The 144,179-nt window shown below is 43.3% G+C and overlaps 2 protein-coding genes across 2 annotated transcripts in view; one reads left to right on the plus strand and one right to left on the minus strand.

The window, feature by feature from the left end:
* The window catches only part of LOC140737366 (cytochrome P450 2C38-like), a 163,390-nt gene extending 153,350 nt beyond the window's left edge, over positions 1–10,040 (minus strand). The window contains exon 1 of the mRNA XM_073063827.1: positions 9,885–10,040. The gene's annotated coding sequence lies outside the window, so the exon portion shown is untranslated. The remainder of the gene's footprint in view (positions 1–9,884) is intronic.
* A 12,660-nt stretch (positions 10,041–22,700) lies between these two features.
* On the plus strand, positions 22,701–85,514 carry LOC140737354 (cytochrome P450 2C19-like). The gene is made up of 9 exons (XM_073063805.1): positions 22,701–23,037; positions 35,790–35,952; positions 49,104–49,253; positions 50,095–50,255; positions 66,215–66,391; positions 67,908–68,049; positions 70,877–71,064; positions 73,241–73,382; positions 83,031–85,514. The coding sequence occupies exons 1-9, from the start codon at positions 22,855–22,857 to the stop codon at positions 83,210–83,212; spliced, it is 1,488 nt and encodes a 495-aa protein (XP_072919906.1). The 5' UTR covers positions 22,701–22,854; the 3' UTR covers positions 83,213–85,514.
* Positions 85,515–144,179: the final 58,665 nt, after the last annotated feature.

Genomic DNA, 144,179 nt, shown 5'->3' on the forward strand with positions numbered 1-144,179 from the left:
CCACAAACTCTGTCAATTAAACCTTGTTCTGGCACCATCATCCAACAGCTTCAAGGAAGAGAGAGAGCATTCAAATGCAGGGATCTTCCCTTGGGAGCTGCAAGTTAAGGGTAAGAGAGTAAGACCATCACATGCAGATACCTTTCTCTGGCAGCATCGACTGAGAGGCTGGTAGACAGCGCTGAACACTTGTTTGCCTTCCATACCCACCTCCATGATCTCAATCTTCCTTGGCGCTCAGTTGGTGAGATTGGAGAGAAATGGAATCAATCGTTAGCCCGCGTCCTGTCTCCGCTTTCTGGCCTCCATGTCGTCCACTTTGCTTGCAACCTCGTGGAATCTCTCAGAGACAGCAAAGCACCAGATTGTTTGATCGGCCTGAAAACACACCATCAGTTTGTAGATCACAGGCTCCAACAGCAGCAGGACTACATTTGAAATAAATGGAAGATGTAGAAGTGAAAGGTGTTGATTTGTAAACTGTCTGGAGGATGTTGTCTTTGGTAGCATTGTTGACTGCTGCCACCCTCACACATGTTGCATGGAATGGAGAACTTCATAACTGAGGTGAGTCTTGGGCACATATATAGAGCTAGGGTGCCTAATACCTTTGCACAGTGTTGTAGGAGCAGAATAGGGCCATTCAGCCCATCAAGTCTGCTCCATCATTCCATTATGGCTGATTTATTATGCCTCTCAACCCCATTCTCCAACCTTTTCTCCGTAACCTTTGATGAACTTACTAATCAAGAACCCAACAGCCCCCAATTTAAATATACCCAATAACAGACTCCACAGTCGTCTGTGGCAATGAATTCTGCAGATTCACCATCCTCTGATTTAAGAAGTTCCTTCTCACCTCTGTTCTAAATGGATGTTGCTCTATTCTGAGGCTGTGCCCTCTGGTCCTGGCCAACCTCATGACAGGAAACATCCTCTCCACATCCAAAGTTCAAAGTTGAAAGTACATTTTATTATCAAAGTAGGTATACATTAAACAACCTTGAGATTCGTCTCCTAACAGGCAGCCACAAAACCAAGAAACTCCAAAACAAACCCCATATATGTGAGAAAGTTGTCTAACACCCAATTTGCAGAGAATAAAAAAAAACACATCTTGTCCAAAAGAAGATAAAAGAGTAAAATAATCCACGAAAAGGATCGTCGAACACCCAATGTGCATTGTATAAAAAGCAGGTAAACCGAAACCGCGAACAAATAGCGTTTCTGAACTGATGTCCGCAAGAGAGTCCCACAGTTCAGCACAGAGCCGAGTAAACGTTGTGGAGCAGCAATCTTAATCTGCATCCACCTCATCTCGGGTCCCTTCATCCTGACCTTTTCAATCTGGTCTGGCACTTAATTCTCCATCCAAACAACAGGTTCTACCACCTGGATATGCCGGACTTCGCCACTTCAATTTGGCCTGTAAGTCTCTGTCCACACACTGTGCTCAGTTCTGTCTGGCGCCTGAACCCCGTGACTTTGATTCCATCTGTGCCCGAACTTTTATGCTCGGCTCACCGCCTCACCTTGCCTCGATTTTACCACATTGAATTGCCTCCAAGTCCAAAGGGAAGTTACAGACTATTGCTTGCATGATTGTTTGCCAGAAAATTTGTGATTAACAAAGCATTTTCCTTGTTTCGTTAGCTACAAGCCGTAAGTTGCTGAGGTTCACCAGCACTGTCTTAAACTGGAAGCTGTAGCTAGGCACAGGTTAAGAATAACTCAGCGGGTAAGCACATCCTTGATGGCCTTCTGTTGTCAATCACAGCCTCAGCCTGGATCACCAGCGGGCTTGCTCACCACGTTGTCTGACTGGGAACTAAAAACTGGAATTGGGAAGCAATTAAAGTTCCCTGTCTTCATCGCATTATAATCCCTGAGGCCCAACCTCAAAGCAGGTGGTCATGGTAGAACTGACAGTTCCTTGGGAAGACCGTATTGCAGAGACATTTGAGCACAAGAAAGCCAAATTCCAGGAGCTGGTAGAGCAGTGCCAAAGACAGGGGTGAAGGGCATGGTATGAGCCTATAGAAATGGGGTGTAGAGGTTTTTGCTGGCTGCTCATTGTTCAGAACCTACTCTCTCCTTGGCATTAATGGGACTCCAAAGAAAGTCCAAGGACCATCACAGAGGCTGTTGAACAAGCCTCTGGGTAGCGACAGATCAACAGGTTGGACCTGTGGACCATTGCTGCTGGGACATCAGCAAGGGCCTGATCAACCCTGGACAGGTTGCCTGGGCAAGAGTGTCTGATGTTGAAAGACCCGAAACACTTGATGATCCTGGGTTGCACCATGTGTCCCAGCGCATCCCAGGATGTACTGTATCTCAGCATCACAGGCTTTCCAAACACACTGCTACAAACCAGCCTTTGTTTTATTCTCATCTAAAGAGAACACTTCTCAGTTTTTATTCTTTTCTGATATTTGCAATATTCTGTAGAACCAACCAGGGTAGGTTTTACACAGTGAATGTTAAGCCACTGAGGAGTGTGGTAGATCAAAGTGATCAGGGAATACAGGTCCATAATTCATTGAAATGGCGGCACAGTTTGGTGGGGTTGTAAAGAAATCTTTTGCGCATTAGTCTTCAGAAATCAAAGTATTGAGTACAGGAGATGGGATGTTATGTTGAAGAAGTATAAGGCATTGGAGAGGCTTAATTTGGAGTATTGTGTCTAGTTTTGATCACCTTACCTACAGGAAAGAAGTAAATAATGTTGAAACAGTATACGGGCAGTCCCCGGGTTACAAACGAGTTCCATTCCTGAGTCCGTCTTTAAGTCGGATTTGTACATAAATTGGAACAAGTACATCCGGCATTATTTATGTGGATTTTCTAGTGTAGTCTGTTTTGTCATATGCTTTTGTGATATCATTCTGGAGGAACGTTGTCTCATTTTTTAACTGCATTGCATTTGTGGTTTTGTGGTGAACTACATATACCTGTCTGGACTGCTCCTGTGGCTCCTCCCACAGACCCCTGTATAAAGGCGACTGAGGCCTGTTGCCCAGCCTCATTCCCCAGGATGTAGTGTTGTTCATTCTTCCAGTCAATAAAAGCCGATACCTCGCTTCTTATGTCTCACAGTGAGTTATTGATGGTGCATCAGGTTTCTAAATGACAATAAACTGAATCTGAATCTGAATCTGATTTAGCGTCAGTTAGTCAAACGTTTGTCTTAGTATATAGTATACATTTTACCTTTCTATGCATATAAAACACTTAAGAAACTTATGTATTCCAATAATTAAACCACTGCGTTGCTTAGTAATAATTGTAGCTTTCATCGGGGCAGGGCCTTTCACATGCTCCATTATTCTCACTTTATTCTTTATCCTTCAAAATTGTTCTGATCGTTGACCGACTGTAGCCTAACACTTCTCCAATGACCGATGGCGTTTCACCTCTTTCCAAACGCTTTATTATTTCCACTTTATTTTCAATCCCAATCGCTTCCCATCAATGGAACAGAAACACCGCGGGCGGTGGGTCCCGACCTGTGCCGGCTGCCAAGGTCCACTGGGTCTTAAAGGTTAAATGGGACAAGTGGGGGCTGTGCTGGGTTTGGGTATTCGATCCTCCGCAATATTCCGCATGGGAATTTAAACTGGAGGTAGCAGTGGGTTTTTTTTACGAGGTCGAGTTGTGAGCTCGATGTCAACCCAGCACGGATGGTACAGGAGTCACCAGATCGACATCAACCCCGCACGGGAGTGATCTGTCACTGAATTGAACTTGGGAACCTCCGTTCTCCAGCCCGGCGCTGATCTCACTGCACCACCAGCCAACCGGAACGGGGTGGGGGGGGGGGCGCGGGTGGCGGGGTCAGGGTGAATCTTGCTAAGAAAAATTTAAGCCAAATACAAAGTTACTCATTCAACACAGTGTCAATGGCAACGACTTAAAATGGCGGACGGTGTTCTCCTTCCTTGGTTCATACAGTACAAGTTGTCCGTGAGTCGGTCGTTCGTAACTCGGGGACTACCTGTGGAGAAAATTGACAAGGATTGTGCCAGGATGCTGAGCAGAGAAAGGAATAAACGTTCACAGGAGTGCAAGCGAAATCAACCCGACCTTCAGGCTTCCAGTCTGGGCCAATGTTTAAATTGTTCAAGCACCAAGTAGTGCTCCCGAATCCCAGTGCCCCGATACACTTGGGCCACTCAGCCTGAAGACGTTCTCGATCTCAACAAATTGGCTTGGCACTTGGAGCGATCCATCCTTGCATCCAGGTTATACGGACAGGCTTTGAAGCTCTTCTGCACTGACTCCTCTCCAAATCACTCACTCCATCTCCAGCAGCAATACGAACTCCATCTCCATCTGTGGCTCAAACACATTGTGCCTCACAGTTCCCCAGCACGGCTCATCCCTTGAACCAGCCTCGCCTCTGCCTACCTCCTCACAGTCTGTGGTGATAGTTCATCACAATTTGCATCAGAAGAGATGTTTGAAGTAATGTTTTAGTCAAATCTCTTGCTTTATAATTTACCAGTAAGTTGGTACACATCTTTTTGCACAATTGTTAAAACTCTTATATGATTCTTATTGTAACTAAGCAATTTTTTTTGCATATTGCTCTATACTGCAGCCGCAAAACAACAATTTCATGACAAATGTCAGTGATAATAGACTGATTCGGATTATAGGTCCATGTTAACAGTGTTCTAATTGCATAAGAGCAGGACTCTGTCCAAGCCATCTTCTGGTGGCCTTGGACCACCAAGACAATACAAATACATGTTAGGCTGCTTAGTATATTGAGTACAGCCTAGCATCTAACACAATCATTCCTACAGTTCTGAGCAAAAAGATCCAAACACTGGGTCTCTGTAGCTCCCTCTGCAACTGGATCCTTAACTTGATCACCAGATTGGAAATGCCATCTCTGCCTCAATGACAATCAACACTGGCATACTTCAAGGATGTGTGATTGGCCGACTACTCCACTCTGTCCTGACCCATCTATAAATTTGCTGACAACGCAACAATTGTTAACAGAATTTACAGATGCGTACAGGGGTGAGATAATTCAGCTTATTGAGTGGTATTGTAGCAGCAACTTTGCCCTCAACATCAGTAGGAACAAAGAACTGATTTTGGATTTCAGAAAGGGTAAAACAAGGGAACACACACCAGTCCTCGTAGAAGGATCAGTGGAAATAGTGATCAATTTCCAGTTCCTGGGTGTTAATATCACTGAGCATCTATCCAGGGCCCAACATATCGATGGAGTTATACAGTAGGCACAACAGCCACTATATTCCATTAGGAGTTTGAGGAGATTTGCTATGTTACTAAAGACACTCACTAATTTCTACAAGTGTACCCTGGAGAACATTCTAATGGCTGCATCGCTGTTTGCTATGGTCGGGCACTGCACAGGATCGAGATAAGCTGCAGGGAGTTGTTAACTCAAAGAGCTTCATCATGGGCACTAGCCTCCATAGTATCCAGGACGCCTTCAAGCAGCGATGCCTCAAAAAGGCTGCATCCTTCACTAAGGAGCCCCATCACACAGGACATGCTCTATACTCATAGTTAGCATCAGGGAGTAAGTACAGGAGCCTGAAGGCACACACTCAATGATTCAGGAACAGCTTCTTCCCCTCTGCCATCAGATTTCTGAATGAACATTGAACTTGTGAACACTGAACTTGTGAACACCACCTCACTACTTTATATTTCTATTTTTGCACTAATTTAACTTTTTAAATATATATGCATATACTTCTTACAGTATTGTACAGTTTTTAATTATGTATTGCAATGTACTGCTGCCACATAACAACAAATTTCACAACATATGCCGGTGATGTTAAACCTGATTCTGATTATGTTTGCTTTATTGAATAGATGCCAGTTTGATAAGAATGTTTAATCTGTGTTCTGCGTAATAGGAGAAAATGCCAGGAGCGTATTCAAAGCCAGTTTAATAATTGTCCGCACTGTGAATCCTGCTCTGTACTGCTGCCACAAAACATCAAATTTCACAATGTACGTCTGTGACATTAAATCCGATTCTGATTCTGTTAGAATCATTAATGGGAATGGAGATTGTATCAAGGGTTTAGTGTGGTGACAGTTTTGTTTTGTAAAGTGATCCAACTCCACTGAATGAATTGAAGCTGATTTCCCTCATTCTACAGTCTGGGATTATTGGATTAGCCAATCTGGAATTATACAGATTGGAAACCCAAATGTTCGTCCTGACTCAGCAAGTTGCCTACCCAAGGAATTGGGAATGGAAGGGTTAACGCATGAGGGGTGTTTGATGGCTCTGGGCCAGTACTCACGAGAGTTTAGAAGAATGAGGGAGCATCTAATTGAGACCTATTGAATATCGAAAGGCCCAGATAGAGAGGACTTGAAGAGGATGTTACCTATGCCTCCCTTGGAAGTTTTCGTGGTTTACTGTTTTACAACATTGAATCATAGTGGACTTAATCTGGCCTTTTTTCACACTGATCAACAGAAAAAGCCTTCCGTGTCAAAGTGAAAACAAATCTCTACAAAGTGATCTAAATGAATTACAAATATAAAACACAAAATAATTGATTGCATAAGTATTCACCCCCTTTATTGTGACACACCAAATCATCACTGGTGCAGCCAACTGGTTTTAGAAATCGCATAATTGGTTAAATTAAGGTGCAGTCAAGATATTCCAATTGATTGCAGTAAAAATACACCTGTATCTATAAGGTTGAACTGGTGGTGAGTCCTGGCAAAAACTACATCATGAAGACAAAAGAACACTCCAAACAACTCTGTGAAAATGTTATTGAGGAGTACAAGTCAGGAGATTGTTACAAAAAAAATTTCCATCACTGATAAATCAATAATCAAGAAATTTGTGGTTGTACAGAAAAATCAATAATCAAGAAATGGAAAGTATATGGCACAGCTGTAAATCTGCCTAAAGCAGGCCTTCCTCAAAAACTGAGTGACTGTGCAAGAAGGGGACTAGTGAGGGTGGCCACCAAGAGATCTATGGCAATGCTGGAGGAGTTACAAGCTTCAGTGGCTGAGATGGGAGAGACTGCACACACAACTGTTGCCTGGGTGCTTCACCAGTTGTAGCTTTATGGAAGAGTGGCAAAGAGAAAAACACTGTTGAAAAAAAACTTACATGGAATCTCAGCTAGAGTTTGCCAGAGGCATGTGGGAGACTGAAGTCAGCTGGAAGAAGGGTCTATGGTCTGATGAAACCAAAATTGAGCTTTTTGGCCATCAGACTAAATGCTATGTTGTAAGCTAAGTGCCACACATCATCAAAAACACACCAGCCCTACCATGAAGCATGGCGGTGGTTGCATCTTGCTGTGGGGATGCTTCACTGCAGTGGGTCCTGGAAGGCTTGTGAAGGTAGGGAGTAAAATGAATGCAGCAAAATACAGGGAAAATTAGAAGAAAACCCAATGTAGTCTGCAAGAGAATTGCAACTTGGGAGAAGACTAGTTTTCCAGCAAGACAATGACCCCAAAGCCAAAGCTACACAGGAATAGCTTAAAAACACCAAAATTAATGTCCTGGAGGGGCCATGTCAGAGTCCAGACCTCAATCTAATTCAGAATTTGTGGTTGGACTTGAAAAGAGCTGTTCACTCACAAACCCCATGCAATCTGACAGAGCTTGAGCAATTTTCTAAAGAAAAATGGGGAAAAATTGTAGAGTCCAAATGTGCAAAGCTGTTAGAGACCTATCCACACAGGCTCAAGGCTGTAATTGCTGCCAAATATGCATCTACTAAACACTGATACTCACTGAGGGGTTGATACTTAAGCAACCAATTATTTAGTATTTTATATTTGTATTTAATTTAGATCTCTTTTTAAAGATATGTGTCCATTTTGACACGAAAGAGTCTTTTTCTGTTGATCAGGGTCAAAAAAGCCTCATTAAATCCGCTGTGATTCAATGTTGTAAACAAATAAAATGTGAAAACTTCCAAAGGATGGGGAAGAATACTTTTTATTCGAACTGTATAGTTTAGGACCAAAGAGCACAGAATACAAGTATCTCCCTCTAGAACAGAGATGAGGAGGAATTTGTTTAGCCTGAGGGTGGTGAATCTGTGGAATTTGCTGCCACAGTCAGCTGTGGACGCCAAGTCACTGGGTATATTTAATACAGAGGTTGATCGTTTCTTGATTAGTAAGGGTGTCAAAGGTTATGGCAAGAAGGCAAGAGAATGGAATTGAGAGAATTCTCAATTCCATGATGGAATGACAGAGCAGACTCGATGGCTGAACGACCTGATTCTGTTCCTATCTCTTATGATCTCATTGAAAGGCCTAGATAGAGTGGACATGGAGAAGATATTACCCATATCTTGGGAGAGTTTCTAATTTGATAATGTTGCCTTATCAAGGCAATTTGATAGAATGTTTAATCTGTCTTCTGGGTAATTGGAGGAAATATTATCAACATATTCAAGGTCAGTTTAATAATTGTCCACACTTTGACTCCTGCCCTGTACTGCTGTCATGAATCAACAAATTTCACAGTGTTTGTCAGTGACATTAAACCTGATTCTGATCCTGTTAGAATTGTTGATGGGAATGGAGATTGTATCAAGGGTTTAGTGCAGTGACAGTTTTGTTTGTAAGATGATCCAACTCCACTGATGAAATTGCAGCTGATTTCCTCATCCTAGATACTGGGACTATTGTATTATCCATAGCAGCCTAGAATTACACAGATTGGAAACTCAAGTTGTGCATTCTGACTCAGCAAGTTGCCTACCCAAGGAACTGGAAATGAAAGGGTTAATGTATGGGGAGTGTTTGATGGCTGTGGGTCTGAACTTACTGTAACCTAGAAGAACGGGGTAGGGGGGAATCTCATTGAAACCTCCCCAACATTGAAGACATCTTAAATAGGTGATGCCTCAAGAAGGTGGCATCATTCAATAAGTAATCTCACCATCCAAGATTTGCTTTCTTCTCATTACTACCATCAGGGAGGAAGTACAGGACCCTGAAGACACTCACTGACTGCTTTAGGAACAGTTTCTTCCCTCTGCCATCAGATCTCTGAACAGACAATGACCCCATAAACAATACTTTTTTTTTGCTTTCTTTTTGGACTACTGGTCTTGGATACCTCCTCCATAGGAAACATCTTCTCCACATCCACTCTGTTTGACTCCTTTTGACATTCTGTCAACCAGAGGTTGCAGCCTCAGAATCAAAGGACATCCATTTAGAACAGAGATGAGAAAGAATTTCTTTAGTCAGAGGGTGGTGAATCTGTGGCATTCATTGCCACAGATGGCTGTGGAGGCCAAATCATTGGGTATATTTATAGTGGCATCAAAGGTTACAGGGTGAAGGTAAGAGAATAGGGTTGCAAGGAGAAAATCAATCAGCTATGATGGAATGGCAGAGCAGATGGGCTGAATGGTCTAATTCTACAGTATGCTTTATGGTGTTACGGTCTAACTCTGGGTGTTTTCCCATACACCAGGATAGTAAGCAAGATGACAGTGGTCACCTCAGAGCTTAGCTGCACACATAAAATAGTGGAGGAACTCAGCAGGTCTGCCAGCATCTCTGGAAATGAGTAAAGAATCAATGTTTTCGGCCAAGGCCCTTCATCAGGATGGAGTGGAAGGGCAGAAGTCAGAAATAGAAGGTGGATGTCAGGGGAGGAAGAAGTACAAGGAGGCAGGTGATAGGTGAAACCGGGGGAGGAGGAATGGGTGAAGTAAAGAGAGGGGGAGTTGATGATGGTTGCTACTTTCCTACAACTGTGTTTCATGTAGATGTACTTAATAGTTGGGGGGGGGGGCTTTACCTGTGATGGACTGGGCCGAATCCACTACCTTTTGCATGACTTTTCCGTTCAAAGGGATTGGTGTCTCTTACCAGGATATGAGGCATGTTTTGCACGTTCACCAGCAGCAGCAGTGGAGAGGCAGGCTTCTCCTGGGTTCCTCCACCCTCTGATTGCTGTCAAGATTGTTTAATGTCATTTCCAGAACATGTGTAAAGGCAAACGAAATAATTGTTACTCCAGCTCTGATGCACTGCAACAAAAACCACAATAAGATAAAGAACACAGCCCGGTCCATCACAGGTAAAGCCCTCCCCACCATTGAACACATCTACATGAAACATTGCCGCAGGCAAGCAGCATCCATCATCAGGGACAACACCACCCTCCCCAGGACATGCTCTCTTCTCGCTGCTGCCATCAGGAAGAAGGTACTGGAGCCTCGGGACACACACCATCAGATTCAGGAACAGTTACTACCCCTCACCCAGCAGGTTCTTGAAACAAAGGAGATAACTTCACTCAAAGCAACCCACACAAAATGCTGGAGGAACTCAGCCGGCCAGGCAGCATGAATTTATAAACAATTGACATTTTGGGCCAAGACCCTTCATCTGGAAAGAAAGATGAGAAATCAGAGTAAGGAGGTGGGGGGGGGGGGGGAACAAGAAGTACGAGGTGGCAGATGACAGGTGAAACTGGGAGAGGGGGATGGGTGAAGAGCTGAGAAGCTGATTGGTGAAAGAGATAAATGGCTGGAGAAGGGGGAATCTGATAGGAGAGGACAGAAGACCATGGAAGAAAGGGAGAGGAGCACGATAGGGTGGTGATGGGCAAGTAAGGAGATAAGGTGAGAGAGGGAAATGGGATTGGGGAATGGTGAATGGAGGGGTGGGGGGGGGGGGGTGGCCATTACCGGAAGTTTGAGAAATTGACGTTCATGCCATCAGGTTGGAAGCTATCCAGACGGAATATAAGGTGCTGCTCCTCCACCCTGGGTGTGTCCTCATCCTGGCAACAGAGGAGGTGATGTACCGTCACGTCGGAATGAGAATGAGAAGTAGAATTGAAATGAATGGCCGCCAGGAGATCTCGCTTTTTCTGGCAGACGGTGCAAAGGTTCTTTGTGGAGTGGTCTCCCAATCTATGTTGGGTCTCACCGATATCTGAGAGATCATCTTATTTCCATTGGGAACACCATTGTAATCTTACTATTTTATTTCAGTTTTATAATGGATACAGTGGCACGATGAATCAATTACTGGAGAAAGAACTGGACACATGAGCCCAATATGGATCAGTATTTCTGTTTAAAGAAGATGGCACGAGTGAACAACACAACCAAAGGCAACGGCCTTCAAACAGTTCATGTTCTATCACTACTTTTACATCTTTTTCTTTCAAATACAATTCATCCACTATTGGAGCCTGTGATTTGCATTTCGATGGTGTGTTTCTTGGCAGATGCAGCGATCTGGTGCTTTGCTGCCTCCGAGGGAGTTTGGTGAGGTTTTGAATGGATTGTGTGGCCTGGAAGTAAAGAAACCTGGAGATGGGGCTTGAGCAAGTCCATGATTGACTCCATTTCTTGCCAATTAAAGCATCGAACAAGATTGGTTAATGAGCATGAGAGCGAAAGGCGAGCAGGTGTTAAATGCCATCTGCCTGTGTTTGACAGGGTTCTTTCTTGCTGCTGTCGGAGGAAGGTAGCTGGTCTCTCTCTTGCCCTCACTCGATGCTGCTGGAGGACGCTCATGGAATTTTGGGTCTTGGGCAAGGTTTGGTCGATGCAGTTTGTGGACTGGACTCTGTCGTTCATGTTGTGATGAGTTCCTGGTGTCTGGTTATTCCTTTTCCTATTGCTATTTTGTACAATTTTGATCGGGGTGGATGGGTTCTGCGGTCTGCAGTCTGCAGTCAATGAACAACACAGCAGTAGGTTAAGCAGAACTGAACATTCCTGGACTTTCTGTTTTGATGCTTTATATTCTGCATTTTTTCTATCGGTTTTAGCTATTTGCATGACTTGTTCTTTTTTTTGCGTATTGGGGGTTCGATGTTTTTCTTTGAACAGGATCCATGGTGTTTCTTTTTTTTGTGGCTTTCTGTGAGAAGACAAATCTCAGGGTTGTGTACCACAGACATACTTTCATAATAAATGTCCTTTGAATCTTTGAATCAGTATTGATAGCAGTAAGATATTTACGATGTAAGTGCCTTTTAAATAATTCAATGCATTTTCTTACCAATCCCCCAGAGAAGATTCACCATGTGGTTGATGAGGTAGTAGAAGCATTTCTGAAGCCCGCTATTCAAGGTTGAGCTGGAATGCCATTCACAGATGATCATCCATGAGATTCAGCGGATTATTAAACTCATTCCCATGGCTCTCCCACATATGGCAACAGACAACATTGATTTTGGGAGATAGCTGATTCCCATGGTCAGCAGAAAGTATGAATTGGATGACCCCTTCTAGATTAAACCATCTGAAATAAATTGACCCTGAAATTGAGTGATGATTTTACTGAGATCTTACCAGAATCTATTCTGTGTCAACAATACTTCATAACCCCCTGTTATTGTTTATTTCAGGAAGAAAGGGAACAACAAGCACAAAATGCTGGTGGAACTCAGCAGGTCAGGCAGTATCTATGGAGGGGAATGAATGTATCAGCCCAATACCCTTCATCAGGACTGAAAAGGTAGGAGCAGAAGGCAGAATAAGACGGTGAAGGGAAGGGCAGAAGTACAAGCCAGCAGGTGATAGATGAGACCAGATGAGATGGAAGGTGGGGTGAGGGGGCATCAAGTGAGGGTGTTTCAAGAAAAGTGTGCTTCCTCGAGGCCAAAAAGCCTGGAGACAGAGTGCGAGCCCATGATCGACTCCATCTCTTGCCAATCTGATTGACTAAAGCACAGAGGAAGATTGACATCACTGAGGCGAGTGCGAAAGGCAAGCGAGTGTTCACTCACTGCTCCCAAAGGAAGGTGTCTACATGTAACAGTCTCTCTCTCCCTCTCTTCCTCTCACTCACTGCTCCCAAAGGAAGGTCCCTGCATTTGAATGATTTCTCTTTCCATCAATGTTGTTGGAGATGTGGTGTATGTTCCCTCGTCTTACTCTTTCTGAAGTCCACAACCTGTTCTTTGGTTTTACTGACATTGAGTACAATGCAAATATAAATGATAGCAATAAATGACAAGAACATGAAACAATGAAATAAAGAACCCTTAAGTGAGATCATTGGTTGTGGGACCATCTCAATGAGGGGGAAAGTGAGTGTAGTTATCCCATTTTGTTCAATTACCTGATGGTTGAAACATCAAATGGGGAAGAAGTATGATCTAAGTGACTTTGACCAAGGAATGATTGTTGGTACCAGACATGTGATTTGAGTATCGAATTGAATTGACCTTATTACTTACATCCTTCACATACATGAGGAGTAAAAATCTTTATGTTATGTCTCTGTCTAAATGTGCAATGTGCAATTTATAGTAATTTGTAATAAATGTACAAGAGGACAGTCAATATAGCAAAGAAATACAATTGTAACAGCGTGAATTAATCAGTCTGATGGCCTGTCCCGGAGCCTGTTGGCCCTGGCTTTTATGCTGCAGTACCATTTCCCAGATGGTAGCAGCTGGAACAGTTTGTAGTTGGGGTGACTCGGGTCCCCAATGATCCTTTGGGCCCTTTTTACGCACTTGGCTCTGTAAATGTCCTGAATAGTGGGAAGATCACATCTAGAGAAGTGCTAGACTATCCACATCACTCTCTGCAGAGTCCTATGATTGAGGGAAGTACAGTTCTCATACCAGGCAGTGATGCTCACAATTGTGCCCTTGTAGAAAGAAGACTTTTCACCAACCAGCTGGTATATACAAAAAAGACCACATGAGATCCTCAATGATGTGTATGCCAGGAACTTAAGGCTGTTCACCCTCTCAACCCCAGACCTATTGATGTTGATAGGGGTTAGCCTGTCTCCATTCCTCCTGTAGTCCACAACCAGCTTTGTTTTTGCGATATTGAGGGAGAGGTTGTTTTCTTGATACCAATGTGTCAGGGTGATTTCTTCTCTGTAGACTGCCTTGTTATTATTTGAGATAAGGCCAATCAGTGTAGTATCATCAGCAAATTTAATTGGCAGATTGATGCTGTAGGTGGCTGCACAGTCATGGGTATACAGAGAGTAAAGGAGGGGGCTTAAGATACAGCTCTGAGGAGCATTTGTGTTGAGGGGCAGAGGGGCAGAGGTGAGGGAGCCCTGTCTTAGCACCTACTGGCGACCTGACAGGAAGCCCAGGAACCAACTGCACAAGGCAGGATGAAGGCCAATGTCTCTGAGCTTCTTGTCAAGCCTGGAGGGAATTGTGGTGTTCAATGCTAAACTGTAATCCAAGAACAGCATTCTCACATAAGCATCCTGCTTCTCCAGATGTGTAAGGACAGTGTGTAGAGCTGTGGCTATTGTGTCATCTGTCGATTGGTTGTGTCGGTAGGCGAATTGTAGGGAGGTCCAGTGTGCATGGTAGCATGCTGCAGATATAGTCCTTGATCAGTCTCTCAAAGCATTTGCTTATTGAGGTGAGTGCGTCAGGATGCCAGTTGTTCAGATATGTTACCGTGATCTTTTTAGGTACAGGGACAACCGTGGATATTTTGAAGCAAGAGGGCACTCTACACTGGGAGAAAGAGAGATTAAGAATGTCTGCAAACACACCTACCAGTTGTGCCATGCACATCCTGAGTACCTGCCCTGGGATGCCTTCTGGTCCCGCAGCCTTGCGACTGTCCACTCGTTGGAAACACCTGCGTATTTCAGCCTCAGAGATGACCAAGGTGCAGGTCGCTTTGGCAGCTCTCCTCAGGGGCTCAGTGTTGGCGACATCGAACCGAGCGTTAAAAGGAATTACCTCATCCAGGAGAGAAGCAGTGATGTTGATGGCACTACTGCGCTTAGCTTTGAAGTCTGCGATGGTGTGCCATAAGCTGCACGTGTTGTTGGTAGAAAGATGTGTCTGGATCTTGTCCCTGTATTGTTGTTTTGCTGCCTTGATCTCTAAAACTGCTGATATTCTGGGATTTTCACACACAGGCCAGAGCAGGGGTTCGATGGGGTCCACTGCCCCTTGCTTAATGATATTGCTTTAAAGTTTGAAGAGAATGGTGTGAAGAACAAAAAAACATCCAGTGAGTGACAATTCTGTGGGCAAAATTGCCTTGTTAATGAGAGAGGTCAGAGGAGAATGGAGAGACTGGTTCAAGTTGACAGGAAGGCGACAGTAATTCACACTACTACAGTGGTTTGCAGAAGATCATCTCTGAATACAGAACTCATCCAACATTGAAATGGAAGGGCTACGGAGGCAGAAGACCACAAACATCAAACTCAGTGGCCACTTTATTTATTGAGATACAGCGCGGAACAGGCCCTTCTGGCCTTTTGAGACACGCTAACCAGTAATCCCCCGATTTAATCCTAGCCTAATCACGGGTCAATTTACAATGACCAATTAATCTACCAGCCAGTAAGTCTCTGGACTGTGGGGTGGAAAACGAAACACCCGGAGGGAACCCCCACATTCACGGGGAGAACTTACAAACTCCTTACAGGCAGCGACAGGAACTGAACCCGAGTCGCTGTACTGTAAAGCATTATGCTAATCACTACACTACCGTGCCTCCCTGAGATACCTAATAAAGTGGCCACTGAGTGTATTCTTTTTAGCCTCTTACCTTTGAAGAATAAGTTCCTGTCCAGTACAGTTGGGTTACTTGGATTTTATGTTCCTGAAACTTCTTGCTACAGGGCATTAAATATATGAAGATAAAGATTAGATATTTGAATTAGTGAGTCGGTGTACAGGTAAAGTAGCCACTGGGTGTACATTAAAGACACCAAAATCTACATAGGGATTTCAAGTTCATGGTTCAGTAACCAGATGGGGAGTGGGTAGAGGGAGTGAGGGGAGGGGGGGGAGAGCCTGGCTGAGATACTGAAGTGTGGGTTTGTGAACTGTAGTTTGATGGATCAATGGACTCTTTGCTACTCGCATTGTGTGGGGGGGGGGGGGTGGCCGATGCTTCTGGTGGTGTGAGTTGAGGGGAGGAAGAGGGTCGACGCTTTTGCAAAAGGAGTTTGCGGGGTTTGAGGACTTCGATGTTTTTATCATTCTATGTGGTTTCCTTGTTTGGTGGATGTCTGTGAAGAGTAAAAGTTTCACGTTGTATACCGTATACATTTTCCGATATTAAATGAACCTTTGAACAGTTCAGATGGTGGACCATATTTGATAACTTGTCTATGATGTCTAAGCCCATCATTAAAATGACAAAATCCATGTATGCCAGCACAAGTGGTGCATGTGACCTCAATTTCAACATTTAAGAGAAGTTTGGGTAGGTACATGGATAGCAGGGGTACGGAGGTCTATAGGCCTGGTGCAGATTGACGGCAGTACACAGTTTAAATGGTTTGGCATGGACTAGGTGGACCGAAGGGCCTGTTTTTATGTTGTACTTTTCTATGACTCTAAGAAGAAAACACAGCATCTGAGAATATCATTTATAAGTTGTCTATTAATAAATAAATTATAATTTCCATCTGCAGGACTGGGTTGATTATTATTTCATCAGATTTCCCAATTTTCTGGGGGTTTTTTACATACTTTCCTCCCATACCAGGGCGTCACAATAGTGTAGCAGTTACAGCGATGCTTTTACAGCTCAAGGTAATGGTGTTCAGAGGTAAATCCTCTGTAAGGAGTTTGAGAATCCTCCCTATGGAATGTGTGGTTTTCATCTGGGTGTTCATGTTTTAAAAATTATTTATTGAGATAAAGCATGGAATATGCCCTTCTGACCCTTCGAACCATGCTGCAGAGCAATCCCCAGATTTTATCCCAGCCGAATCATTGGACAATTTACAATGACCAATTAACCTATCAAATTGAATAAACAGTCGGCATTTCTGGCCGAGACCCTTCATCATGACTGGAAAAGAAGGGGGAAGATGCCAGAATAAGAAGGTGACAAAAGGTTATTCCCCACTCTGGCCTCCTTGTGTGTGTTGCACTGCATTTCTAGGATCTGGAGAATCTCTTGAGTTTAATGTCCAAAATACATTTAGGACTGCCCCAAAATTTCATTTTAACATCCTATGATTTTCTAAATGGCCTCTTTAATTGGACCAGGTGAACCTTTCAACCCAAACTTTCTCCTGCGATGTGCAACGTCAAACATCATCTGTTCCATCACCTTTGGAAAACGATTTGATTACGAAGATAAACAATTTCTCTGTCTGACGGATACAGCCCTTGGATACAGGTATGTCTCTTTACAGTGGATTGTAAGAGTTACTGAAGTTAAGAGCGAACATATTTTCATCTGAGACTCAGGTGGTCAATGTGTCAGTGAAACTGAGAGATTCAGGATCAACATTAATTATTTATCAGCATGATGGTTAGAGTACATTTAATATTAACAAATGTAAATTTAAACAACATACATAAAATGCTGGAGGAACTCAGTAGATCGGACAGCATCTATGGAATTGAATAAAGAGTTGATGCTTTGGGCCAAGACCCTTCTTCGGGGCTGGAAAGGAAGGGGAACGCCGCCTGAATGAGAAGGTGGGGAGAAGGGAAGGAGGATAGCTGGAAGGTAATGGATGAAGCCCAATTAACCTACCAAATGCTACATCTTTGGACTGGAGTACCTGGAGAAAACCCACGCGGTCACAGGGAGAAAGTACAAACTCCTTACAGGCAATGGTGGGAATTGAACCTGGGTAACCTCTACTGTAAAGTGTCGTGCTAACCACTACGCTACCGCACCACCCAGTTTCTTCCCACCGTTCAAAGACATACCATTTAGTAGGTTAATTGGTCATTGTAAATTGTTCCATGATTAGGCGGGGGTTAACATAGAAACATAGAAAACCTACAGCACAATACAGGTCCTTTGGCCCGCAAAGCTGTGCTGAACATGTCCTTACCTTAGAAATTACCTAGGTTTACCCATAGTCCTCTATTTTTCTAAGCTCCATGTACCTATCCAGGAGTCTCTTAAAAGATCCTATCATATGTGCCTCAACCACCATCGTCAGCAGCCTATTCCACGCACTCATCACTCTCTGCCTAAAAAAACTTATCCTTGACATCACCTCTGCACCTACGTCCAGGCACCTTAAAACTGTGCCCTCTCATGCCTGCCATTTTAGCCCTGGGAAAAAGCCTCTGACTATCCACATGATCAATGCCTTTCATCACCTTATACACCTCTATCAGGTCACCACTCATCCTCCATCGGTCCAGGGAAAAAAGGCCAGTTCACTCAACCTTTTCTCATAAGGCATGCTCCCCAATCCAGGCAACATCCTTGTAAATCTCCTCTGCACCCTTTCTATAGTTTCTACATCCTTCCTGTAGTGAGGCGACCAGAAATGAGCACAGTACTCCAAGTGGGGTCTGACCAGGGTTCTATATAGTCGGAACATTACCTCTCGGCTCCTAAACTCAACCCCATGATTGATGAAGGACAATGCACTGTATGCCAGAGCATCAACCTGCACATTAGCTTTGAGTGTCCTATGGACTCAGACCCCAAGATCCCTCTGATCCTCCACACTGCCAAGAGTTTTGCCATTAATGCTATATTCTGCCATCATATTTGACCTATAAAAATGAGCCACCTCACACACATCTGGGTTGAACTCCATATGCCATTTCTCAGCCTAGTTTTGCTTCTTATCAATGTCCCGCAGTAACCTCTGACAGCCCTCCACACTATCCAGAACACCTCCAACCTTTGTGTCATCAGCAAATTTACTAACCCATTCCTCCACTTCCTCAACCAGGTCACTTATAAAAACCGTGAAGAGTAAGGGTCCCAGAGACACACCACTGGTGACCGACCTCCATTCAGAACATGACCTGTCTAAAACCACTCCTTGCCTTCTGTGGGCAAGCCAGTTCTGGATCCACAAAGCAATGTCCCCTTGGATCCCATGCCTCCTTACTTTCTCAATAAGCCTTGAATGGGGTACCTTGTCAAATGCCTTGCTGAAATCCAAATACACTACATCTACTGCTCTACCTTCATCAATGTGATTAGTCACATCCTCAAAAAATTCAATCAAGCTTGTAAGGCATGATCTGCCTTTCACAAAGCCATGCTGACTATTCCTAATCATATTATGCCTCTCCAAATGTTCATAAATTCTGCCTCTCAGGATCTTCTCCATCAACTTACCAACTACTGAAGTAAGACTCACTGGTCTATAATTTCCTGGACTATCTCTACTCCCTTTCTTGAATAAAGGAACAACATCCGCAACCCTCCAATCCTCCGGAACCTCTCCTGTCCACATTGATGATGCAAAGATCATTGCCAGAAGCTCAGCAATCTCCTCCCTCGACTCCCACAGTAGTCTGGAGTACATCTCGTCCGATCCCGGTGACTTATCCAACTTGATGCTTTCCAAATGATCCAACACATCCTCTCTTAATATCTACATGCTCAAGCCTTTCAGTCTGCTGTAAGTCACCCCTACAATTGCCAAGATCCTTTTCCGTAGTGAATATTGAAGCAAAATACTCATTAAGTACCTCTGCTATCTCCTCCGGTTCCATACACACTTTTCCACTGTCACACTTGATTGGTCCTATTCTCTCACGTCTTATCCTCTTGCTCTTCACATACTTGTAGAATGCCTCAGGGTTTTCCTTAATCCTGTCTGCTGAGGCCTTCTCATGGCCCCTTCTGACTCTCTTAATTTCTTTCTTAAGCTTGTTTCTGCTCGCCTTATAATTTTCTAGATCTCTATCATTACCTGGTTTTTTGAACCTTTTGTAAGCTCTTTTTTTCTTCTTGACTAGATTTACAACAGACTTTGTACACCATGGTTCCTGTACCCTACCATACTTTCTCTGTCTCATTGGAATGTACTTATGCAGAACTCCACGCAAATATCGCCTAAACATTTGCCACATTTCTTCCATACATTACCCTGAGAACGTCTGTTCCTAATTTATGCTTCCAACTTTTTGCCTGATAGCCTCATATTTCCCCTTACTTCAATTAAACGCCTTCCTAACTTGTCTGTTCCTATCCCTCTCCAATGCTATGGTAAAGGAGATAGAATTATGATCACTATCTCCAAAATGCTCTCCCACTGAAAGATCTAACACCTGACCAGATTCATTTCCCAATACCAAATCAAGTACAGTCTCTCCTCTTGTAGGCTTATCTACATATTGTGTCAAGAAACCTTCTTGAACACATCTAACAAACTCCACCCCATCTAAACCCCTTGCTCTAGGGAGATGCCAATTGATATTTGGGAAATTTAAATCTCCCATCACAACAACCCTGTTATTATTACACCTTTCCAGAATCTGTCTCCCTATCTGCTCCTCGATGTCCCTGTTACTATTGGGTGGTCTATAAAAAACACCCAGAAGAGTTATTGACCCCTTCCTGTTCCTAACTTCCACCCACAGAGACTCTGTAGACAATCCCTCCAAATCTTCCTCCTTTTCTGTAGCTGTGACACTATCTCTGATCAACAATGCCACGCCCCCACCTCTTTTGCCTCCCTCCCTGTCCTTTCTGAAACAGCTAAGCCTGGCACTTGAAGTAACCATTCCTGCCCCTGAGCCATCCAAGTCTCTGTAATGGCCACAACATCATAGTTAAGTTGGACATTGCCGGGCTCTGCAGCTCAAAGGGCTAGAAGGGCCTATTCCACACTGCATTTCAAGAAGTAAGGTGCATCATAACGGCAGGGCCCAGGTCTGAGAGTGACGAACGGCCTGAGGTTTGGATGATATAGGTACTGGGCCAGGTTGAAAAGGTCAGGGTGTTGGGGCCGGAGATTGAAAAGGTCAGGGTGTTGGAGCTGGAAGTGAGGGTCAGGCTGGATCAGCTCACTGTTCCACGAGGTTTACCCATCTCTGTGCTGAATTGAGGCTGAAGTGGGCTCCTGTATTGGCTGCTGTGATGACTGGCTTTGTGGCTGTGGACTCACTTTCACAAACTTCAATTCTGAATTTTACTTGCTTCCTTTTATTGTTTGCACCATTTGTTTTTTTCTGCACGTTGGGTGTTTGACAGCCTTTTTTGAAATGGGTTCCTTCAGGTTTAGTTGTTCTGTGGCTGCCTGTAAGGAGACGAATCTCAAGGTTGTATATAGTAGACATACTTTGATAATAAATGTACTTTGAACTTTAGCATAACAAATATCCGGAACTCCACCAGCTTTCTCACACTCATATTTTGAGGCTACTCCTCATTAGTATATACAGTCTTCCCACAGTATGTCATCATACACAACCCTGAGATTCATTTTCTTGTGGGCATGCTCAATAAATCCATAATAGAATAATAATAACCATAACTGAATCACATCAAATTGGGCATTCAACCAGAGTACAGAAGACAACAAACTGTTCAAATACAAACAGAAAGAAATAATAATAATAATGATAAATAAACAATAAGTATTGAGAACATGAGATGGAGAGTCCTTGAAAATGAGTCCATAGGTCATGGGTACATTTCAATGATGGGGCAAGTTGACTGGCCCACAGCCACGTGTTCTTCTTGGGACCTATCACCTCCCTCTTCTTCACTTCCCTTTCTTCCATGGTCTTCTATCAGATTCCCCCTTCTCCAGCCCTTTATCCCCTTCACCAATCTACTTCCCAGCTCTTTACTTCACCCTCCCCCCACCTCCTCACTCTGATTTCTCATCTTTCTTTCCAGTCCTGATGAAGGGTCTTGGCCCAAAATGTCAACTATTTATACATATGTGCAGCCTGGCCTGCTGAGTTCCTCCATCATTTTGTGTGTGTTGCTTTGAGTGAAGTTACCTCCTTTGTTTCAAGAGCTTGATGCTTTACGGGCAGTAACTGTTCCTGAATCTGATGGTGTGTGTCCTGAGGCTCCAGTACCTTCAACGTGACGGCAGCAGCGAGAAGAGAGCATGTCCTGGGGAGGGTGGTGTTGTCCCTGATGATGGATGCTGCTTGCCTGTGGTAATGTTTAATGTAGGTGTCTTCAATGCTGGAGAGGGCTTTACCTGTGATGGACTGGGCTGTGTTCTTTATCTTTATCTGTGGTTTTTGTTGCAGTACATCAGAGCCGGGGTAACAATTATTAACCCAACTATTGAGTACATCTACATGAAATGCTGTTGTAGGAAAGCAGCATCCATCATCAGAGATCCCCACCACCCAGGACATGATCTCTTCTCACTGCTGCCATCAAGTAGAAGGTACAAGAGCCTCAGGACTTGCACCACCAGGTTCAAGAACAGTTACTGCCACTCAATCATCAGGTTCTTGAATAAAAAGGGATAACTACACTCATTTGCCCCATCATCGGGATGTTCTCACAATCAACAATCTCACATTAAGGACTCTTTATCTCATAATCCCATTTTCTCATTAATTATTGCTTTTTATTTATATTTGCATTTGCACAGTTTGTTTTCTTCTGCACTCTGGTTGATCTTTCATTGATCCCGTTATAGTTACTATCCTGTAGATTTACTGACTATCCCCACAGGAAAACGAGTCTTAGGTTGTATATGGTGACATATATGAGCTTTGATAATAAATTTTACTTAGAACTGTCAACTGTAAAAAGGAGCTTAAATCAGACGAATTGCACAGAATCAATATATTCTACTGATGGCCGGAGGAATTCTCAGCAGCTTGGGTCTGGTTTACCAAACTTTTACCTTACAAAGCAGGTGATTCGAAACTCTAATCCTTTTGAAGGTCATTTCAATTCTGGATAGTTTTATTTGTTGAGTACATAACTCACGCCCACTGACATAAAGCCGGGTAAGAACTCCAAAGGGCGGTCCGTAATGAGACTGACCCAAATGTATAAAAGTCGTCAGCGAGTGTGAACTTCAATCGGTACTTTAATTGCCCTTAATTTAAGGGTAGTTTACTGTTTCAACCTGGTGGAAGTGGTACAACTGTGAATTTTGAGATACAGCCTCTCTTGCTTCTTTTCCAGAATCTGCGTACTCTGTCACCATGAGTTTTGGGGAACCGCTGACAACTTTGTTGGTTGTTTTATTGAGCGTCCTGCTTCTGGTGAGATTCTTTCGGAACAACCAGCGGCAGAAAGGCAGGCTTCCTCCGGGTCCTCCTGCCCTCCCGATCATCGGCAACCTGTTCCAACTGGATTTCAAAGCACCCCACAAATCCCTCATCAAGGTAGGAACTACGTCTGTATTATTTAAATTAGACACAGAGATAAATTTGTAAAAAAAACTTCCCCCACTTGAGGCAACTTGCTTTGACGAAATCGCCGAAGCAGCCATGCTAAAGTTGCGTAAGGGCTGATTTTTTTTCTGTAAATCACGGTATCAAATTACTAGAACCTCGCTATTATCCCTCTTTTGCAACCATTTATTAATATTTTGTAAGAGTAATTTTGCACTGCACTGCTTCCGCAAACCAACAAATTTCGTGGCATTATGTCCACGATGATACACCTGATCCTGATTCTGACATCGCAACGTTCAAAACTGCTGGGGACAGTTTACAGGCGGGATTCCTGTTCTCTTCTCATTACTGACATTAGGTCCGAAAAGACAGCCGGAATGTATTAGGAAGTTTCTTCCCCCTCCGCCATCAGATTTCCGAACGGTTCCTCACTATCAGCTGTCTTTCTGCACTATTGATTTATTTATTTAGATATTTTAGTGTAATATCGCGGCGAGCATTCGTTCCATGACAGACGAGAAAAGCTCCTTTAACTCAACAGCCGTTTCTATTGCGACAAGCAGAGAAAAAAACACCGAGTGGGCGCTATGACCCGGGCAGAAAACCTCCTCAGTCATATACAAACGGGGGAGGTAATTATTACACACCCCGGTTACAGTCAACTCAGCAGGTCGGGCAGCATCCGTGGAAACGAGCAGTCAACGTTTCCAGCCTAGACTCTTCATCAGGGCTGAAGAGGGAGGGGGCAGGGGTCCTATAAAGAGGGTGGGAAGGAGAAGGCTGGTAGGTGCCAGGTGAAAAACCAATCAGAGGAAAGATCAAGGGGTGGGAGAGGGGATAGGCAGGAAAGGTGAAGAAGGAATGTAACATCAGTCCCTGCATGATGTGCAGAGATGGGAGAAGTGCCTCTACATTTAAGACGAGTTAAGTTTGGCCTGCAGTATTGGGCTTCAATCACAGCTGTCCATCAAAATGTCTTTTACAGGAGATGTCGGAGTGCCAAAGTAAAATTAAAAGATATCCATTTTTAGATTTGGTTAATATCTGGGCTGTGAAATTGAAACTGATTGAGGAAGATATAGCTGACCAAATTTGCTTGCCACCCTGATGCACCATCAATAACTCACTCTGAGATGTAAGAAATGAGATATCGGCTTTTATTGACTGGAAGAATGAACAACACTACATCCTGGAGAATGAGCCCGGGCTCAGGCCTCAATCGCCTTTATACAGGGGTCTGTGGGAGGAGCCACAGGAGCAGTCCAGACAGGTATATGTAGTTCACCACACACCTGTTCCTTTTTGGCTTTTGCCAGAACCAGAAGTAGACCTATTCCTCCTTTTTCAGCTTCAAGGAAGCAGAGCAATTTCAACAGCGATCGAAAATGAATATTTAAATAATAACTGGGGATCTTACCTGAAGATTTTTACAGATGACTCTGTGGACCCAGGGAGCAGTAAGGCAGGATTTGGGATGTACGTGTCTCAACTTGGAGTTGAGATTGGTGACCGGGTTTCAGATGGTGTTTCTGTCTTTGCAACAGAATTATTAGCAATCCTCTGGGCCTTATGGTGGATAGAAGACTCTCGACCATGCAGGGTCATCATCTGTTCAGATTCTGCTGCTGCCTTAGAGGCTACAAAAGGGAATAAATCAAAAGCTCGCCCTGACATAATTATTGAGATTCTCTCAGATTTGTTTAGAGCAGGGAAGATGGGTTGTGAAGTCAGATTTACATGGATACCTGGGCATGCTGAGATGGAGGGAAATGAAATTGTGGATGGCATTGCAAAGTCTTCCTTACAGAGTGGGCAAGTAGGGATTAGAATACCCTTAGGAAGAGCAGAATTGAGAAGTAAGATTAAAAAAAAGTATAGAAAAGCAATGGGAGGAGGATTGTAAAAATGAATTAAAGGGAAGTCATTTCTTTTCTAGTCACCCACTAGTTAAAAAGGTCTCAGACTGGTACTCTTTAAATCGTAAAGATATTGTGAAATTAACAAGACTTGGGTTGGGGCATTGTGGGCTAAACTATTACTTAAAGATAATAGGAAGACATCCTACTGGATTATGTGACTGTGGTAGTCCAGAGACAGTTCAGCATGTTTTGCTGAGTTGTAATTGATGCACCATCAATAACTCACTCTGAGACGTAAAGACGAGGTATCGGCTTTTATTGACTGGAAGAAGGAACAAGCAGTGAGTGACCACCATACTACATCCTGGAGACAGAGAGGCCGGGCTCAGACCTCCATCACCTTTATACAGGGGTCTGTGGGAGGAGCCACAGGAGCAGTCAGCAGGGGGCGTGTCCAGACAGGTATATGTAGTTCACCACATTCACCCCCCCCCCTTTGTTTTAAAAAGAGTCCCCATGTGGCGAAGTTTCTTACAAGTATATTTACAGGTTAAGTCTATCAGGTGGTCGAATCTGTAGCTGCGATCTATGTAGCACCAGCTGTGATTGCACAGGTGCCGGTGGTGGTGATTACACAGGTGCCGGTGGTGGTGATTACACAGGTGCCGGTGGTGGTGATTGCACAGGTGCCGGAGGTGGTGATTGCACAGGTGCCAGAGGTGGTGATCGCACAGGTGCCGGTGGTGATTGCACAGGTGCCGGAGGTGGTGATTGCACAGGTGCCGGTGGTGGTGATTGCACAGGTGCCGGAGGTGGTGATTGCACAGGTGCCGGTGGTGGTGATTGCACAGGTGCCGGAGGTGGTGATTGCACAGGTGCCGGTGGTGGTGATTGCACAGGTGCCGGTGGTGGTGATTGCACAGGTGCCGGAGGTGGTGATTGCACAGGTGCCGGTGGTGGTGATTGCACAGGTGCCGGTGGTGGTGATTGCACAGGTGCCGGTGGTGATTGCACAGGTGCCGGTGGTGGTGATCGCACAGGTGCCGGAGGTGGTGATCGCACAGGTGCCGGTGGTGGTGATCGCACAGGTGCCGGAGGTGGTGATCGCACAGGTGCCGGTGGTGGTGATCGCACAGGTGCCGGAGGTGATGATCGCACAGGTGCCGGTGGTGGTGATCGCACAGGTGCCGGTGGTGGTGATCGCACAGGTGCCGGTGGTGGTGATCGCACAGATGCCGGTGGTGGTGATCGCACAGGTGCCGGTGGTGGTGATCGCACAGGTGCCGGTGGTGGTGATTGCACAGATGCCGGTGGTGGTGATTGCACAGGTGCCGGTGGTGATTGTACAGGTGCCGGTGGTGCTTACACCGGAGATGGAGGTTGTGCTGGTTCCGGCCTAACTGGAGGTGTCAGCCCACTAGGTGTTAGTGATCCCTCACACATGTGCGAGGCGCCTGGTATATACGTGTACGAGACGCCTGGTATATGAGTGTCGTGAGGAGTCTGTGTAGGGCTTGGTGTGCGCGGTGTCACCTCGGGTACAGGGTTCATAGTTACCGTGAAGTGTTCAGGGTAGTGGTCTGCTGCTCCTGCGGGCGCCAGGTCGCGGACGGAGACCGTGTCCTCTCGCCCATCAGGTAAGACCACGTAGGCATACTGGGGGTTCGCATGTAGAAGGTGAACCCTCTCGACCAGTGGGGAGTATTTATTACTCCTCACATGTTTCCGGAGCAGCACTGGCCCTGGGGACATCAGCCAAACTGGTAGGGTGGTCCCAGTGACAGACTTCCTGGGAAAAGAGAATAGGCGCTCATGAGGGGTGGCATTGGTGGACGTACATAACAGGGAGCGGATAGAGTGGAGTGTCTCAGGGAGGACCTCCTGCCATCGAGAGACCGGCAACCCTTTTGACTTAAGGGCTAAAAGTGTGGCCTTCCACACTGTGGCATTCTCCCTCTCCACCTGTCCATTTCCCCGGGGATTATAACTCGTGGTTCGACTAGTAGCAATGCCCCTAGCTAGCAGGTACCGGCGCAGCTCGTCACTCATAAAGGAGGACCCTCTATCACTGTGGATATAGCAGGGATATCCGAACAGAGTGAAGAGCTGGCGCAGGGCTTTTATGACGGACGTGGTAGTGGTGTCGGGGCAGGGAATGGCAAAGGGGAACCGCGAGTACTCGTCGATAATATTGAGAAAATAGACATTGCGATCAGTGGAGGGAAGGGGGCCCTTAAAGTCAACACTCAGTCGCTCAAAAGGGCGGGTGGCCTTGACAAGTTGCGCCGTTTCAGGACGGTAGAAGTGTGGTTTGCACTCAGCGCAGATTTGGCAGTCCCTTGTCATCGTCCTGATGTCCTCCAGGGAGTACGGCAGGTTCCAGGCTTTCACAACATGGTAAAATCAGGTGACCCCCGGATGGCAAAGATGTGCATGAAGGGCGAATAGCTGGTCGAGCTGTGTGCTAGCACACGTTCCCCGGGATAGGGCATCAGGGGGCTCATTGAATCTGCTAGGCCGGTACAGGATATCATAGTTGTAGGTGGAGAATTCTATTCTCCACTGCAAAATTTTATCATTTCTGATTTTGCCCTGCTGTTGGTTGCTGAACACGAACGCAACCGAGCGCTGGTCGGTCAGCAAGGTGAACCTTTTGCCGGTGAGATAGTGCCTCCAATGCCTAATAGCTTCCACTATGGCCTGGGCTTCTTTCTCCACCGCTGAGTGCCGAATTTCAGAGCCTTGAAGGGTACGAGAAAAGAATGCTACTGATCTGCCTGCCTGATTGAGGGTAGCAGCCAGCGCGAAATCGGAGGCATCACTCTCTACTTGGAAGGGAATGGTCTTGTCCACCGCATGCATCGTTGCTTTGACAATGTCCCCTTTAATGCAACTGAAGGCCGCGCGGGCCTCAGCAGAGAGGGGAAAGGTGGTAGACTTGACCAGGGGGCGGGCCTTGTCTGCGTAATGGGGGACCCATTGGGCGTAATAGGAAAAGAAGCCCAGGCACCGTCTGAGGGCTTTGAGAGTGGTGGGAAGAGGGAGTTCTAACAGGGGACACATACGGTCGGGATCAGGGCCAATGACCCTGTTTTCCACGACATACCCAAGGATAGCGAGTCAGGTGGTTCCGAACACATGCTTGTCCCTATTATAAGTAAGGTTCATGGCTTCAGCCACTTGGAAAAATCGTTGGAGGTTGGCGTTGTGATCCGGCCAGTCGCGACCACAGATGGTGATGTTATCCAGATAGGGAAATGTGGCCTTCAGTTGGCACTGGTCCACCATCCTGTCCATTTCCCTCTGGAAGACCGAGACACCATTTGTAACACCAAATGGGACGCGCAGGAAGTGATAGAGCCTGCCGCCCGCCTCGAAGGCAGTGTAGGGGCGGTCCTCTGGGTGGATGGGGAGCTGATGGTAAGCGGATTTCAGATCTATTGTTGAGTACACCTTGTACTGAGCTATCTGGTTGACCATATCCACGATGCGGGGTAGGGGGTATGCGTCAAGCTGTGTGAACCTATTGATTGTTTGACTATAGTCCATGACCATCCTATTTTTCTGCCCAGTCCGAACAACAACCACCTGGGACCTCCAAGGGCTTGTGCTTGGGTCAATGATCCCCTCCCCGAGCAGCCGCTGCACCTCTGACTGAATGAAGGCCCTGTCCCCCGCACTGTACCTCCTCCTTTTAGTTGCCACAGGTTTACAGTCGGGGGTCAGGTTGGCGAACAGCGGTGGGGGAGGGATCTTGAGGGTGGAGAGGCTGCAAGTGGTGTCAGTAGCGCAGCTGTCGGCATGGTGCAGGGTGGGATGTGTGGGTCGGTGTGTGTGTGTGGTCAGTAGTGGGGTATATGACGAAGTCCCACCAAACTGAGGATTCCTGACAGTGAATGGTGGAAGGGGCCCGTCATATGCCATAGTCACACTTTCAAGATGGCTCTGGAAGTCCAGCCCCAATAGCACAGGTGCGCACAGCCGAGGCATGACCAGTAGCGCAAAGTTCCAATATTCTGTGCCCTGCACCACCAATGTCGCTACACAACCCACCTGGATGTCTGTGGAATGCGACCCAGAAGCCATGGTGACCCTCTGACTTACCGGCCGTGTCACGAGTCCACAGCGTTGCACTGTGTCCGGGTCAATAAAACTCCCAGTGCTGCCTGTGTCAAACAAGCAGCTAGTCCTGTGCCCCTCCACCAGGATGTCCATCATTGACCTTGCAAGTTGGTATGGGGCGCTTTGGTCGAGGGTTACGGTGGCCAGAGTTGAGCCGTCTTGGTGCCCGGTAAACACCGGTGGGTCGGGGGCGGGGCATGCTGACGCCAACAAAGATGGCCGCCCACATCCAGGCATGCAAGATGGCGGCCCCCATGTCTCACACGGGTTGGGGGCGGGGCATGCTGACGCCAACAAAGATGGCCACCCACATCCGGGCATGCAAGATGGCGGCCCCCATGTCTCACACGCAGCGCTACCCGACCCCGCTTGTAGTTTAGACTTACAGACCTTGGCGAAATGGCCCTTCTTCCCGCAGCTGGAGCAGGTCGCTTCTCGGGCCGGGCAGTGTTTTTGGGGGTTTTCGAGTCCGCAGAAGTAACTCAGCTCAGGCTTTTGCCTGGCCGCAGCCGTGGTCGGGTTTGGGAAGTTCGTGGAATCGCGACTGGCAGCGGCGTTGGCGAATTCGCTCGCGGGAACTGGCAGCGGCGGGGTCTGAGGTGTCCACGGAACCGGCGGGGGATCGCGCGACTGGACAGCATCAGTGTTGTGCAGAGCAACCTCCAGCGTGTCGGCCATCTCAATCGCCGAGCGTAAGGTAAGATCGCCATTTTCCAGCAGCTGCTGGCGCACGTATACTGACCTCATTCCTGTAACAAAGGCGTCTCGTACTAGCAGCTCCGCATGCTGTTCCGCCGTGAGTGTTTTGCAGTCACAAGTTCGGACGAGTGTCTGTAGGGCTCGGAGAAATTGGGCACTCGATTCTCCAGGCTGCTGTCATCGGGTAGCTAAGCGATGTCTTGCGTAGACGGTGTTCACCGGCCACAGGTACTGTCTTTTGAGGGCGTCCAGTGCCCCTTCATAGGTCGACAGGTCCCTGATAAGTGAATAAACTTTTGGGGTGACCCTCGAGAGGAGAATTCGATGCATAACTGCGGGGTCAGTTGCACGAACCTCCTCCAAGTATGAGTGGAAGCATGCAAGCCAGAGTTCAAAGGCAAGAGCTGCTTCAGGGTCTTGGGGGTCCAAATCCAATCTTTCCGGACATAAAACGGTTTCCATGTTTTAAAACTTCCAGTCAGTAAAATTGATGCACCATCAATAACTCACTCTGAGACGTAAAGACGAGGTATCGGCTTTTATTGACTGGAAGAAGGAACAAGCAGTGATTGACCATCATACTACATCCTGGAGACAGAGAGGCCGGGCTCAGACCTCCATCACTTTTATACAGGGGTCTGTGGGAGGAGCCACAGGAACAGTCAGCAGGGGGTGTGTCCAGACAGGTATATGTAGTTCACCGTAGTAATCGATATAAAATTGAGAGAAGCATATTGTTCAAGAGGCTGTCTGACTTAAATTCAGATTCAATTTATTGTCATTTAAAAACCACAAATGCAATGCAGTTTAAAAAAAAGAGACAACGTTCCCCCAGAATGATATCAACAAAGTACATGACAAAATAGACTACACCAGAAAATCCACATAACGTTTGGCAATCCCCAATCCAGAGGCCGGAGAGGCTGCTGCGTATTAATATTGCGCTACCATCTTAGCGCATTCCCCAGAAAGGAGCTCCAAACCCAACAGACAAACAAGACCAAAAACTAAAGCTACAAGACCTGCACAAAACCACATAGTTACAACAGTGTAAACAATACCATTATTTGATTTAAAAAAAACAGACCATGCGCACAGTAAAAATAGTCCAAAGATGTTAAAAGACTAAGTTCGAAAGAAACCACCACACAATATCCACAAGTCCTCAGGGTCCCGATAGACTCAATGTATTTTGTTTTTCTGTTAAATCTTTGGCCACCAAGAAAACCACCATCTGCTTGAAAAGTTTATTATTCTGTTTCTACGTGCGACTAGTGTATACTCAAGAATTTGAGTTTCTTGAAACCCTGTAACTAATTAGACATCCTGCGGAGGGCAGTAATACATCTAGATGTGTCAAAACTGCCAGAAATAGAAGAAGAAGAAGAAGAAGAAGAAGGAATGTAAGGGGAAAGCGCTATGGGTAGTAGAAGAAGGCAGAGTCATGAGAGAGGTGATAGGCAGCTGGAGGAGGCGGCTGAGTGAAACTGGGATGGGGGAAGGGAGAGGGACGGAATTACCGGAAGTTGGAGAATTCGATGTTCATACCAAGGGGCTGGAGACTACCCAGACTGTATATGAGGTGCTGATCCTCCAACCTGAGTTTGGCCTCATCATGGCAGTAGAGGAGGCCATGTATGGACATATCCGAATGGGAACGTGAAGCAGAGTTGAAGTGGGTGGCAACCAGGAGATCCTGTCTGTTGTGGCAGGCGGAGTGGAGGTGCTCGATGAAGCGGTCCCCCAATCTGCGTTGGGTCTCGCCGATGTAGAGGAGGCTGCACCGGGAGCACCAGATGCAATAGGTGACCCCAACAGACTCACAAGGGAAGTGTTGCCTCACCTGGAAGGACTGTTCTGGGTCCTGAATGAGAGGAGGTGTAGGGACAGGTGTAGCAATTACACTTGTAGAGATAAGTACCTGGTGGGAGATCTGTGGGGAGGGACGTGTGGACCAGGCAGTCGCGGAGGGAACGGTCCCTGCGAAAAGCGGAGAGGAGTAGAGAGGGAAAGATGTGCTTAGTGGTGGGGTCCTGTTGAAGGTGGCGGAAGTTGCGGAGGATAATATGCTGGATCCGAAGGCTGGTGAGGTGGTAGGTGAGGACAAGGGGAACCCTGTTGTGGTGACGGGAGGATGGGGTGAGGGCTGAAGTGCAGGAAATGGAGGAGATGTGGGTGAGGGCATCATTGATGACGGCAGAAGACTGCTCGTTTCCACGGATGTTGTCAGACCTGTTGAGTTCCTCCAGCGTGTTGTATGTGTTGCTTTGACCACAGCATCTACAGTGTACTTTGTGTTAACAATAAATGGTGCTGGCCACTAGGAAAGTCTGGGCAGGCTATCGACCAAGTCCGCCCACCCCACCCTACCATCTGTATATGATATATATCTAATATATGTTATTTATTGATTGATATAAATGAAGTGTGGAATAGGCCTCTATGGCCCTTTGAGCCATGCTGTCCAGCAATCCCCCAACTTAACGCTAGCCTAATCATGGGATAATTAACCCACCAACTGGTATGTCTTTGGACAGTGGGAGGAAACTGGAGCACCCGGAGAAAACTGACATGGTCACAGGGAGAACGCACAAACTCCTTACAGGCAGTAGCAGCAGGAATTGAACACAGATCACCTGTACTGTAGATCATTGCTCTAACCACTCTGCTACCCTATAGATTCAACATTACATATAATATTTATATATAATCTATATTATAATAATATATTTATGTCTTTCTGTAACTTACAGTAATTTTAAAGTACTAGGCTACAGTCGTCAAACAACAAATTTCATGACATGTCAGTGATAATAAACTTGTTTTTGAGGTGCAGAAGACTTCAAAGTTCAAAGTCCGGGCTTCATGTCCATGGACTCGCTTTTGTTCTGAGTGCTGTTTGCTTGCTTTTGTTGGTTGCACAATTTGATTTTCTTTTCCCTCTCTGCATGTGTTTGTTGGATTTTTGAAAGTGAGTTCTTTTTGGGGTTCTTTCTTTGTGGCTGCCTGTATAATGTCTACATACTCTGATAAAAGTACTTCGAACTTTGGAAACCCCAATGAATTTCTAGCCCATTGCTTTAACCACTTGAATGAAGGAGCAAAGTTTTCACACAGAGGGTGGTGAGTGAAGGGAACAATCTGCCAGAGGAAGTGGTTGAAACAGGTACAATTTGAGAAGCATTTGGATAGATACATGGAGGGGTGGAGCTTGTGTCAAATGCAGGAAATTGAGACCATCAGGGTGGGCACCATGGATGGATGCCCACAAAATGGGCTGAAAGGCCTCTGTCTGCACTATATTGCTCTATGATTTTTATACTTATTGTTAGCCTAGCTTGTGTTTCCCCCAGATATTGCAGCTACAACAATCCGGCCAGACATAGTCCTGTGGTCAACAACAAGCAAGCTGGCATATGTTGTGGAATTGACAGTACCATGGGAAGATGGCGTTGAAGAAGTTTATGAGAGGAAAAAGACCAAGTACTCTGAACTGGCAACTGAAGTTGCTCAGAATGGCTGGAAAACCAAAATTTTCCCTGTAGAAGTGGGATGCAGGGGATTCGTTGCTACATTTATGACCAGTCTATTGAAGAAGGTGGGGGTGAGGGGTGTCTCCCTCCAACAAGCAATCAAGTCCTTGTCAAATGCAGCAGAAGAAAGCAGCAATTGGATTTGGATTAAAAGGAAAGACAACAACTGGGCTGCAAGATGAAGACAGGACAGTACGGAACTGAGGGGGGTGTATCTGGGATGCCAGTTAGCACCGTTGAGCCTTCTGGAGACGTTGTGGGCTTATCAACGAAACGTCAAAGAAGGAGGGTGCCCACCTGATGACCCCGATGATGTAGCTACCCTCCTCATCACCACTCCAAGTCTACTGCCAACATCAAGAGTGCCGACTTTATCATTGGGATTGAAACATCAAGTCCTAGTAGCTCTAGTAATCTACTGTGCCCATCAGGAAGTAATCAAGACTTGTGTTCAGATGTTCAGGTTATAAACTCTGGAACTGCCCATCAATACCAGGTTTTATTATTACTGATGTACACTGTGAAATTTGTTGTGGCATCAGTACAGTGCAAGGAATAAAAATTGCTCACTCGTTTGTTATGTGCCATGTCGTAGGACATGGACGAACATGGTCTTCTCCATGACCGTGATTGTTGTTGGCAGATTTTTCTACAGAAGTTGTTTGCCATTGCCTTCTTCGGTGCAGTTTCTTTACAAGACTGTGATTCCACCGCCCCCCCACCCCCCAAGCCATTATCAATACTCTTCAGAGATTGTCTGCCTGGTGTCACATAACCAGGGCTTGTGATGTGCACCAGCAGCTCATATGACCACCACTTGCTCACATGGCTTCATTTGACCCTGATCCAGGGGTGGGGGGGGGGGGGGGGTCTGGCAGCCAAGCAGGAGCTACAACTTGCCCAAGGGTGACCTGCAGGCTAGTGGAAGGAAGGAGAGCCTTACACCTCCTTTGGTAGAGACGTATCTGCACACCACCACCCAAAAAGTACTATAGGTTACAAAAAAAAATAGTGGCAAGGAGGAGGAGTGGGATGGTGTTCTTGGACAGTACAGAAATCTGATGGATTCCTGAATCACTGAGTGTGGAACTTCATGCTCTTGTACCTCATCCCTGATGGTAGTAATGAGAAAGGGGCATATCCCAGATGGGGAGAGTCCTTAATGATAGACACCATTTTCTTGAGGTATTAACTTTGTCCTCCAAGGTGGGAAGGCTGGTGCCCATGATGATAGTTATGAGAAGAGGGTATGTCCAGTATTGTGAGGGTCCTTAATGATGGATGCTGCCTTCCTGAGATATCAATTTTTGAGGACGTTAATGTCTCCTCTGAGAAAGGCAGAACTTTGGTCATCAGTTCTAATAGTTCCAGTAGTCCAGTGGGTAGCTCTGCATCACTTTGAGATACAAGAGCTTGCAGATGCTTGTATCTAGAGGATCTCAGTGGGTCACAGAGTGTCTGCAGAGGGAACCGGACAGTGAACGTTTCAAATCGAGAGCCTTCATGTGGACTGTCCATTTCCTTCACAGATACTATCTGACCTATTGATTTCCTCCAGCCATTTGTTCATTCTGTCCAAGAATGTGTGAGTTTCCTCAGGGTGCTCCATTTCCCTCCCACACACATTCCAAAGGCGTACGGGTTAGTAAGTTGTGGACATGCTATGTTGGTGCCAGAAGCATGGTAACAGTTGTGATTTGCCCCCAGCACATCCTTGTACTGCGCTGGTCAGATTTCATATGAATTTATTCAACGCATGTACATCAAAACATTAAGTGAAATGCATCATTTACATTAACAATCATCACAATCTATGGATTTGTTGGAGACATCCCATGAGTGTCACCACACATTCACACACCAATTAGGGTTGGACGTTGTCACAAGCAACACATTTTGCTGTTTTGATGTTTCAATGTACAATACGGTGCAAAAACTTTAGACACATACTGTACGTATGGCTAGGGTCCCTAAGACTTCTGCACAGTACTGTAGTGATTTTATGTATTGCACTGCAGCCGCAAAAAGAGAAGAAATTTCATGACATAGGTGTGTGATGGTAACCTGGTTCTGTTATGGGTCTCAATTCTGGACTGAGAGTGGGAAAGGGGGCAGGGAGAGGGGAGTCACGGTTGGGAAAAGGGGAAGGAAGAGGGGATGGTGTGGGAAGCACCAGAGGAACATTCTATAATGATCAATAAACCAATTGTTTGGAATCAGATTACCTTGCCCGGGGTCTCAAGGCTGGATGCATCTGTACCCATGCCACCCTTCACCCCTGGCACTCCTTCTCAGCCACCCGTCGCAGGGCACTCCACCCTCGCCATTATCAACATCATTTACTCCTGCCAGATTTACAAACTCTCTCTCCACTCCACGTTGACAAATACAGTATTGTGCCTAGGCAGCTTGTTCCCCTAAAGAAATATAGTATGGGTCTTATCTCCCCTCCAGCTAAATTCATTGACAAACATCGTATGGAGTATAAAATATTTAAAAAACAATATACATTCCTGTATCCCCACAGCTGAGTGAGCAGTATGGCCCCGTGTTCACCTTCTGGTTCAGCAGCTGCCCTGCAGTGGTGGTGTGTGGTACCGAAGCGATGAGAGAGGCCCTGATTGGCCACGGGTATGACTTCAGCGGCCGATATCTCATACCCATCATCAAAAAAATCTCAGACGGCTATGGTAAGAGAATTTTTAATTTAACTCGAGTTATTTTGTTGCTGCTTCCGCTCTCTTGAAATCTGAATATTTTTGTTATTTATGCATTTGGGGCTGTTAATGCTGCTGAAAGAGATGGCATGTGTTGGTCGTTCTTAGTCATAATTTTATTTAAAAATAACAGTGTGGAACAGGGACTTCAGGCTCAAGGAGCTGCACCGCCCAGATACTGGGCTAATCACAGGATAATTGACAATAACCAAATAATAGTCTTAGAAATGTACAGCGCAACACAGGCCCTTTGGCCCATCTCATCTATACTGACACATTTAAACTGCCTATTCCCATGGATTTGCACCCGGACCATAGCCCTCAGTAACCTTACCACACGTGTACCTGTCCAAAGTTTTCTTAAATGTTGAAATTGAGTTCACACGCACCACTTGCGCTGGCAGCTCATTCCACGCTCTTCTGACTCTCTGAATAAAGAAGTTTCCTCTCGTGTTCCCTTTAAACTTTTCACCTTTCGCTCTTAACCAATGACATGTAATTGTAGTCCCACCCAATCTCAGGGGAAAAGCCCACTTGCATTTTTCTTCTATCTATATCCCTCATAATTCTATATATCTCTATTAAATCTCCTCTCAATCTTCTACATTTCAAAAAATAATTCCTAACCTATTGAATCTTTCCATATAACTCAGGTCCTTCAGTTCTGGCAACAAGCTTGTAAATTTTCTCTATACTTGTTCAATCATAATTATATCTTTACTGTAGGTAGGTAACCAGAACTGTACACAGTACTCCATGTTAGGCCTCACTAACATCTTATTCAACTTGAACATAACATCCCATTTCCTGTACTCAATACTTTGATTTATGGAAGGTCAATGTGCCAAAAGCTTATTTCACAACCCTCTTGATACTTGCCACCATTTCAGATGAATTCTCAGCTCCCTCTGTTTTACTAACCTGCTATCCCATATGTCTTCGGACTGTGGGAGAAAACCAGAGCACCCGGTGGAAACCCAAGCCATTGAGAAGATAGCGCTGAGAATCCTGTACACTGATGTTACTTCTATGATGCTGCCTGAGAAGAGTGTTCCAGGATTTAGAACATGACAATGAACGTGGGTATCGCGGTTGAGATACCTCTCTACCAAAGGAGGTGTAAGGGATGGGAGCCATGGGAACAGGTGGTGGATGGTCATATGAGTAGCTAGTGTAGATTATAAGTCCTGGTTATGCAACCACTGACACCAGACAGACAATCTCTGAAAAATATTGATCATGGCTGGGTTCACCAATCTTGTAAAGACACTGTCCAGAAGAAGGCAGTGACAATAGTTCTGCAGAAAAATCTGCCAAGAACAATTATGGTGAAGGGACCATGATTGCTTACATCATATAACATGTCACATAATGAAGATGTTGATGAAAGAATACTGATATACTGTATATCCAAGCACCTGTGCAATGAATGGAAGGACACTAGGGAGTGTGGTGGAACAGAAGGACCTCAGATTCAGATTCATCGCGTGAACATTGAAACATACCGTGAAATGCGTAATTGGTGCTAACAGCCAATACACCCAAGGATGAGCAGGGGACAGCCTGCAACGATTTCTGACACTACTATAACATGCCCACAGTGTTCCGCAGAACAACAAAACTAGACACCAGCAAAATGTGTCCTAGGAGTACAGTGTCCGGATGAAGGGTTTCAGCCCAAAATGTCCACTGTTTATTCCTTTCCTTAGATACAGCCTGACCTGCTGAGTTCCCTCGGCATTGTGTGTGTGTGTCTCTCTCCCTCTCTCTCCCTCTCTCTCCCTCTCTCTCCCTCTCTCTCCCTCTCTCTCCCTCTCTCTCCCTCTCTCTCCCTCTCTCTCCCTCTCTCTCCCTCTCTCTCCCTCTCTCTCCCTCTCTCTCCCCCTCTCTCCCCCTCTCTCCCCCTCTCTCCCCCCCTCTCCCCCCCCTCTCCCCCTTCTCCCCCCCTCTCCCTCTCTCTCCCCCTCCCGCGTCTAGGAATACAAGTGCATATTTCGTTGAAAGCTGCATTACAGATGGACAAGGTAGTCAAAAAAGTTCAAAGTTAAATCGATTCTGGAGAAGATGATGCCAACCCACAGTGACTGAGGTCTGTAAGTGAGGAAATCGAGGATCCTCTTGGTGGAGGTTCTTCTCAACATCTGACGGTATTTGTAATAGTTGAGTATCTATATGAAGTGCTGCCCCAAAGACAAAGATCAAAGTAAATTTATTATCAAAGTACATACATGTCACCATATACAACCTTCAAATTCATTTTCTTGTTGGCATGCTCAATAAAAAATCTATAGAATAATAACCATAACAGAACCAGCGAAAGACTGCACCAACTTGGGTGATCAACCAGAGTACAGAAGACAGCAATCTGTGCCAATTCAGAAATAAAGAAATTATATAACAAATAAATAATAAATAAATATTGTGAGCATGAAATGAAGAGTGCTTGATAGTGAGTCCATTGGTTGTAGAAACATTTTAGTGATAGGGCAAGTGAAGTTGAGTAAAGTTGTTCCCCTTGGTACCAGAGCCTGATGGTTGAGGGATCATAACTATTCCTGAACCTGGTGGTGTGAGTCCTGAGGCTCTCACACTGGCCTTCATCAGTCAGGTCAATGAGTATAGGAGTTGGGATATTGTAATGGGCTGGGTTGATCAGACCCATAAGACCCAAACAATTTGAATGTCCAGGAAATGGGGTAATAAGCACTCAAGCACAATGAAGTAACGTAAACCTTATATATTATCATAAAATAGAAAGCACAAATAAACTAGAGTTTATATTAAGTAATAAGTCACAAAGATTCCATGAAGATTTCAGGGCTCACAATTCTTTGTCACCACTTATTGTTGCTGTTGTTGGGGGGAATCCAAATTGCAACTTGTGAAACCACCCTGGGTCCTCAGCACCAATTGCAACTTCCTTGCTCAAACTGAAGTCCCACAAACTGAGGGTAAGGTAAGGTCTCCCAATAAATTGAGGTTCCAGTAGGGTAGAGAGAGACACATAGAGATAGACAAACTCTTCAATTGTTTATTCTCATGCCACTAAATCAGCATGGCTTTGAAAGGAGTTTCACAAGCTTTGACACACACAGAGACAGATGAACTCTTTGGTCTTTTGTTCCCGTGTGCTGGTGCCTGAGGCCAGGAAAGAATCCAGCCACTATCAGCAAACATTTGACAGTAACAATCCTACAGTGTTTAACTTGTACAGACACTTTACATGCTGTGAGCTCACAAAGAGTTAAAGAGTCACTTGGAACTGTCAGATTTTCATCCAGTATTTTACAAAATTTGAAACAACACAGATATTATATCACAGGTGCATAAGTTGTTAGTGTGGCCAGTCTTGGAGGACAGTTTACAGTTTTGGTCACCTTGTTATAGGAAAGACATGTTTCAACTGGAAAGAGAGTAGAGAATCATTATGGCATATGGCCAGGACTAGAGGGCTTTAGCTGGTTGAAGCTGTGACAATGTTAAATCTTAAGCTACTGTCCATTTTAAATGTATTGTTTATAACTGCAAGATCCTGCTAGATTTTAAGAACTTAAAGTGGTGCAGGTCTGCCCCATCAGTGAGTTGCTGGTTGGTGGAAAAACTGAAGGAGCTGGACTTGCTGCAGATTGTGATACTGCTTGCATCAGAGAGGCTTTGGAGGAGTTGGTGAGTGAAGGAGGTGTGCAGTGATCGCAAGGCCCTTTCGGACATTGTTAATGTGAAATGCTGCAAGTCCGATTCACTGATTTACTGGGAGACAGCAGGGGCAGACGGCAGAACAGCTGCACGGCCTCGGTCATAGTGAGGACTAGGCCTCAAGCCGCAGTGTCACCTGCTTTACAGCTGCTCGCAGAGAGGCGTTGAGCTGGTGGGGGAGAAGGGGGCAGTTTGGAGCGGTTACCAGGCTGGGTTGGTGCTGCACCCCTCCCCCCCCCCCCCCCCCCCCCCCAGTGTTCAATTCCTGTTTTTGTATTCATTTATTGAGATTACAGTGTGGAATGGGCCCTTCCAGACTTTGAGCTGAGCCACCAGCAATCCCTGAGTTAATCACGGGACAATTTACACTGACCAATTTACCTATCTACAGGTACGTCTTTGGACTGAAGAAGGAAACCGGAGGACCCAGAGGAAACCCACACAGTCACAGAGAGGATGTACAAACAGGCAGTGGCAGGAATTCAATCCTGGTTGCCTCTATTGTAAATCGTCGTGTTAACCATTATGCTACTGTGCTGTCCCATAATTAGACCATGAGGCATGGGAGCAGAATTGGGCCATTTGGCTCAACAAGTCTGTTCCACCATTCCATCATGGCTGATTTATTATCCCTCTCAACTACATTCTCCTGCCTTCTCTCCATGGCCTTTGACTAATCGGCCACCACTTTAAATATACCCAAGAACCTGGCATCCTCAGCCACCAGTGACAACAAATTCCACAGATTCACCACCCTCTGACTAAAGAAAATCCTCCTCATTTGAGTTCCAAATGGATGTCCCTCTATTCTGAGGCTTCATCTCTGGTCCTAGACTCTCCATCCATAGGAAACATCCTCTCCACATCCACACTGACTTGGCCTTTCAATATTCGACAGGTTTCAATGAGATTCCCCCTTCATTCTTCTAGGCAACTTGCTGAGTCAGCATGGATAAGATGGGCTTCCAATCTGTATAACCCTAGGATAATCCCAGGATTTAGAATGAGGAAATCAGCTCCAATTCATTCAGTGGAGTTGGATCACTTTACAATACAAAACTATCACTGTATTAAAGCCTTGATACAATCTCCATTCCCATTAACGATTCTAACAGGATCAGGATCAGGTTTAATCTCGCTGATGTACACTGTGAAATTTGTTGTTTTGTGACAGCAGGAGTCACAGTGCGGGCAATTATGAAACTGGCCTTAAGCTTACTCATGACATTTCCTCCAGTGACCCAGTTATACATTCTACCAAACTGGAGTCTATTTGATGAGGCAACTGTATCATATCTGAAACTCTCCCAGTATAGGTAACATCCTCTTCATGACAACACTGTCTAGGCCTTTCAATATTCGGTAGGTTTCAATGAGACTATAAGACATAGGAGCAGAATCAGGCTGTTCAGCCCATCGAGTCTGCTCTGTCATTCCGTCATGACGGATTTATTATCCCTCTGAACCCTATTCTCCTGCCTTCTCACCATAACCTTTGGTGCCCTGACTAATCAAGAACCTATTAACCTCTGCTTTACAACATAAGAATGTTTTTGACAAAAACAGGCCATTTGGCCCAACAAAGCTTGCCAAATTCCTATTCACATAGTGTGCTGAAATAACTATCAAGTTTAGATTTGGAAGTTTCTAAGGTACGACTCTCAACTACTACTAGGTAGTTTGTTCCATGTGCCCACAACTCGCTGTGTAAGTAAGTGCTTCATGATGTTCGTCTGAAATCTTCCTTTAACCAGTCTCCACCTATTACCCTGTGTCCTCATTGATGGATTCATTCTGAAGTGGCAGCTGGATTGCCGTCCACCTTACTTAGAGCCTGAAAGATAATGAACTTTCTGTCATGTCTCCTCTCATTCTATGTCTACTAAGACGAAAAAGATTTAATTCTTTCAATCTTTCTGAATAGTTCATACCCTGCAGATCTGGAATGAGTCTCGTCACCCTTCTCTGAACTATCTCCAGTGACTTTACGTCCCTGACAAAATACGGAGACCAAAACTGTATACAGCACTCAAGGTGCGGCCTCTCAAACGCATTATACAACTTAAGGAGAACATCTCTAGATGCAAGCTCCACTGAGCGCATTTTATCGCCCAACAATCTATTAGCCTTCCTAATCGCTCCTGTGCATTGTCCAGATGTTGATCATGATGGGTCTACCAGGATGTCTAAAACCTCATACAATGCAGTTTTTAACTCAGGAACTGTCATTGTACATTTATATCTAGTATTTTTACTTCCTATATGTAATATTTTACATTTAGTTACATTAAACTTCATCTGCTATTTATCTGCCCAGATCTGTTTAGATCTAACTGTATCGATTCTGCTGCCTGATTGTTATCAGTCCATCTCCCTCATTTTATATCATTTGCAAACATTATTAATTTATTTGTTGTGTTTATCCAAATCATTAATGCAAATTAAATCAGCAGCAGCCCCCAAAACTGCACCCTGCTGACCCCTACTTTTAACATCTTCTAGATGTGAAAATGATCCTCTCACCTTAACTCATTGTTTTCTGTTTTACAGCCAATACTGTGCCCGTTCACACACCTTACCCTGAATCCCTACTTCTTGTAATTTGATTATTAACCTCTCGTGGGATACCTTGTCAAAAGCTTTCTAAAAGTCCAAATAAATTATATCAACCACTCTATTGTTATCAAAATTTTTAATTGTTTCCTCATAGAACTTCAGCATATTAGTAAAACATGATTTCACCTTTCTCAACCCATGCTGGTTGTCTTCTATCATGCCTGTTCTTATCAGCTACTTTTCCACCTCATTCTTTACTAATGTTTCCATGATCTTACCTATGATGCACAGTAAGTTTACTGGGGTCTATAGATTTATAGTTACTAGGGTCAGTATACTCACCCTTCTTGTATACTGTTCAGCGTTAAACCATTTCCAGTCCTTAGGGATTTCATCAGTCTTCACCGACTTTTGAAAAATAAATGTTAGGGATTTGTATATAAAATCACAGACCTCTTTAAGTTCCATGGGATATATGTTGGCTGGCCCTGGAGAATTATTAACTTTCATCATTTTCATCTGAAGCAAGGCCTCACTTTCTAAAATCTCTAAGTCACTTAAAACAACCTTATTTTTCTGTACACTTACTGGCATGTTGCTGACATCTTTGTGGGTGAGTACTTTAGCAAATCATGTGTAAAGAGTATCCACTATGTCTTTCTCTGCATAATTTATCACCCTATTCGTATTCTTAATACACTTCACTTCCTCCTTGACTTTTCTTTTACTATTAAAGTATTGAAAAAATCTCTTGGGGTCAATTGTAGCATTACCAGCAATATCCTTCTCAACCTGCCTTTTGGCAATCTGAATTGCCCTCTTGACCATAGCTTTCATATTTTCAAATCCCCTTTGGTTAACTTCATTACTATTTTTTCTGTATTCTTTATATAGCTCTCTTTTCAATAATTTTATGTATATCTTTAATTATCCATGTAGTTGATCTATTGTTTTTATTGCTTCTCCCGGCCTTGGGTAGGAACATTTCCTTCACTGTGTGTATTACCTTTTTAAATCAACCCCATTGTTTCTCAACTGACTCAATGTCAAGCTGTTCCTTCCAGTTTACTTTCTGAAGTCTTTGCCACATCTGCACAAACTTTGTCTTTGTGAAATTCATTTTAATAGTTTTGGTTTTTACTGATATACTTTTACACAAAGCTTCAACACTAATAATATTATGATTGCTTGTTCCTAAAAGCTCAACGACTTCCGTGTCCAAAATTCTATCATGATTGTTGCAGAATATCAAGTCTAGACAGGCCTTCCTCCTTGTTAGTGCAGTTACACATTGGGTCAAAAACAATCATTATAACTCAATGAATTCACATTCCTCTAATTCTTGAGTCACTGGGTTCTCCCACTCAATACTTGGGAAATTAAAGTCACCCATAACTATAATATCACCCTGAGAAATTGCTTTTCCAATATTCTGATAGTTGTTTATTAAAATCACTATCAGCACGAGAGGGTCTATAAAATACAGTCAATGTTATTCCCTTATCCTTATAGCTTTTAATTCTCACCCAGATTGCTTCACTAAGTCTTGATTCATCTCCTATCACAAGGAGCCTCCTGTTTAAATTCTCCCTATGTATGTGTCTACTCCACCACCTTTACCATCTTGCGTATCTTTACTAAACAAAGTCTATTCTTTAATACTATATTCATCACCATTCTTTGAGGTCAGCCAGGTTCCATTATTGCTGTTGTATCATATTTATACACACTAGCATATAATTCCAGCTCATTTATTCGTCATACATCTTGCATTTATACAGGCCATCCCCAGTCTATTACTGGTTTTTCATCCTATTTTGACCCACTTTTATATTTTTGAAGCCTATAATTGCTTTATGTCCTAATATGTTATTCTCCACGATGATGTTTAAACAGCTGAGCCCAGCCTCTTCCTAGTACCCTGCTCCTCATTCCCTAGTTTAAACAGATCTCAGCTAACTGAAGCACACACCTGCCCAGTACATTAGTGCCCCTCCAGTTCAAATCCAACCTGTCCCAGTGTTACTGGTTCCATCAGCCCCAAAAGGCACCCAAATGTCCCATAAACCTATGCCCCTCTAACCTACACCATGATTTGAGCCACACATTAAATCTTATCTGCTCCATTTTACCTGGACTGGTGCCTTTAAATATATAATTGTCTGTGGCAACAAATTCCACAGATTCACCTCTATCTGGCTAAAGAAATTGCTCATCATATCTGTTCTAAGGAACGTCCTTCTATTCTGACGCTATGACCTCTGATTCTAGACTTCCCCAATACAGGCAACATCATTACCATGGGCGGCATGGTAGTGTAGTTGTTAGCACAATGCTTCACAGCACCAGTGATCCGGCTTCAATTCACGTCACTAACAGTAAGGAGTTTGTACGTTCTCCCCATGACTGCATAGGTTTTCTCCTGGTGCTCCTGTTTCCTCACACAGTCCAAAGATGGTGTTGAGTTGGTAGGTTAATTGGTCATTGTAAATTGCCCTGTGATTAGGCAAAGGTTAAATCGGGAGATTGCTGGGTGATGTGATCGAAGAGCTGGAAGGGCCTATTCTGCACAGTATTTCAATAAATCACCATTTATTGAACAGGGAGATGGGGATCTCAACGTATGGCTGAGGAGCTGGTGCGGGATGCAGGGTTTTAGATTGTTAGACCACTGGGATCTGCTTTGGGGTAAGGATGAATTGTACAAAAGGGACGGGTTGCACCTTAACAGGCGGGGGACCAGCATTCTGGCAGGCAGGTTTGCCACTGCTACATGGGTGTGTTTAAACTAAGTTGTGTGGGGGGGGGGGGTGAGGAGACAGACTGGAAATAGAAGGATGGAGTTAAAGGGAAAGAGAGAATATTAAAAGTTAAGAAAGACAACAGAATTAACGGGGTAGAAAGCTCAGGAAGGGATTGGAGAGTATGGCCAAGTGCAATAGGAATTGTTGAGAGGTGAGTGGAGTAATGGATTAAAAGTATTATATATGAATGCATGAAGTATAAAAAATAAAGTGGACAAGCTTGAGACTCAGTTGGAAATTGGCAAGTATGATGTTGTAGGAATAACAGAGACATGGTTGCAAGAGGACCAGGGCTGGGAAATGAATATTCAAGGGTATACGTCCTATTGAAAGGACAGACAGGTGGGCAGAGGGGGTGGGGTGGCACTGTTGGTGAGGAATGAAATTCAGTCCCTTGTGAGGGGTGACATAGAGTCAGGAGATGTAGAGTCTGTATGGATAGAACTGAGAAATTGTAAGGGCAAAAAAGACCCTAATGGGAGTTATGCACAGGCCCCCAAATAGTAGCCTGGATATAGGGTGCAAGTTGAATCAAGAGTTAAAATTGGCATGTCGCAAAAGTAATGCTACGATTGTTATGGGGGATTTCAACATACAGGTAGACTGGGAAAATCAGGTTGGTACTGGACCCCAAGAAAGGGAGTCTGTGGATTCTTAGAGCAGCTTGTACTGGAGCCTACCGGAGAGAAGGCAATTCTGGATTTAGTGTTGTGTAATGAACCAGATTTGATAAGGGAACTCAAGGTAAAGGAGGTAGTGACCATAATATGATAAGCTTTAATCTACAATTTGAGAGGGAGAAGTGTCACTATTACAATTGGAAAAGGGGACTATGGAGCCATGAGGGAGGAGCTGGCCAAAGTTGACTGGAAGGATACTCTCGCAGGGATGACAGTGGAACAACAATGGCAGGTATTTCTGGGAATATTACAAAAGGTATAGGATCAGTTCATTCCAAAGCGGAAGAAAGATTCAAAGGGGAGTAGGGGGCGACTGTGGCTGACAAGGGAAGTCAAGGACAGTATAAAAATAAAAGAGAAGAAGTATAACATAGAAAAGATGAGTGGGAAGCCAGAGGATTGGGAAACTTTTAAAGAGCAATGGAAGATAACTAAAAAGGCAATACGGGGAGAAAAGATGAGGTACGAAGGTAAGCTAGCCAAGAATATAAATGAAAAGCTTCTTTAGGTATGTGAACAGGAAAAAATTAGTTAAGACCAAAGTTGGGCCCTTGAAGACAGAAACGGGTGAATTTATTATGGGGAACAAGGAAATGGCAGACGAGTTGAACAGGTACTTCGGATCTGTCTTCACTAGGGAAAACACAAACAACCTCCCAGATGTGATAGTGGCCAGAGGACCTAGAGTAACAGAAGAACTGAAGGAAATTCACATTAGGGGGAAAATGGTGTTGGGTAGACTGATGGGACTGAAGGCTGATAAATCCCCGGGGCCTGATGGTCTGCATCCCAGGGTATTTAAGGAGGTGGCTCTGGAAATCGCAGATGCGTTGGTAATCATTTTCCAATGTTCTATAGACTCAGGATCAGTTCCTGTGGATTGGAGCGTAGGGAATGTTATCCCACTTTTTAAGAAAGGACGAAGAGAGAAAAGAGGGAATTATAGACCAGTTAGCCTGACATCAGTGGTGGGGAAGATGCTGGAGTCAATTATAAAAGATGAAATAGCTGCACATCGGATAGCAGTAACAGGATAGGTCCGAAGGGGAAATCATGCTTGACTAATCTTCTGGAATTTTTTGAGGATGTAACTATGGAAATGGACAAGGGAGAGCCAGTGGATATAGTGTATCTGGACTTCCAGAAAGCCTTTGATAAGGTCCCACATAGGAGATTAGTGGGCAAAATTAGAGCATGTGGTATTGGGGATAGAGTACTGACATGGATAGAAAATTGGTTAGCAGACAGGAAACAAAGATTAGGAATTAACAGGTCCCTTTCAGAATGGCAGCCAGTGACTAGTGGGGTTCCGCAAGGCTCGGTACTGGGACGGCAGCTATTTACAATATACATTAATGATTTAGATGAAGGGATTAAAAGTAACATCAGCAAATTTGCATATGATACAAAGCTGGGTGGCAGTGTGAAATGTGAGGAGGATGTTATGAGAATGCAGGGTGACTTGGACAGGTTGGGTGAGTGGGCAGGTGCATGGCAAATGCAGTTTAATGTGGATAAATGTGAGGTTATCCACTTTGGTGGCAAGAACAGGAAGGCAGATTACTATCTGAATGGTGTCAAGTTAGGAAAAGGGGAAGTACAATGAGATCTAGAGTGTCCTTGTTCATCAGTCACTGAAAGTAAGCATGCAGGTACAGCAGGCAGAGAAGAAAGCTAATGGCATGTTGGCTTTCATAACAAGGGGAGTTAAGTATAGGAGCAAAGAGGTCCTTCTGCAGTTGTACAGGGCCCTGGTGAGACCACACCTAGAGTATTGTGTGCAGTTTTGGTCTCCAAATTTAAGGAAGGACATTCTTGCTATTGAGGGAGTACAGCGTAGGTTCATGAGGTTAATTCCCGGGATGGTGGGACTATAATATGTTGAAAGATTGGAGCAACTGGTCTTGTATACACTGGAATTTAGAAGGATGAGAGGGGATCTGTTTGAAACATGTAAGATTATTAAGGGATTGAACACGCTAGAGGGAGGAAACATGTTCCCGATTTTGGGGGGAGTCCAGAACCAGACGCCACAGTTTAAGAATAAGGGGTAGGCCATTTAGAATGGAGCTGAGGAAAAAATTTTTCACCCAGAGAGTTGTGGATCTGTGGAATGCTCTGTCTCAGAAGGCAGTAGAGGCCAATTCTCTGGATGCTTTCAAGAAAGAGTTAGATAGAGCTGTTAAAGATAGCGGAGTCAAGGGATATGGGGAGAAGGCAGGAATGGGGTACTAATTGTGGATGATCAGCCATGATCACAGTGAATGGCGGTGCTGACTCAAAGGGCCAAATGGCCTACTCCTACACCTATTGTCTGTTATCTATAAATAGATAACTTTTCTCCACGTCCCTTCTAGGCCTTTTGATATTTGATAGGTTTCAATAAGAACCCCCCCCCCATTCTTCTAAACTCCAACAAGTAAAGACCCAGAGTTATCAAATGCACCTCAAACATTAACCCTAAAATTCCTGAGATCATCCACCAAGTACAGTGCTAGAGTTATCAAATACTCCTCGTCCATTAACCCTCTCATTTCTGAGATAATTCTTATGAACCTCTCCCATTCTTTTATGGTTCCTTTTTGTTCGTCTTGTGACATCTAATCAGGGAAACCTTGGACTGTGTTTGGTGACCAGGAACAGCAGCTGATTTAACTGTGGAATTCTATAGTAGCAATTCCTACCTAGAAGAATGAGCTCTGGGATGAGGAGTTTATGCCGGGTTCTCAGATTATTAACTGTAATGTTAACTGTATATATAAAATGGCTTCTCTGTAGCATTATAAGGAAATGCCTTCTTTGTAGGTAACTGATGAGGTAATGCTCTGTTTAGTTGAGATGTTTGGGTTATAATTATTGATAACAGAGGAACTAACCAGTGGAAGCAATGTTATTCTATCTGTATGTGTGGGAACCTGGAGTCAGTGGCGGGCTTTTCGGGAGGAAAACTGAAGAGGAAGGACGGATCGAATGGTAGACAGAAGGCTTCAATAATTGAGCTGCAACGATTGTGCACAAACTGATTGAACTCTGTTAAGTTTTGGCACCATTTTCTTTCTTTTTATATTGTATTGCTAATAATTACCTAGTTCCAGTAAGATTTATAAAGTGTAATCTGTAAAACATACATTGTGTGCTGTCCGATATTGTATGTGCGAGTTTGTACCAGTGTGCATTACACAGCACCTATGCAAACGGAAGACACAGTTTGGTGGGTGGACAGATTTCCCCCTAGACAAACACAAGTCCATAGTCCTAACTGCCTTAGATATCTCGGCAGTTGTAAAGAAGGGTAAAGAATAAATTGGGAAACTGGTTAAGTATGTTTGGCCCTCAGACAATAGACAACCCCTTCCAAAGGGACATTAACCTGAGGTCTCTCTTGCAGGAGTTGCTTTTAGCAGTGGCGAGAGATGGAAGCAGCTTCGGAGATTCACTCTCAGCACCTTGAGGAATTTTGGAATGGGGAAAAAGAGCGTTGAGGAGAGGATTCAGGAGGAAGCCCAGTTCCTGGTAACAAGCTTCAGGGATAAGAAAGGTTTGTCGCTACTGCATTCGTGGATCTGCTTTCTCCCCATGTCCTTTCATGCCCTGACTAATCATGAATCTATCCACATTTGCCTTAAATATACCCAATTGCCTGGCCTCTAGAGCTGCCTGTGGTAATAAATTCCACAGACTCACCATTCTCTGGCTAAAGAAATTCCTCCTCATCTCTGTTCTAAAAGGACATCCCACTATTCTGAGGTTGTGCCCTCTGGTCCCAGTTTCCCCCACCATAGGAAACATCCTCTTCACATCCACTCTATCGAGAATTTTCAACATTCGATTGGTTTCAATGAGGTCACCCCTCATTCTTCTGAATTCTAGTGAATACAGTCCCAGAGGCAGCAAATGTTCCTCATATGACAAGCCTTTCAATCATTTTCGTGAACTTCCTCTGGACCCCCTCCAATGTCAGCATATGCTTCCTTAGATAAGAGGCCCAAAACTGCTCACAATACACCAAGTGAAGCCTCACTGGTTCTGTATCAAGTAACTAACTGATACCTTTTGAATAGAGATGTATTTAATATCTACAACCCCACACACAAAATGCTGGAGGACCTCAGCAGGTGAGGCAACATGTACAGACAGGAATAAACAGATGGCTTTTCTGGCCGAGACCCTTCATCGTGATTGGAACAGAAGGGGGAAGATGCCAGAATAATAAGGTGACAGAAGGTTATTCCCCACTCTGGCCTCCTTGTGTGTGTTGCACTGCATTTCCAGGATCTGGAGAATCTCTTGAGTTTAATGTCCAAAATACATTTAGGACTGCCCCAACATTTCATTTTAACGTCCTATGATTTTCTAAATAGCTTCTTTAATTGGACCAGGTGAACCTTTCAACCCAAACTTTCTCCTGCGATGCGCAACGTCAAACATCATCTGTTCCATCACCTTTGGAAAACGATTTGATTACGAAGATAAACAATTTCTCTGGCTGACGGAGCTGGTTGCAGAAAATGCCCGCAGTTTGACTAGCCCTTGGATACAGGTATGTCCCTTTACAGTGGATTGTGAGAGTTACTGAAGTTAAGAGCGAACATATTTTCATCTGAGACTCAGGTGGTCAATGTGTCAGTGAAACTGAGAGATTCAGGATCAACATTAATTATTTATCAGCATGATAGTTAGAGTACATTTAATATTAACAAATGTAAATTTAAACAACATACATAAAATGCTGGAGGAACTCAGTAGGTTCGACAGCATCTATGGAAATGAATAAAGAGTTGATACTTTGGGCCAAGACCCTTCTTCGGGGCTGGAAAGGAAGGGGAACGCCGCCTGAATGAGAAGGTGGGGAGAAGGGAAGGAGGATAGCTGGAAGGTAATGGATGAAGCCCAGTGGGTGGGAAAGACAAGGGGCTGGAGAGGAAAGTGAACCATAGGAGAAGGGGAAGAGAGAGGGGAACCAGGGGGGTGATGGGCAGGTGAGGAGAAGTAAGAGGCCAGGGTGGAGAATAGAAGAGGGGATGGGGCAATGGAGAGTAAAAACTTCTTAGCGGAATGAGAAATTGATATTCATGCCATCAGTTTGGAGGCTACCCAGACAGAACATCAGGTGTTGCTCCTCCGCCTTGAGATGGCCTCTTCTTGGCCCAAGATGTTGCCATGAACCAATGTGTCAGAATGAACAGGAATTTCAATATTTGGCCATCAGGAAGTTTCACTTTTGGCAGATGGAGCGGAGGTGCTCAGCAAAGCAGTCCCCCAATTTACAATGGGTCTCACCAATGTAATATTTTTGCATATACTTTGTAATGTAATGCAATATTTTTGCAGTTTTGACTTCAGATCTAATTTTGTATGGCTATTTCCATATTGTTGCTCCCAGACTATTTTAATACTTGTAACAATGCACAAGTCTACCCGTCTCTCAGTCTGCTGACTGTGAAAATGCTCATCGAAGATTCAGATTCATTTGTTTATCACCTGTACACTGAAACATTCAGTGCAATGCATCATTTGTGTTAAAAACTACACAACATAAGGATGTGCTGGGAAAAGCCTGCAGGTTTCACCAACTCTCCGGTCCCAGCATATCATGCCCGCAGTCTTCAGCAGAACAGCACAACATGCCAGTCGCTTTTCCACCCTCCCACCCACTCTCACAAACAGGTCTCCAACCTCAGGTCGGCCACCGACCAGCAGTCCTTGGCCCCGGACTCTCGGACTTGCAGATATTAGGCCTCCACAACCTCTAGTCCCTTGTGTGGACTCGCTGATGTCAGACTTCTGACTACCAGACATACTGACCCAGGAACTGATAGCTGGATTTGACCTCCAACTTTGACCTCTGGGTATTGACCCCAGGACTTCTCATTTTCAGGACTTTGTCCTCTAGGCCTCAAACTCTGAACTTGCACAGACCTTCAACCTCCCAGGACATGCCGAACTGGTTGGTAACCGACCCTCGTCCTCGGTATTGTCAATCTCAGTCATTCATTGTGGAGATCGCTAGTCTTCACCCTTAGTGCCTGCAGAAAGACTTGTCCCAGAGTGAATCACTGGGCAGTGTGGTCGAGGCCCGAAGCATTCGCTACAGCAGGGCTCAGGTCCTAATGCAAGGTACAACCTGCTGTTTGGACAAATTAAACACAGGCTCAGATAAACTGGAAAGGAAATGTGTCAGGACCAGAGGTGAGAGCTGGACCGATTTTGCTCACTCTCCCGCGATGTTCACTCCTCTCTCTGCAATCCTGAAGCTGTGAAACTGCTCCAGCTGTCATGCTTGGTGTCTGCGAGCTTCACAGCAATTTGCCCCACTAATACGATGAACTGAGACCGAGGCTTCGGCCTACCACAGGGTACTCTGGGGATTCTGATCTGAGGACTCGGTTTGATTCAAAATGTCGTTGCTTGCTTCTATTGTTTGGGTGATTTGCATTTTTTTCTCTTTTTCTGCACATTGGGTGTTGGTCTTCCTTGCTTTGTGGCTGCCTGTAAGCAAATAAATCTCAAGGTTGTACAATTTTGACATTTTTTGTTGATAATGTACTTTGAATTTTTGAATCCCTGTCCCTCCCTTTATTATACCTGAACTTGAACATTCCAACACATTCCTGGTCAGCCTTCTACTTTCCAATGTCCACTAACCCAGGGTCATCCATAACCCTGGTGACTGTGTCCTACCTCACAAAATTCTGAAATTAGAATACTACTTGGACCACTGAATCAACATTTCAAACCAAATTTCATCCAATCATGTCTGTTGGCTGATGGTTTAAAATAACCTTAAAATTCAACATATATGTCACCATGTACAACCCTGAGATCCATTTTCTTGTGGGCATACTTAACAAATCTATACAGTAATAGCTATCGTAGAATCTGAATCAGAATCAGATTTACTATCACCTGCATATGTTGTGAAATCTGTTAACTTTACATTGTAATACATGATAAATCTAGAGGAAAAACTGAGTTACATTAAATATGTATGTGTGTGTTTGTATAAAATAGTTAAGTTAAAATTAGTGCAAAATAACAAAAATAAAAACAGATCTGAGGTAGTGTTCATGGGTCCAATGACCATTCAGAAATCTGATGGCAGAGAGGAAGAAGCTGTTCCTGAATCGCTGAGTGTGTGCCTTCAGGCTTCTGTACCTCCTTCCTGATGGTAACAGTGAGAAAAGTGCATGTCCTGGATGGAGAGGGATCCTTAATGATGAACAGTGTCTTCCTATGGCACCACTCCTTGAAGATGTCTTGGATACTGCGGAGGCTGTTGCTCATGATGGAGCTGACTAACTCTACTAGTTTCTGCAACTTATTTTGATCTTGTGCAGTAGCAATACCGCCACTCCCCACCCCAATACCAGATGGTGATACAGCCTTCTGAATGCTCTTCATGGTACACTTTAGAAGTTTTCAAGTGTTTTAGTTAACAAACCAAATCTCCTCAAAATCCAAATGAAATATAGCCACTGTCCTGCCTTCTTTATAGCTACATCAATATGATGTTGTGTCCAAGTTCGGTCCTCAGAGATATTGACACCCAGGAATGTGAAATTGCTCACTCTTTCCACTTCTAATCCCTCTATGAGGATTCATTGTGTTCCCTTGTCATCCATGGCTTCTGGTTTGGGAATGTACAGCAAGTTTTCATAGGCTCATCTACACAGGTTTTAATGAAGTTGGTGACAACTGTGGCACACTCACTCAGGTTCGAAGGTGACTGCCAGAACACAGTGCAGTCCACTGATTCAAAGCAGTCCTGTAAGCACTCCTGTGCCCCCCTGGTCCATACCTTCTTGGTTGTCCCTACTGGTGCTGCAGTCTTCAGTCTTTGCCTATACTCAGAGAGTAGAAGTACAGCCAGGTGATCAGGCTTCCCGAAGTGTAGTCCCAGAATCAATGAAAGACCACGGTGTTTAACCAGAGTGCAGAAGACAACAGACAGTGGAAATACAAAAATAGAAACAATAATAATAAAGAAAGAAGCAATAATTAACGAAACATGAGATGAAGAGTCCTTGGAAGGGAATTCTTAGATTGTGGGAACAGTTCAATGATGGGACAAGTGAAGTTGAATGAAGTTATCCCCTTTGGTTCAAGAGCCTGATGTTGAGGGGCAATACTTATTCTTGAATCTGGTGATGTGAGTCCTTAGGCTCTTGTACCTTTTTCCTGATGGCAGCAGTGAGGAAAGGGCATGTCCTAAACCTTAATCATTAACCTCAATAACAACTCACATCAGGCCTAGACCTCAAGCTGTGTTGCTGCCTGTCAACAGTCCCCATGAGAGAGGCGTCGGAGTTGGTGAGCTCCATTGGAGGTGGTGTGGCACGGTGTCCAAGCTGGCATTGCTGAACCCCAGTGTTTGCTTGGCAGAAGACAAGCTGGTATCGTGTTTAACTGCAGACTGCTGCAACGTTCATGGACTCAGGGACTGTGGTGAACTACATATACCTGTCTGGACACGCCCCCCCCCCCTGCTGACTGCTCCTGTGGCTCCTCCCACAGACCCCGGTATAAAGGCGATTGGGGCCTGAGCCCTGCCTCTCAGTCTCCAGGATGTAGCATGGTGGTCAATTGCTGCTTGTTCTTTCTTCCAGTCAATAAAAGCCAATATCTCGCCTCATGTCTCAGAGAGTTATTGATGGTGCATCAGGGACCTGGACCATATTTTTTTGTGTGACTGTATTTTACTGTGTTGGCGCGTGGCCAAGTGGTTAAGGCGTTGGTCTAGTGATCTGAAGGTCACTAGTTTGAGCCTCAGCTAAGGCAACGTGTTGCGTCCTTGAGCAAGGCACTTAGCCACACATTGCTCTGCGATGACACCGGTGAAAAGCTGTATCAGCCTTTGTCCTTCCCTTGGACAACATCGGTGGCGTGGAGAGGGGAAATTTGCAGTATGGGCAACTGCCAGTCTCCCACACAACCCTGCCCAGGCCTGCGCCCTGGAAACCTTCCAAGGTGCAAATCCATGGTCTCTTGAGACTAACAGATGCCTATATTTTACTGATATCTTATGTGCTTGCTGTCATACATGTGCTTACACCCTATCGTCATTATATGCGTCTTCAGACAATGTGGATTCACAGTTATGTGAGGAACCTATTTCTACCAAATTCTCCTTATATGCATCCAAAATTCACAGTTATGTGAGGAGCGCTGCTTTCCCGCCAATGCAAGTCATGTGCGCACGCCTCACAGTCTCACTCTCGCATTGGTTTTGGCAACGTGTGGATGTGCGATCTTGCGCTCTTAAACTTTTGTTGTTTTTACCTATGATGCAATGATTTTGTGCTTGAAATATTTAACTATGCCTCCTAAGCGTCTGATGTCAAGTCCTGGGCCATTAGCCAAGCAGCAGAGAACCGCTTTAACACTTGAAAAAAAGTTGTAAATTATAAACAGGGCGGCATCAGGTGAAGGTAACAGCTCTGGGATGTTACTTCAGCCTGGATGAGTCCACGATCAGAAACATAAAGAAAAATGCTGAGAAAATAAGAAGTGCAGAGATTGATTCATCACAAGTGTCTTCAAAGATTGTTACCAAAGTGCGTAGCCCAAGTACGACAAAAATGGAGAAAATGTTGAACTTGTACATTGAGGATGAAACAAAGAGAAAAGCAACACTCAGTTCCGATCATCTTCATGCAAAAGCTTTGGAAATTTATAGTCGCCTTTGTTCAGAGGCTAGTGAGGAAGTGTCAAGTGATATTGTGGGCTTTAATGCAGTAGGGGATGGTTTTCTAAGTTTGTTAATCGTCACAGGCTTCACAACTTAGCTGTGTGTGGTGTGCAGGCTGGTGCTGACCACGAAGCTGCTGAACGCTACCCTGTGCAGTTGTGGGCTATGATAGCTGAGTTAGGCATCACAACAAAGCTGGTGTTTAATGCAGACAAGACGCATTTTTGGAAGCGTATGCCGAAATGCACTTACATAAGTAAGGATGATAAAACTGCATCAGGTTTCAAGGTAGCAAAGGATAGATTGACTTTGCTTATGTGTTCCAATGCCGAAGGAGACTGCAAGATGAAGCCTCTCTTAGTTTACCGCTCACTAAACCCCCGTGCTCTTAAGGGTTTGAGTAAGAATATGCTTCCTGTCCACCGGGCAGCTAACAAGAAAGCATTGAAGATTGGTTTGCTAATCATTTTGCTGTTGAGGCTGAACACTACTGCCGGGAACAGAATCTTGCCTTTAAAGTTCTTCTGTTGCTTGACAATGTGCCACCCCATCCTAAACATTTGGACAGCATTCATCCTAACGTAACTGTGCGTTTCCTGCCGCCTAACACAATGTCGCTGATTCAGCCACTTGACCAAGGTGTGATATCCACATTCAAGGCATATTTTTACGATGAACTATCTCTCAGATGCTGCAAGCAGCAGATGATTTTGAAAATCCCAGGAGTTTACCAATGGTGAGGGAATGGTGGAAGTCCTTCAACATCAGACATGCCATCAACAACATTGATGAATCCTGGAAAGAGGTCAGATATTCCACTCTCAATGGAGCGTTGAAATCAATTTGGGTGAGTGTGTGCACACCCTCAAGGGGTTTCCTGCCTTCACTGCAGCTGTCCAGGATTGTGTGGCCCTGGGCCTTAAAATTGGTGGGGAAGGATTCTCAGATCTTGAGACTGCTGACGTGGCAGAACTCCTGGATTCTCATCATGAAGAATTAAGTGTGGGTGACCTTCTGTGTTTAACTCAGACCGAAGGTGATAACGATGAAGAGGAAAGTGTCGAGTTGCAGGTGAAGGATTTTACGGTGAAGCAACTGGCAGAATTTTTAAGGCTGTGGAACACTTGGCACAAATGATGATGGACATGGACCCAAGTTTAGAATGGAGTCAGCATTTCAATTATTCCCTGTAGTCAATCCTTCTTCAGCAAATTTATGCTGAAAAACAAACAACCCTCACCACTTTCTTCAAACCAGTGTCATCTCCTGCTGCCGGCAGTACTGAGAGTTCTGTGAGTCTTCCTTCACCCCTTGCTGTCCTTGATGATCCTGATGACCCACAACCATCCACCTCATCCATGTAAAGCTGCCCGACACCACAACAACCACTCATCTCCCGGCGCGAACACACCTGCCACTGTTGGTGAGTACTGTACACCCTGGCATGTTAACTTTCTATGATTTATTATGTTGAATATTACCTTAAATTGATGAAATATAATACAAATGTTGCCTTGTGGTACTGCTTTTGTGTCGTATTGGTATGAAAATGTGAATAAATTACAGATAAAACTTATTTAGGAAGCCCTCCAGAATGCATCCCTATTTTTTCCATTTAAATAATTATTCATATTATGTGTTTTCACATTATGTGTCAACTACGAGAAACGTATCGCCTGCATGTAACGAGGATAGGGTGTATGTGGCTTGTGCTGTGTGTGACTGTAGGTACTGTGTTTTGAACCTTGGCCCCAGAGTATTGCTGTTTAATTTGGCTGTATTCATGTATGGTTGAATGACAATTAAACTTGAAATTGAAAAAATAGTACCAGCACCAGGTGTTTAATAATAACACCACCATAATTACACCAACTCTGCCTTGGATGATCCCAAGCCTGCTGCAATAGGATGAGTGTTGGGCTTGGCACTAGTAACTCCATCCCATAAAAATCACAGAGCTACAGAAACACCAGCAGGAACTCCAAAGACCTCATCCCTGGGAGAGGAAGAAGATGGGCTATACCTGGGGACGACTTGAAAGACTGTTCCAGGACAGAGAACTTGATGAGATGTTGTCAGGGACCTCTGCTCCGATAGGAATGACAGGCTCAAGATGAAGATAATAATGCCATGATACCTTTCGATGTATAATAGACAAAGCTAATTTCTTATCTCTAACCTGATGCTTTTACCTCTTCTTTTTCTTCCAAATGTGGTTCTTCTACTGTTGGAGCCTGTGATCTACATTATGGTGGTGTGTTTTTGGGCCAATTGAGTAATCTGGCGCTTCGCTGTCTAAGGATGTCCAGTGAGGTTTCGAGAGAAGCTTGTGACCTCAAGGTCAAGAAGCCTGGAGATAGGATGCGAGTCCATATTTGACTCCATTTCTCACTGATCTCGCCATTTCTGGAGTCATGGAAGATTGAAATCATCAAGGTGAGAGTGGAACATAAGCAGATGTTCAGTGCCATCTGTCAGTCTCTCACTCACTGCACCAGAGGAAGATGTCTGAGTATGATGATTTCTCTCTCCACCTCCACCTCTACCTCTCCCCCTCTCTCTCTCTACCTCTTGCTTGCTGCTTCCAAAGGAATGTCCCTTTTTTCAAATGGTCTTTCTCTCTCCTTCTTGCTCGATGCAGCTGGAGGATTATAGTGTAGTCCTGGGCTTTGGGCAAGGTTTAATCAATGCAATTTGTGGATTAAACTCTGTATTTCACCTAATGATGTGTTTCTGGTCAATTCTTGATTTTTGTTGCTATTTTGTGTGCCTTTGATCAGGGCGGCCTGCAGATAACGAACGACACAGCGCTAGATTGAACTACATTGAACTAAAAATACCTGAACTCTGTAGATTTTGTGTTTTATGGATTCTCCACTAGGCGCTCATGGAGTGAGGTTTGGTTCGGCTTCTCTCCATTACCGTTATTTTTTTTAACCCATGATCACCCTTATTTAATCTATTTTTATCAACACTAGAGGACTTTTTGAAGTTTGTTCGAGCTTTGATCGTGAATTTTTGAAGAAACGAGCACAGAAATGAGTATAATGAGTACAAGATCTAAAGGGCCAGATTCAAAAAACGGGAAAGGTGCCGATGGTAACGGTAAGAAGAAAAGAGGTGAACCTAAGCAAACTGAATTAACTTACGAGACAATGTTGGAACTTTTTTTTATATATTAGTTTTTCAAAACATTTTACAAATTAAAAACCCCAAATCCCAATGAGGAACATTAATACAGTGCAAAATTAAGCATACAATGACAATATGCTACAAAGGAAGAGAATTTAACAAAAAAGCACCTAAATTAAAGACAAGTAAGCTTAGTATCCTCCCCAAGACCCACAACACAAGAAAAAAAACCCTAGTTAACAACCTGGAGTTAACAACTCCAGACCAACCACAACACAATATAGAGAGTATAAATCAGGACAGCCAAACTCCCAGACTGTGAATACACTTAGCAACAGAGGATAATAATGCCTACTACCAGAAAAAAAAGGGAGCTGAAAGCAAGGGACCGAAAAGAAAAAAAAAACCCTAGTCAAGAGGAAGGTTATGAAAGTACTCGATAAAAGGTCTCCAGACCTTATGGAACTTTAGATCCGAATTAAGAACTGAATAATGAATTTTTTCGAGGTCCAAGCAGGCCATAATGCCATTAAGCCATTGTGCATGAGTGGGAGGGGCAACATCTCTCCATCTAAGGAGGATCAGGCATCTAGCCAGGAGAGAGGCAAAGGATAATATTCGGCATTTGGTCGGACCCAGACATAAATCTGTCTCGCCCCAAAAACCGAACAGAGCAATTAAGGGGTTTGATTCTAGGTGCTGATTCAGAATACACGATAACGTAGTGAAGACATCTTTCCAGAATTTCTCCAAGCTAGGACAGAACAAGTACTTATGGATGAGAGAGGCTTGTATTTATCACAGAGCGGACTAATGCTAGGGTAGAATCGAGATAGTTTAGATTTAGACATATGAGCTCTATGAACAATCTTAAACTGTAAAAGGCAATGGCGAGCATAAAGTGAGGTTGAGTTAACCGATTTGAGAACTGAGTCCCAACTCTCATCGGATAAGGAGATATTTAAATCCTGCTCCCAGGCCATTTTAATTTTATCCACAGGGGCCCGTCGTAAGGCTGCTAGTTTATCTCGGATAATTGATATTAAACCTTTACCTAGTGGATTAATGGAAAGAAATAGGTCCATAGCATTTTTCGCAGGCATTTCAGGAAAGTTAGGAATTAAAGGAGCAATAAAGTGTCTGATTTGGAGATATCTGAAAAAATGAGCGTTGGGCAGATTGAACTTAACAGAGAGCTGCTGAAAAGAAGCGAAGCGATTATCAATGAAAAGATCTTCAAAATGTCTAATGCCCTTCCTATACCAAACATGGAATGCTGAATCGTACGTAGTAGGTAAAAAAAGGTGATTATGTGCGAAAGGGCTGGAAACGGAAAACCCCTGGAAACCATAGCATTTCCTGAACTGAGCCCATATACGCAAAGTGTCTCTAACAAGAGGATTAGCTATTGATCTGGGCAGACTACTAGGGAGTGCAGAGCCAAGAAGTGCAGATATAGATAATTCTTTAGTGGAGCTCAACTCCATGGCCACCCAATTAGGGCACTTGGGTTGGCCGTGGAAGAAAGACCAAAAGGTAGCACAGTGTATATTAGCTGCCCAATAATATAAACAAAAGTTAGGTAAAGCCATGCCACCCTCTTTTTTAGATTTTTGGAGATGGATTTTATTAATTCTAGAGCGCTTATTCTTCCAATGTTGGAACATTTAAATGCACAATCTATTGAACTACGCCAAAATATTAAAGAAGATTTTAAGGCACTTCAGGACTCTTTGGATGCGCTCGGTCACAAAGTGAAACAACAACAATCCAAAATCACAGAACTACAGGATAAAGCTCGGAAGAGAGATCAGAAAATTGATCGCTTGGAACAAACTCTGTCTTCAGCAGTTAAACAGTTGGAGAGTTGCAAATCCAAGATCATCGATCTTGAAGATCGATCCAGAAGACAGAATCTACGTATAATCAGTCTCCCCAAAGATATCGAGAAAGGGGACCCTTTAAAATTCTTTTCTCAGCTTTTAAAGGATGTGTTTACCTCTGAATTTCCACACAAACCCCCATTACTGGACCGTGCCCATTGCTCTTTTCCTTGACACCTGATCCCTAGGTCCAGACCTTGAGCAGTGATTGTCCGGTTTCATTATGTGCAAGTTAAAGAACATCTTATCCACATCGCTCGTCAGCAAAGTATGATTAAATTTCAAAATTATCAATTCCATCTCGTGGAGGATTATAGCCCAGAAGTGATGAAGGTGTGGTTGGCTCTTAAACCTTTGATGTCAGAATGTTATGGAAAGGGTCTCAAACCAGCGTTACTCTACCCTGCGCGCCTCAGAATTTCTACTTCGGAAGAACAACGCCATATCTTCCTCTCTACAAGTGCAGCTCGAAGTTTTTTGAATGAACATTATCCATCTGCTTTGGACACTCATCTTTAATTAATCTATGGTTTTGTAGTCCTGACTCTGTACTTATGCGTCTTTTTTTTAAAGCCTACAATTTTCCTATGAAGTTCGATCTTTATAAGTTTAAGATTTTTGTTTTTGGTTACTAGTGTAGTGATACTTTACACTTTAACTATAGTTTTAAGTTGATGTACTCATCTTTTTTTCTCCTATTAATTTTGCAAATCTTTTTCTTAACTATTTGATTTTTGACATTTTTTATTAATGATTTGACGGGGATTTTAATTTTTTTGGAGGAATATCTCCGTTCTCTTTTTGTTTTGTATAATCAAGATGGCGGTTTGTTTTTCTTATCTCATATTTTATCTTGTTCTTTTACTTCACCATTTCTTTGTCTTTTTGCGTTCTTCTTCCCATAATGCCTTTTTGTTTTTTGAAGTGTTATTTTTAATTGTTTATGTTTTTTCTCCGATTTATAATACGCTGACGTTTACTTTTTTTCCTGTTTTCAGAAACCACTTTATGAAGATTGTTATAGTGCAATCCTTAATTTTTTTTCTGGATATTGGGTGGTCTTTTTTAACATATATTTTTGGAGTTGCCTTCTGGAGAAATGGGAATAGATTTAGTGTTATTTTTCTTTCTGGCCTTCTTTAGGCTTAGTCTTGGGTCTTTGCAGGTGGAGGGTGGGGTGTTTTTCCATATTTTTAGTTTTCTTATTTGGCTGACTTAGAGCTACATAGATGTCTGCAGTGTCATCACCTCCGGTTCCTCCCTGAGCTTTTGTTCCTCTTCTGGGTTCATAAATTCACATTATGGTTAACTCTTTACATACCAAATGGTTGATTCTATGAAATTATGGCTCAGATTATTAATTTTGTCTCTTGGAATACAAATGGCTTAAACCATCCAATTAAACAGAAGAGGACTTTTAAAGTACTCCAAAGACTGAATGCTCATATTATTTTGTACAAGACACTCATGTGAGGAAAGAGGATAATCAGCTTTTTTTCAGGTTTTGGAAGGGTCAACAGTTTCACTCAAATTTGCATGCTAAAGTGAGAGGAGTTTCAATTTTTATTGATTCCTCAATTACATTTGTTCATTATGATACTGTTTCCGATCCGAATGGCAGATTTTTGTTTATTACTGGGTTACTTTGTAATAAATAAGTGATTATGACTAATGTTTATGCTCCAAATGTGGATTATCCCAAATTTTTTAAGAACTTATTTACTGCTTTACCTGATCTAAATGAATATATGCTGATAATGGGTGGTGATTTTAATTCTTGTTTGAATCCCTTGATGGATAGATCCATATCTATTCAAGCCTTACCAAACAAGTTGGCTACTCTTATCAACTTTTTCATGAATGATTCTGGAATTTTGGACATTTGGAGATTTCTACACCCCAAGGATAAAGTGTTTTCATTTTTTTCACATGTTTATCATTTTTATTCTAGAATTGATTACTTTTTTATTGACTCTTGTCTCATCCCATCTGTGATTGACTGTAACTATGACATTATTGCCATTTCCGATCATGCTCCAATGAACCTTTCTATCAAATTAATAGATACAGCTCCTAGTATTAGACAATGGCAATTTAATTCCAATCTGCTTCAAGACTCAGATTTTGTTAAGTTTATGAAGGAATAGATTGATTTCTTCTTTTCAACTAATTTTACAGAAGAAATCTCCAACGGAGCACTTCGGGACACTTTTAAGGCATATATCCATGGTCAGATTATTTCCTATACTGTTGGTATGAGGAAATGTATTAAGAATGAAACATTATTATTGGTTGATAAGATTAAAGAAATTGATAAGATATATTCCATTGCTCCTAGCAAGGAGCTTTATAAACAGAGTCAAGCTTCAAATGGAACATAATTTATTGAAAATCATAAACATAATTTATTGAAAATTCTCAATTGAAAATCAATTAATGAAAACCAGAAGTGAGTTTTACATACATAGTGTTACATCGGGCAAGTTATTAGCTAATCAATTGAAAACTGCCTCGGTTAAATGCCAAATCATTAAGATTCATAAACAGGATGATAATTTGACAGTTAATCATGATGAAATAAACAAATCTTTTCAAGAGTTTTATACCTCTTTATATAACTCTGATTTTCCCAATGATCCTAATCCCATGTATGACTTTCTAAGGAAATTGAATTTTCCCAAACTATCACCCTAAGAACGTTTAATATTAGAAGCTCTCAGTACAGATGAAAAAATAAAAAGTGTTATTTTTTTCAATGAATTCTGGTAAAGCACCAGGTCCAGACGATTATACAGTAGAATTCTTTAAGTGTTTTTCTTCCGTTCTCTCTCCTTGGCTAGGTAGAGCTTTTAAAGAAGCAATTAGATTAGGTAAATTACCACATTCATTTTATAGGGCTTCTATTTCCTTAATTTTAAGAAAGAATAAAGATCCTACTGATTGTGCATCATATCGACCGATATCTTTGTTGAATGTAGATTCTAAGATTTTTTCTAAGGTATCGGCGACTAGGTTGGAGAAGGTGTTACCTCGAATTATATCTGTGGACCAAACTGGATTTATTAAAAACCGTTACTCTTCTTTTAACATTAGAAGATTAATGAATATTATTTACACTCCTTCACGTAGTACTCCAGAATGTGTCATTTCATTAAATGCTGAGAAAGCATTTGACAGAGTTGAATGGCCATATTTATTTACTGTACTTGAGAAATTTAATTTTAGTTTGACATTTATGTCTTGGATTAAGTTGATATATCATACCGCAGTAGCTTCGGTTATTACTAATAATCAAAGATCTCCCTTTTTTTCACTTATTTTGGGGCACCAGGCAAGGTTGTCCTCTTAGTCCATTACTATTTGATATTGCTCTGGAACCTTTAGCAATTGCCATTCAAGAATCGCCTTAAATTTTTGGTATTACCCGTGGGAATGAGATACATAAACTATCATTATATGCAGATGATTTAGTATTGTATATTTCTAATCCTGAGGAATCCATTCCCGCAGTTTTATCTTTGGTGGCTCAGTTTAGTAATTTTTCAGGTTACAAACTGAACCTTAATAAGAGCGAACTGTTTCCTCTAAATATGTAGGTTCCAATTTATGGATGTTTACCCTTTAAATTGGTTACTGACTAGTTTATATATTTAGGGGTTAAAATTATGAAAAAAAAATAAGGATTTATTTAAGGATAATTTTTTACCTTTAATTGATCAGATTAAACATTTATTTACCAATTGGTCACCAATGTCTTTGTCATTGATAGGTCAGATCAATGCTATCAAGATGATTATATTACCTAAATTTTTATATTTATTCCAAGTGGTACCAATTTTTATTCCGAAATCTTTTTTGATAGTGTTGATTCTAAAATTTCTTCTTATATTTGGCAGAATAAAAATCCGAGGCTAGGGAAAAGATATTTACAGAAGTCTAAAAAGGAGGGTGGTCTGGCGCTGCCGAATTTTAGATTTTATTATCGGGCAATTAATATCTGCTATTTGAAATTTTGGCTATGGGACTTGAATATAACTTCAAGCCCTCACTGGGTAAATCTCGAATGTAAATCTGTACAAGGGTTTTCACTGGTTTCTATTTTAGGGACCTCGCTTCCCTTTGCTCTTTCTAAATTGTATAAACAATTAGATAATCCAATAGTTAAATACACTTTACGAATATGGTTTCAATTTTGGAAATTTTTGGGGTTGAATCAATTTATTTTAGCAAGTCCTATTATATCTAACTTTTTTTTCTATTCCTCAATTATGGACCTAGCCTACTCGACTTGGAAAACTAAAGGTATATTACGATTTTGTGATTTATTTTTGGATAATTGTTTCATGTCATTTGAACAATTATCTAACAAATATAATTTACCTAGATCCCATTTCTTCAGATATTTACAGGTTAGAAACTTTTTAAATACCGTCCTTCCTACTTTCCCGAATCTATACTCTATGGATAGTTTGAAAAAAAAATTTAGATTTAAATCCTTTTCAGAAAGGTGCAATAGAAACTATCTACAATATAATTATGAAAATTCATTTAGATGCATCTAATAAAATTAAAAATCATTGGGAAAGGGAACTTAAGCTTACTTTACCTATCGAAAAATAGGAAAAAATTCTTCAATTAGTTAACTCATCTTTATATGTGCTAAACATTCGTTGATACAGTTCAAAGTAGTGCACAGAGCCCTTATGTCTAAGGATAAATTAGCTCGCTATTACTCTCATATAAGTCCAGTGTGTGATAGATGTCATTCTGAGACAGCCTCTTTAACCCATATGTTTTGGTTATGTTCTTCCTTGAAAAAATATTGGGAAGATATCTTTGATATTATTTCAACTGTATTGAATATTAATTTACAACCTCATCCTATTACTACAATTTTTGGTTTACCAATGATAGAACCACACCACTTAACCTCTTCAGCACATCGGATGATTGCATTTCTTACATGAATGGCTAAAAGATCTATTTTGCTGAATTGGAAAGAGATTAATCCTCCCACCACATTTCATTGGTTCTCTCAAACTATGTTACGTTTAAACTTAGAAAAACTTAGAAGTGTTATATATGATCCATCCATTAAATTTGAAAAGACTTGGAGGCCTTTTGTTCAACACTTTCGTATGATGTGATTTGACTTTTTTCCAAACCTAATATGTTAATGTTAATATATGCAGGGAGGTTCGGAGTTGATGACACTAATGGTCCTTGCTTTTTTTTGATGTTACAAACAGCCCATGTTCTTTTCTTTTTTTTAGTTTTTGGTTAGCATCGTTTAGATTTGCTTTTTTTGGGGGGGGGTATATTTCTTTTCTTTCTGGTTATGTTAATCTTTTTTTCTATGTATTTTACATTTGTACTTGAACAATTTTGGGAGGTTTGTTACCTGTGTATTAACTGAATATATAGTTATATATGTTAACCATTAACAATGTAATCCCAATAATTGTGTAGCAATATTATGTTATATCTACTATCTTGATATTAATAAAAAGATTGGAAAAGAAAGATTTTGTGTTTTATATTCTGTATTTTTCACTCTTTTGCCATTTGTGTGTTTTTCTTTTCTTTTTGGACATGGGGATGGGTTTTGATGTTTTCCTTTGAACATTTTCATGGTTTTCTTTGTTTTGTGGCTGTCTGTGGGAAAAGGAATCTCAAGGTAGAATACTGCATACATACTTTGATAATAAATCTCCTCTGAACTTTGAACTTTTTGAACTGAGTATTAGGTATCCAGTACAGCACCATGTCTGTGAATATGGTGTGTTTGTTTTGCAGTTGTACAACAACTTCCCAAGGATCATGGATTTCCTGCCCGGACCTCACCAGAAGATCTTCCAAAATATGGAAAAATTGAAAAGTTTTCTGGCCAAGACTATTCAAAGTCACAAGCAGACTGTCCAGAAAGACTCCCCAAGGGATTACATCGACTGCTTCCTCACGAAGATGGATGAGGTAATGGCATAAACTACTTCTTGCATTCATTCATTTCCCACTGTCCTACCAAGTACACTGAAGACAATAACTTTTCACTTCTTATTTTATTTTAGAGACATGATGCAGAACAGGTCCTTCCAGCCCAAAGAGTTGCGCCAACCAGCAGCCCATTTATTTATTCAGTTTAGTTACTTAATGCCCATTACACCGATGGTGCTTAGGGCTGCAATGAAGGTCCTCCATCTTTGTCTGTCCTTGGCTATCTTCTCTATTTTGCCCCATGTGTGGTTGAGGGTCTTCATTTCTGCCTCTGTGGTATGGTGCCAAATTGTCTTTGGCCTCCCACATTCCTCCACCCTTCAGGGGTGCAATGAAGTCCTGTCTTGATGATGGAGTCGGCCTCCCTCCTCATCACGTGTCCAACCCATCTCCAACATTTCCTCATGATGATGGTGACCATGTCCTCTTGGTGACACTGAAGGACTTGGTGATCTACTTGGTGATCCCTAATGTTGCTCAACCCTAACCTAACTAGAGAACAATTTATAATGACCAATTGACCTAGTAAGTGGTACATCTTTGGACTGTGTGTGGAAACTGGCGCATCTGAAGGAAACCAACACAGTCACAGGGAGAATGTGGAAACTCCTTCCAGGTAGTGCTGGAATTGAACCTGGGTTGCCTGTACTCTAAAGCATTACACTACTGTGCCACCCAAAAGAAGGTTATCTTTTTCAATGAATACTATCTACAACTGCTAGAAATCTAAACTAAGAAATGGAAATGCCAAAAATTCTCAGCAGGTCAGGCAGTGCCTATAGAAAGAAAATCTGGCATTTTGTGTCAACAGTCCTCTGTTACAGATCCTCCTAAAAGCTTCCATGATTTTCTGGGTTTTCTTTTGGGGAACTGCTATTGCAAACATTTGCCTATTTTAGAGTACGGTAGCTTTAGGATGGCATAGTGCTTAGCACAACGCTTTACAGTACAGGTGACCCAGGTTCAATTCCCACCATCTCCTGTAAGGAATTTATACATTCTCTTCATGACTGCATGGGTTTCCTCTGGGTGCTCTGGTTTCCTCCCACAGTACCAGTTTGTAGGATAATGTGTCATTCTAAATTGTCCCATAATTAGCCTAGGGTTAAATTGGGTTATTGCTGGGCAGTGCAGCTTGAAGGGCCAGATGGGCCTATTCTGTGCTGAACTGTAATAAAATTAAAAAATAAAAAGAATATAAGGATCCAGGAAGTTGAATTAAAGTTGAAAATCAACTAAAGGTTGTTAAAACAACCCTTCCTTTCCCTCCCCCCTCCCCCTGCCCCCCATCATTTTCTGGCTTCTGCCCTTTTCCGTTTCAGCCTTGATGAAGGATCTCGGGTTGAAACAATGTCAACTGCTCATTAACCCCCATAGATGCTGCCTGACTTGCTGAGTTCCCTCCAGCACTCTGTGTGTGTGTGTTGTTCACCATTTCTAGCATCTGCATAATCCCTTCTGTTTAAAACATGGATTTTTGTTTGCCTTGAGTCAGGAAAAAGATGAGCTTAACTCCGAATTCTTTCAAGAAAACTTGCTGCTGACGACACTGAGCTTATCTATGGCTGGAACTGAAACAACCAGTACAACACTACGCTGGGCTCTTCAAATCCTGGCAAAGTATCCAGAAGTTCAAGGTAAACTTTAATTCAATTCAAATCAACTCAAGTTTAATTATCACCCAACCATACACGAATACTCATGAATACAGCCAAATGAAAGAGCATTACTCTGGGGTCAAAGTGCAAAACACAGTACCAATGGTCACACACAGCACAAAGCACTCACAAGATAGCAAGCACAAATGGTATCATAATCACACAATAAAAGAATCAAAAACTCACTCCATCAATCTCCAGTTGATTTCAATGGAGCCCATCTCCTGTGAGCAAACACGGTGGGGGGAGCCGGCTCCAGCCTGGACACCGCACCACACCGCCCCTGGAGGAGTGCACTGGTCCCAAAGCAACCACCCCCGTCCCCAGGTGAAACTGCAGCTTGAGGCCCAGTCCTTACATATATAAGACAACAAGCCCATATAGAATATCAGTAAAAATACAACCAAACAAACTATACATGTATAGTTCAGACTCTTCAGTCGACCATAAAAGAGCTTGTCTTCCATTCAGAATCAGATTTATTATCAACAACATATGTTGTGAAATCTGTTAACTTTGCAGTAGCAGTACAATGCAATACATGATAATAGAGAAAAGACTAAATTACAGTAAGTAATTATATATTAAATTAAATAAGTAGTGTGAAAAGTAGGTAGTGTTCATGAGTTCAGTGTCCATTCAGAAATCAGATGGAAGAGGGGAAATAGCTGTTCCTGAAACATTGAGTGTGTGCCTTTAGGCTCCTGTACATCCTCTCTGATGGTAGCAATGAGAAAAGGGCATGCCCTGGGTAATAGGGGTCCTTAATGATGGATGCCGCCCTTCTAAGGCACTGATGTTTGAAAATATCTTGGATACTATGGAGACTAGTGCCCATGTGAAGCTGACTAAGTTTACAGCTCTCTGCAGCTGTGCAGTGCCCACACCCCGTACAAGGTGGCAAAACAGCCCGTTAGAATGGTCTTCATGGTACAGTTGTGGAAATTGCAAGTTGTGTATCAATTACACAACAGTGTCAAAATCAAAGTTCAAAGTAAATTTTATTGTCAGAGTACATAAATGTCACTGTATAGAGCCCTGAGGTTCAGTTTCTTGTGGTCATCCTCAGCAAGTCTACTGAATAGTAACTCTAACAGGATCAATGAAAGATCAACCAGGGTGCAGAAGACAACAAACTGTGTAAATGCAAATACAAATACATAGCAATAAATAATGAGAACATGAGATAATCAGATAAAGAGTCCTTGAAACAGGATCATTGGTTGTGGGAAAATCTCAATGGATGGGCAAGTGTGAGCAGTTGTCCCCTTTTGTTCAAGAACCTGATGGTTGAGGGATAGTAACTGTTCTTGAACCTGGTGGTGCAAGTCCTGAGACTCTTGCATCTTCTACCTGGTGGCAAAAGAGAGAAGAGAGCGTGGCCTGGGTGTTGGGGATCTCTGATGATGGATGCTGTCTACCTACAGCAGTGTTTCATGTCGATGTGCTCAGTGGTTGCAAGGGCTTTACCCGTGATACACTAGGCCAAATCCATTATGTTTTGTATGTTTTTCCATTCAAAGGTATTGGTGTTTCCATACACTCAGTCAATACATCTCCACTGCACATCTAAAGAAGTCTATCAAAGTTTTAGATGTCATCCTGAATCCCCGCAGACTCCAAAGGAAGTAGAGGCACTGCCGTGCTTTCTTTGCAATTGCACTTTCCTGTCCAGGTCAGGTCCTCTGAAATAGTAACAGCCAGGAATTCAGAGTTTCTAACCCTCCACCTCTGATTCTCCAGTGAAGATTGGCTCATGGACATTTGGTTTCCCTCTCCTGAAGTCTATAATAATTTCCTTGGTCATACTGACATTGAGTGAGAGGTTGTTGTTATGACAGCACTCAGCTAAATTTTCAATCTCCCTCCTGACTGCTGATTCATCACCGCCTTTGACTGGATCCACATCAGCAAACTTGAATACAGCAGTGGAGTTGTGCTGAGCCACACGGTCGTCGTTTATTTAGAGATACAACACAGTAACAGGCCCTTCTGGTCCAACTAATCCACACTACTGTTACATGTGACCAATTATCCTTCTACCTCATACGGCTCTGGGATGTGGGAGAAACCAGAGCACCTAGAGGAAACCCATACCGTCACCACCCTGGGTCATCGGTAGAGTTCTTTAAGACTCTTTAATTTTTATTTTGTATTCTGTGTTTTATTATAATTATCTGAATTAATGAACTTTGGGGTTTTTATGTGTTATTGTTAGATCTTCCCCAATTTACAGTTAAGTTGCAATTGTCCTTGGATCCTTCCATTTACTTCTTCAAGATTTTGCAGGTGTCCAATTCATTGGACTTTGTCTCTTATTAGAATAGCTCCTGGTTAACCCTTTAATTAGTTTGGTGTTTTATCAGATTGGCACAGATTCTTTTGTGCACTGGAATGTATTTAAAGGGGTAGTGCTATCCGTTCAGGTCTCTGTTCTCTTGATCCCTACCTAGTGGAGTTCTGGCCGAGTTATCACGAGTTATCCAAGACCTTGTAAGTTCAACTGATTTGTTTATTAATAAAATTCCTAGTTTTACTAAACCCTTCTGGTTGCCTGTGTGATCCTGTGCTTGCCTGTGAAGATACAGCATGAGACTCATGGACTTGTGGAGCACGTACAAGCTCCTTACAGACATTTGCAGAGTCTCAAATTGGCTCTCTTGTAATCCTAAATTTTCACTAATGAGCAGGTGTACCTAATAAAGTGACCACTGAGTGTAAAATCAGACAATATTGACCAATTTGACAAGTTGGGAAATGTTTGTAAATGAAATGCGTGAAACAAAATCTTATCTTCCTCTCCCAGAGAAGATTCATAATGAGATTGATGATGTGATTGGTTCTCATCGAAGACCTGCAATTGAGGATCGAGCGAAGATGCCGTACACTGACGCAGTCATCCATGAGGTCCAGCGATACATCGACATCGTTCCCATGAACATTCCACACATGGCAACAAGTGATGTGAACTTCCGAGGACATTTGATACCCAAGGTCAGAGTCAAGATCAATATAATGTATGTTTTATTTGTATTATTTGTAATAACATCGAACCAAAAGTTAAATAATCACGTCAGCTATTCTGTACTTCAGAAAGTACAGTGTTCTTAACTTGCTTGTTGCTGAGGAGGAATGGTGGTGGTTGTCCATCCTGTCCGATGATGACAGGAGACCTGTGTGGGAGAGTTTGTAAAGTGGACAAGCTGTTGCACTGGGGCAGTTCCTCTCTATCAACCTCAAAAGTCCGGCTCCAGTGATATGAATGAACAGCACAAACTGGGGTCTTACTTGGTTGCAGTGGATGACCATGACATCTTCTGTGGCTCATCATGTCTTCGTTCTTCAGCACAGTATCACCTTCCTGGGTGTTGGATCTCACTGTAGATCTGATCTGCCCAGTCCACTGGAGCTGACTTCACATACTAAGACAGGTCCGTCTCTCTCACTGGGATATAAGGCTGCTGGCTACCCTTGCCTGCTTTAGCCAGCCTGTTGAAGTGGTGTACCGGGGTGTAGCTGCTGTCACATAAGGACAGTTACTTGCAGCCACAGGTGGGAGCAGAGTGTCCAGTGGGGCCAAAGATGAGTGAGCTGCCTTGGAATGGACACGACAAATCCCTTCACTAGAGGTGCTATCCCTCCCTGGACATCCCATACACTCCAGGAGGCCAGGGGGTCCTAGCAGTTTTAATGCCATGGACCCCTATCATTAACTGAGGTCTAGGCCTTTCAATATTCAATCAGTTTCAATGACGTCCCCCTCATTTCTTCCTCATCTTTGTTCCAAAGGGATGACATTATATTCTGAGGCCGTGTTTTCAAGATTTCTTCTGCTGGTCTCCTAAGTTTAAGCAACTTTGTCTCAAAAGATAATTGGCGAGTCTGTTTTTTAGAACTACGCTCCTAAACTGTGGAATTCAATACATAAAACTATAGTGATGTTGTCATTTTTAAACACCAGCTCAACACCTATTTATTTAACCTTGCTTTTAGCTAACATCTACTAACGTCTTCTTGTCTTTTATTTTTATTCTTTATTTTATTTGCGTGTTGAAAGGCCTTGACAGAGTGGATGTGGAGAGGATGTTTCCTATGCGGGGGGGGGGGGGCGGTGGTAGTCTAGGACCAGAGGACACAGCCCCAGCATAGAGGAAGATCTATTTTGAATGGAGAATGGAGATAAGGATGACTTTCTTTAGCTAGAGAATCATAAATCTGTGGAATTCGTTGCCATAGGCAGCTGTGGAGGCCAAGTCAAAGGGTATATTTAAGGCAGAGGTTGATAGATTGTTGATTAGTCAGGGCATGAAGGGATATGGGGAGAAGGCAGGAGATTGGGGCTGAGAGGGAAAATGGATCAGCCATGACGTAATGGCAGAACAGACTCGATGGGCCAAATGGCCTAATTCTGCTCCTATATATTATGGTCTCCACTTTAACTCATTGTAAAGCATTCTGTGCTACATCGCCTGTATGAAACGTGCTCTATAAATAATAATTTAATATGATAATACAGGATAAATAAACAATAATAATAATATAATAAACAAGCAAGAACAATTTACTTAGTAAATTCAGCCATTCCAAACACACAAGACATAAAGAATCATTAACTGAAATACACTAGAAATATCCTGAATTTAAAAAAGGAAATTGAAAGAGGATGGAACATGGACAGGGTATACATTGTCCCAATGGTAATATCTACAACTGGTAAGAAACCCAAAGTTTCTACACATAAATCAATTAGTCCTACACAGCAATATTCATGTAAATCTCCAGACAGCCACAATACTAAACACCACCAAAATAGTCCGAAAGCTCCTAGCAATTGAGAAATGAGTGTGCTTGTCTATGCCTGTATATCAGGCATTACCAGCTTGAGCTGAGAAAATTTTTTTTAAAACAATAACAATAATATTACTGTATTAATATTATATTATAATAATAATACTATTATTATTACCAATCCAAAAAGATCGGGTTTCAGACCACAAATGTATTACATTCTGTGCTCCGAGGATCAATCCCACATCAGCCACTGCAGTATATCGTTCCTGGGATGTTCAACATCATCAGTCATTCTTTTAATGTGTTGAGATACTTTCTGCTTTGTGCATCTGACATAACTTTTGACCATAGCCATGTCTGAACTTGCTTCTGTGTTTAGGGTATGCTTGTGATGCCTGTCCTTTCGTCTGTTCTGAAAGACAACAGCCTCTGGGAGTCACCGGAATCATTTAATGCAAACCATTTCCTTGATGAAAATGGATGTTTCAAAAAGAGTGAAAATTTCGTGGCATTCTCAGCAGGTATACATACACACTTATTTATTTTATTGCCTTTTCTCTCTGCCCACCTACAAGAGGACCACAACCTCCTCATAGTGTTTGGAGGCTTGCACCTGGTGATCTATATTGGAAGGAGTAAGGGCTTTATGCTTTGGCTCTGGGTAGGTTCACCCATGTCAAACAGATTAAAGACCAACAGCAGTCCACCAGTCCTTCAGGTTCCAGGGTTCAGCTCAGGGTGAACAACCCTGACTAGTAATTCAAAACTGTGATGGACAATCAGCCATGATTGAATGGTGGAGCAGACTTGATAGGCCAATTCGCCTAATTCTGCTCCTATGTCTTAAGGTCTTATGGTCTAAAACAGAAATAGCAATGAAGAATCCTTCTACATCTGAGTGCATCAGTATTCCTGAGTCTTCACCAGGGATTTGCCTGACAGTAGTGAAAACTGAGCCACTGACATGATGAAGGAAGGCCTGAAAACCATCAAAGGCGGAGGACCTTCTTTGTGATCCTAAATGCCAACGGCGTAACGTGCTGCTGCTGGTCTTCGCCCAAGAAAAGGCTGATCGCAGATTAAGTCAAAGTTCAAAGTAAAGTTCATTATCGAAGTGTATATATATCTCACAATTCTTTGATGAAACACAAAATGCTCCTAATCATCAGACGTGCTGCTTTCTGTGGATCTTCCTAAACTGAGGTGCTGACTCAGGGCACATTACACTAACTGGAGTCAGACAGAACCAAACATCAAAGTGTGCATGAGGAGATTCCTTTATACTGAAGCAGGAGTAGATTGTTCACTTCTGCACACACGAAAATCACCCAGTGTTGTGACTGTGAATTAAGTCACCGGAGAGACACTGAAGTTGGTGGATATAGAAGTCTTTACTCTCCAAAGCAAGTAGTAGACATTATACTGTAGACACTCTGAGAAGAAGAGGCCTCTAAACTCAAAGTACATCACAGTTTTATACCCTTAAGATCGATGGTAACTCAATACAGTTTCAATGTTTACAATGACATTGTTTACTTCAATACTTCGGGTTGACAATGTTTCATTTTAGGGTGGAATGGTAGCATAGTGCTTTACTGTGCCAGTGACTCAGGTTCAATCCCCACTGCTGTCTGTAAGGAGATTCTACGTTCTCCCCATGACAACATGGGTTTCCTCCCACAGTCAAAAGATATACTGGTTGGTAGGTTAATTGGTCTTTGTAAATGGTCCTGTGATTAGGCTGGGAATAAGTTGGAAGATTGCTGGGTGGAGCAGCTCAAAGGATTGAAAGGCCCTATACTGTGTGGTATCTCAGTCAGAGAAACATAGAAATTCTACAGCAAAATACAGGCCCTTCAGTCCACAAAGCTGTGCTGAACGTGTCCTGAATATACAAATTGCCTAGGGTTACCCATAGCACCTCTATTTTTCTAAGCTCCATGTAGCCATCCAGGAGTCTCTTAAAAGACCCTATCGTTGCCACCACCCACCGCCTCCGCCAGCCCATTCCACGCACATACCCCTGACATCTCTCTGTACCTACTTCCAAGCACCTTAAAATTGTGCCCTCTTTTGTCAGCCATTTCAGCCCATTCCACACAATCAATGCCTCTCATCATCTTATACACCTCTATCAGGTCACCTTTCATCCTCCGTTGCTCCAGGGAGAAAAGACCGAGTTCATTCAACCTATTCTCATAAAGCATGCTCCCCAATCCAGGCAATATCCTTGTAAATCTCTGCAACCTTTCTATGGTTTCCAAATCCTTCCTGTAGTGAGGTGACCAGAACTGAGCACAGTACTCCGTGGGGTCTGACCAGGGTCCTATTTGGCTGCAACATTACCTCTCGCCTCCTAAACTCAATCCCACGATTAATGAAGGCCAATACACCGTATGCCTTCTTAACCACAGAGTCAACCCGTGCAGCTGCTTTGAGCGTCCTAAGGACTCGCACCCCAAGATCCCTCTGATCCTCCACACTGCCAAGAGTCTTACCATTAATACTATATTCTGCCATCATATTTGACCTACCAAAATGAACCACCTCACACTTATCTGCCACTTCTTAGCCCAGTTCGGCATCCTATCGATGTCCTGCTGTAACCTCTGACAGTCCTCCACACTATCCACAACACCCCCAACCTTTGTGTCATCAGCAAATTTACTAACCCATCCCTCCATTTCTTCATCCAGGTAATTTATAAAAATCACAAAGAGTAGGGGGTCCCAGAACAAATCCCTGAGGCACACCACTGGTCACTGACATCCATGCAGAATATGACCCATCTACAACCACTCTTTGCCTTATGTGAGCAAGCCAATTCTAGATCCACAAAGCAATGTCCCCTTGGATCCCATGCCTGCTTACTTTCTCAATAAGCCTTACATGGGGTACCTTATCAAATGCCTTGCTGAAATCCATATACACTACATCTACTGCTCTACCTTCAGCAATGTGTTTAGTCACATCCTCAAAAAATTCAATCAGGCTCGTAAGGCACGACCTGCCTTTGATAACACCTTGCTGACTATTCCTAATTATATTATGCCTCTCTAAATGTTCTGAAATCCTGCCTCTCAGGATCTTCTCCATCAACTTGCCAACCACTGAAGTAAGACCCACTGGTCTATAATTTCCTGGGCTATCTCTACTCCCTTTCTTGAATAAGGGAACAACATCCGCAACCCTCCAATCCTCCGGAACTTCTCCCATCCCCATTGATGATGCAAAGATCATCGCCAAACGCTCAGCAATCTCTTCCATCACTTCCCACGGTAGCCTGGGGTACATCTTGTCAGATCCTGGTGACTTATCCAACTTGATGCTTTCCAAAAGCTCCAGCACATCCTCTTTCTTAATATCTGTATGCTCAAGCTTTTCAGTCCACTGTAAGTCATCCTATAATTGCTAAGATCCTTTCCTATGGTGAATACTGAAGCGAAGTATTCATTAAGTACCTCTGCTATCTCCTCCAGTTCCATACACACTTTTCCACTGTCACATTTGATTGGTCCTATTCTCTCATGTCTTATCCTCTTGCTCTTCACATACTTGTAGAATGCCTTGGGGTTTTCCTTAATCCTGTCCGCCAAGGCTTTTTCATGGCCCTTTCTGGCTCTCCTAATTTCATTCTTAAGCTTCTTCCTGCTAGCCTTATAATCTTCAAGATCTCCATCATTACCTAGATTTTGAACCTTTCATAAGCTTTTCTTCTTGACTAGATATACAACAGCATTTGTACACCACAGTTCCTGTATCCTACCATTCTTTTCTAGTCTCATTGGAACGTACCTATGCAAAAGTCCACGCAAATATCCCCTGAACATTTATCACATTTCTGCCGTACATTTCCCTGAGAACATCTGTTCCCAATTCATGTTTCCATGTTAGAAGCATAGTTATATGCATCTTACTACATTAAATCTATTTAAGAAAACTTTATTAGTAGTCTGATGCTACCAAATTAAGTTTCTCAGAAAGATCAAGATACTAAGCCAGAGCTTAAATAAAGCTTACAATAAATGTTCCTGCCTGATAGCCTCATATTTCCCTTACTCCAATTAAACGCTTTCCTAACTTGTCTGTTCCTATCCCTCTCTAATGCTATGAATAAGGAGGTAGTTTTGTGGTCACTATCTCCAAAATGCCCTCCCACTGAGAGACCTGACACCTGACCAGATTCATTTCCCAATACCAGATCAAGTACAGCCTCTCCTCTTGTAGGCTTATCTACATATTGTGTCAAGCAGCCTTCCTGTACACACACCTAACAAACTTCACCCCATCTAAACCTCTTGCTCTAGGGAGATGGCAATCAATCTTTGAGAAATTAAAATCTCCCATAACAACAACTCTGTTATTATTACACCTTTCCAGGATCTGTCTCCCAATCTGCTCCTCGATCTCCCTGTTACTATTGGGTGGTCTATAAAAAAACACCCAGTAGAGTTATTGACCCCTTCCTATTCCTAACTTCCACCCACAGAGGCTCCATGACTTCCTCCTTTTCTGCAGCCGTGACACTATTTCTGATCAACAGTGCCACGACCTGCCCTTTCTGAAACATCTAAGCCTGGCACTTGAAGTAGCCATTCCTGCCTCTGCACCATCCAAGTCTCTGTAATGGCCACAACATTATAGCTCCAAGTGCTGATCCACGCTGTAAGCTCATCTGCTTTATCCATAATACTCCTCGCATTCTATTCATAGACACATCTCAAACCATCAGTCTGAGTGCGTCCCTTCTCTATCACCTGTCTATCTTCCCTTTCACACTGTCTCCAAGCTTTCTCTATTTGTGAGCCAACCTCCCTTTCCTCTATCACTTCAGTTCGGTTCCCACCCCCCAGCAATTCTAGTTTAAACTCCCCCCAATAGCCTTTGCAAACCTCTCCACCAGAATATTGGTCCCTCTCAGATTCAAGTGCAACCCATCCTTTTTGTACAGGTCACACCTGCCCCAAAAGAGGTCCCAATGATCCAGAAATCTAAATCCCTGCCCCCTGATCCAATCCCTCAGCCACACATTTATCCTCCACCTCATCCTATTCCTATACTCACTGTCACGTGGCACAGGCGGTAATCCCGAGATGACTGCTTTTGAGGTCCTGCTTCTCAACTTCCTTCCTAACTCCCTGTAGTCTGTTTTCAGGACGTCCTCCCTTTTCCTACCTATGTCGTTGGTACCAGTATATACCAGGACCTCTGGCTGTTCTCCTTCCCACTTCAGGATATCATGCACATGATCAGAAACATCCCGGACTCTGGCACCTGGGAGGCAAACTACCATCCGTGTTTCTTTCCTGCATCCACAGAATTGCCTGTCTGATCACTACTACAGAGTCCCTTATCACTGCTGTCATCCTCTTCCTTTCCCTACCCTTCTGAGCCATAGGGCCAGACTCTGTGCCAGAGGTGCGGCCACTGTTGCTTCCCCCAGTTAGGCCATTCCCCTAACAGCACTCAAACAGGAGTACTTATTGTTAAGGGGGACAGCCACAGGAGTACACTCTAGTATCTGACTCTTGCCCTTCCCTCTCCTGACTGTTACCCCATTATCTGTATCCCGAGGCCCCATTGTAACTACTTGCATATAAGCTCCTCTCTATCACGTCCTCACTTTCCCTGACCAGACAAAGGTCATTGAGCTGCATCTCCAATTCCCTAACGCAGTCCCTATGGAGCTGCAGCTCGACGCACCTGGTGCAGATGTGGCCTTCTGGGAGGCTGGGATGCTCCTGGACTTCACACATCTGATACCCAGTAGAGAACATTGGCCTCACAGACATACTTCCTGTTCCAACGGGCTGACGTCCAGGTGCTTGCGCAGTCGTGCCTTGATCAATCAATAAATAAATATAATTTTTAAATGTCCAGAGCTTCACACCAACAATCCTGACACCCTAGATTGAATATTAATCACCATCATCTCTCAGTTGCATTCATGCATTTGCAGAGATCTCAGGACAATGGGGTGTTTCCTGGTTTACAATCAACCCCAATTTGCAGATCCTGGAAGACCCTTGTTCTGAGCTGCATTTTAAATTCAATCTACAATCCACATTCAGATCTAAAGACTGGTTGCTGTTGAAATTAATATTTTCTATACTCCATATCTCTAGAATACACCTCAAGACCCAACATGTAAGATTTCTGAGCTTTCCAATTTACTTTAAGAAACATCACATAGATATGTTTGTAGTTTCTCAAAGGTGTATTCCATGATGAATTATAAGTTCAAAGTAATCACGATCAAAGCATATACATATCACTATTTATAACCTGGAGATTCATTTACTTACAGGCATACTCAATCTATCGAATAATAACCATAACAGAATCGATGAAAGACACCCCCCCCCCCCCCGCCACCACCTCAGGTATTCAACTAGAGTGCAGAAGACAACAAGCTCTGTAAATACAAAAATAATTAAATATAATAATAATAAAAGATAAGCAATCAATATTGAGAGTATGAGATGAACAGTCCTTGAAAGTGAGTTCATTGGTTGTGTTATCCCCTTTGATTCAAGAGCCTGATGGTTGAGGGGTAATAACTGTTCCTGAATCTTATGTTATGAGTCCAGAAGCTCTTGTATCTTCTTCCTGGTGGCAGCAGCGAGAAGAGAGCATGATCTGGGAGGTGGGGGTCCCTGATGATGGAACAAGGGCAGAATATATTGGTTATTGATTACTGCGTTAGTAGCCAGTGATCTAGGGTATTGATTGAGAATTTGAGTTTGGATCCAACCATGACAGCAGCAGAATTTAAAATTTAGTAATTCAATAAAGTGGAATTTAAAGAGTTAGTTCAATAATGCCAGCTATGAAGTGACTAAAAAATGAACTGGTTGATGAATTTGGGCGCCACAGTAGCGTAGCATTTTGCACAACACCATTACAGACTGGGTGTTCTAAGGTTCAGAGTTCCATTCTGGTGCCGTTTTGTAAGGAGTCTCTGTACATCCTCCCAGTGGAACGCACGGGTTCTTCCCTGGTGCTCTGGTTTCCTCTCATTCTCCAAAAATACACCAGGTAGGTTAATTGGTAATTGTAAATATTCCTGTAATTGGGGCAAGGTTAATCGGGGTTGTCACAGGTTGCTGGGGTGGTGTGTCTCAAAGGGCCAGAAGGGCCTACACTGCTCCGTATCACTAAATAGATAAATAAATGTCCTTTTTAGTGTGAGAAAAGAAATCTTGGTGGGGCCTAAATGTGATACTGACACAGCTAGTAAGCTATTTAGTTCAAGGGCAATCAGAAATAAGCTATGTATGTATTTAAAAAATAGGGCTAACCTAGGCACAACATATCGATGCAGCTCATAAGAAGGCAAGACAGCAGCTATATTTCATTAGGAGTTTAAGGAAATTTGGTCTGGCACCAAAAATATTCTCAAATTTCTACAGTTTCTACTGTGGAGAGCATTCCAACTGGATGCATCACCTTCTGGTATGGGAGGTTGCTACTGTACAGGATCGATGTAAACTGCAGAGAGTTGAAAACTCAGTCAGCTTCATCATGGTCACTTGCTTCCATAGTATCCAGGATATCTTCAAGGAGCCACGTCTCAGAAAGGTGGCATCCATTAAGAGATTATAATCTCCATAAGAGAGATTATACATTGAGTTTGTTAAGAACAGTACAAAACAAGTCATAAATTAGAGAGCTTAAGGTAAAGTAACCCATAAGATTCAGTGTTCATAATATGATAGAATTGGCCCAGAAATTTGAGGAGAAGCTGAAGTCAGATGTGCCCGTATTACAGTGGAGTAAAGGGAAACCCAGAAGAATGAGAGAGGGGCTGGCCAAAATCGACATGTAAAGAACACTGGCGGGATGACAGCCAGAAGTTTCTTCAGATATATAAAGTGTAAAAGAGAGGTGAGAGTAGATATTGGACTGCTGGAAAGATAGTAATGTGGGACAGAGAAATGTATTTTGCATCTGTCTTCACTGTGGAAGTCACTGGCAATATGGTGTGAGTTCCAGGTATCGATGGTCATGAAGTGTGTGATGTTACCGTTTCTAGAGAGAGGTTCTTGGAAAACAGGAAGGTCTGACAGTAGATAAGTATCAAATAGGTTCTGAAAAGTATATCTGAAGACATTATGGAGGCAGTACTAATGATCTTTCAAGAATCAATTGATTCAGGCATGGTTCCATTAGAATGGAAAATAGTAAAATCACTCAACTCTTCGAGAAGGGAGAAGTACAGAAGAAAGGAAACAACAGGCCAGTTTTATCTCAATGTTTCAAAAGATGTTGGTGTCAATTGTCAAGGATGTGTTTTTGAGGTCTTGGAGTCGCTTGATAAAATAGGCTGTAGTCAGCATGGTTTCATTAAGAAAAATTTTGCCTGACAAATCTGTTAGAATTCTTTGAAGAAATGTCAAGCAGGATAGACAAAGGAGAATTGGTGGATGTTGAGTACTCAAATATTCAGGCCTTTAAGAAGGTGCTGCACACGAGGCTGCTTAACAAGTTAAGAGCCCAAGGTTGTACAGGAAAGATACTAAAATGGATAGAGCATTGGCTGATTGGCAGGATGCAAAGAGTGAGAATAAAGGAGGCCTTTTCTAGTTGGCTGCCGGTGACTATTGGTGTCCCACAGGGGACTGTTTTAGGTCTACTTTTTACGTTATGTGTTAATGACTTGGATGATGGAATTAATGGCTTTGTGGCAAAGTTTGTGGACAATATGAACATACGAGGGATGATTGATAAGTTCATGGCCTCCTTCAATATAATCCCCTCCTACACGTACACACTTAGTCCAGCATACGGAGCGTATGGATCCCTTCTTTGTAGAAGTGGTCCACAGCAGGGGTGATTGGTAAGTTCGTGGCCTGGGGTAGAAGGAGACGAGTTATTAACTTCAAACTTTCTGCAGTATCACTCAAAGAGTTGAACTGCATGTGCATGTAACAAGAGCACCTTGGACCTTCAGGTGGTCCATAGCAGGGGTGATTCATAAGTTCGTTATATAGCTCTCGTTACATGCACATGCATGATGGTGGTGTCTGAAAAAAGGATGCTGTCCAAGTTGCATGCTATCTTGGACAATGTCTCCCATCCACTCCATAATGTATTGGTTAGGCACAGAAGTACATTCAGCCAGAGACTCATTCCACCGAGATGCAACACTGAGCATCATAGGAAGTCATTCCTGCCTGTGGCCATCAAACTTTACAACTCCTCCCTCAGAGTGTCAGACACTCTGAGCCAATAGGCTGGTCCTGGGCTTATTTCCACTTGGCATAATTTACTTATTATTATTTAATTATTAATGGTTTATATTGCTATATTTCTACACTATTCTTAGTTGATGCGACTGTAACGAAACCCAATTTCCCTCAGGATCAATAAAGTATGTCTGTCTGTCTGTCAGTTCATCTCTTTGAGTGAAAATGCAGGAAGTTTGAAGATGAATAACTTATCTCCTTCTACCTTAGGCCACAAACTTATCAATCACCCCTCATAAGTAGAGAGGCAGGTTGTTTAGTGGAAGCAGACAGGCTACAGAAAGTCTTAGACAGATTAGCAGAATGGGCAAAGAAGTGGCAGATGGAATACAGTGTCTGAAAGTGTATGGTCATGCACTTTGATAAAAGAAATAAAAGCGTAGACTATTTTCTAAATGGAGAGCAAATTCAAAAATCTGAGGTGCAAAGGGACTTTGGAGTGTTTGTCCAGGATTGCCTAAAGGTTAATTTTCAGATTGAGTCAGTGCTGAGGAAGTGAAAGACGCGGTTAACATTCATTTCTGGATGACTAGAATATAAAAGAATGATGTGGAGGCCAAGTCATTGTGTATGTTTAAGGCAGAGGTGGATAGATTCTTGATCAGTCAGTGCACAAAGGGATACATCGAGAAGGCAGGAGATTGAGGCTGAGAGGGAAAATGGATCAGCCATGATAAAATTGCATTGACTATTCGATGGACTAAATGTTCTAATTCTGCTTCTATATCTTATAGTCCAACTCAGATCTTTTTTTTAGTTTATTCATGAGGTAATTATGTCACTGCTATATTTATTATCCATCTCTAATCTTACCAAAAACAGTCAAGGGAACAGGAAAATATATTTTAAGTAATTAGTGCTGAATGCTGTAAACAACCTTTTACAGATTTGTTTTCCAAGAACATTTCTGTACTCTTGCAGGGAAAAGAATGTGCCTGGGAGAATCTTTGGCTCGCATGGAACTCTTCCTTTTTTTGACCACTCTCCTGCAGAACTTTGTCTTCAAGCCTGTCATCGATCGCAAGGACATCGACATCTCACCAGAAGCAACTGGAATTCTGGTTGTACCCCATGTGTATGAATTCTATGCTGTCCCTCGCTAAATCACCTTGAATTTTAGCAGTTGATGTTAAAAATTATTTAGTTACTTGCATATATTTAATGTCACAAAATTTGGTTATTTCCCATTTACTCATTCTCACTGTAGTCCAACATGTCAGTCCTGGTCACTTCATGTCAAGGTCAGACAACCCTTAGGGTGGAACAACAGCTTATATTTCATTTGGGTAGCCTCCAACCTGATGGCATCTCCTGGTAGAAAAAAATCTCATTCCCCTCATCTCCTATTCCTCACTCTCACCTCTTACCTCTTCTCAGCTCCTCCTTCCCTTTCTACCATGGTCCACTCTCCTCTCCTATCAGATTCCTTCCTCTCCAGGCCTTTATCTTTCCTACCCACCTGGCTTCACCTATCAACTTTGAGCTCCCCTCCTTCCCCACCGCCCCCCCTTCACATTCTGACATCTTCCCTCTTCCTTTCCAGAGCCGAAGGAGGGCCACGGTCTGAAATGACAGCTGTTTATTCATTTCCATAACTGCTATGTGACATGCTGAGCTCCTCCAGCATGTTCTATGTATTCCTTTGGATTTCGAGCATCTACAGAATCTGTCATGTTTATTATTATCCAGAATTAGTGCCTGTTTAACAGTGATTATTACTTGTAAATATACATAACAAAAATATACAAACATTTTGGGTGGATGGGGCTCATCAGCTGTGGTTGGCAACTCATCTGGGAGAAGAAAAGCACTTGACCTCAAACCCCTGCTGCCTTGCAGCAATACCCACTCATGGGGAAGCCTTCGTGAGCAAACCCCTCCTCTGCCAAATCCTGAGCTGGAGTCCACAGGCAGTCCCATGTTACTACTAGAAGCATAATTCACATTGTTAACCCTTTGGTTCAATTCCTCTGATGCCTCTGCATCTTCTGTAGCTGGAAGTCAAGTTGTCATTACTTCAGAGAAGAGTGGGATTCTTTGTCACACACCCAGTGAGTGCAGCTCTAATACTGAAGAGGTTTGATCCCCATATTTAGAAGACCATTTGGTTTGGAGCCCTGCTGAACATCTGGGTGCTCGAAACCAGAGAATATGTGCAGAACTGGAGAGAGGATAGGCCGCTAAGTTTGGGAACCTGGGTGCATGTGGTAGTGAAATAGACCATAAGATATAGGAGTAGAATTAAGCCATTTGACCTGTTAAGTCTGCTCCACCATTTCAACATGGCTGATTCATTCCCTTCTCAGCTCCTATCTCGTGTCTTCTTCCCATATCCCTCATGCCCTGACTAATCAAGAATCTATCCATCTCTGCCTTAAATATACCTAATGACTTGGCCTCCATGAATTTCACAGATTCACCACTGTCTGTTTAAAGACTAATTATACCTCTCATAAGTTTGTATACCTCTGACAAATCTCCTGTCAGTCTTTTATGTTCTCAGGAATCCAGTCCTAACCTGTTCAATATTTTCTTGTATCTCAGGTCCTCCAGACCTGGCAAAGTCCTTGTAAATCTTCTCTGTACTCTTTCAAATTCAGTTACATCTTACCTGTGGGTAGGGGACTAAAACTGCACTCATTACTCCAAGTTAGGCCTCACGAACATCTTGTACAGCTTCAACATGACAGTCCATCTCTTGTACCCAATACATTGATTTATGAAGGCCAATGTGCCAAAAGCTTTCTTTACAAGATTGTTGATTATCGTATCAGTGTCCTGACATCACGTGACATCCAGCTTCAACACACGTCAGTTCACTAGGCGACAGAGCCAGTGAAGCAGCACACACAACAGTGTCCCAGAGTCAGCAATCCCAGACTGAGTGTTGAAATGGCTCTGGTCAGTAAACAGAGGTTGACATCCTCAGGGACATTAATGTGTAGCACAACAGCATAATGCTATTACTGCACCAGTGACCTGCTTCATTTCCCACTGCTGGCTGCAGGGAGTTTGGACATTCTCCCTGTCGTCACATGGCTTTCCTCCAGGTGCTCTGGTTTCCTCCCACAAACCAAAGACATACAGGTTAGGCTTCGTGAGGTGTGGGTGTTAGCTCATCCACTGATTGCTATGGTCATTGAGGCAAACGACATATTTCACTCTGCTTCGATGTAAATGTGGCAAAAAAATCAAATCTTTAATCCGCTGATGTGGCCCTGATTTGGCAAATCTTCATTATATTAAAAAAAAATTATATCTTGTGTGAGTTATTCAGGAACCACAGGATATTGTTCAAACCACTGTGTTATTATTAAAATCTCACATTGTAATCAACATGTTGTTTATTATCAGTATATTGAATTTGCAATTATAAAATTCTTTATTAAATATTCTTTAAACACATTGAACACTTACAATTATGATACTTCCCTGTTTGGTCACACAGAAAAACATCAGATGTTCCCATGGCAACAGTGAGATGGGCAGTTATTCTGTTTAAGCTGAAAATCCATTAAAGTTTAAATGAGTAATGGTTCAATTTAATATCAGAGTGTATACAGTATACAACCTGAAATTCTTACTCTTCACAGACATTCACAAAACAGAAAACACAAAGAATGAATAACAGAAAATGTTAGAACCCCAATGCCTCCCTCCCCCAACAAGCAGCAGCAAAATCATCAACCCTCCCCTTCCCCCCACTTGCCCCAGCAAAGGCATCAATTCCCCCCCCCCCCAACTATGCAAGCAACAGCAAATCTTGCAGAGACCATCATCGACAGTCCATCAAAACTACTGTCCATTCCAACACTTCAGCATCACAGACATGGTGATGGAAAACCAGATTAAATTTTTTAATAAAGTTGAGATGTGTATTTACTGATTACACTAAATAAATAAAACCTAACTTGTCAATATTCATGACCACAGGCATTCATTTATATTACAGTCAGTACATATGATAAGCCATTTCTTACAATAATTTATTACACCATGCCAGGCTGGTTGGTGTGTATTTCAGGACAGCCTATTGTACACAGTAACATTACTTACTGACTGACTGCCCATTACACCGCCAGCATTTAGAGCAGCAATGAAGCTCCTCCATCTCCGGTGGTGTTCGGGGCTTCCTTCATCATGTCAGTGGCTTCCTCTGGTTTCCACTAGTGACAGTCACGCAAGTCCAGATGGAGACTCAGGTATTCTGTCACACTCACATGCAGAGGGATTCTTCATGCTGTTTCTGTAACAATTTTGTTTGACCAGTCAGGGTTGTTCACCCTGAGCTGAACTCCCTGAACCTGGAGGACTGGTGGACCACTCTGAATCTGGCCTCTATTCTTTGACACGGGTGACCCTACCAACAGCCAAATCATAAAGCCCTGAGTCCAGCCAACATAGCTCTCCGGGTCATTAAGGCACGCAAGCCTCAAACCACAACAAGGTCGTGGCCCTCTTCGAGGAGAGTAATATTTAAGGACCGGATATTTAAATTTATCCTGTAATCTGTAAAACTCAGGAGGCGACGACTATATAACAGGCAAGGTACATGCATGTTTAATGGTAGCATTTGTGGTGAGCACAACACTATTACTGCGCTAGCGATCTGGGTTCAATTCCTGACACTGCAAGCAGTTTGTATGTTCTCTCCATGACTGTGTGGGTTTCCTCCAGGTGCTCCAGTTTCCACTCACAATCCAGATATATGGGTTAGTAGGTTAATTGGTCACATGCATGTAGCTGAGTGGCACGGCCTTGTTGGGCTGGAAGGGCCTATTACCGAGCTGTATCTCTAAATAAATAAATGTGTGGAATTTACTTACATAGTTCCTGAGGTTGAATGTCGGTCTGGCAGACCAGCGAGGACAAAGGCCCCTACCCTAAGGTAAATGAGAATAAATTGGCAGCATTTTCTAGCATTGGAGTTCTGTGTGGACAGGAGGCACGAGAGCCAGTGACCTCCCAGTTACATAAGTCAGTGAGACCTGAGTTTGAGGCCCAGAATTTGGGGGTCTTCATTTCAATATTATTGGCAAGTCCAGGGTAGATTGAAAGTCCAAAAGTCGAGGCCCGATGGCTGAAGCCTTGGGTCTGTGACCCTTTGCAAGATTGCTGGGGAAGTCAAAGATCCGATGTCTGATAGTTAGAGTCCACCGGAATCTGAAGGCTCAGAAACATGGAGGCCTGTCCTGGGGTGTGTGGGGTAGAAAGAAAGGGCTTGTTTTGCTGCTGCTGTTCTTGTCAAATCAAGTTTTTTGTTATTTAACTGTATACATGTATACCGCCAAACAAGACATTTATCCAGACCAGGGTGTAAAGCACAGTGGTACTCATAACACACAATAACTTAGGAAAGTAAGCATTAAATCTACAAATGAATTATATAATAATAAACAAAGTAAAGTGCATAAATTAAATATTGTAGGGTACAGTACATATTGTCTAGAGACATTTCGAATGCGATGCGGTAGGGAGTTCAGAAGCCTAACGGCCTGCGGGAAGAAGCTGTTTCCCATCCTGACCGTTCTTGTCTTCATGTATCGGAGTCTCCTACCTGATGTAGAATGTCAAAGAGGATGCTGGATGGATGGGAGGGATCCTTGATAACATTAAGTGCCCTGTGTGTGCAGCACTACTGAAAAATGACCCCATTGGATCACTGGAGATCCCTATGATCTTCTCAGTCACTCTCACAGCCCTTTGTCAGGATTTCTGATCCGATGCTTGGCTGCTCCCATACCAGATGAAGATGCAACTTGTCAGGACACTCTCAATGGTGCTCCTATAAAATGCAGTTAAGATGAGTGTGGGTAGGTCGGGAGCCTCACTTGCCTCGGTCTCCTCAGGAACTGGAGACATAGCTGTGTCTTTTTATTCAGGGAGGGACAAGGTGTCCTGTGGGGAGTGGGCCTCAACTTATTTTAAAGAAAATCCTCTCTTATTCTTTCTTCCTCAATAGTCTGATAGTTTTTAAAAATTTTGGCACATGACGTATCGTCTGAGACACTCTTGCAGTCCTCATTAAAACAGCTCCAAGTTTTGAGTTGGAAGACGTCAAGTTTGCCACCTTGTCTGTGATAACGTCCTCTGACACGGGTCTGATTCCATGTAGATACTTCAAGTACATGCTATCTTTCAGCACCAGGAGGCTACGTGGCTCAAGCAGCAGAGATAAAAAGTAGCGATTCTTTTCGGTTTGAGGTACAGCAATCTGGAAAAGGTAGGGCACGAATTATTTAAAATCCAGTTCAAAACTAACACATTTATTTCCCCAAGTACTACATAAGAAATAGAATATTGAACATCACTGCCATCTTACACCTCAGCTTTACTGTAGGAGCCATGTATCTATTTTCTGTCTGTAATTTGTGTTGCATGTTTATTATGGTAATTTGTCACCTGGGCTGGGGCGTGGGTACAGAAAAGCAAAGTATAGTTACATATTCACCCTTTATCATAGTCAGTTTTAGTCCAGTTAGAGCCAGGGATGAGCCACAGCATGTTATATTTTTAATCGACTACTAAAATCGCCGAGTTACACTAATTGGGACATTCTTGTTATTGTTAAACTTCAAAGTAAATTTTATTATCACAGTACATATTTGTCACCATTTCCAACCCGGAGATACATTTTCCTGTGGGCATACTCAGCAAATCTATAGAATAGTAATTATAACAGGATCAAATTTTAGAACTGTCCAAGTTTGCACAATTATGTCTTTATTTAATTATTGACAATTAAGGGTTAGATTGATTATGATAATTTATGTAGAGCTACAGCATGGTAACAGGCCCTTCCAGCCGAATGATCCCAATTACACATCCATGGCAGGGGAGAGAAACGATTCTATCCAGTACCTCCAGTGATGCATTTAATGATGCATGATTAACCAACCTGGCTTTACACAGGTGACCCCTTGGTGCCTGCATCAGGCAAAGCTCAGCTGTGCTCCCAACCTGGCGTCCATGGACCCTTTGCTTAATGGTATTGGTCCATGGATTTAGAGGTAGAGTACAGTGCAGAACAGGCCCAACAAGCTGCACCACCAAGCTATCTACCTACATACCTACCTACCTGGCTGCCAACCAGCCAACTAACCAACTAACCAACCAACTTACCTACCCACCCATCCACTATGTTACCCCAATCGCTCACAGAAAAGTTGTAAAAGCTCTTACAGAGGATGTCAGAGTTGAACCCCGAATTCCAACACCCCAAGCTGTAATAGTGTCATGATGAATGCTACACTATTTGGCATTTCTCGGGTTAGTTGAGGCACTGTTTGATGTTGACAAAAGTAGGATGTGCCTGAAAACTTTATGGGTAAATTGAACTCACGGTATAATTTTCACAGTTGAAAGTGGCACCAAACTAGTGCCCACTACACAGAGTCTAGGTATCAGTCAAATTCAATGCACACGTTTTTCAGACACACGGGTTAGCACTGAAAGATCTTGCATCAGAAAGCAAGTACTGTAAAATCAGTTTGGACAGAATGAAAAACCAACAAGGTGAGGAAAAAAATATTTACAGGGCTTGAAATGGTGAATGCAACTTTATAAAACTCTGGTTAGGACACTTCTGGTGTATTGCTTACAGTCTGGTCACCCCACTATAGGAAAAATGTTGAAGCTTTGGAGAGAGTGCTGCCTGATTTAGAGGGCAGGTGCTATCATGAGAGGCTGGGTAAACTTGGGTTGTATTTCTCTGGAGCATTAGAGGCTGAGGGGAGATCTGATAGAAGTTTATAGGATTATGAGGTGCATAGATAGAGTGGACAGAGGTTATCTATTTCCCAGGATTGAAATATCTAGTACTAGAGGACATGCATTGAAGGTGAGAGAGGCTGCGAGGTTCAAGGAGGATGTGAGGGTTAAGTTTTTACTCAGAGAGAGTAGTGGATGCCTGGAACATGCTGCCTGGTATGGTGGTAGAGGCAAATACATTAGAGTCTTTTAAGAGAGGTTTGAATAGGCACATGGAGTGAGGAAGATGGAGCGAAATAGACATTGTGTAGATTGTAGGGATTAGTGTTCAGGTGGTTTTGATTTGCTTTTTAGCTGGTTTGGTACAACATTGTGGACTGAATGGCCTGTTCTGGTGCTGTACTGTTCTATAATCTTGACATTGTGTCAAATTCAGGTGAGATGAAATATTCAAAACGTTTCCATTATATAAACATGAAGTAGCAAAAAGCAATGATGAAGATAGAGGATACCAACCCCTCCCTTTTCATTCTCTTTTGTAATGGGATGATAGAAATCTAGTAGCGTTTGAGAGCCAAGGCTTATAGTGGTCACAGTTGGAAAGTACAAAGGACCATCCTCGTGAGGCTACAAGGACAAAAACAAAAACTGATTTCACACAACAACTCAATAATAAAAACTAGGATATTTGACACAGCTAGTGTAATGCTTCACAGCGCCAGCAATTCCTACTGCTGTCTGTAAGCAGTTTCTACATTGACCACATGGGTTTCCTCCCACATTTCAATGACATCCAGGTTAGGGTTAGTGAGTTGTGTGTGTTAGAGTGTATTCTGCAGTTAGGGTGTATAGCAAATATTAATTTCATTAGTGTGGTAAACCATGTATATGTCTGGACATGCCCCTCTGCTGACTGCTCCTGTGGCTCCTCCCACAGACCCCTGGATAAAGGTGATTGTGTCACTGCTCCTCCCACAGTCCAGGGCAGTCATCCGGCATGGACGTGCTCCGTTTTACTGCTAATAAAGCCTTTCAGTATTTACTCTACTTCCAGTCTTTTGGAGTTATTGATAGTGCATCAGTTTTATTAGCAGTAATTTTAAAGCATGGAGTGCACTTTGAGACCCGACAAATTGGACATCAACCCGCGAACACCTGAGGCCGGCAACACTTTTGAACTCTGGCTAGCCTGCTTCGAATCATTCCTGGAGGAGATTGAAGTGACTGAGTCTGCTGCGAAGCACAGAGTTCTCCTCTCCAGGGGCAGTCCACGGGTCTACTCGACGATTAGAGACCAGCCGAGTTACGACAACGTGATGAGCACCCTCGGAAGACAATACCTGCGGCTGGTAAATACCATCTATGCAAGACATCGCTTAGCGACGCGGCGGCAGCGAGCAGGAGAGTCGAGCGCTGAGTTTGTCCGGGCCCTACAGACACTCGTGCGGGCCTGCGATTGCCGAGGGCTGACGGCCGAACAGCATGCGAAGCTCCTGGTAAGAGACGCCTTCGTCACAGGGATCAGGTCAGTGTACGTGCGCCAGCGGCTGCTGGAACACACCAATCTTACCTTACATTCAGCGATTGAGCTGGCTGACATGCTGGAGGCTGCTCTGCACAACTCTGACACTCCCCAGGCGCGAGATCTCCCAATGGCCTCATGGACGCCGCAGACCCCGTAACCCACCGGCGAATCGACCACAGCTGCTGCCAGTTGCGAGTCCACGAAGTGTTACTTCTGTGGACTCAAGAAGCACTCCCGAGAAAGCTGCCCGGCCCGAGAAGCTACCTGCTCCAGCTGTGGAAAGAAGGTGCCACTTCGCCAAGGCCTGTAAGTACAAACCGCGAGCAGGATCGAGCAGCGCTGCATGCGAGGCATGGGGGTCGCCATCTTGCCTGCCCGCCGCCGCGTGCGAGGCATGGGGGCGGCCATCTTGGTCGGTGCCTCCTCGCACTGCCTACGACCCCACCACGCCAGACCAAGACAGCGATTCAACTCTGGTCTCCATGACCGTCGACCAAAGCGCTCGCCACCAGCTCGCAAGGTCAATGATGGACATCCTGGTGGAGGAGCGCAGGACTTGCTGCCTGATTGACACGGGCAGCACGGAGAGTTTTATCCACCCGGACATGGTGCAACGCTGCGGACTTGTGACACATCCAGTAAGCCAAAGGGTCTCCATGGCTTCTGGGTTGCATACAACAGACATCCGGGGGGGTTGTGTAGCGACACTAGTGGTGCAGGGCACAGAATATCAAGACTTTACATTACTGGTCTTGCCTCAACTGTGTGCCCCTGTGCTATTGGGGCTCGACTTCCAGAGCCACCTGAAAAGCGTGACAATGGAGTATGACGGGCCCCTCCCACCAATCACCACCGGTACTACGTAGATCACAGCGACGGACTCGACCGCTTGATAGACTTGACCTGTAAATATACTTGTCTTAAATATTGTCACTCACTTCACCCCGTGGGACTCTCTTTTTAAAAAGGAGGGGTGAATGTGGTAAACCATGTATATCTGTCTGGACACGCCCCTCTGCTGACTGCTCCTGTGGCTCCTCCCACAGACCCCTGGATAAAGGTGATTGTGTCACTGCTCCTCCCACAGTCCAGGGCAGTCATCCAGCATGGACGTGCTCCGTTTTACTGCTAATAAAGCCTTTCAGTATTTACTCTACTTCCAGTTTTTTGGAGTTATTGATAGTGCATCAACTAGCAACCAATCTTCAGGTTTGAATGTGGATCGCAGATTGAATTTAATACACAGCTCAGAACAATGGGCTTCCTGGAGCTGCAGGTTGGGCTCAATCACAAACAAAGGAACATTCCACTTGGACCTCAGATACCTGCATATGCATGAAAGCAGCCTAGAGACAATAGACAATAGGTGCAGGAGTAGGCCATTCGGCCCTTCTAGCCAGCACCGCCATTCACTGTGATCATACACAATCAGTACCCCGTTCCTGCCCTCTCCCCATATCGCTTGACCCCGCTATCTATAAGAGCTCTATCTATAGAGCTCATTTTGGGTGTCTGGAGTGAGGGTGCGAAGAAGGTGTTTGAAAACTATGAAATTGAAAACATAGTAGATACCTGCATACTCGGTTTGCTAGAATAAAGGCTTCCATATCCACCAGCTTCAGTGTCTTTTCCAGTGACTTTGTTCACAGTTACAACAGTGGGCATGCAACGTCATCATCACCCAGCACATGGAGTTTGTATGTTGACCACATGGGTTTCCTCCCACATTTCAAAGCTGTACGGGTTAGAGTCAGTAAGATGTCGGCATGCTTTACTGGTGCCAGAAGTGTGGTGACACTTGCGGGCTGCCCCAGTACATATTTGGACTGTGTTGGTCATTGACACAAACATATTTCACTGTATGTCTTGAAATACATTTAACAAATAACAGTAATCTTTCCTCTTCAATTTTACATAAATCTAGATATAAACAAATATATACATTATATATAAAATATATTCCTGTAATAGGAACTGCTTATTAGAAAACCATGCCAAGGCACTTACAAGTGATATAATTAAGGTGAAATTTAGCTCATATTTGAGCATTTAATATTGCTTCATTTTGGTGGGTTGTATAGGATATCCAGGGATGGATGGCACCTCTGGTGAAGGGGCTGATCCTGTCCAATCTGGGGCAGCTCAGTCACTTGTGGTCCCCAACACACACTCTGCTCTCACCTGTGGCTCCATGTTGTTGTTTGCATGTGACAGCGGCTGCACCTGGTACTCCGCGCTTCAACAGACGGGCTAAAGTAGGAGAGGGTAGCCGGCGGGACTCATACCCCGATGGAATAGGGATGTGCCTGTCCGCGCATGTGAAACCAGCTCAAGCAGACTGGGTGGATGAGATCTAAGTGAGATTCAACAGCCAGGAAGGCCGTTCTGCAACGGTCTGTGCAGAGCAAAAGGCATGACAAGGCACAGAAGGCATCATTATCATCCACTGCAACCAAGGAAGACCCCAGTTTATGACGATTGTTTGTACCACTGGACCTGGACTTCCAAAGTCGAGAGAGTGCAACTACCCCAGTGCAACAGCTTTTCCACTCTCATACAGATCTCCTGCCATCGTTGGACAACCACCACTAAGCACTAACCCAGAAGGTAGTAATGAGTACGAGAAAGGGGTGGCTGTGGTAAAATGTATCAATGTCACTGTGCCCAGAGGAGGTCACTGAGGCTTTTTGTGTTTATTGACGTGGCTATAGATATGAATTTGGCCTATGGACTTTTTTCCGTCTTACAGATTTTATACTCTGTGTTTCTGCCTGTTCTTTTCAATCTTTTTATTATTATTATTAATATCAACAAAATAAAATTGATACATAGATAATGGGATTACAAACATACACATTTCAACTGAACATGAAAGAATACATAAGCAATAGTTACAGTATAAATGAGTATTCCCAAATCATGGACGATACAAGTAACAAATAAACAAGGCAAACCTAGGTATATCATAATATATATATCAAAAAAAACAGAAAAAAGAAAAAGAAAAAAAATTTATGCAAAAAAATCTAATCTAATAATCTAATAACTAATAAGGAAAAAAACGAAAAAAGAAAAAAGAGAAAAAGAAAAAATGAAAAAAAAGGGCTGTTTATAATACCTAACAAAAATACAAAGTCATCAGTGTCGTCAACTCTGATCCTCTCAACATATATAAAATCGAAACTGGAAAAACAAATAGGTTTGGAACAGGGTCATATTACATCATATGAAAATATTAAATAAATGGTCTCCATATCTTTTCAAATTTAATAGAAGTATCAAATACAACACTTCTAATTTTTTCTAAATTTAGACATAACATAGTTTGAGAAAACCAATGAAATACGGTAGGAGGATTAATTTCTTTCCAATTCAACAAAATAGATCTTCTAGCCATTAATGTAAGAAATGCAATCATTCGACAAGCAGAAGAGAATAAATGGAGTGAGTCCATCATTGGTAAACCAAAAATTGCAGTAATAGGATGAGGTTGTAAATCAATGTTCAATACCATAGAAATAATATCAAAAATGTCTTTCCAATATTTTTTCAAAAGCGGACACGACCAGAACATATGAGTTAAAGACGCTATCTCAGAATGACATCTGTCACAAATAGGATTTATATAGGAATAAAAATGAGCCAATTTATCCTTGGACATATGAGCCCTATGCACAACCTTAAACTGTATTAATGAATGTTTAGCACATATAGATGATGTATTAACTAATTGAAGAATTTTATCCCAATTCTCAATAGGGATAGTAAGGTTAAGTTCTCTTTCCCAATCATTTTTAATCTTATAGAAGGGCTCTGAACATATCTTCATAATTATATTGTAAAGTTTTGATATTAGCCCTTTCTGAGAAGGATTTAGTTCAAACAAATTCTCCAAACTACCTGAAGACACAAAATTTGGAAAAGTAGGAAGTACAGTATTTAAGAAATTCCTAATCTGTAAATATCTAAAAAAATGAAATCTAGGCAAATCATATTTATTAGATAATTGTTCAAAAGACATAAAACAATTATCCAAAAATAAATCGGAAAATCGTAGTAATCCTTTAGTCTTCCAAGCTGAATAAGCTTGGTCTATAATAGAAGGATAAAAAAAGCAATTGGATACAATAGGAATATTTAAAACAAACTGAGTCAACCAAAAAAATTTCCGAAATTGAAACCAGTTTCTGCCTGTTCTATCTCGTTTTTTATGTGCAAGGAGAGGGCGTTTAAGGCAAAATGTCGTTGTTGAGATTGTGTTCATTTTATCATGCGGGGAGAGGGATATTTGGGGTCCAGTGTACTTGTCACATTTTGTGCGGTGAAGGGGGCTTTGGGGGTTAATGATTGTGTTGCTGTGCTGGTTGTGGAGGGGATGGGGGGGGTGCTGTTTCTCTTTGAATGACTTCCAAGGTTTATTTTGTTTTGTGGCTATCCAGAGAAGAATTTCAGAGTTGTATACTGCATATATACTTTGATAATAAATAAATCTTTGAATATAAAGGAAAAAGCAGTAAAGAGAAGACAAGAGGAAAGACAGCGCTGTAAAAGAAACACAGCAGTAAGTTATATTTGCATTGCTTCTTAATATCCCATTGACTACAATTAAGCTAAGGGAGAGGAAGCTGAAATAAAACAGGATTTGACATAAGTGCAGAATAAGGCCATTCAGCCCATCAAGTTTTCTCTGGCATTACATCACGACGAATTTATTATCCCTCTCAACCACTTTCCCAGCCTTCTCCCATAACTTTTCATGCCCTGACTAATCAATAACCTGTTAACCTCTGCTTTAACCATAACCAAACAATCGAGATCAACTTTATTTCTCACATGTACATTGAAGGGGAGAATTGTGAAGAGGAAACATAAAACTGAAACAGAGAATAAACCAATGAACATGAGTGATACAAACGAGAGACCAGAAAGTGCAGAGGAAAGAAAGCACAGCAGAAACTAATGGAGAAACATAAAGGTAATGCTAATTAAACACAAGAGCTTGGAAATGGAAATGAATAGATTCTAGCTTTCTGTTTAAACCAGAATCAGAATTAATATCACTGGCGTATGTCATTAAATTTTTTGTTATGCATTAGCAGTACAATGCAATACATAAGAATAAAAACTGTGAATTACAGCAAGTATAATATGTAAAATGTTAAATGAAATCAGTGCAAAGAGAGAAAAGTGCAGTGAGGTAGTGTTCATGGGTACAATGCCTACTCTAAAACTGGATGGCAGAGGGAACAAACCTGTTCCTGAATTGTTGAGCACCTCCTCCCTAATGGTAGCAATGAGAACAAGGCATGTCCTGGGTGATGGGGGTCCTCAATGATTTGTTAAGGAAGATTTTCCCTTGAGGAAACCATGTTGACTATGGCTTATTTTATCATGTACTTCCAAGTACCCTCAGTCCTCATCCTTAAGAATCGACTCCAACATCTTCCCAACTAATAAGGTCAGACTATAGTTTCCTTTCTTCTGACTCTCTCCTTTCTTAAAGGGCGCAGTGACATTTTCCTATTTTCTGGAATCATTCCAGAATCTAGTGATTCTTAAAAGATCATTACTAATGCCTTCATGATCTCTTTGGCCACTTCTTTCAGAACCCTGGGGTGTCCACCATCTGCTTCAGGTGACTTATCTACCTTCAGACTTTTCAGTTTCCAAGAACCTTCTCTCTAGTTATGGTAACTTCACACACTTCATGATCCCTGACATAAGGAACTTCCACCAAACTGCTAGTGTCTTCCACAGTGAAGACTGATGCAAAGTACTTACTCAGTTCATCCTCCGTTTTCTTGTCTCCCATCACTACCTCCCCAGCATTGTTTTTGAATGGTCTATTATCCACTCTCACTTCTCTTTTACACTTTATGTATCTGAAGAAACTTTTGGTATCCTCTTTAATATTACTGGCTAGCTTACTTTTGTATTCCATCTTTACCTTCTTAATAACCTTTTAAATTGCATTAAGTTTTTTTTAAGATTCCCAATCCTCTAACTTCCCACTGATTTTTGCTCTGTTAGATGCCCCCTTTTTAGCTTTTATGTTGGCTTTGACCTCTTGTTAGCCACAGTTATGTCATCTTTCCAATACAATACTTCCTTCCTGGGATGTATACAAACTGTGCCTTTTGAATTGCTTCCAGAAATCCAGCCATTGCTGCTCTGCTGTCACCCCTTCCAGTGTTGTTTTCGAATCAATTCTGGCCAACTCCACTCATGTCTCTGTAATTCCATTTACTCCACTGTAATACTGATACATCTGACTTTAACTTCTCAAATATCAGGGTGAATTAGATCATATTATGATCACTTGACCCTTCCGGTTCTTTTACCTTAAGCTCTACCTAATTAATTCTGGTTCATTGCACAACAGTCAATCTAGAATAGCTGATTCCCTAGTGGGCTCAACTATCAGCTGCTCAAAAAGGCCATTTTGTAGGCACTCTTGAAATTCCCCCTCCAGCACCAACCTGATTTTCCAAATCTACCTGTATATTGAAATCCCCTGTGACTAATGTAACATTGCCCTTATCTCCCGCTGTTATTTGTAGACCACATACTTACTACTATTTGGGGTAATGTATACAAGTCCCATCAGGGTCTTTTTACCCTTGCAGTTCCTTAGCTCTATCCACAATTTTTCAACACTTTCCAATCTTTTGTCACCTTTTTCTAATGATTTCATTATATTTTTGCCAACAGTGCCACACCACCCCCTCTGCCTTTCTACCGCTCCTTTCAATACAATGTGTATCCTTGGACTTGAAGCTCCCAGCTATAATCTTCTTTCAGCTATGATTCAATGATGCCTACAACATCATAGATGCCAATCTGCAACTCTGCTACAAGTTCATCGACCTTATTCCATGTAAAGCATGCATTCAAATATAACACCTTCAGTCATCTATTCAATTTTTGTCCAACTTTTACATTGCAACTCATCCTGTTGACTGTGATTTTGCCTTATCAACAGCCGGTCCTTACTACACTTTGCCTCTGTTTGTAAACCAGCTATCTCATCTTCAGCACTATCACCCACCTTTCCTATGATCCTTCTTGCATTGAAATATACACAGCTCAGGACACTAGTCACACCACGCTCAACCTTTGGTCTAAGGTCTAACCAAAGTCTGCCTCCAAAACCTCTCCACTAACTGTTCTGGCACACTGGTTCCAATCCTCCTGCAACTCTAGTTTAAACCTCATGGTATAGCATTAACAAACCTTCCTGCTAGGATATTAGTCCCCTCCAGTTCAGTTGCAAATCATCCCATCTGTCCAGGTCACACCTTTCCTGGAAGGGAACCCAATGGTCCAAAAATCTTATGCCCTCCTTCCTGCACCAAATCCTTAGCTATGTTTTAAACTGCAGAATCTTTGCAATTCTAGCCTCACTAACATGTGGTATGGGTAGCAATTCTGAGATCACAACACTGGAGGTCCTGCCCTTTAACTTAGCACCCAGCTCCCTAAACTCCCCATGCAGAATCTTGTCATTTGCCCTAGCCATATCATTGACACCTACATGGATGACTTCTGGCTGTTCACCCTCCCACTTGAGAATGCTGAGGACCTGGTCCGAGGTGTCTAGGACCCTGGCACCAAGAAGGCAACGTACCATCCAGGAATCTTGTCCTCACCCACAGAATCTCCTGTCCATTCCCCTTACTAACGAATACCCAGTCACCACATCGTGCCTCTTCTCCCCGCACTTCCCTTCTGAGTCATAGTGCCAGAGACCCAATAATTGTGACATTCCTCTGTTAGGTCACCGTCCCCCTCAACAGTATCCAAAGTAGGATACCCGTTATTAAGGGGAATGTCTACATGGGTACTCTGCACTGACTCCTTAACCCCTTTCCACTTCCACTTACCCAGTCCTCTGTGTCCTACACCTTGGGTATAACTACCTCTCCATATGTCTTATCTATCACCTCGTCAGCCTGCCGAATGATCCAGAGTTCATCCAATTCTAGCTCCAACTCTTTAACGTGGATTGTTGGAAGCTGCAGCTGGATGTACTTCTCGCAGTTGTAGTCTCGATATGCTTGGTTTGGGACACCTAGAGGTCGTGAAAAGCGCCAATATGAATGGAAGCTTTTCCTTTTGGTTGTCAGCCTTGATATGGAATAATTCATTCAACCTTATTCTAGCTATGTCTTTCTCAATAATCCACCCATAAACGTATTCAGTCAGGGAAAGTTTATACCCCTATTACTCAGGTGTTCCCTCACCCCAGTTCTGTAGCCTTCTTCCCGACAACTGAGTCCACTTGGGTTTGGGTGAATCATAAATCTGAAAATTAAAAACACAATCTGTGAAGACAAGAAGCATGAGTAAAAAAAATGCAACAGTGAAGAGGTTTAATCAACACAGTTTGTGGATTGGACTCTATAGTTCATGTTATGATGTGTTTCTGATCTCTGGCTCTTTTTTTATTGCTATTTTGTGCAATTTTGATTGGAAGAGACTGTCTCTGTGAGAGTGAATGACAGAGCATTAATTTGAACTGAACTGAATTGAACTAAGCTCAACATTTAGTTTAGAAAGCAGATGGATGGCCATCAACTGTAGACCAGCACCCAAATTCAACTGGCAAACACCTGAAGAACAGCTCCTAGTCTGAGGAACTACAGGACATTCTTGGTTCACATTTCTGAGTGTAGGCAAGAGTTAGCACTACTGCCAGAAACAAAAAGAAAATTATTTCTACCTAGTTTAGGACAGACACTGTAAGCAAGATTTATGTTTGCATGCGACAGTAGCTGCACCTGGTACACTGCTTCGAAAGGCGTGCTAAACCCACTGAGGGTAGCTGGCCGCCTCATACCCGAGTGAAAGAGGAAGCATGCTTGTCCTAACATGCAATGTCAGCTGTGGTGGACTGGGTGGATGAGATCTACAGTGAGATCCAATGGCCGGAAGGTGGTACCACAACGCTCCGCAGAGAGCAAAGGGCACGATAAGGCACAGAAACTCTCCCCCACGGATTTCCTAAGATCATGGGATATGAAGGGCAACCAACATTTGTTACAGTAACTTAGGAGTAATTTTTTATTTCTTGCATTGTACTACAATGTTTTTGCATTGCACCAAAACATCGGTCAGTGATAATAGATGTGACTGTGATTTGGATTCTTATTCTGACCTGATATACCAAGGAGTGCATTCTAACTGGTTGCATCAACGTCTGGGTTACACGCTCCAATGCAAAGGATCGGTAATACCTGCTGAGGATTGAAAATTTGGCCAGCTCCATCATGGGCACTAGCCTCCCCACTATCAAGGACATCTTCAGAAGGTGGTGCCTCAAAAAGGTAGCTTCCATCATTAAGGACCCTCACCACCAGGGACATCTCCTCTTCTCATTGCTACCATTAGGGAGGAGGTACAGGAGCCTGAAGACCAACGCTCTACCTTTCAGGAACATGTTCCCCTCCTCCATCAGGTTTTTTAATGGTCCCTGAACCTGTCATTACCACCTCAGTACTTTAACTCCCTTTTTGCACTATGTTTAAAAGGTTTTATATATTTTTGATTGTAACATTGTAATTATTTATGTATTGCTCTGTACGGGAGCCACAAAACAACAAATTTCAGGACATATGTCAGTGATAATAGACTGATTCTGTGTTCCAGTTGCACAACATGAAGAGTCTAGCTGAGCCAGCCCATGTGCGATAACGTTGCCTTATCAGATAGATTCCAGTTTGATAGAACAATTAATCTGTGTTCTGGATAACAGGAGGAAATATCATGAAGAAGTTCAATGTCAGTTTAATAATTGCCCGTACTGTACTGGTGTAGTAAAACAACAAGTTTCCAACTTATACCAATGATAATAACACTGATTCTGATGAAGTGCAGTAACATACCTGCTGCAGTAAATATTTTTCTTCAGCCACGGTGATAAAGTTGGGAATGTAATAGTCAAGTCAAGTCAAGCTGCTTTTTATTGACATTTCAACCATTAACTGCTGGTACAGTACACAGTAAAAACGAAACAACGTTCCTCCAGGACCCTGGTTCTACATGAAACAACACAAAACTACACTAGACTATGTAAAACAACATAAAAACAACACTAGACTACAGACCGACACAGGACTACATAAAACGCACAAAACAGTGCAGGGCAGTATGTCTTTTTGTCCAGGTGAGTGAGAGCCAGGTGGAGGGTGGTGGCAATGGCATCGTCAGTTGAGCGGTTGAGACGTACGCAAACTGCAGGGGGTCCCGTAACGGGGGTAGTAGGGTCTTGATGTGCCTCATGATGAGCCTCTCGAAACATTTCATGATGATGGATGTGAGTGCAACGGGATGGTAGTCGTTGAGGCAGGACACTGAAGTCTTCTTCGCATGGGGACGATGGTGGCAGCCTTGAACGATGGCGTTGCTCAGGGAGAGGTTGAAGATGACAGTGAGAACATCTGCAAGCTGGTCTGCACATCCTCTGAGCACTCTGCCAGGAATAGGCAGTTGCTGGAGCCTAAAAGGAGCAACAAGCAAAGTTTCAATAATTATACACTATTTCATAATTAGCATTAGAGAAAGGGTAGCACTTAGAATACATTTGAATTTCAAAGACAAGACTCGTGTAACACACATAAATGAAATTGATTTGCAAAGAATAATGAAATTGATTAGCGATTCAAATAATTTCTGAATGCATCAAAATTAGTGTTAGTGAGTTGTGTGAATGCTATGTTGGTGTTGAAAGCACAGTGACACTTACGGGCTGTCCCAAGCACATCCTGGAACCATGTTGGTCGTTGATGCAAATGACACATTTCACTATATGTTTTGATGTAGACCATAAGACAAAGGAGCAGAATTAGGCCAGTCAGCCCATCAAGTCTGCTCTGCCATTTTATCGTGACTGCTTCATTTTCCATCTCAGCTCCAATATCTTGTCTTCTCCCTGTAACACTTTATTCCCTGACTAATGAAGAGTCTATCAGCCTGTGCCTTAAATACACCCAATGACTTGGCCACCTCAGCCACCTGTGACAATGAATTCCAGATTCACCACAATCTGGCTAAAGAAATTCCTCACCTCCATTCTAAATGATGTCCCTCTTTCCTGAGGCTGTGTCCTTTGGTCCTAGACACCCCCACCATAGAAAACATCCTCTCCACATCCGCTCCCTCTAGGCTTTTCAATATTCCATGGGTTTAAATGCGATTCACCTCCTCATTCTTCTAAATTGGTGAGTATAGGCCTAGAGGCACCGAACGCTCCTAATGTGATAAGCCTTTCAATCCCAGAATCATTTTCATGAATCTCCTCCAAACGAACTCTCCATTGTCAGCAGATCATTTCTTAAATAAGGGGCCAAAACTAGTCACAATATTCCAACTGTGGTCTCAAGAGTGTCTTATAAAATCTCAACATCATACCTTTGCTTTTAAATCCTCTCACAATGAATGCTAACATGGCATTCGCCTTCCTCACCACCAACTCAGTCTGTAAGTTAACCTTAGAGAATCCTGCATGAGCCTCCCAAGTCTCCTTGCACCTCAGATTTCTGAATTTTCTCCCCGTTTAGAAAATAGTCTGTGCTTTTATTTCTTCTATCAAGGTGCATGACCACACAATTCCAGATACTGTACTCCATCTTTTACATTTATCTTTATATTCTGAAAAAAAAATTTTTATTTGTCATATGTACACATATCACATAGATGTAGCTAAGGTGTCTAAAACTTGGCACAGTTTTGTAGTAATGTTATGTATTGCACTGTACTGCAGCTACAAAAAAAAACAAAACTTGAAAAGTGAGGACACTGAAAAATGGGATTAATACTGGATTAGCGTAAATCAGTTATTAATAATTGGTGCAGACTTCGGACTGAAGGGCCTATCCACTATGCTGTTCGTTCGTTATGTGCCGTGTTGTATGACGTGGATGATCTGGTCTTTCCATGACAGTGATTGGTCTTGGCAAATTTACTACATAAGTGGTTTGCCATTGTCTTCTTCTCGGCAGTATCTTTACAAGACAGTAACCTCACCCCCCCCCCCCACCCCAGTCATAATCAATACTCTTCAGAGTATGTCTGCCTACCGTCAGTGGTCGCAATGCCAGGACTTGTGATATGCACCTGCTCCCCTGGCTTCACATGACCCTGATACCCGGTGAGGGGGGGGATGGGGAGGGTTAAGTAGGTGCAGCACCTGCTCAAGGGTGACCTGCTGAATAGCGGAGGAATGAAATGCTTTACACCTCCTTTGGTAGATACGTATCTGCACCCTGCCACCCATGCTGTAACCCTCAACAACTCAAAGCATGAAGCCGTGACTCAATTCCCACAGGATTCACTCAATCAGAAGATGGAGAGGGAATGAGTTTACGCATCCTGCAGTGCTTTAGTATGTAAGAAACAACAAAGGAACAATAGTGAACCCAAGTGCAGTCATTTCACCAGCAAACAATGTGAGTGACACCAAATACAAGCTAAACCACAAGAACATAAGACACAGGGGCAGAATTAGCCCATTGAATCTGTTCTGTCACTTCATCATGGCTGATCAATTCCCCTCTCAGCTCCCATCTCCCATCTTCTGCCTTCTCCCCGTATCCCTTCATGCCCTGACCAACCAAGAATCTATCTGCCTTAAATATACCCAATGACTTGGTCTCCACAGCCACCTGTGGTAATGACTTCCACAGTTTCACCACCCTCTGGCTAAAGAAATTCCTCCTTTAGAATTTAACATATCTACTTAGACCAGCACACGAGCAACTCTCGTATCCTTCATCAAATATGAGGTACGGACGAACCTGAACCACACGGAAGGGCTCCAGATCACAAGGACCATCATTCGGAACAGCCATGGCAAGCTCAAACTGAAGAATGTAACATATGCCTTTCAAAATAGGTAGGGCCATTCATCAGTCACTGAAGTGAACCTGTAAATTCATAAGAAACAATTAAATCTATTTGCAATATTGCTTCTTGATTTTATGAAACATGGTATAGCACAGTACAGGTCCTTCAGCTCATGTTGTTGTGCCAACCTTTTAGCCTACTCCAAGATCAATCTAACCCTTCCCTCCCACATAGGCACAGGGATGAAAGAAAAATGGAGGGCCATCTAAGAGTCTCCTAAATCTCCCAAATGTACCTCCCTCTACCACCACGCCGGCAGAGCATTCCACACCCACCATTCTCTGTGTAAAAAGCCTCGATTAACCGTAGGGGTTCATGGCATAAAATAGTTTGGGAATTGGAACCCCAGCTCTAAAGGAAAAAGACCCTAGCTTACTCAACTTATCTTCATAAGTCACACTCTCTAATCTGGACAGCATCCTGGTAAATCTCCTCTGCACCCTCTCTAATCCAGACAGCATCCTGGTAAATCTCCTCTGCACCCTCTCTAATCCAGACAGCACCCTGGTAAATCTCCTCTGCACCCTCTCTAAAGCATCCACATCCTTCCTGTAATGAGGTGACCAGAACTGAACACAATACTCCAAAGTGGTCAAACAAGAGTTTCATGGAGCTACAATATTACCTCATGACTTTAGAACGGAGACGAGGAGGAATTTCTTCAGCCAGAGAGTGGTAAATCTGTGGAATTCATTGCCAGAAGCGGCTGTGGAGATCAAGTCTTTATGTATATTTAAGGCAGAGGTTGATAGATTCTTGATTAGTCAGGACATGAAGGGAAATGGGGAGAAGGCAGAAGATTGGGGCAGAGAGGGAAATGGATCAGCCATGATGAAATGGAGGAGCAAACTCGATGGACCAAATGGACTAATTCCGCTCCTATGGACTCTTGAACTCAGTCCCTTGACTAATAAAGGCTAACACGCATGTGCCTTCTTAACCACTCTCTCAAATTGTGTGACAACTCTGAGGGATCCACGGATGAGGACCTCTAATGGCAACCTGATTTAAACATTTAATTTCAACTCTAATGTTTGATTAATTCACCAAAATATCTCTAATAAAAGGCTTGTCACGTACCTCGTGACCGGGTTACCAAACCAGCAGAAATAGAATGATATGTTGGAGTCTAGTGATACTGTAACTAAAGGTGTTTATTAGTAAACTAAGTGATACAGTATCAAAAATGCAAATATACATATAAAACAGGTTAGCAATGATAAATACAGAAGTGTAGGAATAAGAATCAAAACCAAGCTGTATCGTAGTCTAGGGGTTAATGAATAGTCTTAAGATAATGCAGAGTTCAGTTCAGTGAAGTCAAGGTAGTTGCTGTTGTGAAGAGAGAGAGAGGGAGAGAGGGAGAGGGAGAGAGAGAGAGAGGGACCGACCTTGTCTCTCTCTCTCCCATCTGCAACAGGATGCCTCCACCCCCTCTTCATCTCTCTCGTTAGCAGCATAGTTCACAGGGGTGTCAACTCTGGACCCCATCTCCATCTGGTTTTCTCATCACACATAACAGGTTAAAGATCCTTGGACATCAAGCAGAACTACTCTTGATAATGCGTTTGCATACAGGTCCTTTACAGGTTAATGTTGGGGCTCCATTCCTGAGAACTGTTTGTAACTGGAAGTTAACCGACTGCAAGTTGCTAGCGTGGCCACAGACCGAGCTCCCACCCAGCAGAAGATGCCTGCTGCCCTGCATGTCCATCCCACTGGTCTCCTAAACATTGGTTTGTGCACAATTTGGGTGTTTACATCCCGTCAGTGGGGCCCTCCAGTGTTTGATCTGTGGAATGACAGGCTGGATTGCCGGGAACTATACCATCAATTGGCAGGACATGTCACTCAAGGTCTTGGACAACTTTTTTGCGTGACTGTTTTTTTTTCTCGCTGTTTTGAATGTGCTGTGTATGTTTTGCACCTTGGCCCAGAGGAACACTGTTACATTTGGTTGTATCCATGTATGGGTGAATGATAATTAAACTTGATTTGATTTGAGGAGGTGCAGTAGCCATCTAATACAAGGAGGGCTTGTACAAGATTAGGGGCAGTATTACGAAACTGACGGGGCAATGCATTTGGGTTGGTGCCGATTGAAGGCACTCCTGAAAATGCCATTGTCATGAGATGTTTATATTTCATCATGATTTTAGATTTCAGATAGCAATTGCTCAAGAACTCTTTATTCAGTTAATGTTCCTACTGGACCTTCTTCTATTCCCTCTCTTGTCCAGTTCAAATTCAAGTTCATTGTCATACAATTGTACACATATTTACAGCTAAACAACATTCATCAGGAAAAAGGTGCAAAAACAGAGAACATATATCACATACTAAATATAAAATAATATTAATGATAAATCAAACTGTCATAGGAAAGCAATATCCATCATCAGGGACCCCACCACCCAGGCCATGATCTCTTCTCACTGCTGCCATCAAGTACCGGTAGAAGGTACAAGAGCCTCAGGACTCACACCACCAGGTTCAAGAACAGTTAATCATCAGGCTCTTGAATAAAAGGGGATAACTTTACACATTTGCCCCACCACTGAAATGTTCCCACAACCAATGATCTCATTTTAAGGACACTTTATCTCATTACCTCATGATCTCGATATTTTTTGCTATTTATTTATATTTGCATGTGCACAGTTTGTTGTCTTCTGCACTCTGGTCAATCTTTTGTTGATCCTGTTATAGTTACTCTTCTATAGATTTATTGATTATGCCCACAATTAAATGAATCTTAGGGTATTCTGTGGTGATATCTATGTACTTTGATAATCCCATTTACTCTGAACTTTCAACTGACAAAAAGTATTCTGTAGATTTACAAGTGGCCATAAAGTACAAATACAACATGCAGTAAAATGCACAACAGTATGACTGCTGCTGGCACTGTCATAAGTAATGTGTACTGGGAGGTAGCAGGGGGTTCAGAGGTCTCACAGCCTGGGGGGGAGAGGCTGTTATCCAGCTGGGTTGCTGGGTAGCATGGCACCTTGTGTTGGAAGGGACTGTTCCGTGCTCAATATCTAAACAAGTTCACAAGGGGCAAAGTTATGATGGATGCGCCCAGTTTTATTTGGTAGGGTGGAGAATCCAGTGGCAGAAGTTGCTGGAATCTGGAGCAACACTCATAGTACTGAGGAACTCTACACACTAGGCATCAAATATGGAGAGAAATAGACTCACAATGCTTCAGGTTGAGACCTTTCATCTGAGAACTAGAGGGTATAGGTTTAAGGTGCGAAGGAGAGATTTAGTATGAACCTGGGGGGGCCAGTTCCTCTGACAGAGAGTGGTCTGTATACTGTATACAATAAGCTGCCAGGAGAGATGGTTGAGGCATGTTTAGTAATAATATTTAAAAACTATTTGGACAGATATATGGATAGCAAAGGTTTAAACAGATATTGGTCAAAAGAGTTCAGATAGAAATGGTTTCAATGGGAATCTTGCTTGGAGTGGACTGGTTGGCCAAATATCCTGTTTCTTTGCTGAATGACTCGCAATTTTCTACAGATATACTGAGGAGCGCATTCTCACTGGCTGCATCACTGTCTGGTATGCGGGTGTGGAGGTAACTGCTGCCCAGGATTGAAATAAGCTGCAGAAAGTTGTGAACTCAGTCAGCGCCATCATGGGCACTAGTCTCCCCAGCTTCCAGGGCATCTTTAAAGAGCAATGCCTCAAAAAGATGGCATTTATCATCAAGGACCCCCATCACCCAGGACATGCCCTCTTCGCATTGCTACTATCAGGAAGGAGGTACAGAAGCCTGAAGGCATACACTCAATGATTCAGGAACAGCTTCTTCCCCTCTGTCATCTCATTTCTGAATGGACATTAAATCCAGGAATACTAGTTGTGTTGCTCTTGTATAGAACTGGGCAAGATTGCTCTGGTGAAACATAGTAACATTTTGCAGGCAGCTTACATAAATATACTTCTGAACTACTTTCACTGCAAACTGCAGACTGTATTTTCAGCTTAACCATCTTAATGAACCAGTGATTTCTCGATCTTCTGAAGGACTCATTGGGCTTATCTCTCAAGGATGCAGGTACAGCACCTTTAAGCAGACGAACGTATGTTGCCATGCCTGGTAGAAAGGGAGGAGGGGAGCACTATTGTTGCTCATCTTCTCTCAGTTCAGTTTGATTTTTTTCATTTAATTATCCAGTCACTTTTCCCTGCATGGTATTCATTTCCCTTTCCGTGACGTATCTGGGTTGGTTAGTGTATTACACGTGTGTTTTTGGTGTGAGAAGCTTTCTGAATGCAGAGTAATACACACAACATTCTGGAGGAACACAGCAGGTTAGGCAGCAACTATGGAAAGGAAGCAACAGTTGACGTTTTGTGCTGCAACTCTTCAACAAGACACAATAAGTTTGAACACAGGAACCTTTTGAATTATCCAGACATGCTCAGGACATGTATATGTTTTGATTTTACAAATCTATGTTTACATCTCTGCTCCCAGACTGCTATTGTACTGCTTGACTTTTTATATGCCTGCTGCCTGGTATGCATTAGTAATTGATAATGGCTAGTGCACTTAAATTCGTGAGCTGGAATGTAAAGGGATTGAATCACCCTGTTAAAAGGAGGAAGGTATTCTCACATATCAAACAACTCAAAGCTGACATTGCTTTCCTTCAAGAAACTCATATTCGTTGTTTTGATAACTCCCGGCTTCTGTCAAAGTGGGCGGGTCAGCATTTTCATTCATCCTTTGCCGCTAAAGCTAGGGGAGTCTCCATTCTTATTAACTCAAATATTCCTTTTGAACTCCATAATAAAATATCTGATACAAATGGCCGTTTTATTATTGTTTCTGGTAAACTATATAACACTAAAGTTGCACTAGCAAACCTGTATGCCCCCAACTTTGATGATGTTAACTTTTTTGAATGGTTTTTTTCCTCACTACCAGACTTAAACTCATACTCTCTTATACTGGGTGGTGACTTCAACTGTTGGTTGGATCCTAATCTGGATCGATCATCCTCTGTTACCAGATCACCTACTAAATCTGCCTTAGCTATCCAATCGTTTCTCTCTAATTTTGGTATCTCCTGATATATGGCGTTTCCTCCATCCTACGGAGAGAGATTATTCTTTTTTCTCACATGTTCACCATACCTTCACTAGAATTGACTATTTCTTACTCGATAACCAACTTATTCCATTTGCCCACTCTTGTGACTATCAGAGTATACTGATTTCTGACCATGCCCCAATTACCCTCTCTCTGAACTTTCTTGGTCTCCCTCAGAGGAATAAACATTGGCGGTTTGATTCAACTTTATTATTGGATGATGATTTTTTAAAATTTATTAAGGATCAGATAACCTTTTATTTTAACACTAATACATCACCTGAAGTGCCATCCCAGATTGTCTGGGATGCCATGAAAGCATATCTGAGGGGTTCAAATAATCTCTTACACAGCAAATCTCAACAGAAGATCCCGTGCAGATCGATTAGACCTCATTAACCAGATTAGAGAATTGGATCAAATATATGCCCAAACTAAGAACCCTGAATTATACAAGAAGCGCGTTGAACTCCAAACTAAATTTAACCTTCTGTCCACTCAACCTGTCGAACGCCAACTTCTCGAAAGCAAGAGTCGCTTTTACATTCATGGGGATAAGTCTGGTAAATTCCTAGCCAATCAGCTGAGGCGTTCCAAAGCCAAACAACATATCACAAAGATCCGGAAGGAGAACGGAGACTTTACATCGGATCACTTAGAAATTAATGACGCATTTTAAAAAATTTATTCTCGGTTTATTCCTCTGAATCTCTGAATGACAATATTTCTGTTGATCAATTTTTACAGAATCTGAATATCCCCTCACTTTCATCTGATTTCAAAGCCAAACTCAATGCGCCTATATCATCAGAAGAAATATCTTTTGCAATTTCTGCACTGTCCTCAGGGAAATCTCCTGGACCTGATGGGTTCCCTGTAGAATTTTATAAATCATTCTCTTCACTTCTTTCTCCTCAGTTACTTTCAGTATTATCTGATTCGTTTAATTACGGCAAATTGCCACCCTCTTTCAATGAGGCATCTATTATTCTTCTTTTAAAAAAGGGCAAAGACCCAACAGAGTGTTCCTCGTATAGGCCGATCTCTCTGCTCAATGTTGATGTAAAGATCTTAGCTAAAGTTTTGGCTCATAGATTAGAAACCGTTATTCCCTCCATTATCTCTGATGACCAAACAGGCTTTATTAAAAACTGTCTCCCTTTTTTTAACATTCGGCATTTATTTAATATCTTATACTCACCTCCAACTGGGATTCCTGAATGTGTTATTTCCCTCGATGCGGAGAAAGCATTTGATCGTATAGAGTGGAACTACCTTTTTGCAGTCTTAGAAAAATTTGACCTCAGCCAAAGTTTCATCTCTTGGATCCAATTGCTGTACCTGTGTCCTACTGCTTCTGTTTTAACTAATTTTCAGAAATCCCAAGTATTTAATCTCAAACGTGGCACCCGTCAGGGATGCCCCTTAAGTCCCTTTCTCTCTGATTTGGCTATAGAACCTCTGGCGATAGCATTTCGAAACTGTCCTGAATTGACCAGGATTTGGAGAGGGAGGGATTTGGAGATGTGTTGAGCATAAAGTTTCTCTCTATGCTGATGACTTATTACTCTTTCTCTCAAATCTGTCTACATCCTTACCTCTAATGTTTTCACTTCTTGACCAGTTTAGCCAGATCTCTGGCTATAAACTTAATTTACATAAGAGTGAACTTTTCCCAATTAATAAAGAAGCACAAGAACTAACATTTTGTGATCTCCCTTTTAAAGTAGTCCATAATCAATTTACTTATCTTGGAATTACAGTCACAAGGAAGTTTAAAGATCTCTTTCGTGAAAACTTTGCCAATCTTTCATATGCTATAAAACAGAGTCTGGTACAATGGTCACCTCTATCTATGTCTTTGGTAGGTCGTATTAATGTTGTTAAAATGTATGTTCTCCCCAAATTTTTATACTTATTTCAATCTATCCCAATTTTTATTCCTAAATCTTTTTTTGATTCCTTAGACTCTATTATTTTGTCATATCTGTGGCAGAATAAGCGCTCTAGAATTAATAAAATCCATCTCCAAAAATCTAAAAAAGAGGGTGGCATGGCTTTACCTAACTTTCGTTTATATTATTGGGCAGCTAATATACACTGTGCTACCTTTTGGTCTTTCTTCCACGGCCAACCCGAGTGCCCTAACTGGGTGGCAATGGAGTTGAGCTCCACTAAAGAATTATCTATCTCTGCACTTCTTGGCTCTGCACTCCCTAGCAGTCTGCCCAGATCAATAGCTAATCCTCTGGTTAGACACACTTTGCGTATATGGGCTCAGTTCAGGAAATGCTATGGTTTCCAGGGGTTTTCCGTTTCTAGCCCTGTCGCACATAATCACCTTTTTTTACCTACTACGTACGATTCAGCATTCCATGTTTGGTATAGGAAGGGCATTAGACATTTTGAAGATCTTTTCATTGATAATCGCTTCGCTTCTTTTCAGCAGCTCTCCGTTAAGTTCAACCTGCCTAACGCTCACTTTTTCAGATATCTCCAAATCCGACACTTTATTGCTCCTTTAATTCCTAACTTTCCTGAAATGCCTGCGAAAAATGCTATGGACCTATTTCTTTCCATTAATCCACTAGGTAAAGGTTTAATATCAATTATCCGAGATAAACTAGCAGCCTTACGATGGGCCCCTGTGGATAAAATTAAAATGGCCTGGGAGCAGGATTTAAATATCTCCTTATCCGAGGAGAGCTGGGACTCAGTTCTCAAATCGGTTAACTCAACCTCTCTTTGTGCTCGCCATTGCCTTTTACAGTTTAAGATTGTTCATAGAGCCCATATGTCTAAATCTAAACTATCTCGATTCTACCCTAGCATTAGTCCGCTCTGTGATTAATGCAAGAGGGGCGTGGCCTCTCTCATCCATATGTACTGGTTCTGTCCTAGCTTGGAGAAATTCTGGAAAGATGTCTTCACTACGTTATCGTGTATTCTGAATCAGCACCTAGAACCAAACCCCTTAATTGCTCTGTTCGGTTTTTGGGGCGAGACAGATTTATGTCTGGGTCCGAACAAATGCCGAATATTATCCTTTGCCTCTCTCCTGGCTAGACGCCTGATCCTCCTTAGATGGAGAGATGTTGCCCCGCCCACTCATGCACAATGGCTTAACGACATTATGGCCTGCTTGGACCTCGAAAAAATTCATTATTCAGTTCTTAATTCGGATCTAAAGTTCCATAAGGTCTGGGGACCTTTTATCGAGTACTTTCATAACCTTCCTCGTGACTAGGGTTTTTTTTCTCTTCTTTTCGGTCCCTTGCTTTCAGCTCCCTTTTTTTCTGGTAGTAGGCATCATTATCCTCTGTTGCTAAGTGTATTCACAGTCTGGGAGTTTGACTGTCCTAACTTATACTCTCTATATTGTGTTGTGGTCAGTCTGGAGTTGTTGTTGTTTTTTCTTGTGTTGTGGGGCTTGGGGAGGATACTAAGCTTACTTGTCTTTAATTTAGGTGCTTTTTTGTTAAATTCTCTTCCTTTGTAGCATATTGTCATTCTATGCTTAATTTTGCACTGTATTAATGTTCCTCATTGGGATTTGGGGTTTTTAATTTGTAAAATGTTTTGAAAAACTAATAAAAAAAATTTTTAAAAAGAATTATCCAGACAGCAGAGGGCACTAAGCTCCTTGATTATAAACTAAATCTCCGCATACAGAAATGAGAAAATCTGCAGATGCTGGAAATCCAACCAACACTGTTGCCTGAACAGAATGATAAATTTCTTAAAGAGAATTTACAACTACAGGGCATTATCAGTCATGCAAGGCTTCTGTTCCTGAGAACTGTCCATAAACCAATTTTTCTGTAAGTCAGAAATGTCTGCTTTCTCTAGCTACCAATATCCTATTGCTCTGGATACACTTCCTGTAATCCTTTCATTTGACTGAACATTGTTACGTACCCCGTAACTGGGTCACTTACCAGCAAAGATAGAGAGGTCCGTTGAAGTCTGATGGTACTATTTTTAAAAGTCTTTATTTATAAAGGGGCACAAAAATAAGATTAATACAAACATTCAGATAATATACGTCGTCAATACTCTATCTAAAAGCGCGGGTATAGTAATAATCATCAATAAGAAATAGCTCTATCGTTTGTCTAGGGGATAATATATTGTCCGATGGAAATATAAAAGTCACTCAGTTCCTGCAGGCTTCAGCCTTTGGGGACCGCTGGGTTTTCACTTGTTGGAGAGAGAGAGATTTGTGAGAAAAGAAACTTGCCCGGGTCTTTTGATGAGGCCAATCCGTTGAGTCGGGAAAGTTGGTTCCCCGTTGTTAGTTCAAGAAAATCGTTTCTGTGGTACCAGCCACCGGGTCCCAGGCAAGGGAACCGAACGCACGTGGCTTCCTTCAAATGGCTTCCCGCTATTACGGGATCGCTAGCGTTTCTTCTGGTGTGTCTGAGGGGCCGTCTCTACAGCCCCTCTTTTATCTTGACTCGCAGGGTAGTAGATGTCAATCAGGTTGGGGGTGATGCAATCTCTCTCTCAACCAGCCCACTTTGCCCGAGGGCTTGCACGTAGCCTAGTCCCCAATCCACAAATGTGTCTCCAAGAGACAATGGCCAATGTCGCGTTATTTTGCATCGCCGGGGAACGAGGCATCCGGCACGTCTCTCTCCCATTTCCTGGGTCCACTGACCCAACCCACTAGTGCTCTTGCGATTCTCACAAAGGAGGGGGCTGCGGGTATAACAACATCTTGTATGTTCATACTGACTTAAGCCCATCTCCCTTACAGGGGCGTAGGTCGCTGACAGCAGCACGAGTCCTCTGTCCAGGGATGGGCTTTCAAGTTGTCTCCAGGTGTAGCCCATATAGGTGAAGATGCTTCCTCTCGCAAGGATGACGTCTTTGAATCTTCTGCTTCCTTTTCTGTAGCTCTGCGTTTTTTCGGGATGGGGTTGCTAGCTGAGTTAACTGTTCAACTTAACACTATCCATTATGATACACAGTAGCCACTTTATTAGGTATCTCCTGTACCTAATAAAGTGGCTATTAAGTGTATGTCAAAATCAGAATTCAAATCGGGTTTAATATCACCAGCAAATGTCGTGAATGTTAACTTTGATGCAGCAGTACAATGCAATATATATTAACAGAAAAAAAACTGAACTACAACAAATATGTATATTATATGTAATAGACCCACACACACATACATATATATGTGTGTGTGTGTGTGTGTGTGTATATATATATATCTGTATATATATTTCTTTTACAGGATGTGGGCATAGCCAGCTAAGCCAGCATTTATTGGCCATCCCTAGTTGCCCCTGAGAAGGGGTGATGAGCTGCCTTCTTGAACCGCTGCAGTCCCTGAGGTGTGGGTTCCCCCGCAGTGCTGTCAGGGAGGGGATTCTATGATTTTCACCCAGCGACAATGAGAAGGAACAGCGATATGTTTCCACGCCAGGATGGTGAGAGACTTGGAGGGGGATTTCCAAGTGGTAGTGTTCCTGGATATCTGCTGTTCGTGTCATTCTAGATGTGATGAGTCTGGAAGATGCTGCCTTAGGAACTTTGGTGTGTTGTTGCAGTGCATCTTATAGATAGTACACACTGTTGCAACTGTTCATCGACGGTGGAGGGATTGGATGCTTGTGGAAGGGGTACCAATCAAATGAGCTGCCTTGTACTGGATGGTGTCAAGCTTCTTGAGTGTTGATGGAGCTGCACTCATCCAGGTGAGTTACACCATTACACTCCTGACCTGAGCCTTGTAGATGCTGGACTGGCTTTGGGGAGTCAGGAGGTGAGTTACATGCCGTAGGATTCCTAGCCTTTGACCTGCTCTGGTAGCCATGGTGTTTATATGACCAGACCAGTTCAGTTTCCTGTCAATGGTAACCCCTTGGATGTTAGTAGTAGGGAATTCAGTGTTGGTGATGCCACTAAATGTCAAGGGATGATGGTTAGGGCTTCTCTTGTTGGAGATGTTCATTGCCTGGCACTTACGTGGCTCGAATGTTACTTGCCAATTGTCACCTCAAGCCTGGATGTTGTCCAGGTCCTGCTGCATTTGGGTCTGAACTGCTTCACTGTCTGAGGAGTCATGAATCGTGCAGAACATTGTGCAGTCATCCCCACTTCAGACCTTAAGACACAAGGAAGGTCGATGATGAAGCAGCTGAAGATGGTTGGTCCTAGGACATTTCCCTGAGGAACTCCTGCAGTGATGTCCTGAGTATGAGATGATTGACCTCCAACCACCACAACCATCTTCCTTTGTGTCAGGTATGATTCCAACCAGAGGAGGGTTTTCCTCCTAATTCACATACATAGAAACATGTATGTATATAATATATGTATATAATAGTTAAATAAGTATGTGTTCATGAGTCCAATGCCCATTCAGAAATCAGATGGCAGAGGGGAAGAAGCTGTTACAGAATAGTTGAGTGTGTGCCTTCAGGCCTTTGTACCTCCTTTCTGATGGTAGCAATGAGAAGAGGGCGTGTCCTGGGTGATGGGAGTCCTTAATGATAAATGCCGTCTTTTTGAGGCATCGCTCCTTGATGATGCCCTGGTTACTATGGAAGATAGTGCCCTTGATGGAGCTAACTGAGTTCACGACTTTCTGCAGCTTATTTTGATCCTGTGCAGTAGCCCCATCTCCCCCCCCCCCCCCAAACCAGATGGCGAAACAGCCAGTTAGAATGTTCTCCACGTTACATCTATAGAAATTTACGAGTTTGGCTTTGGTGACATACCAGATCTCCTCAAATTCCTAATGAAGTATAGCTGCTGTGGTGCCTTCTTTGTAACTGCATCGATATGTTGGGCCCAGGTTGGATCTTCTGAGATCCTGTCAATGAGGAACTTGAAATTGTTCACCCTTTCCACTTCCGATCCCTCAATGAGGACTGGTGCGTGTTCTCTCGTGTTACCCTTTCTGAAGTCCACAATCAATTCTTTGGTCTTACTCATGTTCTGTTATTTATTGCTATTTATTTATACTTTCATTTACACACTTTGTTGTCTTCTGCACTCTGGTTGATTTTATATCAGTCTTCTAATGGCAGAGTCTTCTATAGATCTGCTGAGTATGCCGGCAGGAAATTGAAGCTTAGCGTTGTATATGGTGGCATATATGTACTTTGATAATAAATATTACCTTGAAGTTTAATGCATCCTAAACACCAAGTTGTAGTCTGATATCATTGACTTTAAAATCATCGAGGCATGAGCGGAAGGCAAGTTGGTGTTCAGTGCTGTCTACCACAGGGGTCACCAACCTTTTTTGCACCGCAGAGCAGCCGATGGGGGGGGGGCTGTGTTAATCACGACCGGAATATAGGTGATAAAGTCAACAATGAGTCACTTATAAGTGGCTAATACACTCAATTTCATTTCTAAAAGGGTTTATCTAACGAATTTAATATTAAACGCACAGCGCATATTTTCCTGGTACATATAAAATCATTGCAACACACCAATATCGCTGAATCAGTGGGAGCCCTGGGCTTGTTTCCCTGTAACAAGATGGTCCCATCGAGGGCTGATGGGAGACAGCGATGCTCAAAGTGGGTTCCTTATGTCCAGTCTAATCTGCAATTTAGTTTTAGTGGCTCTCAGCACTTGCTTCTGTCCCGCTTGCTCACGTTTTTTCCGCTCAAAAATATCAACAGGTTTGTCTTTAAGTGCAGGGTGCTTGGACTCAAGGTGCCGAAGCAGTTTTGAGGGCTTCATTGCCTCATTAGACAGCCTCCGGGCCTGAACTCCAGCCTCCCACCTGCCCACCGCCGGACGCCTTGGCCAGGTGCAGCTGGCCGTGGGTGGGGTGAGAGGACAGTTAAGGCCCATGGTTGCAGTCCGGAGAGAGCGACTGACCGAACAAGGAGTTGCGACAGGGCGCGCACCCGCCCTCCTTGTAGGTAGGTAGGATCTATCGGCCAACAAAAGTTTGGTTCGAGGATGACCTTCAGTAGATCGCAGCGAGGTAGCTGCTCTGCTGCTTACGAAACCCTGAACCCGAATTAGGTCGCCCGCGAATATTTTAGCACCGCGTTCCCCACGAGCATTCGGTGTGCTAAACAGGTTTAGAGGTGGCGTCCAATTGTGCCTCCATGCTGGGCCAATGAAATGTCCTCCAAAATAAAAACACCCAGGAATTTAAAGTTCTTCTCCACCTTATCCACCTCTGATCCTCCAATGAGGGCTGGCTTGTGAAACAGAGCTCTAAGATATAGTATTCATTGTATATTATTTATATACCTTCATTGTTTGAAGGTGAATGCAAGTTTAACGTCTAATCCGATGGAAATTGGCAGAGGTGTTACTGATGGGAGTTAGATGTCAGTAAAGCATGTCAGGAATGTATGGATGGAGCTTTTCTTCTTCAACATCGTCTCTGATCTGCACTGTGTAATTGCAGATAAAGTATTAAACTACACATTGATATTGACTGTAAGAGACAAGAGGCAAAATTAATACAAGTTTATGTAGCTTGTCCAGAAATTTTTACACCGGACATAAAATGTTTCGGGTTTGATTTTGGTCTTTTCACTATTTCGATCTCTGCCTCTTGAACTGGAGACTTGATTAAAATTAGTCTTCTATCATTTTTTTAAATCAGCATGAAAATGTTGGAACTCCAAACATCTTTCACCCTTAACCCATGACCTCTAGTTCTAGTCTTCACCCAAACTCAATGGAAAAAGCCTCATAGTTTTGTAAACATGAGGAAATCTGCAGATGCTGGAAATTCAAACAACAGACACAAAATGCTGGTGGAACGCAGCAGGCCAGGCAGCATCTATAGGGAGAAGCGCTGTCGACGTTTCGGGCCGAGACCCTTCGTCAGGACTAACTGAAAGAAAAGGTAGTAAGAGATTTGAAAGTAGGAGGAGGAGGAGGAAATCCGAAATGACAGGAGAAGACCGGAGGGGGTGGGGTGAAGCTGAGAGCTGGAAAGGTGATTAGCAAAGGGGATACAGAGCTGGAGAAGGGAAAGGATCATGGGACGGGAGGCCTCGGGAGAAAGAAAGGGGGAGGGGAGCACCAGAGGGAGATGGAGAACAGGCAGAGTGATGGGCAGAGAGAGAAAAAAAAGGGAGGGGGGGAAATAAATAAATCGGGGATGGGGTAAGAAGGGGAGGAGGGACATTAACGGAAGTTAGAGAAGTCAATGTTCATGCCATCAGGTTGGAGGCTACCCAGCCGGTATATAAGGTGTTGTTCCTCCAACCTGAGTGTGGCTTCATCTTGACAGTAGAGGAGGCCATGGATAGACATATCAGAATGGGAATGGGACATGGAATTAAAATGTGTGGCCACTGGGAGATCCTGCTTTCTCTGGCGGACAGAGCGTAGGTGTTCAGCGAAACGGTCTCCCAGTCTGTGCCGGGTCTCACCAATATATAAAAGGCCACACCGGGAGCACCGGACGCAGTATACCACACCAGCCGACTCACAGGTGAAGTGTCGCCTCACCTGGAAGGACTGTCTGGGGCCCTGAATGGTGGTGAGGGAGGAAGTGTAAGGGCAGGTGTAGCACTTGATCCGCTTACAAGGATAAGTGCCAGGAGGGAGATTGGTGGAAAGGGATTGGGGGGAACGAATGACGAATGGACGAAGGGAGTCGCATAGGGAGTGATCCCTGTGGAGAGCAGAAATGGTGGGGAAGGAAAGATGTGCTTGGTAGCAGGATCCTGTTGGAGGTGGCGGAAGTTACGGACAATTATGCGTTGGACCCAGAGGCTGGTGGGGTGGTAGGTGAGGACAAGGGGAACCCTATCCCGAGTGGGGTGGCGGGAGGATGGGGTGAGAGCAGATGTGCGGGAAATGGGAGAGATGTGTTTGAGAGCAGAGTTGATGGTGGAAGAAGGGAAGCCCCTTTGTTTAAAAAAGGAAGACATAGAACATAGAATAGTACAGCACATTACAGGCCCTTCAGCCCAGAATGTTGTGCCGACCCTCAAACCCTGCCTCCCATATAACCCCCAATATATAATATAATATTATCAATATAACCCCCCCATTTCACATCTCCTTCGTCCTGGAATGAAAAGCCTCATCCTGAGAGCAGATGTGGTGGAGATGGAGGAATTGTGAGAAGGGGATAGCATTGTTGCAAGAGACAGGGTGGGAAGAGGAATAGTCCAGGTAGCTGTGAGAGTCTGTAGGCTTATAGTAGATATCAGTAGATAAGCCATCTCCGGAGATGGAATCAGAAAGATCAAGAAAGGGAAGGGAGATGTCAGAAATGGACTAGGTAAATTCGAGGACAGGGTGAAAGTTGAAGGCAAAGTTAATGAAGTCAACGAGCTCAGCATGCGTGCAGGAGGCAGCGCCAATGCAGTTGTTAATGTAGCGAAAGCAAAGAGGGGGATGGATACCCGTATCGGCTTGGAACATGGACTGTTCCACAAAGCCAACAAAAAGGCAGGCATAACTGGGACCCCTACGGGTGCCCATGGCTACACCCTTGGTTTGGAGGAAGTGGGAGGAGCCAAAGGAAAAACTATTGAGAGTAAGGACTAATTCCGCTAGACGGAGGAGAGAGGTGGTAGAGGAGAACTGGTTAGATCTGGAATCCAAAAAGAAGCGGAGAGCTTTGAGACCTTCCTGGTGGGGGATGGAGGTATATAGGGACTGGACGTCCATGGTGAAAATAAGGTGGTGGGGGCCAGGGAACTTAAAATCACGAACAAGGGGGGGGGATAAAACAGTGTTGAGGTATGCAGAAATGCATCTCTCTCTCTGCCCATCACTCTTTGCCTGTTCTCCATTCCCTCTGATGCTCCCCTCCCCCTTTCTTTCTCCCGAGGCCTCCCGTCCCATGATCCTTTCCCTTCTCCAGCTCTGCATCCCTCTTGCCAATCTCCTTTCCAGCTCTTAGCTTTACCCCACCCCCTCCTGTCTTCTTCTATCATTTCGGATTTCCCCCTCCCCCTCCTACTTTCAAATCTCTTACTATCTTTTCTTTCAGTTAGTCCTGATGAAGGGTCTCGGCCTGAAACGTCGACAGTGCTTCTCCCTGTAGATGCTGCCTGGCCTGCTGTGTTCCACCAGCATTTTATGTGTATCATAGTTTTGTAAACCTCTATCAAATCTCCCCTCATTCTCCAGGGAATAAAGTTGTAACCTATTCTACCTTTTCCCATATTTGGAGTGGCATGGTATAATAGTGGATAGCATAACACTTTGTGTACCTGCGACCCAGGTTCAATTTCATAAGACCATAAGATATAGGAGCAGAATTAGGGCATCTGGCCCATTGAGTCTGCTCTGTCAATCAGTCATTGCTGATCCTTTTTTTCTTCTCCTCCTCAACCCCAGATCCTGGTCTTCTCCCCGTAACCGTTGATGCCATGTCCAATCAAGAACCTATCAATCTCTGCCTTAAATACACCCAACAACCTGGTCTCCATAGCTGCATGTGGCAACAAATTCACCACCCTTTGGCTAAAGAAATTTCCCTGCATCTCTGTTTTGAAAGGGCACCCCTCTAACCTGAGGCTGTGCCCTCTTGTCCTAGACTCTCCCACCATGGGAAACATCTACTCTGTCTAGGCCTTTCAACATTCAAAAGGTTTCAATGAGATCCCCATTCATCCTTCTGAATTCTAGCAAGTACAGACCCAGAGCCATCAAACATTCCTCGTATGACAACCTTTTCATTCCTGGAATCATCCCTGTGAACCTGTCCTGGACCCTCTTCAATTTGAGCACATCTTTTTCGAATGTGAGGGGCCCAAAACTGTCCACAATACTCAAGGTGAGGCCTCACCAGTGCCTTATAAAGCCTCAGCATCACATCCCTGCTCTTGTATTCTAGATAATTCCCACTGTTACCTGTGAACTGTAAGGAGATTGTGCATTCTCATTGTAACTGGATGGGTTTCCTCTGGGTGCTCGAGTTTGTAGGGTATGATGTACTGGCTGGTAGGGTAATTGGTCATTGTAAATTGTCCTATGATTAGGTTAGAATTAAGTCAGGGCTCAAAGGACCTATTCAGCATTGTATCTCAATAAAAAACTCATGAAAAATTTGCAATCATAAAAAAGAGATGGGATTTATTCAAGGATTAACTTTATTTGCCATATAGGGTTACATGTATTAGGAATTTGGTGGGGAGTGTTGGTCAGGGAGCAGCACGCAACCGAAAACAACAACATTTAATAATTATCAAGAACTGTCATTCAACCTTACACATGTATACAGCTAAATGAAATGAAGTGCAAAACACAGAACCTATAGTTACGACATAGAGAGTTACAATACAATACATACACAATTACTCTGCAAAAGTCTGAGGCACATAGATATAACCAGGGCGCCTAAGACTTTTGCAGGGTACTGTGGTAATTTCACATATCGCACTGTACTACTGCCACAAAAAAACAAATTTCATGACATATGTGAGTGATGATAAACCTGATTCTGATACGAGTGTCTATTGTGGACTGAGAGTGGGAAAGGGGGCAGGGAGAGGGGAATCATGGCTGGGAAAAGGGGAAGGGAAAGGCAAGGGAGTGGTAAGCACCAGAGAGACATTCTGTAATGACCAATCATACAATTGTTTGGAAACAAATGACCTTGCCTGGTGTCTCAGAGTTAGGTGTGTCTGTGCCCTCGCCTCCCCCGCCTTCTCTGCCAGCTGTCCCACACCCCTCCAATGGCACTCCACCCTCGCCATTCCCAACATCCTTTGTTCCCACCAGATTTACAAACTCACTCTCCGCTCTACTTTGACAAGTACAATACCGTACTGTGCAAAAGTCTTAAACATCCTAATGAAATAAATGTGTCTTAAGACTTTTGCACAGTGAGGTCTATCATGGAATTAGTTTTTTTTTGTGGCAGCGGTATAGTGCAATGCATAAAATGATAACAGAATTGTTCAAAAGCCTTGGGCATCCTAGCTATACATATGTGCCTAGGACTTTTGCATTGTTCTGTATAAGCGGCTGCGCAGGTTAAGAAGGCATTGGCCTTCATCAACCATGGGGTTGAGTTTAGGAACCGGGAGGTAATGTTGCAGCTATATAGGACCCTGGTCAGACCGCACTTGGAGTACTGTGCTCATTTCTGGTCGCCTCACTACAGAAAGGATGTGAAACCATAGAACAAGTGCAGAGGAGATTTACAAGGATATTGCCTGGAGTGGGGAGCATGTCTTATGAGAACAGGTTGAGTGAACTCGGCCTTTATGCCTTGGAGCGACAGAGAATGAGAGATGACCTGATAGAGGTGTATAAGATGATGAGAGGTATTGATCGTGCAGATAATCAGAGGCTTCTTTCCCAGGGCTGCAATGGTTAGCATGAGAGGGCACAGTTTTAAGGTGCTTGGGAGTAGGTACAGAGGAGATGTCAGGGGTAAGTTTTTTACGCAGAGAGTGGTGAATACGTGGAATGGGCTGCCGGCGACACTGGTGGAGGCGGATGCAATAAGTTATTTTAAGAGACTCCTGGACAGGTATATGGAGCTCAGAAAAATAGAGGGCTATGGGTAACCCTAGGTAATTTCTAAGGTTCAGCACAGCTTTGTGAGACGAAGGGCCTGTATAGTGCTGTAGGTTTTCTATGTGTCTATGTTTCTATGTTCCACCACCTCTTCAGACAGGACACTCCACACTCCAAACATCCTCTATATCTTCCTCAGCTTCCCTCTAAACTTCTTACCCCTTATCTTAGACCTAAGCCTTAGGTTTAAACCTAAGGTCTTAGTCTACCTTGGGAAAGTGATTTTACTTTAAACTCTATCGCCCTGATAATGCTGTATATCTGATCACCATTAGGTTTGTGGGAAAGCAGATAAGATGTATAGAGTAAGTTTCAGATTTAGATTTATTTATCACACGTGCATGAAACTTATCATGTAACAACTAACACAACCCAAGGATGCCATGCCCTGGGGACAGCCCGCAAGTATCACCACACATCCCGGCTCTAGCATAACATGCCCACAATGCTTGCCGAACAACACGGAACACAAGAAAACAGAACAGCAAAGTAAAATTATTATCAAAGTCCATATATGTCACCAGTTACAACCGAGATTCAATTTCTTGCAGGCATACTCACTAAGTCCATAATAGAACTTGGGTGTTCAACTAGAGTGCAGAAGACAATCTGCGCAAATTGCAAAAAGAAAGAGATAATAATGATACATAAGCAAAAATTATCGAGAACAAGAGATTAAGAGTGCTTGAAACTGAATCCATTGGTTGCGGGAACATTTCAGTGATAGGGTAAGTGAAGTTGAGTGAAGTTATCCCCTTTGGTTCAAGAGCCTGATGCTTGAGGGGTAATAACTGTTCCTGAAACTAGTGGTGTGGGTCCTGAGGCTCCTGTACCTCCTTCTCGATGACAGAAGCAAGAAGAGTAGGACCCAGGTGGTGGGGGTCTCTGATGATGGATGCTGCTTTCCTGGTCCAACGTTCCCTGTAGATATGCTCAGTGGTGGAGAGATCTTTACCCGTGATGGACTGGGCAGTGCCCACAAGTTTTTTGGAGGATTTTCCATTCAAGAATATACCAAGGAACAAAGCGACAACAGTGAAACAACCCTGTTCCTCCCTCCCTCCTCCACTCACCAAATAAACTTAACCACCACACACATACATGGTCCTCTACCCCAGAGTAAGTAGCAGGGATCTTAGGAGAATTGATGTACAGAGTAACCTTGGGACGTAGGGGCATAGTTTGTGAACGCACAAGTAGATACGGTGGTGAGAGAGACAATTGGTATGGTTGTCGACATCAGCTAAGGCACGGAGTCACAAGTTGTGGAGCAGTTCCACAAAACATTGGTTAGACTGCACTTATAATGTACCATACTGGTTATCACTATAACAGGTAGGATGGGTGATGATAGAGAGAGTGCAGCACAAGAGGTTCAAAGTATATTTATTATTAAAGTATGCGTAAATTATAAACCCTGAGATTCATCTTCCTCAGACAGTCAAAAAACAAGGAAAACTCATTAGTTAATAACTCATTGGGGTGACTGATAAGTTCGTGGCCTAAGGTAGAAGGAGCTGAGTTATTAACTTCAAACTTTCTGCATAATCACTCAGAGTTGACCTGCATGTGCTTGTAATGAGAGCTGTATAACTCATCTCCTTCTACCTTAGGCCACGAACTTATCAATCACCCCATGCTGTGGACACTTTCTGGAGATCCAAGATCCGTATGCTCCACGACCGCTGGACTAAGTGCGTAAATGTAGGAGGGGACTATGTTGAAAAATAAATGTGTTTGGTTTTCTAAAACTGACTCCTTCTACCTTAGGCCACGGACATCAATCACCCCTGTAAAACACAAAATCAAAAGGCATATTTCAGTTCAGCTGAATGTTCATAATCTGCGGGCTGCCACAAGACAAAATCACCCAAAAATATCAACAAAGTAAAAGTGACCAGGAAAGTTAGAAACACATCATAACATGAATTACAGTCCAATCCACAAACTCTGTCAATTAAACCTTGTTCTGGCACCATCATCCAACAGCTTCAAGGAAGAGAGAGAGCATTCAAATGCAGGGATCTTCCCTTGGGAGCTGCAAGTTAAGGGTAAGAGAGTAAGACCATCACATGCAGATACCTTCCTCTGGCAGCATCGACTGAGAGGCTGGTAGACAGCGCTGAACACTCGTTTGCCTTCCATACCCACCTCCATGATCTCAATCTTCCTTGGCGCTCAGTTGGTGAGATTGGAGAGAAATGGAATCAATCGTTAGCCCGCGTCCTGTCTCCGCTTTCTGGCCTCCATGTCGTCCACTTTGCTTGCAACCTCGTGGAATCTCTCAGAGACAGCAAAGCACCAGATTGTTTGATCGGCCTGAAAACACACCATCAGTTTGTAGATCACAGGCTCCAACAGCAGCAGGACTACATTTGAAATAAATGGAAGATGTAGAAGTGAAAGGTGTTGATTTGTAAACTGTCTGGAGGATGTCGCCTTTGGTAGCATTGTTGACTGCTGCCACCCTCACACATGTTGCATGGAATGGAGAACTTCATAACTGAGGTGAGTCTTGGGCACATATATAGAGCTAGGGTGCCTAATACCTTTGCACAGTGTTGTAGGAGCAGAATAGGGCCATTCAGCCCATCAAGTCTGCTCCATCATTCCATTATGGCTGATTTATTATGCCTCTCAACCCCATTCTCCAGCCTTTTCTCCGTAACCTTTGATGAACTTACTAATCAAGAACCCAACAGCCCCCAATTTAAATATACCCAATAACAGACTCCACAGTCGTCTGTGGCAATGAATTCTGCAGATTCACCATCCTCTGATTTAAGAAGTTCCTTCTCACCTCTGTTCTAAATGGATGTTGCTCTATTCTGAGGCTGTGCCCTCTGGTCCTGGCCAACCTCATGACAGGAAACATCCTCTCCACATCCAAAGTTCAAAGTTGAAAGTACATTTTATTATCAAAGTAGGTATACATTAAACAACCTTGAGATTCGTCTCCTAACAGGCAGCCACAAAACCAAGAAACTCCAAAACAAACCCCATATATGTGAGAAAGTTGTCTAACACCCAATGTGCAGAGAATAAAAAAAAACACATCTTGTCCAAAAGAAGATAAAAGAGTAAAATAATCCACAAAAAGGATCGTCGAACACCCAATGTGCATTGTATAAAAAGCAGGTAAACCGAAACCGCGAACAAATAGTGTTTCTGAACTGATGTCCGCAAGAGAGTCCCACAGTTCAGCACAGAGCCGAGTAAACGTTGTGGAGCAGCAATCTTAATCCGCATCCACCTCATCTCAGGTCCCTTCATCCTGACCTTTTCAATCTGGTCTGGCACTTAATTCTCCATCCAAACAACAGGTTCTACCACCTGGATATGCCGGACTGTGCCACTTCAATTTGGCCTGTAAAGGCTGATTTATACTTCTGCGTCGAATGAACGCTGTAGGTACGGCGTAGCTGCGTAACCTACGCTGTACGCTACACCCTACCCTATGCCATTTTTGACGCGCACCTCTCCAAAAGTGTAACTGCGCGTCACAGCGACGCAGACCGCAACAACTGTGATTGGTCCACTTGGTAGCATCGCATTTCCTCCTGTCTATAGGCATACTGTGCGTACACTGATGCAAAATAAATGGTTGGAGACGATGAACCAAATTGTCAAATCTACCTGCCGACATCCGAAAATATTTGAAATGCATTTCCTCGTCCATGTCTCTCAGTGGCCGGACAAGCACAGAAAATTCACCCTCCTTCTGCCTCAATCTGTTCAATGGTCGTACACACCATCTTGTTACGAACGTGCCACAACTCTGAGGGGCCGAAGGGTACAAAGTAGCCCCCTCCTTTTTGAGAATCGTAAGATCGCTATTAATTCGGGTCTGGGACCCAGGAAATGAGAGAGAGACGTCCAGAATATACAGGTTTTGGAATGTGTGTCCTGGCCCCAGAAAGGCGGAACCATTGATAACGGCCATTGTCTCTTGGAGACGGAATTGTGTATTGAGTACTGTACTATTCATTGAAGCCCTCAGGGAATGACCAGAGTGGGCTGTTTGAGGGATTGCATCATCCCAACCTGATTGACATCTGAGACCCCGTGAGTAAGGATAAAAGAGGGTCTGGGGAACAACCCCTTTAGACGCACCAGGAGAAACGCTAGAAATCCCGTGACAGCATTTAATAGCGACAGCCGGTGGGGACTTGTGTGTGTGTCCATCCTTGCCCGGATGATGAGTCTTCCACGGAACAGCTTAGCTAAAGGACCGGCTACACAAACGGAACTCTCGAAGGATCGACATCATAAAAAAAGGAAAAGCTGGCAAGTTTCTAAAATCTCTCTCTTGACTCCAACCAAAGACTGCAGCCTGAATGAACTAAGTGACTTTGATATTTCCATCGGACAATACATTATCCCCTAGACAACGATAGAGCTTATTTCTTATTGATTATTATTATACCCGCACTTTTAGATTTAGTATTGACGACGTGTAGTATCTGTATGTTTGCATTGATACTATTGTTGTGTATTTTTACCAATAAATACTGTTAAAAATAGTACCATCAGACTTCAACGGACCTCTCTATCTTTGCTGGTAATTGACCCAGTTACGGGGTTCATAACAACTTGGGGTTCTCGTCTCGAGATTTGATACCAAATTGGAGGGCCAGTGAATCGGGCTTGTAAGTCCAAACTTGGATCTGGTTGTGCGGGTAGCCAGACAGGAAACCAGCAAAGATGGATGTGGATGAATTTATAGAAAACCCAACTCTGGAGGCGCTAGAGGCGGCCACAAAGTCGAACTTGATAAATATTGCGAAAGGACTAAACCTCGCAGAGGTGAGGTTGTCAATGAAAAAGCGGGAGGTACAGAGGGCCATAACTCAGTATTATATTGTGAAGAATGTGTTTTCAGCTGAGGTATTGGAAAATATCCCTGAAAAGGTACCAGCCAGTGGGATGGCTCAGTTGGAGTTGGAGAAATTAAGGTTGGAACATGAAATTAAGTTAAAACAGCTGGAAGCAGCTGAAAAAGAGAGGGAGAGAGCCGAGAAAGAGAAAGAAAGGGCCGAGAGAGAAAAGGAAAGAGCCAAAAAGGAAAAAGAGCAGCAAAGAGCCGAAAAGCAACGGGAGCATGAGCTCCAGCTAAAGGAGTTGGAGGTGAAAAGGGAGCAGGACAGAGCTGAGAAACAAAGGGAGCATGAAATTCAGTTAAAACAGCTGGAAGCAGCTGAAAGGGAGAGAGAAAGGGCCGAGAAAGAGAAGGAGAGAGCCGAGAAGGAGAGGGAGGCAGCGAAACAGAGGCAATATGACTTGGATATGGAGAAGTTAAGGCAAGAGCGAAGATTTCAAGGGTCAGACCAAGAGGAGCAGTTTAATGTTAGTCGGGAGTTGAGGTTAGTACCTCCGTTCGAGGAAACGGATGTTGATAGTTATTTCTTGCATTTTGAAAAGGTGGCAGTGAGTCAGAAGTGGCCCAAAGAGCAATGGGTGGCGTTGTTACAAAGTGTGTTAAAAGGGAAGGCACAACGGGCATATGCGGCGTTGTCCATGGAGGAGGAAGAGGCTGAGAATTATGAGAAAGTAAAGGAGGCCATTCTTCGGACCTATGAATTGGTACCTGAAGCGGATAGACAAAAGTTCAGAAATTTAAAGAAAGGGTGGAATCAGACGTATACTGAGTTTGCCTATGAGAAGGGTGTGCTCTTGGATTGTTGGTGCACAGCAGAAACAGTGGAAGAAGATTTTTGGCATCTCAGGGAGTTAATTCTGATTGAGGAATTTAAAGGTTGTGTTTCGGAGAATATCCGGATGTATTTGAATGAGAAGCCGAATAAGTCCATCTCTGAATTTGCTAGGTTCGCAGATGAATATGCCCTAACCCACAAGACAAAGTTTTCCTCGAATAAAAGTTACCAGAGAGACCGTGGGAACGGTAGAGAAAGCCCGCCGGCTGAGGCAGATGTCCCGCCGGGAGCTAGTGGTCAGATTGAGGAGGAGAGGCAAGATGCCAGGAGAGTTCCTGGCTTGACCTGTTTTAATTGTGGAAAGGGGGGACATATTGCATCTAGGTGCCTTGCTCCGAGGAAGGAGACAGGAAAATGGAAAGCAGCAGTCCCTATAGGATGTGTTGTGGTAATCAGTAAATCGACGAGAGAGCCCCAGGTAGACAGAGTACGAGAAGGGTCTGAGACATGTATGTCAAAAGGAACCGTGTCTGTGAGAGAGGGAGACACACCAGTTCCAGTACGGATCTGGAGAGACACGGGAGCTGAACTGTCATTGATTAGCAGTAAGGTACTGGATTGTGGTCGCAAGACGGGAATGGTAGCTTTGAAAGGAATAGGAAAAGGGACAGAAACGGTGCCCTTGCATAGGATCATTACAAATTGTGAGCTGGTATCTGGACCAGTTGAAATAGGGGTGCGATCAGAATTCCCGAGAACTGACGCGGACGTCCTTCTTGGTAACGATTTAACCGGTGGTAAGGTTTGGTCAGCAATGAAGCTGACGAGCCAGCCTGTGAGTGTTGAGGTCCTGCCCCTAGATTCCAAGATCTATCCCGCATGCGCGATCACTCGCAACATGTCGAGAAAGGCAGCTGAGACTGCGAGCAGTTTAAATCCGGCCAGTATTGATTTGGCCGAGACGTTTTTACCGACCCTGTACCACGAGGGTTTAGAGGGTGGAAAAACGGAGAATAGGAAAGTGAAAGAGAGTAAGGGAGAGGAGGTAGTCCTTCCCTTAGCGAGGAGAAAATTTATAGAGGCACGAAGTAAAGATAAGAAACAGATAAAGCTGTTAAAAGGTCCAGAGTTGGACATGGATGATCTGTCTGGTTTGGCAGAACTGTTTGAAGAAGTTGAAAATTCTAAAGGTGTTCCCAATAATGAAATGAGGGCAGTCCTAGATGAAAAGGATGCCATTACCTTGAAGTCTGCTGGGTTGGCAGATGAGGTTGTTTCAGCCCGCGGGGTTGAGTTTACTCTGGAAGGGTGTTGCCCAGAGAGTAGCTGGGAGGATCAGGGAAATTTAGAATTTGAAAAGGGTACGGGTATTGAAAGCCTGGAAGAGTCAGATGTCCCGTTTGAGTGTGTTCAAGATGTGGATGCACGTGGTACTGAACCTAGTAATGGAGCTCAGAAAAAGTCTGAGGTATTTGATTCAGTTGAAAAGGAATGCAGTCCTTGTGGGTCAGATAGACTTGGTTCAGTGAAGAAAGGGTTAACCTTGGTAATAGTGGGAAGTGAGAATTCCCAGTTGTTTGTGCTCGAAGGTGTGTTAAAAGTTAGTGAGGAGATAAAAGGTGGTGAGGTGAATATTATTATTGAAGGAAAAGGGAAAAGTGTAGTTCCTAAATTGAATGGAGAAAATTTAAAGTCTGGATTGATGTCAGAAGCAGCAACCAGGCTACAGAGACAATGGTTTGGTAACACGTTGCCTGCGAATCAATTACAGGTTGAGTTGGAATGTAAAGGTGCCCCACACGCTATTGTTATTCAAGAGTGTGGTGTGAAAAAGCAGAATTCGAAATGCTGTTTGAACAAAGAGGAATCACTTTCAGATCTTAAATTGAGAACTACTAGCATGAAGGGTCCTGAAGAGAAAACTAGCAACTTGCTTAAACTTAAAGAATTGTGTGGAGATTCGGAAAATGGTCTAAGTTTGGAACACATTGTTGATAAAATAACTCCTATGAAAGGAGCGGGCGAAAGCCTATTTCGCCATGGTGCATAAGCTCACCACGTGGGAGTTAACTGAAAAAGGGGCGAGGGTTGACGGGATGCCATTTTAAATAACTGGATCCAGTTTTAAGGGATTTCGACAAAGCATGTGAATAATAAAGACAACCCCCATGGAAGATTGACTGTTAAGTTTGGAAGTAACAATAAAGATTAGTATTTGCATGAACTTTTGTAGTATACACGTAGGCTAAGATCACAACTCTTTAGTTTTTGTTTGCTGAAGGAAAAAAAAGGTGGTTATTAAATTGAAGTCTGATGCTACAAGACTTTAGTAAGGTACAAGATGTTAAGATATTAAAGGAAGTGACAATGTAATAGTTAACTGTTTAGATGCGGAATCGAATGTATAACTGTATTACTCTGTAGTGAAAAAAAAACTCTTTTGTATTGTGTTGGATTCTAAAATCCTGTAAGACTCCGTATTACTTCGTTTTTACTGATGGTAAAAACGCACTGAAGGAAGGGGGTGTTATGAACGTGCCACAACTCTGAGGGGCCGAAGGGTACAAAGTAGCCCCCTCCTTTTTGAGAATCGTAAGATCGCTATTAATTCGGGTCTGGGACCCAGGAAATGAGGGAGAATCCACAAGTGTTTGGAATGTATCCTGGCCCCCAGAGAGGCGGAACCATTGATAACGACTATTGTCTCTTGGAGATGGAATTGTGTATTGAGTACTGTACTATTCATTGAAGCCCTCAGGGAATGACCAGAGTGGGCTGGTTGAGGGATTGCATCATCCCAACCTGATTGACATCTGAGACCCCGTGAGTAAGGATAAAAGAGGGTCTGGGGAACAACCCCTTTAGACGCACCAGGAGAAATGCTAGAAATCCTGTGACAGCGTTTAATAGCGACAGCCGGTGGGGAGCTCGTGTGTGTGTCCATCCTTGCCCAGATGACGAGTCTTCCACGGAACGGCTTAGCTAAAGGACCGGCTACACAAACGGAACTCTCGAAGGATCGACATCATAAAAAAAGGAAAAGCTGGCAAGTTTCTAAAATCTCTCTCTTGACTCCAACCAAAGACTGCAGCCTGAATGAACTAAGTGACTTTGATATTTCCATCAGACAATACATTATCCCCTAGACAACGATAGAGCTTATTTCTTATTGATTATTATTATACCCACACTTTTAGATTTAGTATTGACGACGTGTAGTATCTGTATGTTTGCATTGATACTATTGTTGTGTATTTTTACCAATAAATACTGTTAAAAATAGTATCATCAGACTTCAACGGACCTCTCTATCTTTGCTGGTAAGTGACCCAGTTACGGGGTTTGTAACATTCTCCTCCGACGTCTTCTCTCTTTTCTGCGTTGCAGTAATTTCAATAAAAGTAACCCTGACAAAGGGTCTCGGCCCGAAACGTCGACAGCGCTTCTCCCTATAGATGCTGCCTGGCCTGCTGCGTTCCACCAGCATTTTGTGTGTGTTGTTATCACTTGCAATGATTGTTTACCAGAAAATTTGTGATGAACAAAGCATTTTCCTTGTTTTGTTAGCTACCAGCCAGAAGTTGCTGAGGTTCACCAGCGCCAGGTAGCTGTGGATCAAGAAGTTAGACCTGTGGACCATCGCTGCTGGGACATGAGCCTGATCGATGCTGGCTGGGCCACCTAGGTGAGAGTGTCTGATGTTGAAAGACCTGAAACACTTGATGACCCTGGGTTACATCACTGGTGATTTGTCCCAGCACATCCTAGGATGTATCTTAGCATCCTGTGTTTACACAACTACAGCTTTGTACGTATTTATGCATGCGTACAACACACCAACACTGTCAAAACCTGGGGTCGTTGTTAAAAAACAAGAGAGATTTTATTTGTCAGTTAGTATGTGGACTGTATTTTCTCAGTGTCACCTCGTAGATGTGCAGTGTTCCTTGGATTGTTTACCTTTTATGTCTAATTGTTTGTCATTGGACTGGCTCTGGTTTTCACTTTGTGTTGCAGGTGTCTCATTTGGCATCATGGGGATTGCTAAACTCTCTTTGTACTGATCACATTTATTCAATTTGGGATAATTTAGTTAGCACAATGTTTTCAATGTCTTGTATTGCAGTTGTTGGCTTTGGGGATTATTGCTTTGTCCGGCCATCTAAGTTGGCTGATCGGTCCTGACGTGCTCCAGGGTGTATCTCAGGGCGACCATGCCAATTTCTCTTCGCTCGGTCATTGAGGTTCCTTGTCTGGTGAAACTCTAGTTCTTCAGTGTATCGTCAGTGATTTCAGTTCTTCAAGTTTCTATGTAGTTTGTCTGACCTCCTGATTTGTAGTTTCTGTAATAAGTCTTTTGTTTGAGTTACCAAAGTCTCTGTGATTCCTTGACCCTCACAAACACACACATTATCTGCTGCTAACTCGGCTTCATTTTCCTTGTTAAGGGGACTGAAGTGAATTATAGCACCTACAGACACCAGAAAAGCAACCACAGTGCTGCTAGAGAGTTTGTTTTGATCGAGGCATCTTTCTTGAGAAGAGCAGGCTCCATCAGTAACCTGTCTTTTTTGTAGAGCAGGGCACCTCTACCACCCACACCTCCAATCTCAGCTCATAGATTGGAATACCGTAATCCAAATAGCTTTTGTAGAAGGCATTGCCCCAGAGGTTCACATACTTTTTCCAACAAATACATGTAATATTGGCAAACACGAGGAAATCTACAGATGCTGGAAATTCAAGCAGCACACACAAAATGCCGGTGGAATGCAGCCAGCCGGACAGCATCTATAGGAAGAAGTGCAGTCGACGTTTCGGACCGAGACCCTTTGTCAGGACAGGGACTGCTGCAAAGGGTCTCGGCCCAAAATGTCGACTGTACTTCTCCCTATAGATGCTGCCTGGCCTGCTGCGTTCCACCAGCATTTTGTGTGTGTTGCATGTAATAATGGATCATTTTTCTCAATTAATAAGTGAACAAGTATAAAGTTTGTGTTATTTATTTAACTGGGTTCTGTTTATCAAGTTTTAGGACTTACATGAAGATCTGATCATGTTTTAGCTTATACTTATGCAGAAATAGAGAAAATTCTACAGGGTTCACAAGCTTTCTAGCACCACTGTAAATACTTTGCTAATCACACTTTTTCTGGCAAATGAGCATCACAAGCAATAGTCTGTCAGTTCCTGTTGGACTAGGAGGTAGTTTGATGTGGCAGAAATGAGGCAAGATTAGGCAGTAGGCACGTCCCCGAGAGCAAGGAAGACCTGAGGATTGATCGGAAGGATCGGGTACAGGTCGAATCGAGGTGGCAGGGTCCAGGTCATAGAGACTGAACCCAATGTTCAGACAACGATTTAAGCACCAGGCTGAATTGGAAAGATCAGGTATAGGCTGAATTAGCAGGGTTTGGACAATGGTTCAGGCACCAGGCCAAATTGAAAAAGTCAGGATGTCAGGGCCCAAGGTGAGGGATGGGCTGGTTCAGCTTGTTGATCCACAACATTCATTTGGCTCCGTGACAAACTATGGGTCTTGGACTCTCTTTGTGGACTTCAGTTCAGAATGCTATTTACTTGCGGTTATTACTTGCATGATTTTTTCTTCTTCTCTCTGCCCATTGGGTATTCGAAGATCTTTTTTAAAAATGTTTTTGCATTTCTTTGTTTCGTGGCTGCCTGTTAATGGTTCATTTAATATCAAAGAATGAACACAGAATACAAGCTGAAATTCTTACTCATCACAGACATCCACCAAACAGAAGAAAACTCCCAAAGAATGAATGACAGAAAAAAAACCTCAACGTTATATAATATATAAAGATACTTTGAAATTTGCCTAGATACAAAACAAAAGTTTACCTGGTCCATAAGCTTTGGGACCACACTGGGAGATGTCTGCCATAATGCGGGCCACCAGCAGAGCTGAGTGATTGAGATAATTAGGGCAAGTACAAATAATTATTTCTAATCCAGCAACATTAAAATCATCATTGCAGATTCTGGTGTTTCTTGGCACCTGATTACTGTAACAAGAACATTGCAGGAATTGTAAGGATTATTCTGAGTGTAAAGTAAGTACTTGCAACCATGTTGAAAAAACTGGTGAGATGGTGTCGCGTTCAATCGCAGCAGCTTCTAAGGGGTCATTTTTTATGATCATAAACTCCTGCTGGACATTAAGAATTTAAAGTACTGCAGGCCTACCCTAATGGGAAGAGGGGCCTTACTGGACCTGCAGTTGGGTAATGAGCCTGGCCAGGTGACTGACCTCTCAGTGGGTGAGCAGTTCGGGGACAGTGACTACAACTCCTTAACTTCTGCTTCTTCCTCCCCTCCCCCCACCTTCTTGCATCTTTTTTTTTTCCAGTCCTGATGAAGGGTCTTGGTCCAAAACGTCAACTGCTTACTCTTTTCCATAGATGCCACCTGACCTACTGGGTTCCCCCAGCACTTTGTGTGTGTTGCTTGGATTTCTAGCATCTGCAGATTGTCTTGTGTTTGTCCTGAACTTTCAGGATAGCTATAGATAAGTATAGGTATGGTCCTGTGAGAGAGTTTTAAATTGCAGTAGGGCAAATTATGAGGGCATTAGGCAGGAACTAAGAAGCGTTAATTGGGAACACCGTTTCTCTGGCAAGTCCACATTAGACATGTGGAGGGTGTTTAAAGGTCAATTGCGCAGAGTACAGGAAAGGTACGCTCCTGTTAGAAGGAAGGACGGGATGGAAGGATAAGAGAACCTGAGATGTCCAGAGAGGAGATGAATTTAGTCAGGAAGAAAAAGGGAAAGTATATAAAGTTTCGGAAGTCAGGATCACACAAAGCACATGAGCAGTATTAACAAGGCAGAAAAGAACTGAAGAGGGTAATTAGGAAATCCAGGAAAGGCCATGGAAAGACCTTGGCAAGGAGGGTTAAGCTGAATCCCAAGGCATTCTATACACACATCAAGAATAAAAGAATAACTAGATATTTAGAACTTGCAGTACTGCAGCTCCACCCTATCAGCAAGTTGCCAGAGAAAATGAAGGGGCTGTGCATCGTGCTGCAGCCTGAGTCGAAGGAGGCGTACAGTCTAATAGTGAGTTGCTGTCTTGGTCACTTTTATTGGGAGTTGCAAGACTCTTTTGGACATTGTTAATGTGGTATGCCGCAAGTTCCATTCACTGATTTATCGACGGTGAGCAAGGGTGGATGGCCAGGGTGCTGCGAGGCCTCAAGCTGTGGTGTTGCCAGTTTACAGCTGCCAGGAGAGAGGCATCAGAGCCAGAGAGCTTCGCTGTGGGGTGGTGTGGCGTGATGTCCAGGCTGGAATCGATGATGCTCCCCGTACCCCCTGCGTTCGCTCGGCAGAAGGCAAGCTGTATTGCGGTCGACCATTGATTCCAGCAGCATTCATGGCTCGGGTCTGGACCTTTTTTTGCATGGTTTAATCTTACTGATGTCTTTATGTGCTTGTGATCTTATATGTGCTATTTATGCTTTGTGCCGTGTGTGATTGTTCGTACTGTCTTTTGCACCTTGACCCTGGAGTAACACTGTCTTACTTGGCTGTACTCATGGGTATTCAAGTGTGGTTGAATGACAACTAAACTTCAGTTCAATGGAAATGAAATTCAATTTGCATGGACTTAGGAGGGGAAACATGGAGTATGGCAGGTTGACCTAGACAAAAGGCCTTTGACAAGGTGCTGCGCATGAGCCTGCTTAACAAGATAAGAGCCCATGGTATTACAGAAGAGATACTAGTATGGACAGAAGATTGGCTGACTTGCAGTGGGTGAAGATTGAGAATAAAGGGGGCTTTTTCTGGTTGACTTCTGGTGACTGGTGGTGTTGTGCAGGGGTCAGTGTTGGGACCAATTCTTTTCATGTTATATGTCAAAAATTTGGCTGAAAGAATTAATGCTTTGTGGCCAAGTTTGTGGACGATATGAAGATAGGTGAGGGGCAGGTAGTGTTGAGGAAGTAGGGTGTCTGTAGAAGGACTAAGATGAGGGGAGATGGAATATACTGTAGGGAAGTGTATGGCCGTACACTTTAGTAGAATAAAGGCAGAGACTATTTTCTAAAATGGTGAGAAAATCCAAAAGTCAGAGGAGCAAAAAGTCTTCAAAGGGAGTCCTTGTGTAGGATTCTCCAAGGGTTAATTTGCAGGTTGATTCAGTGGTAAAGATGACAAATGCAATGTTAGCATTCATTTCCAGAGGATGAGTTTATAAAAGCAAGGGTGTAAGGCCAAGGATTTATAAGGCATTGTTCAGACTGTACTTGGAGTATTGTGAGCAGTTATAGACTCCTTATATGAAAAAAGATGTGCTGGCATTGGAGAGGATTTATGAGGAGGATTCCAGGAACAAAAGGGTTAACGTATGAAGCATGCTTGATTGCTCTGGGCCTGTACTCGCTGGAGTTTAGAAGACTGACTGGGTGACCTCATTGAAACCTATTGAATATTGAAAGGCCTAGATAGAGTGGATGTGTAGAGGATGGTTCCTATAATGTGAGAGTCTAGGACCAGAGGGCATAGCCACATAATAGAGGGACATCCATTTAGTACAAAGATAAGGGGGAATTTCTTTAGCTAGAAGGTAGTGAAACTGTGGACTTCATTGCCGCAGACTGCGATGGAGGCCAAGTCACTGGGTATATTTAAGGCAGAAGTTGATAGATTCTTGATTAGTCAGGATGTTGAAGGATACAGGGGGAAGGTAGGGGAATGGGGTTGAGTTGGATAATAAATCAGCCTTGATGAAATGGCAGAACAGACTCGATGGGCTGAATGGCCTAACTCTGCTGCAATGTCTTGAGTTCTTGTGTTCTTAAAACATAGTACATGCATCTGGAAGACAGCACAGTGATGGAGTCTGCAACCTTAGGGACTAGCCAGACTTACCCCTTCGCTTTTTAGTTTTAACTTTCTTTTGGTCTTAAATCCATCCACAAAGCCTGGTTCCACTGGTACAGGACATTGATCTTGTGCACATGACTTGGAAAAAAGAATCTCTTCTGATTCAGAACTCACCATTGAGCTGATGTGCCCAGACTACCAACATGGCAGAACAGCAACAATGAATTGGTGACCTTGGGCTGTGGTGGTCTTTATCCTGAACCGAAGCCCTGCTCATCTTGGTGTGAAATTGCCGTCTTTCACAGTGAAAGTCGATGAACCTTTCAGTCAAAGGAGGATGACTGGGAAGTTCTTCTTTTCCTCCCTCTCACCTCCAACCCCCAAACCCATTTCAATATTTATATCCACACCAATCTTCCAAGAGGACCACAAACTTGTCTTAGGGTTTGGAGGCTTGCGTGCCTCAAGGACCCAGAGAGCTACATTGCCTGCAGTCAGGGCTTTCTGCTTTGGCTCTTGGTAGGGTCACCCATGCCAAGCAGGTCAAAGGGTAGAGTCCAGACCAAGAGTGGTCCACCGGTCCTCCAGGTTCGGGGGTTCAGCTCAGGGCTAACAACCCTGTCTGGTAAAACAAATTTTTTTTTACGGAAACAGCAATGAAGAATCCTTCTACATCTGTGTGTGACGGTATGGGCAGACGGAGATGAAGGACCTTCATTGCTGCCCTAATTGCCAGTGGCATAACAGGTAGTAAATCCACCCACACCAGTAGATCACTGGATTGCATTAAGAACTGGTCTCCCCCTTCTTCTCAGGGAGCAGGTCTTGCCTGAAACAGAAAACAGAGGAGTTCACATTCTAATATAGTTGGTGATAACAGACTCCTGAAGATGGGTCTTGGCCTGGAACATTGTCTATCTCTTCTAATCTGTGGATTAGAACAACACAAAGAGTGCGGCAACCTTTCTAAATGACTATCGCCCAGAGGCACTTACATCCACAGTGATGAAGTGTTTTGAGAGGCTGATGCTGAATCATATCAGATCCTGTCTGAGTGGCGACTTAGATCTGCTCCAATATGCCTTCCGAAGCAACGAGTCTACAGCAGATGCCATTTTGTTGGCCCTTCACACAACTCTGGAACATCTGGACAACAAAGATGCACACATCAGGATGCTGTTTATCGACTACAGCTTGGCATTTAACACTGTCATAAGACTATTCAGTGAACTCCAAGACCTGGCCCTTGTGCAATTGGATCCTGGATTTCCTCACTTGTAGACCCCAATCAGTTCAGATTGGCCAAAACGTCACCTCCACAATCTCCAACAGCACAGGAGCGCCTTGGGAATGTCTACTTAGACCCCTGCTCTACTCGTTTTAAACCTATGCCCTATGACTGTGCGGCTAAGTACAGCTCCAACACCATACACAAGTTTGCTGATGACACCACTGCTGTATCAAAGGTGGTGAGAATCAGCAGCTTTAAATTCCTCGGGGTCACTATCTCAGAGGACGTGTGCTGCACCCATCATATAAATATTATTGTGAAGAAAGCACAACAGTGCTTCTTCTTCCTCAGGAGTCTGCGGAGATTCAATAAGTACATTTAACGTCAGAGAATTTGTAATATACATCCTGAAATTCTTTTCCTTCGCAAACATCCGTGAAAACAGAGGAGTGAATGAATGACAATTAAACGTTAGAACCCCAAAGCCCCTCCCCCAGCTCCCCCTTCCCACGTACAAGCAGCAGCGACCTTTCCACCCCCACCAGCAAAAAAACATTGGCCCACTCCACCGAGCACTCAGGCATCAATAAAGACACAGACTTGCGGTACCCCAAAGTCTACTCGTTCACCCGGTAATTTGACATACCACAGGCTCTCTCTCTCCCTAACAAGGGAAAAAGAGGTGTCCCTGTTTCACAGTGAGAGGGGGGACATAACAAACAACTCACTGATTTATGTTAAAAGTCTGTTGCATAGCTTTTTCCTGAGCTCTGTGCCCAAAGAACTCAGGTCTCTGTACACACAGCCAGCAGCCAGCCCGCTGCTTCTGATGTTCCATGTTCTCCCACGACGCCACAATGTTGGTAGCAACAGCCTGGAATCAGCTAATCTCCAGAGCCACTAAAAGCCAGCATCCTGAAGGCACACTCGTCTTCCAGGCCCCGTCCTCGGCGTATCGAAAATCCACAATCCTGAAGGCACACTCCTCTTCCAGGCCCCGTCCTCGGCCTATCGAAAATCCACCATCCTGAAGGCACACTCCTCTTCCAGGCCCCGTCCTCGGCCTATCGAAAATCCACAATCCTGAAGGCACACTCCTCTTCCAGGCCCCGTCCTCGGCGTATCGAAAATCCACAATCCTGAAGGCACACTCCTCTTCCAGGCCCCGTCCTCGGCCTATCGAAAATCCACAATCCTGAAGGCACACTCCTCTTCCAGGCCCCGTCCTCGGCGTATCAAAAATCCACCATCCTGAAGGCACACTCGTCTTCCAGGCCCCATCCTCAGCATATCGAAAATCCACCATCCTGAAGGCACACTCGTCTTCCAGGCCCCGTCCTCGGCGTATCGAAAATCCAGCATCCTGAAGGCACACTCGTCTTCCAGGCCCCGTCCTCGGCGTATCGAAAATCCAGCATCCTGAAGGCACACTCGTTTTCCAGGCCCCGTTCTCGGCGTATCGAAAATCCAGCATCCTGAAGGCACACTCATCTTCCAGGCCCCGTCCTCGGCGTATCGAAAATCCACCATCCTGAAGGCACACTCGTCTTCCAGTCCCCGTCCTCGGCGTATCGAAAAGCAGCCGGTCATGAGGCCCTGAGAGCGGGTCCCATTTCCACAAAGAACCAAAGTCAGAGTGTAACTCCAGGTCAGGGTCTTCAAAAGAATCTTCAAAGGGAAAAAAAAGAGATATCAAAAATAGAAATAGAGCTGTTTCAGAAGATGCAAGCTAAGCAGTTGCCATTTAGTGCCGTCATGACTATGCTCTGCCCTCCTTTTGATTAGTCAAAAACCTTGGCAAACTTCAATAGAAGGAAGTGTGCATACCAGCTGGCAAGGGAACATCAATGTCTTTGAGCAGAAAACCCTACTAAAGGTGGGGGACTTGGCCCAGTACATCACGGGTAAAAGCCTCCGAACCATTGAGCTCATCTACATGGAGAGTTGCAGGAAAGCAGCATCCATCATCAGAGATCCCCACCACCCAGGCCATGATCTCTTCTCGCTGCTGCCATCAGGTAGAAGGTACAAGAGCCTCAGGACTCACACCAGCAGGTTCAAGAACAGTTACTACCCCTCAACCATCAGGTTCCTGAACAAAAAAAGGATAACTACGCTCATTTAAGGACTCTTTGATCCTGTTATTTCATGCTTGTTATTTATTATTATCAGCATTAGCACAGTTTGTTTACAATTTATAGTTCCCGATGTTTACAGATCCTATTTACAATTACTGTTCTATAGATTTGCTAAGATTGCCCGCAGAAAAACAATCCCAGGGTTGTATGCTGGATAAGTACACGGATGGTAGCGGGATAGAGGGCTATAGTCCCAATGCAGGTCAATGGGAGTAGGCAGTTAAAATGGTTCAGAACAGATTAGGGCCTGCTTCTATGCTGTACTTTTCTATGACTCTATGTGAAATGATGGGAGCAGGCGGTGGACGGTCGTATGAGCAGCTGGTGCATATCACAAGATCTGGTTATGCGAACACTAACGCCAGGCAGACAATCTCTGGAAAGTATTAATGATGGCTGGGGAGGTCACCTGTCTTGTAAAGGCACTGCCCAGAAGGCAAAGGCAAACCACATCCGTCGAGAAATTTGGCCAAGAACAATCATGTTTATGGAAAGACCATGATCACCTATGGCACGGCACAGAACAGATGTATGAGGAGCATTTGATGGCTCGAGGTGGGCCTGTAATTGCTGGAGTTTAGAAGAGTGGAGGGGAATCTCATTGAAACCCATCAGGTATTGAAAGGCAGAGGTAGAGTGCCTAGTCCCCTGCTCTACTCGCTTTATCTTTACGACTGTGAGCCTAAGCACAGTCCCAATGCCATATTTAAGTTTGCTGACGACACTGCTGTCTTTGGCCAAATCAAAGGTGGTGACGAACTGACATGGGAGGGAGATTGAAAATCTGGCTGAGTGGTGCTACAATAACAACCTCTTACTCAATGTTAGCAAGACCAAGCAGCTGATTATTGACTTCAGGAGGAGGAAACACGAGGCCCATGCGCCAGTACTCATCGGGTTTAGCAACATTAAATTCCTCGGTGGCATCATTTCAGAGGGTCTGTCCTGGGCCCAGCACGCGAGTGCAATTATGAAGAAAGCACGGCTGTGCCTTTACTTCCTTAGAAGTTTGTGAAGATTCAGCATGACGTTTCCAACTTTGACAAACTTCTAGAGATGTGTGATGGAGAGTACATTGACTCGTTGCATCGTGGCATGGAAACACCAATGCTCTTGAACAGAAAATCCTACAAGTACTGGATATGACCCAGTCCATCACAGGTAAAGCCCTCCCTGTCATTGAACACATCTACATGGAGTGCCATCGTGGGAAAGCAGCGTCCATCCTCACCACCTAGACCATGCTCTCTTCTTGCTGCTGCCATTAGGAAGCAAGTACAGGAGTCGCACCACCAGGTTCAGGAACAGTTACTACCCCTCAACCATCGAATCAAAGCGTGTAATGTCACTCAACCTCACTTGCACCATCATTGAAATGTTCCCACAACCAATGGACTTACTTTCAATGACTCTTCATCTCATGCTCTCATTATTTACTGCTTATTTATTAATTATTAATGTTTTTTTTCATTTGCAAAGTTTGTTGCATTTTGCCCATTGGTTATTTGTCCATCCTGTTGGGTGCGGTCTTTCATCAATTCTTGTGTTTCTTGGACTTACTGTGTATGCCCACAAGAAAACAAATCTCAGAGTTATATATGGTGAGATATGTACTTTGATAATAAATTTACTTTGAACTTTGAGTGATCATGGAGAGGATGATTCCTATAGTCTAGGACCAGAGGGCACAGCCTCAGAATAGGACGTCCCTTTAGAACAGAGATTAGGAGGAATTTCTTCCGCCAGAGGTTGGTGAAGCTGTGGAATTCATTGCCAGAGTTGGTTGTGGAGGGCAAGTCATTGGGTATATTAGGTTCTTGATTAATTAGGGCCTCAAGGGTTATGGTTAGAAGACAGGAAATTGAGGTTGAGAAGAATAATAAATCAGCCATAATGAAATGGTGGAGCAGATTCAATGGGCCGAGTGGTCTAATTCTGCTCTTATGTCTTATGGCCAGAGGCCAAGGTTTAACATTAGTTGTTACCAATATCTGTGGATGGACGCAGGTTTGCACCCATAACCAGACTAATTTGCCCTAGGTGTCCATTCCCCAAACGATGGTTGACTACAAGAAATTGGCAGATACCTATGGAGTTTGCTTTTGAAACATGTAAGATGCTCTGGAGTCTTGGCAGGGTAGATATGATGTTTCCTATTGTGGCAAAGCTCCTTCAGTTGAGGATTAAAATGAGGAGTTGTCCATTTAAGCAAAAGATTGTGTATTTTTCACCAATCATGAATCTTTGAAATATTCTTCCTGAAAGTGTAGTGATTATAATACATAGAAGCAGAAACAGCCCATTCAGTTTTCTCTGTCATTGCATCATGGCTGATTTGTTATTCCTCTCAACTCCATTCTCCTGCCTTCTCCCTATAACTTTTGACACCTGTAAACTTTAAACCTATCAACCTCCGTTTTAAATATACTCAATGACTCGTCCTCCATAGCTGTTGTGGCAATGAATTCCACAGATTCACCACCCTCTGTCTAAAGAAATTCCTTCTCACCTTTGTTCTAAAGCTACAGTTCCCAACCTTTTTAATGCAACAGAGCCTTACCATTAACCAAGGGGTCTGATCATTAACCAGGATCTAAAGGGACTTCCTTTATTCTGAGGATGTGTCCTGTGGTCCTAGACTCCCCCACTATAGGAAACATCCTCTCCACATCCACTCTATCTGTGTCCTCTGGTCCTAGACTCACCCACTATAGGAAACATCCTCTCCACATCCACTCTATCTCTGTCCTCTGGTCCTAGACTCCCCCACTATAGGAAACATCCTCTCCACATCCACTATATCTAACCCTATAAATATTCAATAGAGTTCATAGTGGAAGCAGAATCTATGAATACTTAAGGTCAGAAGGAATGGAGTTGATATTCCAATCCAATTTTGTTGAATTATGGAACAGGCTCAAGGGGCCAAATAGGCTACTTTGGCTAGCTGGCTGATGTATTCAAAGACATCTTCAACGTGTCACTACCACAGTCCAAGGTTCTCACCTGTTTCAAAAGGTCAGCAATCATTCAGGTGACCAAGAAAACAGGATGGTGTACCTCAGTGACTATTGCTCTGTAGCACTCACAGCTACACTAATGAAGTGCTTTGAGGGGTTTTGTAGGGCCAAAGCAAGGATTTGAACCCATTGCAATTCACCTACTGCTGCAAGAGGTCTACAGCAGATGCAATCTCACTGGCTCCTCACTCCGTTTTGTAGCACCTAGACAGCCACAAGACATACGTCAGTCTGCCGTTCATCAATTACAGCTTTGCCTAGAACCCAGGACATCATTTATCACCCAGGACATGCCCTCTTCTCATTGCTACCATCAGGGAGGAGGTACAGGAGCCCGAAGACACACACTCAATGTTTAGGAACAGCTTCTTCCCCTCTGCCGTCCAATTTCTGAATGGCCATTGAACACCACCTCACTGTTT

The sequence above is a fragment of the Hemitrygon akajei genome, chromosome 12 (assembly GCF_048418815.1).
Source record: "Hemitrygon akajei chromosome 12, sHemAka1.3, whole genome shotgun sequence".
NCBI lineage: Eukaryota > Metazoa > Chordata > Chondrichthyes > Myliobatiformes > Dasyatidae > Hemitrygon > Hemitrygon akajei.

Bases quoted from the DNA above. Each gene is read 5' to 3' on its own strand.
- LOC140737354 (XM_073063805.1), top strand. From the start codon at position 22,855: ATGAGTTTTGGGGAACCGCTGACAACTTTGTTGGTTGTTTTATTGAGC. The intron at 66,392-67,907 runs GTAATGGCATAA...GCCTTGAGTCAG, and splicing joins TCCTCACGAAGATGGATGAG to GAAAAAGATGAGCTTAACTC. The intron at 73,383-83,030 runs GTATACATACAC...GTACTCTTGCAG, and splicing joins TTTCGTGGCATTCTCAGCAG to GGAAAAGAATGTGCCTGGGA.